Source organism: Henckelia pumila, chromosome 2, assembly GCF_033568475.1.
Source record: "Henckelia pumila isolate YLH828 chromosome 2, ASM3356847v2, whole genome shotgun sequence".
Classification (NCBI taxonomy): domain Eukaryota; kingdom Viridiplantae; phylum Streptophyta; class Magnoliopsida; order Lamiales; family Gesneriaceae; genus Henckelia; species Henckelia pumila.
Window position 1 is genome coordinate 183,823,254 of NC_133121.1, and position 144,179 is coordinate 183,967,432.

At 37.2% G+C, this 144,179-nt stretch overlaps 2 protein-coding genes and 2 long non-coding RNA genes across 6 annotated transcripts; all 4 read left to right on the plus strand.

Annotated features, from left to right (window-relative positions):
- The first annotated feature begins 42,062 nt into the window (after window positions 1–42,062).
- LOC140885547 (uncharacterized) lies at window positions 42,063–42,722 on the plus strand. Its single transcript, XR_012150997.1, has 3 exons — window positions 42,063–42,302; window positions 42,393–42,469; window positions 42,639–42,722. It is a non-coding gene; the product is annotated as an uncharacterized lncRNA (long non-coding RNA).
- A 711-nt stretch (window positions 42,723–43,433) lies between these two features.
- Window positions 43,434–45,268, plus strand: LOC140879140 (uncharacterized). The gene is made up of 2 exons (XM_073282800.1): window positions 43,434–44,016; window positions 44,628–45,268. The coding sequence occupies exons 1-2, from the start codon at window positions 43,434–43,436 to the stop codon at window positions 45,266–45,268; spliced, it is 1,224 nt and encodes a 407-aa protein (XP_073138901.1).
- Window positions 45,269–72,039: 26,771 nt separating this feature from the next.
- On the plus strand, window positions 72,040–86,443 carry LOC140885432 (uncharacterized). Of its 3 annotated transcripts, none has more exons than XR_012150940.1 (9): window positions 72,040–72,233; window positions 72,578–72,825; window positions 72,938–72,997; window positions 73,111–73,160; window positions 73,493–73,588; window positions 85,652–85,702; window positions 85,844–85,895; window positions 86,050–86,126; window positions 86,265–86,443. It is a non-coding gene; the product is annotated as an uncharacterized lncRNA (long non-coding RNA). The 3 variants fall into 3 exon arrangements; XR_012150938.1 differs by having other exon boundaries at window positions 86,061–86,126; XR_012150939.1 differs by having other exon boundaries at window positions 72,040–72,227; window positions 86,061–86,126.
- Window positions 86,444–120,077: 33,634 nt separating this feature from the next.
- On the plus strand, window positions 120,078–122,519 carry LOC140883714 (ethylene-responsive transcription factor ERF119-like). Its single transcript, XM_073290288.1, has 2 exons — window positions 120,078–120,446; window positions 120,607–122,519. Exon 2 carries the CDS (start codon window positions 120,826–120,828, stop codon window positions 121,864–121,866), a length of 1,041 nt encoding a protein of 346 aa, XP_073146389.1. The 5' UTR covers window positions 120,078–120,446; window positions 120,607–120,825; the 3' UTR covers window positions 121,867–122,519.
- Window positions 122,520–144,179: the final 21,660 nt, after the last annotated feature.

Consider the following 144,179-nt stretch of genomic DNA (forward strand, 5'->3'; position numbering starts at 1 on the left):
TAAATAATGCAGAATTATAATCACTTACAGATTTGAAATCTTGTAAGCATAGATGCATCCATTCGTATCGAGCTTTTGGAAGACCAATAGTTCTCTGATGGTCAAATCTTTCATTTAGATTTTTCCAAAGCTGATGTGGCTCTTTTACAGTGAGATACTCAGCTTTCAACCCATCGTTGAGATGATGACGAAGGAAAATGAGTGCTTTTGCACGATCCTGCTGGGACGTTTTATTTCCTTCTTTGATTGTATCCCCTAAATTCATAGAGACAAGGTGGATCTCGGCATCCAGAATCCATGACAAATAATTTTTTTCAGCTAAATCTAGTGCTTCAAATTCAAGTTTGGTAATGTTCGACATGTTGAAATCTATACATAACACAAAAGTCATAAATATTCATTAATACACAATAAAATAAATATAAATATGCATATAAGATTTTAAAGTCGTGAATGAAAATTTAGCAGTGAACATAAATAATAATATGTGCACATTAATTATGAGATAATTTTAATAAATTAACAAAAGGACAGGCACTAAATAAAAATAATTTGAATTGAAAATCTCAAGTTTTAAGTATTGGATAATGATGTGAATCTAAATTCATGCAATTTATATGTGCACGATACCAACCTACAACAATATTCTCAATACAAATCTTTGAAATACAATCGCATCAATAAAGAAAAAGATATCATCATCGTAAATTCCAAAAAAAATCTACCAAATAAATTCATTAGCATTACTTTAATAATTATCGGATATATTATATATCATATATTTCAAACTAGACATATATATATATATATATATATACATATATATATATATATATATATATATATATATATATATATATATATATATATATATATATATATATATATAAACCGATATTCTTCAAGAACATCAGAAAGATTTAATATCTTGAATCATAGATCTTGAAGGTTAAATATTACGTCACTTCAGGGACATCAATATAGAACAAGAGTAATGCTACTTCAGGAGCATTAATAAAAGTTATGAATTTGCGTTCTTCAAGAACATCCACATAACCTAGATCTTGTGCTATTTCGAGAGTATAAATATCAAATCTGAATATTGTGCTACTTCAAGAGCATTAATTTAGAACAAGGAGTATTAACATAAGACCAAAATTTCTGCGATTTCTAGGGCATCAATATTAATTTAAATATTGTGCTGCATCGATAGCATTCAAAAAAAAAAAATTGTTTTTGAGTTTTACCTTAAAGAGCACTCGTGCTGATAACGTGTTAAAGGTATAAAGAATATGGAAATGAGAGAATGAATATGAGTGCTTTATTCATTATTGGAGTCCTCTATTTATAGAGTGTATTCACATATTTGAATAGTAGATAACATGATAAACCTAATCTCAATGATCATCTACAACAAATTATCTATAACAATTAGTTTATTTTTGCAAAAACCAAACAGTAATTATTTTTTGTTACTAGTCCGGGTGCTTGGATTACCGGCATTTGTCCATATAGAAAATGGAGGGCGTTTTAATTTGGGGAAGTATGAAAAGCAATGTGTTCGAGGCAATGTTTTCATAACCGGACCGGTGATCGAACCGATTTACCTTGAAAAAACGGTCCAACCGGTCGGACCGTTTTAACCGGACGGTCGAACCGGAAAACCGTTTATATAATATAATAAAATTAATAATATATTTTAAAATTTAAAACCTAAAAGATGTATATAAATAGACAAAAAAATATATTTATCCTAGTTTTAAAAATAAATAACAATATAAATATATTTAAAATATTAATTATAGTTATATATAATTTTAAAATTAAATTAAAAAAACTCTAATAATAGTACAATAATATTTTTAAGAATGTAAAAATTCCATTAATAATGTATATATATAATAAAATATTAAATTAAAGTTTTAATTTTTTTTAAAAAAACTAATTTTTTAAAAAAAATTAAAAAAAATTTCAAAATTCCGGTCGAACCGGTTCTTGGCCGGTTCTTGAAAATGGTTCTTGGCCGGTTCTTAGCCGGTTCGACCGGTTTTGACCGGTTCTTGACCGGTTCTGAACGGTTCGACCGATAAAACGGTTATTTGAGGTATTCCGGACCGGACCAGTGACCGGTTCCCGGTCGAACCGGCCGGTCCGGTTCGGTTTTGAAAACAATGGTTCGAGGTAAGAGTATCGATTTTTCTTAATTTCTTTTCTTCAATTGAATTTTTTTGTTGAAGAACACACATATAAACTAGAATTAAGAAATGTTGTCATATATATTGTTGGATTGCTCGACTAATAGTTTATTTAATCGAGGTAGCAGTTTACTCCACAATCTTTCACAAGTCAAGTTCGGTTGAGGTCAGGCAACTGAGCTTTTTTTTTTTTTTTTCTTTCGTGTGTCTATGTTAATCAACCAACTTGAATTTGTGCGAAAAAGGTCGACTAACAGATTTGAACAAATATCAAATGGTTCGATTGAACTGTGGAGTGAGTGAGATTGTTTGGCAATAAAGAAAATAACACAATGATTTGTTATTGGATGTTCGGAGCTCAAATACTCCTACGTCATCCCTTCTTCCACCTCGGAAGGATTCACTCTAGAAGACTTTGAATTTTACAAGCAATTTGCAAAACCCCAATCTAGTTTAGTACTTATACACTGCCTAAACAAGAACTCCTAGAAACTCAAGAATATAGCCCTCAACTGCTTCTCGTTATAACAACAGTGTTTTACAGTTAACTAAACTGATCACAACAGATACAACAATCTTTGTGATACAACTCAACACTTCGTACAGAATGATCCTTACTGATCTGATTTGTTTTATTGATGTGCTTGTGTTCTTCAGCTCTTGGTATAATCTTTATAAATACAAGTGTCTAACTCTGTGTATGTAGATAGACTGATTTGAATGCGTATGCGTGTTCTTCTCCTTCCTCCTTTGAGATGTCATAAGGATGGGTATTTATATTGTTGTGGATAACAACTCTTTTGTCCTTTCAAATTCAAATTACTGGCCGTTAGCTTTGTCTTTTCTGCAAACAGTCTTTGTTAGATAGTACACTGTAAGTCTTTTGCTTTTGCGATGTTATCTCGTACAAAAAACCTTATCCATGAAGGTAGACTGATGTAACGATTGGGCTGTCTTGTGAATGATTCAGTTTAGCTCTTGTAATCAGTTTGGTTCCTAAACTAAATGCGTCTTTGGTAAATGGCCGTCAACCCAGTTTAGCTCTGTTTGAAGTAGTTTGGATTTTGATGGAATGTTTCAGTTTAGTTTTCTAAACTGAATCCAGTCTAGCATGCAGGTTAGCTCAGTTTAGTCGACTTGTCCTTTGATGATTTCATTTCGGCTTTTGGATGAGTCGTTCTACTTTGATATCAACACTTTATTTGTTCGGTTCAGTTGATGTTTTGATATTGGTTTGTCAAACACCGAAACTTAGATACTTGAATTCTCAACATGTATTTCAATTTGAGGGCTGATGTGAATTTTGAGTTCAAATAATTTGGAGAAAAGGTTACGTGCTTTCTACTATGCTTGTGATTATGTATTATATTGTGACGTTCAAAGTAGTCGATGTAAATCCATACTGCTACAGATTTGTTGGTTTGAAGCCACGTGAGGACAATATTTATTAAATTTCTGGCTTAATAAAATGGAAATCAATGCGATTATCTTGTTGAAGCTCATAATAATTTTTTTTTTTTCATATTTTAAGATTTTGATGTTAACGAGAATGATTAAATTATAGTCATGATGTTGTCGTCTGTTTATTTTTTATCGGTGGAATACACTTTCTAAATATAGTGGACTCTCAACTCCGAAACCCTGCAAGAACTAACCCCAATAAACTAATAAGTTGTTTCACTAGATTAAGGTCATCTGAGTTTTAATTCATAGGAAATATTGTCTTTACCACTTGCTACACATTTTTGTCCGAGAGAATACCAAAAAGTTGAAATGTGCTATGGGATTATGACCAAAATATTTTTTTCATCGTTTGGGACTGTGGAAATACGAGTATTGTGGTTTTGGGAACATGATACAATTAATGGTACTCTAGATTCTCTACGTGCATGTTGATAACAATATTGTGCATTAGAAATTGCTAACGTGTCAAACTACCACATCAGGAATTAAACCAAAATTATCAAAAATTAAAAGTTAGTGTACCGAAACCAAACATTGAAAAACTAATGGACCAAAACAAAAAAAAATGAACAAGTTAATGAACAAAAAATCATCTTCCTTAAATTTTCATATATTTACTTAAATATCACTAAATTTTATACTTGAAAATAATAATATATCATAAAAATAATAAATAATACAAAATTAGAGTATTAAGTGATAAATACCATTTTTAACAATGCAAACATATGGTTAAAAAAACATGATATTTTACTTTTACAGTGACAATTTCTAGTCTAAAAATAATGAAAATGTTAGTTAATTTATTTTTGCATAAACCAAACATTAATTATTTGTTGATACTAGTTCGCATGCATAGATTACCGGCCAAATGTCATATATATTTCAATTTGAGGACTGATGTAAAATTTTAAGTTCAATTATTTTGGGGGAAAGGTTACGTGCCTTTTACTATGCTTGTAATTACGTATTATACTGCGATGTTCAAACTAGACGATGTAAAACCATATAACGCTAAAGATTTGTTGGTTTGTGTAGCGACCCAACCCGGATCCACTACCTAATCACAGTTTAACTTGCACATGCATAATAATTAACTGAAAGCTTAAAAAACGGAAAGTAAAATACAACGAATCCAATCGGCGGAATAAAACCGACGACTAAACACCACAAATAACTAATGTTATACAACCAAATCAAATAGGGTATCAATCCTTAGCCACTACACTCACACTGCCACTCCTGGAACCTGCCTCACTCCTGCCGCGATCCACATGCGTCGTCTATCCTGAGACCTGCCCCGCCAGTATCGATAACCTTGATACAAAAACACAAGGGCATGAGCGACTATGCTCAATACGAAAGCAGTGATATATAAAAAAAAATATAAAGCATGCACATGACTTTAAAACTCGTGTAAAATTGTCTACTCAGGAGCACAAATGAATACACAGTACTGTGCTAGAGAGCGACTCCGCAAGGTACTCGTATACTCCCCTATCACTGTAGCGTCAGTCTCTGCCGTCACAGCGTCTCCTAGTGATAGACAAAACAAGGGGGCTGAGCCTCCCCACACACTCAACCCTTCCCTCACGGAATGCAGTCTGACATCAAATCATTCATGTGCTAAAGCAGTAAAGCATGGAATACAAAGCACATACAAATGCAACATATAAGCAAATATATCATGCCGGCTATCACCGTCAGTACTTACGTACCTAATCACTGTAGGCAAAATCCTAGTATATCGCTCTAGGTCCCATGCCTACAAATCAATATTTTCACTTATCACTAATAATGCTCTAAAAGCCTTAACTAAGCTAATAAATACTCTCTAATATTTTTAGGGACTCAAATTTATACTTTTGTCCTTCGTCAGTCCACTTATGGCGACTGCCTCAAAATTTAGGCACAACTCCTCTACTGCCCCGAGAGCACTCCGCCACTTCCGGATTTTATATGAGACGCCTAGAAACCCCTAGAAACCTACTAAAAATATCTAGGAACGAGAGAAAGCAAAGTAAATTGGTGCAATAACTGAGCTCTCGAACCCCATATTTATAGGCTGAGAACGGAACGTCTGTTCCCGACTTCGTTGAGTCCATTTTGATCGGAACGTCCAATCGCACATCGGAGCATCCAATGTCACCTCAAGTTTGATCGTAAGCAATGACGTCACCTTGCTGACATAACGGATGACGTCCGCCCTACCAGAACGGAATGTCCAATCTCCAATAAGACCGTCCGATCCTGGCCACTCCTATGGGCCATTTCCAATCATTCTGAGTCCATTTATGCAGTCCTTAGACTTATCTGAAGTTTAATTAATCTTTTTTAGCTTCTTAAAAATCATGATTAACACTTAATCACTCAAATTGGATACGGGTTACTACATTCTCGCCCACTTAAGAAATTTCGTCCTCAAATTTTTAGTATGAGGAAATAGAACAATAGATACAACAAAAGAGTTCTCATGCTTTTGATTTTTATAGGTTACAACAAAAACCCAAAAGAAAATACAAGAACTCAGAACAACTCAAGATGCTCGGCACGCGTCCGACTCTCTAGTTCCCAAGTTGCTTCCTCGGTCCCTCTGCGCTACCACTGTACCATAACCAACGGTAAGCGCTTATTACGAAGCACTTTCTTCTTTCTGTCAATGATCCTGAGAGGTCTCTGAAAGAGTGGGTGCCCGGTTAGCCAACTTGTGGCTAAGGGCTTTTATGACTCTATGTAAAACAATCTTTTGTTTAATATAATTTACACTTTTATAATGGCATTGATTTTATCTTTCTTCATAATGTTATATTATGATATACTATTGTTGTTTTGATAAAGACCTTGAATATACTATAGTGTATGTAAGATGTGGTAGCACATGGGGATGGCTATCATGAAACACATCTTATAGTCACTGTATATTCTAAACAGTTCCTAGTCAATTGAGCCGTCCGCAAATAAGGATAAGGATCGCTCGAGATTGAGACTATCATTTGCGATGCCGAGTACCACGTTTCATTGGTATGGAACATAGAGATGTTCAAAGCATGCAAATGGATATTCATATGATGAATGATCGAACTACCCTATTCGGACTTTCCAAGTGGTTATCACTTATCGAGTGGATAAAGTCCGCGGTTTTGGTTGTACACCATTAGTCCTTATTACTTGAAACATCATTGAGACTCTATATGCTAGTACTGTACTTTGACTCGTTTACTAACTCTATTGGGGTCATCAGGTGTTGGGATTGGGTACAGTTACGACATATATAGGAGTCGATGCTTTGTTGTCAAGGATTCACCACATACTTGCGAGTGTGGATATCCTATGCGATCTGAGGAGATATTAGTGTGACGAATCTCTGGCCAGAGTACATGATGTGTTTTAGGTTAATGGGTTTTCCTAGTAACACATGCGATGTCACTATTTGATCTCCAAGATGTAATGCATAGTTATCGAATCTCGAACGACTCTCGATATACCAATGGTTGTTGATTCGATCGGGATATATGGATGAAGGGACCGTACTGTACGCTAACCAAAATCTACTGGTTCTTGCAGGCACTATCAGTAATACCTAGGGAATCATGGGGCGATGTTGCTAGGCGCTCTTACCATGATTCGATGGGTAAGTCGAAAATTGTTGTTTCGAGTCACAAGGAGTTGTGAGCCCACGGCTAGCTGTATTTCTGAACCATTGAGGGTTACACAAGTAATGGATTACTAAAACCCCGTAGAGATAGTTAAATTTAAAGAGTTAAATTTAATGAAAGAGAAGTTGGACTTCTTAACTAAAGGGAGTGAGATTTCCTAAAATGACATAGGGATGGGCATTTTTGGAAATCACTGAATTCGGATTCAGAAAAATTATCTTGACTCTAAAAGATGCAGAAATGGTTTCTGTGTACATTGGTGAAATCAGTTTATCAATCGGAGTCACGATGAATTTTATATTAATTTCTATAACAATAGGCTTGGCTTGTTGGGCTTAAGTTAAGGAGTTAGAGTCCTGATACAATTATAACTAGAAATTATCTATAAATAGAGGTGTTGGGTTCGAAAATTAAACACATTGAATACTGAAATTTTCAAAATTCACTCTATACTATTCAAGAGGATTTTTCGAAAATTCCTCTGTCCTTTTGGAGAAAATTCGACTTGTGATTTTTGTGAAAAATTACAAATCAAATTAACAGATCATATCTGTTTATTCTCTACGTAAAACTTCTGATTGATTTCTAGTGCAGTCAATCAGAGGGTTTCTGTTTTTTATTCGTGGACCTAATTCCGAAGTTAGATCGTGACTGTCATCGGTTCCCGGGATTTACAAGAAGAGCAGATTAAATTCTGTTGGAGTCCACGATCAAGCCTTTGCTTGACGAGGTAAAAATTTAATTGTGATTTTATTTTTACTTGAACAAATTTAATCGTAAAAGTTCTGATACCCATATATGGAATCGTTCCATATAATAAAAATAAAATTTTTAAACTTCCGCTGCACCGGGTATCAATTCTTAATTGATCTGAACACAGTTTTCCAACAGTGGTATCAGAGACAGGTTGCTCAGATCAAACGATTAAATTAATCGATTGTACAAAATTTTTAAGCCTCGGTTTTTGAAACAAAATGAAAATTTTAAATTGAATATTAATGGGCAAATCGGGCAGCGAGCGTCGCTGCCCATGGGCAGCGATTTGATCGCTGCCCTGCCCTGCCCGGGATTGTCGCGGGCAGCCCGGAAAAATTATTTTTAATTTTTAATTAAAATTTTAATTTTTTTTTGAAATTCTAGTTTTTGATCCGATCGAAAATTGTTTTTTATTGGTTCACGAGGCATCGGATCGAATTGTTCGAGTCCGAAAATTTTAAAATTGATTTTTGGATAAATTTGAATTTTTGAAAAATTTATAAATTTTATCCGTTAAATTAAATTTTATAAAATTAATTATTTTGGTACAATTGATGATAAGATATGATCTTATGGATGGATAAGATAAAATATGATTTTATCTTTTAAATTATGATGCCTATGCATGTTTATCCAATTATTTAATTATTGAATTAATTATTGGATAAAGGATGATCGATTGCCATGACCAATGTTTTAGGTGTATGTTAGGTGATTTACATTTGTCTTATTGTTGTTGGTGTTTATTTATGGGCTTGGTTTATAGCCCAAATATGATTGTCATATGTAATAAAAGTGGGCCTGGTTTATGGCCCGTTCCCACCCCTAAAAATGTATCCCCTATTTGTCATCGAAATTTATTGTAAATTTATTAGACTTAGTGGGAGACAAAGATTTGAAGAAATGGTGGGCCCAGCAGACAATGAAGACCGAAAAAATGTAAATTGGAAGCTCAATGTAATAGGATTGCATTGCATACTTGCATATCACCTAGGATTAGACTTAGACTCGTGATTGGCAACCACGGGTCGATTAGTTAATGGGATCGATCACCCTTAAATAATATATGATATTATTGATGTATGCATGTTTAGACTAAATTGTATGAATCCCGCAAGCATACATAAATTGCACGATGAGACAAATTTTCAAAATTAAAAATCCCTCATTTTAAATATGATTTAAAATTGATATCAAGATTAATAAAAAGGGAATTTAAATATTGTTTAAATATTCCTACCTTCCATCAACGATCAATGTATGAGATGCTACCCGCGGATACGGTCCGGCTCATATTATTGGGGGGCCCGTTCGTCGGAAAGCTGTACATTGGATCGACACATGTTGTAAGTTGGGTGGAACTCCCATGGGATTGGCTCATATTATTGGGGATCCACATGGCGACCGTCCATCACAACTTAATATTGATGAGTTATCTTGACATGTCACAATAAACGACGTCATATTATTGGGCCCTTATTGGACATGAGGTAAAAACATGAGGGTTACTTTGGAAGTAATTGGGCTCTACCTTTTGAAAATTATGGTTGGCTGATATTATTCGGGATCATGATTTGTCAATTGGACTCCATGTTCTCATTAAGGAAAATAGTTTCCCGTTTTCACTAGAGGGTAGTGAAATCGTTAAAATAGTGGGAGTGTAATTCATAAAATTAAAATTTGCCATATTTTATGTCTTAGTAAATTAATTAAACAATCATTGATTATTGTCTGCTTCCTTTTCAGTATACTATTACAATGACTTCTCGCAATCCACTGTTTTCAATTCTCGAACAAAACAAATTGACTGGCGCAAACTATACGGAATGGTTCCGTAAGTTGAAAATTATTCTTACTTCGGAAAAAGCTTTCTATGTGTTAGAGAAGCCGCCTCCGAAGGAAGCCCCGGCTAATACAAGTCCGGAAGAGTTGGCCAAACTTGATTTATGGTGGGACCATGATATCAAGGCCAAATGCTACATGCAGGCTTCGATGTCTGATGAGCTTCAAAGGAGATTCGAGGATGCCGTGAATGCTGCTGACATTCACAAGAACCTCAAGGAACTCTTTGGAGCTCAGTCAAGGTCGGAGAGGTATGCCACCGTCAGAGAGCTCATGACGAGCCGCATGCGAGATGGGACTTCGGTTCGTGAGCATGGGGTGCACATGATTGGGCTCATTGAAAAGTTGGTAACACTCGACTTGACTTTGGAGCATGAACTTAGCGTGGACTTGTTGCTTCTATCACTTCCTTCATCGTTTGACGGTTTTGTGATGAACTTCAATATGAACAAGATAGAGGCCACCCTTGAAGAGATGGTCAATATGCTTGTCACATATGAAGCCACACTAAAGAAGGATAAACCGGTACTCTTGGTTGGCTCCTCTTCTAACTCTAAGAAAGGACCAAGTGGAAAGGGTAAGAAACGTTCTGCCCCGCCCAAGAAGATTGTACCAAATAAGAAGGGAAAGGCCAAGGCTTCAATTGGGATAAAAGATGAAAACGTTTGCCATTACTGCAAGAAACCCGGTCATTGAAAACGTAACTGCAAGGAATACCTCGAACAGTTGCGAACTGCAAAGGGTATGTTTTACATTGAAATAAATGTTTCGCTTAATACTTCTTCTTGGGTATTGGATACCGGATGTGGATCTCACATTTGCAATGATTTGCAGGTGATGACAAGAAGTCGTAAGCTAAGGATGGGTGAGACCCAGCTAAGGCTCGGGAATGGTTTTAGAGTCAAAGCCAAAGCTATAGGAGACATTTATTTAGTTTTGCAGAAAAATTTTAAGTTATTTTTGAGAGATGTTTTATATGTTCCGGATTTGGTCAAAAACATTATATCTATTTCTATGCTTGATAGAGATGGTTTTTCTTGCAATTTTGTGAATGGGATTTGCAATATTTACAAGAATGAATGTTTGATTGGAAACAGACAACTTGAAAACGATCTATATAGCTTAAAATTAAAATACGTTCCAATTAATTATGTTGATAAATCGGTAACAACAATTAAAAGGAAGGACAATAGTCAAAACCTGGCAAACCTTTGGCATGCTAGGCTAGGTCATATTTCCTCAAGGAGGATGAACAAGCTAGTGGGAGAGGGCATGTTTGATATGTCTGATATTAACTCTCTACCTACTTGTGAGTCCTGCCTAAAGGAAAAAATGACTAAATCTCCTTTCAAAGGGAAACCTGAGCGTAGTCAAAATCTGTTGGATTTGATCCATACAGATGTTTGCGGTCCATTTAGGATTGGTACTAAATGTGGCAACACCTACTTCATTACCTTTACTGATGATCATTCTAGGTATGGGTATTTATATTTAATGAAATATAAGTCTGAAGCATTTGAAAGGTTCAAAGAATTCAAGGCTGAAGTAGAAAACAAACTAGGTAAAAGTATTAAGGCACTTCGATCGGATCGAGGTGGAGAATACTTAAGTACCGAGTTTTTGGACTATCTAAAAGAGAATGGGATTCTCTCTCAGTGGACTCCTCCTATGACACCTCAGCTTAATGGTGTTTCGGAGCGTCGCAATCGAACTTTGTTGGACATGGTTCGATCCATGATGAGCTTCACTGAGCTCCCACCTTTGTTTTGGGGCTACGCGCTTGAAACGGCGGTATTGTTGTTAAACAACGTCCACACTAAAGCAGTAAATAAAACACCATACGAGTTATGGAATGGCAAAGCTCCTAAGTATTCGTACTTGAGGATTTGGGGATGTCCTGCTTACGTGAAGCAGACAGTGGGAGATAAGTTGGATAGTCGATCCACCTTATGTTATTTTGTAGGGTATCCGAAGAATTCAATCGGATATTATTTCTATCATCCTGCTAAAACAAAAGTGTTTGTTTCAAGGAATGCCACCTTCTTGGATAAGGAGTTCTTATTGGATAAGAAAGGCAAGATGATGGAACTCGAAGAAATTCGAGAAGAACCCGAGATACAAAATAACGATCCTACACCTCAAGAATCATCACAAGACACGCCTATTACTAGGAGATCCGAGAGGACTTCTAGGCCTCCTATTAGATATGGTCTTCTTCTTGAAGGGGATCAAAGTGAACCCGACATTGGATGTGATCCAAGAAACTTCAAGGAAGCAATTTCTGATGCAGATTCGAATTTATGGCTTGAAGCTATGCAATCGGAAATAGACTCGATGCATTCTAACCAAGTTTTCTTTAGTAGATCCTCCCGATGGAATTGTTCCAATTGGGTGCAAATGGATCTACAAGAGAAAGCTTGGGTCTGATGGAAAGGTATTGACCTACAAGGCACGATTGGTGGCAAAAGGTTATACTCAAAGACAAGGAGTTGACTATGATGAAACTTTTTCACCAGTCGCAATGTTCAAGTCCATAAGAATCCTTATTGCCATAGCAGCATGGTATGGCTATGAGATATGGCAAATGGATGTAAAGACTACATTTCTTAATGGAAACATTAAGGAAGAGATCTATATGATGCAGCCTGAGGGATACACATCCATGGGAAGCGAGCATAAGGTATGCAAGCTTCAGAGATCAATCTATGGTCTCAAACAAGCATCAAGAAGTTGGAACCAGAAATTTGATGAAACGATAAAGGATTTTGGTTTTATCAAGAACCCGGAGGAACCATGCGTGTACAAGAAAGTAGTTAAGAATGCGGTAACATTCTTAGTACTTTATGTTGATGAAATCCTACTCATGGGGAATGATGTAGGGATGTTGCAGTCAACAAAGATATGGTTATCAGGTAGATTCTCGATGAAGGATTTAGGTGAGGCATCCTATATTCTAGGAATTCAGATCTATAGAGATAGATCTAAAAGAATGATAGGAATCACTCAATCAATCTACATCGACACCATATTGAAAAGGTTTTCTATGGATGAGTCCAAGAGAGGACATCTACCTATGTGTCATGGAGTTTCTCTATCCAAGTCTATGTGTCCCAAGACTGACGAAGAGATAGAGAAGATGACACACGTGCCATATGCGTCAGCAATAGGTAGTATCATGTATGAGATGATATCTACCAGACCGGATGTGGCCTATGCTCTGAGCGTCACGAGCAGATACCAAGCCAATCCCGGTCAAATGCATTGGAAAGCCGTGAAGGATATTCTTAAGTACTTGCGAAGGACTAAGAATTTATTCATTGTTTATGGAGGGAGAGAATTGAAGTTGGAAGGCTATACCGACTCTAGCTTCCAATGTGACGTGGATGACTCGAAATCAACCTCTGGATTTGTATTCGTGCTCAATGGCGGTGCTGTCTCTTGGAAGAGTTCCAAGCAGGACACCACAGCGGATTCCACCACTGAGGCAGAATACATTGCAGCATCAGCTGTTGCTAAAGAGGCGGTTTGGATAAGGAAATTCATCCAAGAGTTGGGTGTAATTCCTGAAGCTGTTGGTCCAGTCCCGGTGTACTATGACAACACGGGTGCCGTTGCTCAGGCAAAGGAACCAAGGTCTCATTAGAAGTCCAAACACGTACTGAGGAAATACCACATCATCCGGGAGATCGTGGAAAGAGGAGACATCAGTGTCGAGAGAGTGGCCTCTACAGACAATATCGCTGATCCGCTTACTAAGCCCTTGCCAGGAACATTGTTTGACAAACATCGGGAAGCAATGGGATTACGTAGTATGACTAGTTGGCTTTAGGGCAAGTGGGAGATTGAAAGAGTGGGTGCCTGGTTAGCCAATTTGTGGCTAAGGGCTTTTATGACTCTATGTAAAACAATCTTTTGTTTAATATAATTTACACTTTTATAATGGCATTGACTTTATCTTTCTTCATAATGTTATATTATGATATACTATTGTTGTTTTGATAAAGACCTTGAATATACTATAGTTTATGTAAGATGTGGTAGCACATAGGGATGACTATCACGAAACACATCTTATAGTCACTGTATATTCTAAACAGTTCCTAGTCAATTGAGCCGTCCGCAAATAAGGATAAGGATCGCTCGAGATTGAGACTAGCATTTGCGATGCCGAGTACCACGTTTCATTGGTATGGAACATAGAGATGTTCAAAGCATGCAAATGGATATTCATATGATGAATGATCGAACTACCATATTCGGACTTTCCAAGTGGTTATCACTTATAGAGTGGATAAAGTCCGCGGTTTTGGTTGTACACCATTAGTCCTTATTACTTGAAACATCATTGAGACTCTATATGCTAGTACTGTACTTTGACTCGTTTACCGACTCTATTGGGGTCATCAGGTGTCGGGATTGGGTACAGTTACGACACATATAGGAGTCGATGCTTTGTTGTCAAGGATTCACCACATACTTGCGAGTGTGGATATCCTATGCGATCTGAGGAGATATTAGTGTGACGAATCTCTGGCCAGAGTATATGATGTGTTTTAGGTTAATGGGTTTTCCTAGTAACACATGCGATGTCACTATTTGATCTCCAAGATGTAATGCATAGTTATCGAATCTCGAACGACTCTCGATATACCAATGGTTGTTGATTCGATCGGGATATATGGATGAAGGGACCGTACTGTACGCTAACCAAAATCTACTGGTTCTTGCAGGTACTATCAGTAATACCTAGGGAATCATGGGGCGATGTTGCTAGGCGCTCTTACCATGATTCGATGGATAAGTCGGAAATTGTTGTTCCGAGTCACAAGGAGTTGTGAGCCCACGGCTAGCTGTATTTCTGAACCATTGAGGGTTACACAAGTAATGGATTACTAAAACCCCGTAGAGATAGTTAAATTTAAAGAGTTAAATTTAATGAAAGAGAAGTTGGACTTCTTAACTAAAGGGAGTGGGATTTCCTAAAATGACATAGGGATGGGCATTTTTGGAAATCACTGAATTCGGATTCAGAAAAATTATCTTGACTCTAAAAGATGCAGAAATGGTTTCTGTGCACATTGGTGAAATCAGTTTATAAATCGGAGTCACGATGAATTTTATATTAATTTCTATAACAACAGGCTTGGCTTGTTGGGCTTAAGTTATGGATTGTGGGCTTTAAGGAGTTAGAGTCCTGATACAATTATAACTAGAAATTATCTATAAATAGAGGTGTTGGGTTCGAAAATTAAACACATTGAATACTGCAATTTTCAAAATTCACTCTATACTATTCAAGAGGATTTTTCGAAAATTCCTCTGTCCTTTTAGAGAAAATTCGACTTGTGATTTTTGTGAAAAATTACAAATCGAATTAACAGATCATATCTGTTTATTCTCTACGTAAAACTTCTGATTGATTTCTAGTGCAGTCAATCAGAGAGTTTATGTTTTTCATTCGTGGACCTAATTCCGGAGTTAGATCGTGACTGTCATTGGTTCCCGGGATTTACAAGAAGAGCAGATTAAATTCTGTTGGAGTCCACGATCAAGCCTTTGCTTGACGAGGTAAAAATTTAATTGTGATTTTATTTTTACTTGAACAAATTTAATCGTAAAAGTTTTGATACCCATATATGGAATCGTTCCATATAATAAAAATAAAATTTTTAAACTTTCGCTGCACCGGGTATCAATTCTTAATTGATCTGAACACAGTTTTCCAACAGTCTCTTCACGTGCAACAAGTCCTGCTCCAACTGCACCTCGGTCGGATGCAAAGCATGCGACTCCTCCGCAACATACTATCTCAACAAAGAAACATGGAAAACATCGTGGATACCTGAAAGATAAGGCGACAAGGCAAAACAATAGGCCACATCACCAACCTTCTCAAGAATCTCGACTGGACCTATGAATCTCGACGAGAACTTCCCCTTGAGACTAAATCGCATCACCTTTCGAAAAGGTGAAACTCGCAATAATACATACTCCCCTACCTCAAACTGCAAAGGTCTGCGATGTGTATTACCGTAGCTCACCTGACGATCCTGTGCAGTCTTAATCCTCCGCCGGATCAACTCTACCGCATCGATCATTTGCTGAATTAACTGTGGACCTTCAACTTGATGCTCGCCAACATCATCCCAAAACAAAGGCGTACGACAACGATTTCCATACAAGGCCTCAAATGGTGCCATACCAATATTGCAATGGTAGTTGTTGTTATCAGCATAATCAACCAACGCCAAATGATCATGCCATGCTGGGCCAAAGTCCATCACCATAGCTCTAACAATATCCTCAAGAGTACTAATAGTCCTCTCAGTCTGTCGGTCAATCTTTGGGTGATAAGCTGAACTCAAAATCAAATTAGTACCAAGAGTACGCTGGAAACTACCCCAAAACCTAGAGGTAAACCTCGGATCTCGGTCACTAATTAAGCTCAATGGAATCCCATGCAGACGAACAACCTCTTGCACATACAGATGTGCCATCCGATCGAAAGTGAAATCTCGATTATATGGTAGAAAATGCGCTAACTTCAACAATCGATCAACTACAACCCAGATTGCATCATAATTCCTGGAAGACATCGGCAAGTGGGTGAAAATTCCATCGCACGTGCTTCCACTTCCACTCAGAAAATCTCTAAGCTCTGGAGCAAACCTCCAGGTCGTTTGAACTCTGCCTTAATCTATTGAAATACAAGGCATCAAGATACAAATTTATACACGCTGCGCTTCATTCCTTTTCGCCAAAATTCTCGTCCGCAGATCCTTTTACATTTTCATACTTCCTGGATGCACAGAGAATATACTGCGATGAGCTTGCGACACGATCTCCTCTCTCAGTGTTGCATCATCAGGAACTACCACACGGGTGAAAAGACACAACAGACCATTAGCCTGAAAATGGAAACCTGAAGCACTCTTACCCTGAGCCAAACAAGTTAACTTCTCTATCTTCGGATCAGCACTCTGCGCCTCTCTAATACGAGTATACAAAGATGGTTCCGAAATAATTGAAGAAACGCGAACTACCTATTCCTCATTTTATGCTGAAAATTGAACCCCAAGGAACAAAACTCATGCACCACATCAGAAACAACACTGGTGCAAAGGGAACTCAAATACACCTTGCGACTAAGCGCATCAGCAACCGGATTTGAGGAACCTGGATGGTACTTGATCTCGCAATCATATTCCTTCAATAAATCCATCCATCTACGCTGTGAAGATCTCGAATTTCTCACCGTACAAATAGTGACATCATATCTTAAGAGCAAAAACAATGGCTATGAGCTCTAAATCATGCACGTGATAGTTCTTTTTGTGAGTCTTCAATTGTATGGATGCATAGGCAAGACATGCCAATTTTGAGTCAAAACACACCCCAAACCTTGTACAGAAGCATTAGTGTAGACTACAAATCAACCAGATCCAGACGATAAAGCTAACAAAGGCGTTGTCGTCAATCGGCGATGCAACTCGCAAAAACTCTATTCGCACTCTGCAGACCAAACGAAAGAAACATCCTTTCTCGTCAACTGCGTCAAAGTTCTGGCTATCTGCGAGAAATTCTCTAGAAAAATACGATAGTATCCCGCCAACCCCAGGAAACTAAGAATCTCAGAAGCTGTCGTCGGACGCGCCCAATTCAGAATAGCCTCAATCTTACTAGGATCCACTACTACACCATTTCGAGAAATCACATGACCAAGAAAGACAACTCGTTCAATCCAAAAATCGCACTTGGTGAGATTAGTGTCTAGCTGCCGCTCTCGCAATATCTGCAAAACAACACGGAGATGAAAGACATGCTCGTCAACACTGCGAGAGTACACCAAGATATCATCGATGAACACTACTACGTACTGATCCAAGAAATCACAAAAAACTTTGTTCATAAAGTCCATAAAGATAGCATGAGCATTCGCCAATTCAAACGACATTACTAGAAATTCATAGTGTCTATACCTCGTACGAAATGCTGTCTTCGAAACATCTTCCTCTAGGACTCACAACTGGTGATAACCTGACTGCAAATCAATCTTTGAATACACAGAAGTACCCTGCAGTTGATCAAATAGATCATCTATGTGTGGAAGATGATACTTTTTCTTCACCGTCACATGGTTCAACTGCCCATAGTCTATGCCTAGACGCATCGAACCATCATTATTCCTAACAAATAGCACTGGGGCTCCCCACGGTGAAACACTAGGTCGAATGTAGCCCTTATCAAGAAGGTCCTCCAACTACTGCTGCAACTCTCTCATCTCTGACGGCGCATGGCGATAAGGAGCTCTGGAAATTGGTGATGTACCGGGCAATAAATCCATGCCAAACTCGACCTCACGCACAGTTGGTAAACCTCGAATCTCGTCAGGAAACACTTCCAAAAACTCTCGGATCACTGGAATCTTCTGAATGTCTGGTCCCTCTAAAGATAAATCAATAGCGTAGATAAGGTAGCCTTCCCTGCCAGACTTTAAAGCACGGCAGGCCTTCAGAGTAGAAACCATTGGCATCGGGGGACGCGCTCCCTCACCATAAAAGTACCTCGCATCACCCTCTTTGGGACGAATTGGACAAAGCTCTGATAACAATTTGCTATGGCTCTATAAGTAGTCAGAAGGTCGATCTCAATAATGCAGTCAAAGTCATCCATCGCTAAGATCATCATATTAGAACTTAACTGATGTCCCTCAAAATCTAAAATACACCCCACCACTAAACTCTTAGTCAAAACCTCTTGACCAATCGGAGTTTAAACTACTAACAACACGTCTAAGGGAATAAAAGGGAGTCTATGTCTCTTAGAAAATCGTGCAGATACGAAAGAATGGGATGCACCAGCATCTATCAATACACATTCAGGAAAACCGCATAAACTAAAGGTACCTGCGATCATGCGATCACTGTCAGCCTCAGCCTACTCCTGGTTCAATGCAAATACTTGCCCCTGGGCACGCAGGCACAAAGAATAATAACCTCTAGAAGAATTCTGAGAATGTTGCGGTTGTGGCTGCTGAAACTGCGGCTGCTGCTGCTGGACAGTAGCCTGAGAACCACCGAAACTACCTGAACCATGCGCTGCTCACATCAGGTTAGGGCAATCTCTCTTCAGGTGACCCACCTCCCCACACTGATAACAAGCTCCGGATGCACAAAGACACTGACCTGTGTGATGTTTCTGCCTACACTGCTGGAAATGACTCATCTTCTGGCCACCAAAACGATTAACTCCGCCAGTTCCTGAAGAAGAATAAGAAGAAGTGACACCCTGCTTCATAAAAGACTGGGCTTGTGGACCCCAAAGAACTGTCTGGTCTGGATGAAGGGAAAAACATGTTCCTCCAAAGACTATCCTCTGCTTGGTGACAACGGCTCACCAAGTCCTCGTAGGTCATATCACTACCACGACCACTAGCTGATGAATCTCAAGGTTGAGACCCTGAAGAAAAATGTCATTATTCGCCTCTGAACTGGAAGCAATGTGCGTGCAGTAGGGTATAAGCTCAAAGAACTTCTGCTGGTACTCATCAATAGACATCGTACCTTATCTCAAACCCAGCAACTAACTTGCCTTTTCCTGCCAAAGAGCGGGAGGAAAATACAGCTTTCGAAAAGCTGTGCTAAACTCGGCCCAGGTAGCCACTCCCCGAGTTTCCACAAACGGTGCGGACGTAGATCTCCACCACTTCCTTGATTGGCGCTCCAAGAGAAAACCAAGGGTCTCCATATTCTGCTCCTCCGTGCTCTGAAACTCCAGAAAACAACTCTCCATGCGCTCCATCTAGTTTTCTACATCCTCCGGCGATTCTCATATCGCCAATGGATTCGGACCCATCTGCAGGAATCGATGCATACTGCAATGCCTGCGATCATCACGATGATAACGTCCTCGAAGATGCCTACGGTCATCTCCATCACCCCTTGTTGGAACACAGTCGTTCTCCGGATCGAAAAAAAAAGTGATACCCGTTGCAGCGGAAGTTTTAAAATTTTATATGGAACGATTCCATATGGGTATCAAATTCCTACGATTAAAATTGATAACATAAAATTTAAACAATGTAAATTTTACCTTAAAATCTCGAAGCGAGATTATGGACACCAACAGATTAAACTGCTCTTGTTGTATATCCCAGGAACTGATGAACGAACGTTTCCTCAATCAGGTCCACGAACAGAAGTTTAATCCCTCTGATAGACTACACTAGAATGTCTATCAGAAGTTTCTACGAAGAGAAATAACAGATTTTATCTGCTAATTCAGACTGCAAATTCGAAATTTACAGACTGAAAAATCTCAAAGACAGAGGGAAGGGGGCGGCTGAAACTAGAGAGAAAATATCTAGGGTTTTCGAAAATTATGCCTTGTGTTGTGTAATTTCTGCACTGCAATAACTTATTTATAATGTGGGCTGCTAACAGCTTAGGGCCCATTAGTCATAAGTTCAAGCCTGACAAGCAAAGCCCGCATGTTCAGAAATTAATATAAAATTCATCGTGACTCAAATTGATAAACCAATGTGCACAGAAACCATTTCTGCATATTTTAAAGTCAAGATAAATTTTCTGAATCCGAATTCAGTGATTTCCAAAAATGTCCATCACTATGTCATTTTAGGAAATCTTACTCCCTCTACTCTTAAATAAGAAGTCCCACTTCTTTATCCACTAAATTTAACTCTTTAAATTTAATTATCTCAACGGGGATTAAAAATCCATTACTTGTGTGACCCTCAATGGTTCAGGGATACAGCTAGCCATGGGCTCACAACTCCTTGTGACTCGGAACAACAATTTCCGACTTGGCCATCCAATCATGGTAAGAGCTCCTAGCAACATCGCCCCATGATTCCCTAGGTATCACTGATAGTGCCTGCAAGAACCAATAGATTTTGGTTAGCGTACAGTACGGTCCCTTCATCCATATATCCCGATCGAATCAACAACCATTGGTAAATCGAGAGTCGTTCAAGATTCGATAACTATGCAATGCATCTTAAAGATCAAATAGTGACATCGCATGTGCTACTAGGAAACCAAGTAACCTAAAACACATCATGTACTCTGGCCAGAGATTCGTCACACTAATATCTCCTCAGATTGTATAGGATATCCACACTTGCAAGTGTGCGGTGAATCCTTGACAACAAAGCATCGACTCCTAAATGTGTCGTAACTGTACCCAATCCCGACACCTGATGACCCTAATAGAGTTGGTAAACGAGTCAAAGCACAGTACTAGCATATAGAGTCTCAATGATGTTTCAAGTAATAAGGACTAATGGTGTACAACCAAAACCGCGGACTTTATCCACTCGATAAGTGATAACCACTTGGAAAGTCCGGATAGGGTAGTTCGATCATTCATCATATGAATATCCATTTGCATGCTTTGAACATCTCTATGTTCCATACCAATGAAACGTGGTACTCGGCATCGCAAATGCTAGTCTCAATCTCGAGCGATCCTTATCCTTATTAACGGACGGCTCAATCGACTAGGAACTATTTAGAATATACAGTGACTATAAGATGTGTTTCATGATAGCCATCCCCATGTGCTACAACATCTTACATACACTATAGTATATTCAAGGTCTTCATCTAAACATCTTATAGTATGTCACAACATAATAATATGATAAAAGATAAAGTAAATGCCATTATAAAAGTGTAAATTATATTAAACAAAAGATTGTTTATACATAGAGTCATAAAAGTCCTTAGCCACAAGTTGGCTCATCGGGCACCCACTCTTTCACCCCTATCCTCCCAGCGTCCACCTCTGCTATCGTGAGTCTCACCGTAATCAGCCATCTGCCAACAACCAATAGAGATTGTTGAATCCGATATTTTGGTGATAACAAACAACAACTCATTGTATAGGAATGTGCTGCCAACCATTGTATTTCAGGAACCTACTACAACTTCTACCGAAAGCTTGTCAACCGCCTTTGCTCTCGACCGGCTGAAGTCACAAGCCTATCAACTGGCTATCAAGACCAGCAGAGGATAAATCTATCTACCGGAAGCTTGTCAACCGCCTTTGCTCTCGACCGGCTGAAGTCACAAGCCTATCAACTGGCTATCAAGACCAGCAGAGGATAAATCTATCTACCGGAAGCTTGTCAACCGCCTTTATCTCTCGACCGGTTGAAGTCACAAGCTTATCGACTGGTTATTCAAACCAGCAGAGGACAAATATCTCTACCGGTAGAATGCCAACTGCCTATCTAGATATCTCGAGACAAGTACCTATGACAAGATGTTCTTTGCAGGATCTTTTATTAAAAGAAGAACCGGCGTTTCAGAAGATTTGTTGACTCCTGCAAATCAAGACAACAGGTTGTACCAAAATGGCAAAAACACAGAATGACTGCAGATAAAGCATTCGACCGTTTATTCCAGTTTTGGACCCTGGAAGTTGTCTGCAGTGTACGATCCTCATGCAGAATCATCAATGCATTTATGAGCATTAAATGTGCATTCAATGCAGCATCAGAACGTTCAAAATAAAGACGTTGATGATTGACCTATATAAAGGGAAGATTGCTCAAACAACAACAAGAAGTGATACGAGACAACGAAGAGAGACAAGCAACTCAGAAAAATTTCAATCACTTGACTAATATCAGAAGTCCTCATCTGATATACTTGAGCACACTTACAAGATCAATCATCTGCTGCTCAAATAAACCCTCGTCTACAGTTCACATATCTGATCGTCAAGGATCATTCTAGGGTTTTCAAGCCTCTCGACCGCTCTGCAGTCTGAGAAGCTCAACTCAACTATACTCAGTGTTGAAGAGACTTGAAGCTGCTCAGAAAGCTTCCACCAGTCCGATAAGAACTGAGAATCTTATCTGTGTAAATCTAGGAGTTTCGGATTAGGCATTGGATAAGTCCTAAGTCTGAAGTGGGTGTATTACAAGACGTTGTAATAACCAAAGTCTTCTAGTGAATTCCTTCCTAAGTGGAAGAAGGGGAGACGTAGAAGGATTAAGCCTTCGAACTTCCATAAAATCGTGCTTTAGCATTTACTGCCATTTATCTTACATCCTGCTCATACATTGCATTATAAACTTTGCATCACTAAAACCTCTGAACTATTTCCGCACTATTTAAGTTGTTCAAAACGTTTTAGAAGTTGAGAAAACTGATTAAGTGAACTAAACCTCACTTGATCATTTTAAAGAAGAAAAAGAAAAGTTTCAGAGTGTATTCACCCCCCCTCTACCCTCTGAACCGATCCCAACAAGTGGTATCAGAGCGGGTTCTTTTCTCAACTGCTGATCTGAAGTTTTCAAATCATGACTTCTTTCAACAGAATTCCTATGTTTTCTAAAGAAGAGTATGATGATTGGAAAATTCGCATGCAGGCACATCTTGCAGCACAGGATGATGACATGCTATATGTCATAACAGACGGTCCTATCAAAATTATGTAGGTCAACCCAGCTCTAGCCGATGGTGCAGGACAAATGATTGAGAAACCAAGAGCTGAGTGGACCACTGAGGACAAAAAGAAGGCCAATCTTGACAATGTGGCCCGGGACATCCTATACAAAACACTGGACAAGAATATGTTCAGCAAAATCAAGTCATGTTCCACAGCAAAGGAGATTTGGGAGAAGCTCACTCAGCTGTGTGAAGGGAATGACCAGACAAAGGAAAACAAGCTCACTCTGGCCATTCAAAAATATGACAACGCCAAAATGAAGCCAGGGGAAACCATGGCTGAATTTGATGAACGGTTCAGTAGTATCATCTGTGATCTTACTGCTTTATGTAAAACTTATACTAACCGAGAAATTGCTGTGAAGGTTATGAGAGCTCTGCCCAAAGAATGGGAGATCAAGACAGTGGCCATGAGAGAGTCAAAAGACTTGAGCAAGGTTGAACTGCATGATCTCTTTGCTGATCTCAAAGCCTACGAGTTCGAGCTCAACATGAGAACAGAAGATGAACCATCCACATCTCAACCAACCAAGGCCTTAACCTCAACCGTGATACGTCCACCGGTCGAGGAACCTCCAAAGAGATCAGCTGAGCAAATCAGCAATGAAGCCATGACACTCTTTGTCAAGAAATTTGGTAAATTTATGCGTAAAAACAATTCTAAATTTAAAAATTATCATAAATCGGACCATACAAACGATGGTCCTACTTGTTTTAACTGTGGAAAGCCAGGCCATTTCATTGCAGACTGCACCAAGCCTAAGAACAATGATCAGAAGCAATTCTCCGAAAGAAGAAGGGGTAAGGAGGATAAAAGGACGTTTAGAAAAGGAAAAGACCAAAGGGTTCTAGTAGCAGATGAAAGCAAAAGCAAGTGGGCTGAGTCTGACTCTGACAACTCCAATACCGGAAGCTCTTCAGATGACAGCGATGATGAAAAAGTGGAATGCCTTATGGCCGACATCGAAGAAGAAGCTGAGGAGGTATTTGACTTTGGCTCACCTGAATTTACTCACAGTGATTTAGTTACTGCTTTACACGAAATGGCTAATGAATACAAAGCATTATCCAAGGAGTTCGAGGAAGTAAAGGCAGAAAGAGCTAATCTAAAAGATAAGTCAAGCAAATCAAGCTGCATGCAGCAAAAAGAGCTTGATGGTCTTAAGGTCAAGCTAAGTCTGCTGGCTACTGAGAACGACACCTTGAAAAGAGTATTCCAAGCTACCTTGATTGAAAATAAAAAACTACTTGAAACCATTAAGGCTTGGAATAAATCTTCGGTAACCATTGACAAGATTCAAGAAATCCAAAGACCGGTACATGATAAAACCGGTCTAGGGTTTGGAACAAATGAACAGTCTATGGAATCCTGTATTCAGTCAAGCCTGGACAAAGGCAATCTTAACAAAATAAGATTTGTCAGGTCCAGCACGATATATGAACACGATGAGTGCAGCTTTGACAAAAATCAGAAAGTATCGAACGAACGAAGCTCTAAGCATAAAGGGCTGGGATATGTGGATCCCCAGACCTCCAATCAAAGAGGAACTTGGATCAAACCAAAACCTAATGAAAGAAGAAAGGAAAACCAATCTAATTTCAAAAGGCCATGGAATGAGTCTAACTACTCTAAGAAAATATGGTCAAAGGAGAAGCCTTACCAGTACTTTAATTGCAGGCCAGTTCAAAAGAGGTACATGCTAACTGATGAAAATAAAAAAGGCAAGCAGCACACAGCAACCTCACAAGCACACACATTTACTGCCTATCAACCGCACAGATTTCTGGACACACACACGGGCAAACCTGTAAGGGTGTTCCAGGTGTGGGTCCCGAAAGGGCTAATCCGACCTGGACCCTACTAGATATGGGTACCAAAAGTTCTTCACTCTTTGCAGGTACTAAAAGTCCAAACGGGCGAGAAAACCACTTCTATCAAGGACACTACCTGGTATTTAGATAGCGGTTGCTCACGACACATGACAGGGAATCCAGAACTTCTAACAGAAGTGGTGTTGTGCAAAGGACCAAAGATCAGCTTTGGAGACAACTCCAAAGGTAAAACCGTGGGTAAGGGTAAGATCATCCATGGTAACATCATTATTAAAGATGTGTTACTTGTTGACAAACTATGCTATAATTTGATAAGTATTAGTCAACTATGTGACAATGATCATTCGGTCGAGTTTCACAAACACACTTGCCTCATAAAAAATGACAAAGGTGAGACTCTTATGACCGGTGTACGAGACCTAAACACCTACAAGGTAAACTGGTCTTGCTCACATATTTCTTCACCCACTTGTCTTACTGCTCATCATGATAAACATTGGTTGTGGCATAAGCGGTTAAATCATCTAAATTTTAAGTCCATTTTTAACTTGAGGAAGCATGATTTGGTTTCTGGTCTGCCCGAAGGAGATTTTATAAAAGACAAAGTTTGTCCTGCTTGTCAACTAGGAAAGCAGGTGAGAGCAACTTTTAAAAAAAGGGTGTATGTCTTCTTCCAAATGTTTAGACTTACTTCACATGGACCTATTTGGTCCTATACCAGTAAGAAGCATAGGGGGAATGAGATATGCTCTTGTTGTTATAGATGACTTTTCTCGATTTACTTGGGTCATCTTTCTCTCTTCAAAAGATCAAACTGCACCTCACCTGATTAAGCTTTTTAAACGCTTGCAAAATGAACAATTTACTGTGATAGATAGAATCAGGAGTGATAGAGGGACTGAATTTTTAAACACCACTCTTATGACTTATCTAGATGATCAGGGAATCAAGCATGAGTTGTCAGCTGCTAGATCCCCACAGCAAAATGGGGTGGCTGAAAGAAGGAACCGTACTTTAAAAGAAGCAGCCAGAACTATGATTGCTGATTCAAATGTTTCTCAAAGACTTTGGGCAGAAGCAGTTAACACAGCTTGCTATACTCAAAACAGATCTATGATTAATAAACGATTTAACAAAACTCCATATGAGATCTGGAATGGCACAAAACCTGACATTTCTTATTTCAAAATTTTTGGGTGCAAATGCTTTATCCACAACAATGGCAAAAACCATTTGACAGCCTTCGATGCCAAAGCAGACGAAGGAACTTTTATTGGTTACTCAGCCGTTAGCAGAGCTTATCGAGTGTTCAATCAAAGATCACTAACGGTCGAGGAAACCATTCATGTTGTTTTTGATGAATCTACTCTATGTACAGAACAAACTCAAGGGAGCATAAATGATCTGAGTCACAGACTGGAAAACACAAATCTACAGGAAGAGAATGACAGTGATCTATATCCTCCAAAGAAGGATGATCCAGTTCCCTCTACCGGGTGTGATCAAACAAGGCCAGAAGTGGATCCACCGGTTGATAACAATCCTCCAGCCAATGATGATCCAGTAAACGAGGACGTTCATCAACCAATTGATGACAACCCTTTAGGGAATTATTTTAGGTGGAACAAAGATCATCCACCTGGGTTGGTCATAGGTGACCCTTCTGCTCCTCGAAAAACACGTGGTCAAATGATTAATGAATTCTTGCATGCAGCTTTCATATCTCAGGTAGAGCCCAAGAAAATAGATGAAGCTCTATCAGATGCCAGCTGGATTGAAGCTATGCAAGAAGAGTTGAATCAATTCACCCGCAACAATGTTTGGCATCTAGTTCCTCGACCGAAAAATCAAAATGTGATTGGAACTAGATGGGTGTTTCGTAACAAGCTCGATGAACATGGCACTATTGTGCGTAACAAAGCTCGACTTGTTGCTCAAGGATTCAGACAAGAAGAAGGCATAGACTTTGAGGAATCTTTCGCGCCAGTTGCAAGACTAGAAGCAATCCGCATCTTTCTTGCTTATGCAGCCTTCAAGAATTTTAAAGTTTATCAAATGGATGTGAAGTCTGCATTCCTCAATGGTCTACTTCAAGAAGAGGTGTACGTTGAACAACCACCAGGTTTTGTCAATCCTACTCATCCTCAATATATCTATAAACTTGACAAAGCTCTCTATGGATTAAAACAAGCACCGCGTGCTTGGTATGACACTTTGCTAAAATTTTTACTGGAACATGATTTCCAAATTGGAACGGTCGATAAGACCCTGTTTAAATTTGTAAAAGGTGATCATGTGTTACTAGTACAAATTTATGTTGATGACATTATATTTGGGTCAACTAACCCCAAGTTGTGCTCAAAGTTCTCTAAACTGATGAAGGAGAAGTTTGAAATGAGCATGATGGGCGAGCTAAACTTCTTTCTTGGACTTCAAGTAAAGCAACTTGAAACTGGAATATTCATCAATCAGTCCAAGTATGCCAAGGAATTGGTAAAGAAGTTTGGAATGGAACAATGCTCAACTGTATCTACCCCCATGAATACATCAATTAAGCTTGATAAAGATGAAGGGGGAATTCCGGTTGAGGTAACCATGTATCGAGGCCTTATTGGTTCACTGCTCTATTTGACTGCCAGTCGACCGGATATCATGTATTCAGTTTGTTTATGTGCTAGATTTCAAGCCGCACCTAAGCAATCTCATTTCATTGCTACCAAACGAATACTTAAATATATTAAAGGAACTACTAATGTGGGTCTTTGGTATCCCAAAGATTCAAATCTTAATCTTATTGGCTATTCAGATGCAGATTATGCAGGTTGTAGAATTGATCGCAAAAGTACAAGTGGCACATGTCAATTCCTTGGAGATAGACTAATCTCGTGGTCAAGTAAGAAGCAGACATCAATTGCTACCTCGACCGCCGAAGCAGAATACCTTGCTGCTGGCAGCTGTTGTGCTCAAATACTCTGGATTCAACAGCAGCTTAATGATTATGGGATTCGGTCGAGTGAAGCTCCAATCTACTGTGACAATACAAGTGCCATAGCCATCACTCACAATCCAGTGATGCACTCTCGGACAAAGCACATTGATGTCAGGCATCACTTTATCCGAGATCATGTCTTAAAGAAGGAAATTAGGCTGGAATACATCTCTACCGATCAGCAAGCAGCAGACATATTCACCAAGCCTCTACCGGACGCTAAGTTTTCATATTTTCGAAATATTCTTGGCTTAGTAGATTTAAGTTAGTATGCATGTGTTTAGGGGGAATGATTGTCAATATGACATTAATAGATTAGCTGTTACGTTGCCATTAATATTGGCATATCATCCGCCTTTAACTAGTCTATGACAGGCTTCGTACTAGCAGCTTGGTGCTTTGAACCAAATGACATTAATTGGGCGCCGTGATTATGCTCTTCAAAACTTTTTGAATTTCAAAAATACTTTTCATGACATCACCCTATGGCCCATAGGTTCCTATATATACTTCTTTACACTCGTATATCAATTTTTCACCTTTGCTAAAAACTTTCATATTGTATTAAACGCTCCATCGAATTACTCTCAAGCTTTTGCTTACTCTTTGCTCGAGTTCTTATCTATAGATATCATGTCGATCCAGAAGACTTGCCTCGCCATCAACTTTGATTCCGTTGTTAAGGCAAACAACGCAGGAATAACTGAGGTCTTCACCATGCTTGAAGCCTCTGGACTGAGGAAATTTCTGGAATGCAGCGCCATCTGCGATTTGCCTGTTTTGAAGGAGTTCTTCGCAACCGCTCAAATCGAGCATGGGACTATCAAATGCTTGATCAAGACAGAGGTCTACTCCTTCAATCAGAAGTTCTTCGCCAGCACATTTGATCTGCCCTCCAGGGGTTTGACAAAATGCACGGATCTTCCAGATGGTAACTGCTCTTATTGGTTGAAGGAGTTCTCAACTACTGATGCTCCGATCAAACTGCCGGCCCAGAAGACATCTCTCAAAGCTCCATTCAGGCTACTGACTAATATCGTGGCCAAGAATCTTCTGGCCAAGGCTGGATCTTACGACAAGGTGACGCTGGAGAAATTTCAATACATGGCTTGTATTGCCTCCAAGATCAACATAAACTGGTCAGACATTCTGTTCAACATTCTATGTGAAATGATCAGGGGCAAAGGGCAATCCGAGGGATTTGCTTTGCAAATCTGCCACATCTTGGGCGTCCTTGGAGTGGACTTTTCCAAGACTGAGCCTCTGCATCCCACCAAATGGCTCAACAAGTCTACGATTTTCAAATTCCTGAACAAGAAAGAGACTGCGGTCGACACCTTGCCCTCAACCGCAAAGGTTATTGCTATCCCTCAACCGCTTTCAACGGTTCCGGTCGTGGCCAAACCAGTCCATACCAAAAAGTCTGCCAAGCGTCAACTGATCATCGAATCTGACTCTGAAGATGAATCACGTGAGAATGTTCCACTGATTCAAGCTTTCAGCAAGTCATCCCCTTCAGTCTCCAAAGCAGCTGTGTCATCCACGCCTGCAGGCGAGAAGAAGAGGCAGCACAAGAAGCTAAAGTCTCTTTCTGGACTTGCTCCTACCCTGCCAACGGTCGAGACTACTACCGTTGTTGCTTCTACTGCTCCTCGTCCTACAAAAGGTGTGATAATCCGAGAAGGTGCCTCATCAGCTCCTGAGGTCACTCTAGCTGATCCCAAAGACAAAGGGAAAGGTGTGATGATCTACACACCCAAGGCTCAACCAGCAGCTACGGTAGAACTCAATTTGATCATCTCTCACGTGCTCCGTACTGTCAAGCGTCATCTACAACGTTTTGACAGATGGCATCACTCCCGCACTCACTTGACACTCGCTCAAATATTTCCTAAATGGAAATCTCTAAACGTCATTGAGCAGAAGATGCTTCTATTTGCTGATACTGAAGACATCGTGGAGGCTCTGGGAAGAAGACATCTCATAGACTTGAAGCTTCGAGGAAGCCTGCTATCACTGCTAATTAATGAGCGTGTCAAGAATTTCAAATCCAAGAGTCCTACCGCTGCCGATGACTTTGTGATTTTGACTGGACTACAGGATAGTCTACGTCAAATCACTCAACTACTTCAGCACTTCCAAGCTCTCAACAATGTCAAAACACCAGCTTCAGCAGCCTGTTTGCAAGCTTATGTGCTGGAAGCACAAGTGATGATGAAAACCTTTCTCACTCAAGATCAGGGTGAAGAAGACGTCTATGCTCTTCCTTCTTCAGATGGGATTCTGACCGATCTCATCACTGCTGACCTCTTTCAATCATATGCTCTAAGATCGAGTGTAGCAGCATCTTCATCGGTCGACCCCTCCTCAACCGCAGTCCAAGTAGTTACTCCACCGGAAGCAGTTGTGATTGCTCGCTCCTCTCCCGTGACGACCGCTTACACTTCTCCCGGACATTCACAAGATGTTTTAGAAGTGGCTGCACAAGAGATACCTGTCACCTCTGTGACAGAGGCTCCTTGCAGTAGTGAAGCAACAGTGCCCCCAACGGAGATATCAAGCACTATTGTATCTCCTGCATCTCCAGAACAGCAAGTGACTGATGCTGATCCAGCACTTCAACCGTCTCCATCTACTGAAAAGTTTATGGAAGATCTCATTATGGATGAACCAAGTGCTGATCCTGGTACTCCACCAACCATATTGGCTGCAGTCGAAACTATTACATCTCCAACTGTACCATTATTGGAAGGTCCATCGGGTAGCTCTCCAGCAAGTTCACCCGCGCCACATCATCGTGAGTCTAGCCCTGTTTCACCAAGAAATGACTCAGAAGGGCAAATGATTCAGACTGATGATTCTTTAATTGAAGCCATGGCCGCAGCTCTAGATCATACCTTGATAAATCGGCTTCATGAGCTCATGCAAACGGTTAGGTCCTTCTCTCAAGACATAACAAACTCATCCTTATCGGTCGATAATTCACGCCAGACGATGATTCGGCATTTCGAGACCGTGTCTCGAGACCTCGCTCGTCTGTCCACAGAGATCACTAATCATCATCGCACTCAAATCAACACGCTCTCTACCGTCTCCGAACAAGTTATCCGATCCGAAAATCGCCTTCATAAGCAGTTGAATGATCGGATGGACACTATGCAAGCCACTCTACTTGCTCAAATCGATGCAAAAATAGACACTATGCAAGCCTGCCTTGGCACTCAACTCACTGAGGTCATCCTTCGGCTTAACCAAGGTGATGCCAAAAAGGGGGAAGAAGAGCAACGTAGAGCAGCAGAGGCAAGAAGACGTGAAGAAGAGTCCAGAAGAAAAGAAGAAGCCGACAGAAGAAGAAGAGAAGGCGATAGGTCAGGAGGAGCCAGTTGGTTCAAAAGATGAACAACTTATCTCTTCTTTACTTATCGCAGCCGCATCTTTTTTCTGTAGGTGTAATAAAAATGCTTATTGTACTTAATGAAATTCATTCTCTCAATGAAGTTCATTTTAATGCTTTCATATTGTTCTTGGAGCACTTAAGTTTTGTCATCACCAAAAAGGGGGAAATTGTTGAATCCGATATTTTGGTGATAACAAACAACAACTCATTGTATAGGAATGTGCTGCCAACCATTGTATTTCAGGAACCTACTACAACTTCTACCGAAAGCTTGTCAACCGCCTTTGCTCTCGACCGGCTGAAGTCACAAGCCTATCAACTGGCTATCAAGACCAGCAGAGGATAAATCTATCTACCGGAAGCTTGTCAACCGCCTTTGCTCTCGACCGGCTGAAGTCACAAGCCTATCAACTGGCTATCAAGACCAGCAGAGGATAAATCTATCTACCGGAAGCTTGTCAACCGCCTTTATCTCTCGACCGGTTGAAGTCACAAGCTTATCGACTGGTTATTCAAACCAGCAGAGGACAAATATCTCTACCGGTAGAATGCCAACTGCCTATCTAGATATCTCGAGACAAGTACCTATGACAAGATGTTCTTTGCAGGATCTTTTATTAAAAGAAGAACCGGCGTTTCAGAAGATTTGTTGACTCCTGCAAATCAAGACAACAGGTTGTACCAAAATGGCAAAAACACAGAATGACTGCAGATAAAGCATTCGACCGTTTATTCCAGTTTTGGACCCTGGAAGTTGTCTGCAGTGTACGATCCTCATGCAGAATCATCAATGCATTTATGAGCATTAAATGTGCATTCAATGCAGCATCAGAACGTTCAAAATAAAGACGTTGATGATTGACCTATATAAAGGGAAGATTGCTCAAACAACAACAAGAAGTGATACGAGACAACGAAGAGAGACAAGCAACTCAGAAAAATTTCAATCACTTGACTAATATCAGAAGTCCTCATCTGATATACTTGAGCACACTTACAAGATCAATCATCTGCTGCTCAAATAAACCCTCGTCTACAGTTCACATATCTGATCGTCAAGGATCATTCTAGGGTTTTCAAGCCTCTCGACCGCTCTGCAGTCTGAGAAGCTCAACTCAACTATACTCAGTGTTGAAGAGACTTGAAGCTGCTCAGAAAGCTTCCACCAGTCCGATAAGAACTGAGAATCTTATCTGTGTAAATCTAGGAGTTTCGGATTAGGCATTGGATAAGTCCTAAGTCTGAAGTGGGTGTATTACAAGACGTTGTAATAACCAAAGTCTTCTAGTGAATTCCTTCCTAAGTGGAAGAAGGGGAGACGTAGAAGGATTAAGCCTTCGAACTTCCATAAAATCGTGCTTTAGCATTTACTGCCATTTATCTTACATCCTGCTCATACATTGCATTATAAACTTTGCATCACTAAAACCTCTGAACTATTTCCGCACTATTTAAGTTGTTCAAAACGTTTTAGAAGTTGAGAAAACTGATTAAGTGAACTAAACCTCACTTGATCATTTTAAAGAAGAAAAAGAAAAGTTTCAGAGTGTATTCACCCCCCCTCTACCCTCTGAACCGATCCCAACAGAGATTATTCCAATCCGCTTACTAATTCCCAAATACATGCGCTGATAACAATAAATGTAGCGACCCAACCCGGATCCACTACCTAATCAGAGTTTAACTTGCGCATACATAATAATTAAATGAAATCTTAAACAGCAGGAAGTAAAATACAACTAATCCAATCGGCGGAATAAAACCGACAACTAAACACCTTAAATAAATAATTTTATACAACCAAATAGAATTGGGTATCAATCTCTAGCCACTACACTCATATTTCCACTCTTCGCACCTGCCTCACTCCTGCCGCGATTCACCTGCGTCGTCTATCATGAGACCTGCCCCACCAGTATCGATAACCCAGATACACAAACACAAGGGCATGAGCAACTACGCTCAATACGATAACAATGATATATAAACAAATATGAAGCATGCACATGACTTTAAAAATACTGTAAAAAATTTGGCTAACGGGCGCCAATGAATACACAGTATCGTGCTAGAGAGCGACTCTGCGAGGTACTCGTATACTCCCCTATCACTGTAGTGTTAGTCTCCGCTTTTGCAACATCTTCTAGTAATATACAAAACCAGGGGGCTGAGCCTCCACACACACTCGACCCATCCCTCACGGAATGCATTTCGGTATAAAATCATGCATGTGCTAAAGCAGTAAAGCATGAAATACAAAGCACATACAAATGCAACATATAAGCTATATATCATGCCGGCAATCTCGGTCAGTAATTACGTACCTCTAATCACTGTAGACAAAATTCTAGTATACCGCTCTAGGTTCCACACCTACAAATCAATATTTTCACATATCACTAATAATGCTCTAAAATCCTTAACTAAGCTAATAAATACTCCTTAATATTTTTAGGGACTCTAAGTTATTCCTACTTCTGTTGTCAGTTCACTTATGGCGACTGCCTCAAAACTTAGGCACAGCTCCGCAACTGCCTCAGGAGCGCCCCGCAACTTCCGGATTTTCCATGGGACGCCTAGAAACCCCTAAAAACCTACTACAAAGATCTAGGAACGAGAGAAAGGAAAAGAAAATCAATGCAAGAAATTATCTCTCGGACGCCATATTTATAGGCAGATAACGGAACGTCCGTTCCCAACTTCGTTGCGTCCGTTCTGATTGGAACGTCTGATCGCACATCGGAGAGTCTGATGTCACTTCAAGTTCGTAAGCAATGACGTCACCTTGCCGATGTCACGAATGACGTCCGCCCTTCCAGAATGGAACGTCCGATCCTGGCCACCCCTATGGACAATTTCCGATTATTCTGAGTCCATTTGTGCAGTCTTTAGATTTATCTGAAGTTTTCTTAATCTTGTATAACTCCTTAAACATCGTGATTAACACTTAATCACTCAAAATGGATACGGGTTACTATAGTTTGAAACCACGTCAGGACAATATTTATTACATTTATGGCTTAATAAAATGGAAATCAATGTGATTATCTTGTTAAGGGGCATATTGAAATTTTACTAATTTTAAGATTATGTTGTGAACGAGAATGGTTGAACTATAGTCATGATGTTGCCATCAGTTTATTTTTTTTATCGGTGGAATACACTTTTTAAATATAGGACTCTCGGCTCCACAACCTTGCAAGAACTAACCCCAATAAACTGATAAGTTGTTTGGTTAGACTAGGGTCATTTGTGTTTCAGTTCATAGGAAATATTATCTTTCCCGCTTGCTGTCCATTTTTTGCCCGAGAGAATAGCAAAAAGTGGAAATTTGATCTGGAATTATGACCACAATTTTTTTTCATCTTTTGGGATGGTGGAAATACCAGGATTGTGGTTTTTGGAACATGATACAATCAATTTAACTTTAGATTCTCTACGTGCATCCTAATAACAATATCGTGCACCGAAAAATGCTGACGTGTCAAGCCGTGACATCAACAATTAGACCAAAATTACCAAAAATTAAAAGTTAGTGAAACAAACATTGAAAAGCTAATGGACCAAAGCCATAAAAATAAACAAGTTAATGAAAAAAATGCATTTTCCTTCAATTTTCATATATTTACTTATTATCACTAAATTTTATACTTAAAAATAATAATATATCATAAAAATAATAAATAATACAAAATTAGAGTATTAAGTGATAAATACCATTTTTGACAATGCAAACAAATGGTTAAAAAAGTGATATTTTACGTTTACATCGATAATTTTCAATTTAATTAAAATAATTAAAATATTAGTTAATTTATTTTTGCATAAACCAAACAGTAATTATTTTTTATGCCAATTCGCGTGCTTAGATTTCCGGCATTTGGACATAAAGAAAATGGAGGGGTTTTTTTTTTTTTTTTTTTATTTTTTATTTTGGAGAAGTATGAAGAGTAATGTGTTTGAGGTGAGTTAACAATTTTTCTTAATTACTTTTCTTCAATTGACTTTTTTGTTGAAGAATATACAGTATAAACTGGAATTAAAAAATGTTGCCATATATATTTCAATTTGAGGGCTTTTGTAAAATTTTGAGTTAAATTATTTTGGGGAAAAGGTTACGTGCCTTCTACTATACTTTTGATTATGTATTATACTGCGATGTTCAAAGTAGACGATGTAAAGCCATAATGATGGAGATTTGTTGGCTTGAATTAACGTAAGGACAGTATTTATCAGATTTATGGCATAAAAAAATGCAAATCAATGTTATTATCTTGTTGAAGGTCATACTGAAATTTTTCACGTTTTAAGATTATGTTGTACACGTGAATTGTTGAAATATAGTCATGATGTTGTCATCTGTTTATTTTTTATTGGTGGTATACACTTTTAAAATATAGTGGACTCTAGGCTCCAAAACCTTGCAAGAACTAACCCAAATAAACGGATTGTTTGGCTAGATTAGGCTCATATGTGTTTTAGTTCATCGGAAATATTTTTTTCCCGCTTGCTCTCCATTTTTTTTGCCCGAGAGAATACCAAAAAGGGGAAATGTGCTATGGGATTATGATCACAACATTTTTCTCATTGTTTGGGACGGTGGAAATACCAGAATTGTTATTTTGGGTACCTGATACGATCAATTTGCCTCTAGATTATCTACGTGCATGCTGATAATAATTGTGCACTAGAAAAGCTGACGGGTGAAGTTGCCACATCAACAATTAGACCAAAATTACCGAAAATTAAAAATTAGTGTACCAAAAACAAACACTGAAAAGCTAATAGAGCCAAACCAAAAAATGGACAAGTTAATGAAAAAAAAAGCATTTTCAAATTTTTTTTCATATATATACTTAAATATCACTAAATTTTATACTTCAAAATAATAATAATATATCATAAAAATAATAAATAAATCAAAATTACAGTATTAAGTGATAAATACCATTTTTGACAATGCAAACATATAGTTATAAAATAATGATATTTTACGTTTAGAACGATAATTTTCAATCTAAAAATAATGAAAATATTAGTTAATTTATTATGGCATAAACCAAACATTAATTATTTGTTGATATCAGTTTGTGTGCTTAGATTACCGGCATTTGGCCATATAGAAAAAATGGAAGGTATTTTAATTTGGGTAATTATGAAGAGCAACATGTTTGAAGTAAGGGTAACGATTTTTCTTTTTCGTTGAAGAATACACAATAAACTAGAATTAAGAAATGTTGTGATAAATATTTCAATTGGAAGGCTGATGTAAAATTTTGAGTTCAACTATTTTGGGGAAAAGGTTACATGTCTTCTACTATGCTTGTGATTAGGTATTATATTGCGATGCTCAAAGTAGACGATATAAAGCCATAATGCTGCAGTTTGAAGCTATGTTGGGACAATATTTATTAGATTTCTGGCTTAATAAAATGGAAATCAATGTGATTATCTTGTTGAAGCTCATACTGAAATTTTCACATTTTATGATAATGTTGTTAACGAGAATGGTTGAAGTATAGTCATGATGTTGTCATCTGTTTATTTTTTATCGATGAAATACACTTTTTAAATATAGTGGACACTCGGCTCCGGAAGCTTTCAAGAACTAACCCACAATAAATTGATAAGTTGTTTGGTTAGATTAGGGTCATATGTGTTTCAGTACATAGGAAATATTGTCTTTCTCGCTTGTTGTCCATTTTTTACCCGAGAGAATACCAAAAAGTGGAAATTTGCTCTGGGATTATGATCACAATTTTTTTTTCTTCGTTTGCGACGGAGGGTTTAGGGAACATGATACAATCAATTTGCCTCTAGATTGTTCGTTCGTATGAAAACAATATTGTGCACAGGAAAATGATGACGTGTGAAACTGTCACATCAACAATTACACCAAAATTACTGGAAATTAAAAGTTAGTAATGCAAAATCAAACATTGAAAAGCTAATGGACCAAAACAAAAAAAAAATTGACAAGTTAGTGACAAAAAAATGTATTTTCCTAAAATTTTCATATAACTTAAATATCACTAAATTTTATACTTAAACTAATATTATATCATAAAAATAATAAATTTTAATAATTATCGTATTATGTGATAAATACTATTTTTGACACTACAAACATATGGTTAAAGAAACTTGATATTTTACATTTACAACGATAATTTTCCATCTAAAAATAATGCAAATATTAGTTAATTTATTTTGACATAAACCAAACATTAATTATTTTTAGATACTTATTCAAAAAAAAATATTATTTTTAGCCAGTTCACGTGCTTTTATTACCGGCATTTGGTTATATAGGAAATGCAGGGCGTTTTATTTTGGGGAAGTATGAAGAGCAATGTGTTTGAGGTAAGGGTAACGATTTTTCCAAATTTATTTTCTTCAATTGAATTTTTTGTTGAATAATACACTGTATACACTGTATATTTCAATTTGTGGGCTGATGTAAAGTTTTGAGTTCAACTATTTTGGAGAAAAGGTTATGTGCCTTCTAATATGCTTGTTATTATGAATTACACTGCGATGTTCAAAGTAGATGATGTAAAGTTTTAATACTGCAGATTTGTTGGTTTGAAGCCACGTCATAACAACATTTATTAGATTTCTGGCTTTAATAAAATGGAAATCAATTTGATTATCTTGTTGAAGCTCATACCGAAATTTTTCACAGTTTAAGATTATGCTGTTAACGAGAATGGTTGAAGTATAGTCATGATGTTGTCATATGTTTATTTTTTATTGGTGGAATACACTTTTTAAATATAGTGAACTCTCGGCTCCGGAACCTTGCAAGAACTAACCCCAATAAACTGATAAGTTGTTTGGCTAGATTATGATCATCTGTGTTTCAGTTCATAAGAAATATTGTCTTTGCCGCTTGGTGCCCATTTATTTCCCGAGAAAATACCAAGAATGGAAATGTGCTCCGGGAGTATGACCACAATATTTTTTTCATCGTGTGGGATGGTGCAAATACCAGAATTGTGGTATTTGGAACATGATGTGATCAATTTGCCTCAAGATTCTCTACGTCCGTGCTGATAACAATATTAATGTGCACCGAAAAATGCTGACGGGTCAAGCTACTACATCAGCAATCAGACCAAAATTATTGAAAATTATAAGTTATATTTGTTCCAAAATCAAACAATGAAAATCAAATGGACCAAAACCAAAAAATTTACAAGTTAATGAAAAAAATAAGAATTTTCCTAAATCTTTCATAGATTTACTTAAATAACACTAAATTTTATACTTAAAAATAATCATGTATCATAAAAATAATAAATAATACAAAATTAGAGTATTAAGTGATAAATACCATTTTTTACAATGCAAACATATGGTTAAAAAAACATGATATTTTACGTTTAAAGCGATAATTTTTCATCCAAAAATAATAAAAATATTAGTTAATTTATTCTGGCATAAACCAAACATTAATTTTTTTTATACCATTTCGCCTGTTTAGATTACCTGCATTTGGCCATATAGAAAATGGAGGGTAAGGGTTACGATTTTTCAAATTTATTTTCTTCAATTGAATTTTTCTTTTAAGAATACACAATATAAACTGGAATTAAGAAATGTTGTGATATATATTTCAATTTGAGGGCTTATGAAAATTTTGAGTTCAACTACTTTGGGGAAAAGGTTACGTGCCTTTCTACTATATATACTTGTGATTATGTATTATACCGCGATGTTCAAAGTAGACAATGTAAAACCATAATGCTGCAGATTCGTTGGTTTGAGGCCACGTCAAGATAATATTTATTAGATTTCTGGCTTAATATGATTATTTTGTTGAAGCACATACTGAAATTTTTCACATTTTAAGATTATGATGTTAACGAGAATGGTTGAAGTATGGTCATGATGTCGTCATCTGTTTATTTTTTTATCAATGAAATACACTTTTTAAATATAGTGTACTCTTGGCTCCAGAAGCTTGCAAGAACTAACCATAATAAACTGATAAGTTGTTTGGCTAGATTAGGGTCATCTGTGTTTCAGTTCATAGGAAATATTGTCTTTCCTGCTTGCTGCCCATTTTTAGCCCAAGAGAATAACAAATAGTGGAAATGTGCTCTGGGATTATGACCACACAATTTTTTATCGTTTCGGACAGTGGAAATACTAGGATTGTATTTTTTGGAACATGATACGATCAGTTTGCCTCCAGAATTTGTACTTGTGTGCTGATAACAATATTGTGCATGGAAAAATACCGACGTGTCAAGCTGAAATATAAGCAGTTAGAGAAAAATTTCCGAAAATTAAATGTTAGTGTACCAAAATAGAACATTGAAAATCTAATTGACCAAAACAAAAAAATGAACAAGTTAATGAAAAAAAGCATTTTCCTAAAATTTTCATATATTTACTTAAATATCACTAAATTGTATACTTAAAAATAATAAATAATACAAAGTTAGAGTATTAAGTGATAAATACCATTTTGATCACAATGCAAACATATTGATAAAAAAACATGTTATTTTACGTTTACAACAATAATTTTACAACTAAAAATAATGAAAATATTAAATAGTTTATTTTTGAATTAACCAAACATTAATTATTTGTCGATACCGGTTCGCGTGCATAGATTAGCGGCATTTTCCATATAGAAAATGGAGGGAGTTTTAATTTGGAGAAGTATGTAGACCAATATGTTTGAGGTAAGGGTAACCATTTTTCTTAATTTCTTATCTTCAATTGAATTTTTCGTTGAAAAATACATAGTATAAACTGGAATTTAGAAATGTTGTCATATATATTTCAATTTGAGGGCTGATATAAAATTTTGAGTGCAACTACTTTGGGGAAAAGGTTACGTGCCTTCTACTATGCTTGTGATTATGTATTATATTGCGATGTTCAAAGTAGACGATGTAAATCCATAATGCTGCAGATTTGTTGGTTCGAAGCCACATCAGAACAATATTTATTAGATTTCTGGCTTAATAAAATAGAAATCAATGTGATTATCTTGTTGAAGAACAATCTAAAAATTTTCAAATTTTAAGATTATGCTCTTAACGAGAATGATTGAAGTATAGTCATGACATTGTTATATGTTTATTTTTTTTATCGGTGGAATACACTTTCTAAATATAGTGTAATCTCGGCTCCGGAAGCTTGCAAGAACTAACCCCAATAAACTGATAAATTGTTTGGCTAGATTAGAGTCATCTGTGTTTCAGTTCATAGGAAATATTGTCTTTCCCACTTGCTGTGCATTTTTAGCCTGAGAGAATAACAAATAGTAGAAATTTGGTCTGGGATTATGACCAAAATATTTTTATTTTTATTTTTATCTTTTCGGAAGGTGGAAAGACCAGGATTGTAGTTTTTGGAACATGATACGATCAATTTGCCTCTATATTTTGTATGTGCGTGCTGATAACAATATTGTGCATGGGAAAATACCGACGTGTCAACCTGTCATATCAGCAATTTGAGCAAAATTTTGTCAAAAATAGAAGTTAGTTTACTAAAACAAAACATTGAAAATCTAATGGATCAAAACCAAAAAACGAAAAAGTTAATGTAAAAAAAAATCATTTTCCAAAAATTTTCATATATTTACTTAAATATCTCTAAATTATATACTTCAAAATAATAATAATATATTATAAAAATAATAAATAATACAAAGTTAGAGTATTAAGTTATAAAAATGCCATTTTTGACAATGGAAACACATAGTTAAAAAACATGATATTTTACGTTTACAACAATAAATTTCCATCTAAAAATAATGAAAATATTATTTAATTTATTTTGAAATAAACCAAACATTAATTATTTGTTGATACCAGTTTGCGTGCTTAGATTAATGGCATTAATTGGCCATATAGAAAATGGAGGGCATTTTAATTTGGGGAAGTATGAAGACTAATGTGTTTGAGCCGGTAAGGGTAACGATTTTTCTTAATTTCTTTTCTTCAATTGTATTTTTCGTTGAAGAATACATAGTATAAACTGGAATTAAGAAATATTGTCATATAAATTTCAATTTGAGTGCTGATTGAAAATTCTGAGTTCAACTACTTTGGGAAAAAGGTTATGGCCCTTCTACTATTCTTGTGATTATGTACTATGCTATGATGTTCAAAGTAGACGATATAAAACCATAATGCTGCAAATTCGTTGGTTCCAAGCACCACAAGAAAATATGTGTTTAACGACAGAAAATATAAAGGTTGTCACTAATTTATGACTGAAATAAAAAATTTGTCGGAGATAGTATTTATCGACGAAAATATATTTGTTGTCGCAGATAGCGACAGATTTAAAACTTTTGTCGCAACATAACGACAGAAATATCATATCAGTCGTTTATATATGACATATTTTAGTGTGTAATTGTTTAGTCATAATTTAACGACTGAAAATATGTGTTGTCGCTAAATTAATGACGACATATTAAATTTTGTCGGTATATACGACGGAATATTTGTACATTGTCGTTAAGAAATGACAGATAATTAATATACGTCATTATTGAACGACAAGATATTAACTTCCGTCGTTCAATGAAAATATTAAGCTAATTTGCAATTCCCACTCTTTCTTCGCGCCTTTGTTTTACGCTGCTTTTCATAGAATGAGGATTTCATTATCTCCTTCCACCTCGTGTTAACATCTCGCTCTTCTCAGCTCTCTCAGGTATGTTTTTACATTACTCTCGTGCTTCCTTTATACTTTGAATTTACAAAATTTTGGTTTGAGGAAACAAAATTTGCCCCCAAATTTTAGGGCTATCTTCGCCGCAGAACCGACGCTGGCTTAGAAGCATCATTGGTTGTCTCTCCTGCTACCTTGCAAATAGACCGGTACTTACAAGTTTTTTATTTAAGTTTACATATTCATTCATTCTTCCCCCGAATTCTAGGTATTTCTCCGCCCGCCCACGCCGCCGCGCCTCCTCTGTCACCGAACAAAACCTTGTTCTTAAAATTATTTTCATTCAGGTTAACAGATCCATTTTTCTTAAAATTTTAGGTTCTTCACTGCCACCCACGCAGGTCACTGCCGAGAAGCCCGACCATCCTCCGTCTACCCTTGCGTTCGCTACTTAAGGTTTTTTTTTTTTTTTGGTTCTAAAAATTCATAGGATTTAGATATAAATGATTTTTTCTGAAAAAAAGAATGATAAAATATTTTGTTATAAAATGCTAAAATGGGGTTTTCTAATTATCGTGTGAAATTTGAACAAAATTTCGAGAGTTATATATATATAATAATATATATATATTATATTCATCTAAATTGTTTTTTTATAAAAAAAAATGTTTAATCCTAATGGTTAAAAAAAATCTTTTAATTAGCGGTATTTGGTGATCTCCATCAAATTCCTAGTAGTCAGAAGCTTATGTTACAATATATAGCTTCAAAATTAGTTGGTCCGGTGATAAATAAAGTTGAAAATATTAATTAATAATAGAATAAATGTAATTTGTCAATTTTTACAACAGTTTGCATGAAAACACGATAGAATTTATCAATTGAAACCTGAAAATAACATGCTATGTGTTTACTTGCTGTTTACTGGATGACAATGTTTTGTAGTTATTGGTAAAGTTTGATTATGTGCGAGTGATTACTGGATGAAAGTAACACTTCTTAATATTAATGTTAGAGTTTTTTAGTACTTGAGTTGTCTCATTTATTATTATTTGGTGTTTTATTTTTTTATTAGTGAGTTGTTCTCTTGATAATTTTATGTAGATGTTTTATATATTATGTAAAAATTGTAAATAATGATTTTGCAATTGTGTTAGGCATTTTAATTTAACCATGGACGATACAAGATCTTGGATGTACCGTAGGTTGGAAAATGGGTTCGTAACTAATGAGTTCTTTAATGGTGTTGAAGAATTTGTGAATTTTGCTAAGATGCATCCTGAAATAATGTGTGGTCAAACAATGCGTTGCCCTTGTAATCACCGAAAATGTAGAAACAGAGCTTATCATGATGAAGACGAAGTCAAATTACATCTATGTAGATATGGCTTCGTACCTGACTATTATCGTTGGCACCATCATGGTGAAACCTATATAACTCCAGAAGTTGAACATTGGGTTGGTTCGTCGTCATCGACACAAGTTGAGAATGTTGATAATATGCAGAATATGGTTCACAATATTTACAACTCTATTAACATAGAAGATGAGCCCCAAAGTCCAAATCAAACTGCCAAAAGCCTATATGAAATGCTTAGGGCCTCCGAGACCGAGATTTGGGATGGTAATCCAAATGGTCATTCACAGTTGTCAGTCGTTGCTAGATTGTTGAACATGAAGGTTGAACATCACATTTCTGAAAGATGCTATGATGATTTGTGTCAACTTATTTCTGAACTGCTCCCGACAGAAAATTGTATGACAAATAGTTTTTATGACACGAAAAAATTAATAAAAGGTTTAGGCTTGCCGGTTGAAAAGATTGACTGTTGTAGCAACAATTGCATGATTTATTGGAAATATGACTTTGATTTACAAGAATGTAGGTTTTGCGGGCATCCACGTTACAAACCTAATTCACGCCGAGCGGGTAAGAAAAAAAATGTTCCATGGAAGAGAATGTATTATTTTCCTCTAACTCCACGTTTGCAAAGGTTGTACGCATCTGTAGAGACAGCGAATCATATGCGTTAGCATGGTGACCATGTACAGGATGGAGACACAATGTGTCACCCATCTGATTCACCTGCGTGGAAGAATTTTGACACAACACATCCAGATTTTGCAGCTGAGGTTAGAAATGTCAGACTTGGACTTTCAGCTGATGGGTTTCAACCATTCGGGCAGTCAGGACAACAATATTCATCATGGCCAATTATATTAACACCTTATAATTTACCTCCATGGATGTGCATGAAAGATGAATACATGTTTCTGACGGTTATAGCTCCCGGACCCAGAAATCCTAAGGAGAGTTAGATGTGTTCTTGCAACCTCTTATCGCTGAATTAAATGAACTTTGGTTAGTTGGGAAAAAGACGTACGATGTTCACTCGAAAACAAATTTTAGTATGCGTGCCTCTTTGTTATGGACAATTAGTGATTTTCCTGCATATGCAATGTTATTTGGATGGAGTACCGCTGGTAAACTGGCATGTCCTTATTGTATGGAAGACTCTGATGCTTTCACATTGCCGCATGGTGGTAAACAATCATGGTTCGATAACCATCGTAAGTTTTTACCAATTGATCATAATTTCAGACGAAATATTAAATGGTTCAAGAAAAATCACCAAGTGAAAAAACCTCCTCCACATATCAAATCAGGGGATGAAATTATTGAAGAACTCGAAAGTTACGGGTTTCGTAGTGTGACTGAACCTGGGGCTACTGAAGTGAACTCAGAAATTGTAAGACGGTGTAAATGTGGTTGGAGAAAGCGCAGTATCTTTTGGGAATTGCCGTATTGGAGAACAAATCTGATTAGACACAATCTAGATGTTATGCACATTGAGAAAAATGTATTTGATAACATTTTTAACACCGTTCTTAATGCCGGACAAAAGATAACGCAAAATCGAGAGAAGATCTCAAAGAATTTTGCAACAGGCCAGAACTACATCGAGATGATATATCTAAAACTTATCCTAAAGCTTGTTATACATTAGATAAGCAGAACAAAGTAGTATTGTTCAACTGGTTGAAAAATTTGAAGTTCTCCGATGGATATGCGTCTAAGATGTCAAGATGTGTCGACATGGCAAAATTGAAGATGTTTGGAATGAAAAGTCACGATTGTCACGTGTTCATGCAAAGATTAATCCCAATTGCTTTCAGGGAATTGCTTCCAAATAATGTGTGGCAAGCTTTAACAGAGTTAAGTTTTTTCTTCAAGGACATTACATCAAGAACGATAAAATACTCTGACATGCTTCGTTTGGAAAACGATATTCCTGTGATACTTTGCAAGCTAGAAAGAATATTTCCTCCGAGTTTCTTCGATTCCATGGAGCATCTTCCTGTGCACCTAGCTTATGAAGCTAGAATTGCTGGCCCTGTTCAATATCGATGGATGTATCCTTTTGAGAGATTTTTGAGAAGGTTGAAAAACAATGTTCGTAACAAGGCAAGAGTTGAGGGATCAATTTGTAATGCATATATTGTTGAAGAGGCGTCATATTTTTGTACTCACTACTTTAGGGAAAGTGTCAAGACCCGTTTGAGGAAACAACCACGTAACGATGAAGGGAATAATTTACATGATGGAGAGGTTTCCAATATTTCTATATTTAATTTCAATGGTCGACCAATGGGTGCTTTTAAGTGCAGACGATTGGACGACACAGAGTACCATGCAGCACATACGTACATACTACTGAACTGTGAAGAGGTTAAACCGTATGTCAGGTAAAAATTAAGTCTGTTGATATTGTGTTCTTGTTGTTTTTATAAATGTTAGATTTGTTGATGATTTTTTTCAATTAATGCAGCATTTTCGAGTCTGAGTTACAATTGAATAATCCATCCATTAACTCACGTGAGATGGATTCAAGAATACAAAGAGAATTTGCCATATGGTTTCAAAAATACGTAATATACATATCTTTCTCTAATGTAACTATGAAATAGTATTTATCATTTTAAAATATATTTGATTTAAATTTTTTTACCTGCACAGGTACAACAACCGTGAGCAAATGTTGCAGACAAATGTCTAGAAAACATTGCATTTGGTCCATTACGTAAAATTAAATCATACAATGGATATTTTGTCAATGGTTTCAGATTCCACAATGTACGCCACGGTGCAACAAGGTCGACTAGTAATTCTGGAGTTACTGTGAAGGGTGCAGGCAACACAAACAATGATATAAGTTACCACGGTAATGTAGAAGAGATAATCGAAGTGGAATATCCGGGGTTACCTATAAAGCGCATTGCCTTGTTCAAATGTTCATGGTTCGACCCAACACCAAAAACTGGGACAAGACATCATCCTAAATACCAATTATTTGATGTAAACAATAAAAAGAGACTGAACATCTATGAACCTTTCATATTTGCTGTCCAAGCTGCTCAAGTTTTTTATGCTACCTACCCGAACCTCAAAAGGTCAGGAGATGAATGGTTGGCAGTGTGTAAGATGCAAGCAAGATCATATATTCAAGCACCTCTGCCCAGTGCGGTATCGTCTGCAGATAATGAAGCTTTCCAAAATGAGGAAATTGGACAGCATATCATCGATGTGGAGGATATAACCACATCTCATACGCTGATAGATGTTGAAATCTTGTATGAGGAAATAGATGAATTAGATGAGTTTGATGAAAATGAATTGGAAAATGTTATCTCATCTGGAAACGAAGATAGTGAAACTGATGATGCATACTCCGAGGATGATGCTTTACTTTGATAAAAGCATTAAGTATTTATGATTACGAATGTCTCGTTCACATATACTCGGAAAACTTGTTTATGGATGTCAATATTTATATTTTGTTAGAATGTGTTTTAATATTAATACAATGCATGATGATAGTATTTATATATGAATTTGTATTTGTTAATCTTGAAAATTAGCTCAGATGGCTGCAGAAAGTTCTCATGATTCTAGGATATTGATTGTTGCCTCAGGTGGCAAGTAAGTCATATTGTGTTCACATTTATTCAATAAGTTGTTTGCTCGCTATTTTATATAATTAATATTATTAATTGATCGATGTAATGTAGGTTTTTACCAGAGAGCCATGCTGTATCGGCTTTTATCACCGATAAATTTGCTGAGAAACAGTGCGTAGGGGGTCTCACATGCCGATATGTGGATGCTGCGACAAAGGCATATTACTGGGGGGAGTTTGTGGTACGATTATAAACATCTTACCTATTTAATAATAGTTAAACCCATTAGGAAAACCATCATGGTCAATTTAATAATTGACTTAAATACGCATTATCGAATTTGTAAAATAAGCATCACAAGAATCTTTTTTAATCTACAGATTTTTTTTTATGATTTTGCATTCTTCTGAATGGTTTACTGTGTCATTATTTTGTTACTTGCTTTTTGGTTATTATTTGATGTGATTATGCCAAATATTTACCTAGTTATTCTTTAGCATCTCATTCTGTTTTTTGTTTGTTTGTGAATGTTTTAGGAATACATGAATAAAATATATATTGTTGTGAATTCAACACCGAGGTATCATTGCACACTTTTCAATTTGGTTTTTGCGTATTTTATGTAAGCATATTGAATTTTTATGCCAGTGAGGAATATCTAGCAGTAGACATTGTATTATTCATTTAATTGCTAATCTTATTAGGATAAATTACTTGAAAAGAATATATGTTGCCTTCAAATTACTAAATAAATTTTTATGCGAATAAATAATATATCTTTGAAATGCAGAAAACGTATCGTTGGCGTCCAGACCATGACGCTCATATTAGGGCGACATGAAAAAAACTTACAGCTGAGCAATATAGGAAAACACTATGCAACTGGCGTACAAAGGCTAAACTTCCACTTGGGGTGAATCTTGAAGTTTGGAACAAGTGGAAGGATATCTGGAGTTCCTCTGTGTGGCAGAATAAGTCTGAAAAAGCAAAAAAAAATAGAAATACAGAGCCTGAAGGGCCTGGCACCGGAGTGGTTAAACATATTGGAGGTTCTCTTTGCTTTATCGAGCATTCCATTAAAATGGTAAGTTGAAATTTATGTCATAATATATCAATAAATAATACACATAATATTTTCTAACCACCGTTAATTTTGAAGTGCGAGGAGTTGGGCTGCGATGCAAGTGCTTATGAGTTATTCAAAAAATTGCATCAGAAAAAAGATGGCACGTGGGTTGATGCTAGGTCTAAGGCTGTCGATGTGAGTTTTATAAATAGTAAAGTTTGTTGAATTATGCATTTTATCTACGACCGATGTAATTGTTGTAAATCGATTAACCTCTCTTTGTTATATTCTAGGACGAGATGAATGTTCGGTTTCTTGAAGCATCACAACCAGATGCTGATGACAGTGGGTCAGTACAAAACCCAACCTTTGAGGTTCAAAATGAAATGTACATACTGGCTGTTGGTGGGGTGAGAAAGAAAAGATTGTACGGTATTGGTTCGCAAGCTAAAGTGTTGTATCCTGAAGCTATGTCGGGACGTGCTACACGCACACGTACTAACTCATCAATGGATGTGGCTGCCGCTAAAGCTGAGGCTGCTGCTGCGAATTCTAGAGTTCAGGAACTTACAAAGTAGTTGACTACTTTGCAGCAACAAGTTCGTTATTTGATGGAGCATGCACTTATTGATCCCAATTCCGCCCCCTTTTCGAGTGCGCGTGAATACGACGATGATAGCACGCAGCCATAGTCCTCTTAGATATGTCGTTGCTGGAATTTTTTGTAAGTATTTAAGTTACGTTGTGTGACACGGTACTGTTTTCATGTTTTGTGAATTAATGATCATAAATATATTTTGCAATGTGGCCACAGTACTTTGTAAGTAAGAATGGTTGTTGTCTTGATATTTTGGAGCTACTGATAGATATTTTGTTATTTGAATGGTTTTGTGGTATGATAGTTTTCATATTTGGAATGATCATCTGTTGTTTTGTTGAATATTTTGATTGTATTGGCTGGGATATGTAGTGGTGGGTGGGGGTTGGGGTTTTCGATATTTAGCGACGGAATTTTACAAATTCTGTCCCTATATTTAGGGACAACAGTTTAACTAACGTCGCAATGTTAGTGACGGAATTTACCAATTTGTCGTTAAATTCAACGACAATTATTTATATTACGTCGTAAAATCAGTGACATTTAATTCTGTCATTAAAGTTAGTGACAAAACATTACTTCTGTCGTTGAAATTAGTGACAGAAAATAATATCTGTCACTGATCTATAGCGACAAAATTTAAAATTCTGTCGTAAACAGCGACATAATTGTATTTTCTGTCGTTAAGCAATCCGCGACACTTAATTCTTTGACGAGCACTTATCCGTCGTATTTCTGTCGTTAAGTGAGTTTGACGACTGAATACCGACAGAAAAAAGCGTCGTTAGTCTCGTTTTTTCTTGTAGTGAAGCCACGTCATGACAATATTTATTAGATTTTTAGCTTAATAAAATGGAAATCAATGTGATTATCTTGTTGAAAAACATACTGAAATTATTCACTTTAAGATTTTGTTGTTAACGAGAATATAAAAAACTGGAAATTTTCTATGGGATTATGACCACAATATTTTTTTTCATCGTTTGAGACTTTGGAAATAACTGGATTGTGGATTTTGGAAAATGATACAATCAATTTGCCTCTAGATTCTCTACGTGCGTATTGATAACAATATTATGTACCGGAAAATTCTTACGTGTCAAGCTGTCATATCAGCAATTAGAATAAACTTTAACGAAATTAAAAGTTAGTGTACCAAATTAAACATTGAAAATCTAATGGACAAAACAAAAAATAGACAAGTCAATGAACAAAAAAGTATTTTCCTAAATTTTTCATATTTTTACCTAAATATTACTAAGTTTTATACTTAAAAATAATAATATATCATAAAAATAATAAATAATGCAAAATTAGAGTATTAAGTGATAAATACCATTTTTTACGATGCAAACATATGGTTAAAAAACATGATATTTTACGTTTACAATTCCATCTAAAAATAATTAAAATATTGGTTAATTTATTTTCGCTTAAACCAAACATTAATTATTATTTGTTGATACCAGTTCGCATGCTTATATTGCCGACATTGGGCCATATAAAAAATGGATGACGTTTTAATTTGGGAAAGTATGAAGAGCAATATGTTTGAGGTACTGGTAAAAGTTTTTCTTAATTTCTTTTCTTCAATGGATATTTTCGTTGCAGAATATACAGTATAAACTAGAATTAAGAAATGTTGTCATATATATTTCAATTTGAGGATTGATGTTAAATTTTGAGTTCAATTACTTTGGGGAAAAGGTTACGTGCCTTCTATTATGTTTGTGATTATGTATTATACTGCAATGTTCAATGTAGACGATGTAAAACCACAATGTTGTAGATTTGTTGGTTTGAAGCCACGTCAAGACAATATTTATTAAATTTCTGGCTTATTAAAATGGAAATCGATGTGATTATCTTATTGAAGCTCATACTAAAACTTTTCACATTTTAAGATTTTGCTCTTAACGAGAATGATTGAATTATAGTCATGATGTTGTCATCTATTTATTTTTTATTGGTGAAATACACTATTTAAATATAGTGGACTCTCGGATCCGAAACCTTGCAAGAACTAACCCCAATATACTGATAAATTGTTTGGGTATATTAGGATGATATGTGTTTCAGTTCATAGGAAATATTTTCTTTCCCGATTGTTGCCCATTTTTTGCCCGAGAAAATACCAAGAAGTGGAAATGTGCTCTTGGATTATGACCACAATATTTTTTCATCGTCTGGGTTGGTGGAAATACCAAGATTGTGGTTTTGGGAACATGATACAATTAATTTGCCTTTAAATTCTGTTAGTGCGTGCTGATAATAATATTGTGCACGGGCAAATGCAGACGTGTCAAGCTACTAAATCAGCAATTAGACAAAAATTATTTAAAATTAAAAGTTAGTGTATCAAAACCAAACATTGAAAATCTAATGGAGAAAAGCCAAAAAATGGAAAAGTTAATTAACCAAAAAGAAAAAGCATTTTCCTAAATTTTTCATATATTTACTTAAATATCACTAAATTTTATACTTAAAAATAATAATATATCGTAAAACTAATAAATAATACAAAGTTAAAGTATTAAGTGATAAGTACCATTTTTAACAATGCAAACATATGGTTAATAATAGGGTAAATTATTTTAAAATCCCCAAACCCAAACATTTCTTTCTTTTAACTTCCTACACTCAAATTTCTTTGTTTCAACTCCCTAGTGGTCCCCAAATTTGTCTTAAAAAAGTGTTTACCAATTAATCCTTTGTACGTGGCATTGTTTACCTATCGAACCAGTTCAGGCGAAGCAGAACTATCGGTTACGCAAGGTTTCCAGCCGATATACTCTGGATTATGGTCCAACATGCTTCCGTAAGATGAATTAAATTCAAAAACCTCTTTGACCATTGTGTCGTCGGGTCATACCTGCTGAGTTTTACGAAGTGCTCCTCACACTCCAACCACGCAGTCGCAACAGATGGTTTCTGCACAAGCTCCTTCAACGACACCCAACACAGCCTTAATTCGTTTTCTACCTTAAGGCGTATGGTATATGAATTTAATTATAAAATATGAGCATGAAAGAACAAGAGACTTTAGAAAAATTATTCAGAAATTATATTATTACATAAATCAACTCCTTTGAAAAGGAGAAGACAACTTGTTTAACTACTCATAGTAGCCTTGTTCTTGAAATACATAAAAGGAAAATTTAATACAATAGAGAGAGAAATATTACAACAATTTATTTGTAAGAAAACTGAAGGAAATGATCGATGTCTTCAGCTTCCTTGAACGCTTGTATTTATAGCTGAGGTTCCACTCGTTTCACCGAGAAACTTCAGAGAATCTTATAGCTGTTTGTCTTGTCCTTCTATGCCATTATTAATGGCATCTTTAGCTAGTGGATGATTCACCCGTTATTCACCTTGTCCTGTTATGCCATTATTGATGGCATCGTTTGTTGGTGGAGGAGTCACATTTCGTCCTATTTCTTTTGGCTCTATCCTCCTCACATGTATTCTTTATTGTTGTCGGGGCATCTTCTGCTTTTGCAGTGGTCCCCTGAAAAAATGCATCTTTGGTGGTCTCTGTCCACCTTTGCTTGTCTCGGAAAAATCTTTTCGATCCGTTCGGGGTCTGAATGTTTTTCCGAACTCTGGCTCCTTCTTATCAGGACATTCTGGGCAGATAACCTCTGACCATCTTCCTATGTGAGCCATGTTACAAAATTTTCGGCAAGTTTCTTTACTCCCCGGCAGCTTGTTGTTCCACAAAAAGTTTCTCTTCTTTTCAAAGAGTTCTTCCGCGAAAGCCGTAGTTTTTCCTGTCATTGTATTTAACAGGAACGATCCATTCACAGAATTCTGGTAGAATTTGAACGGAAATTTGACTTTGTCCATCTCGGTGAGACAGAACCAAATACCCCATGCCCTTCTGGTTCAGATTTCATTTTCTCCAAAAGTGGACACCAAGGGTATTTCTTCAACTTTAGGATCCTTGATAAATTTATGGCCCGTCATATCAAGTCTCCTTAGCTTGATGAAATGAAAGTGTTCGTGTGATCCTTTCCCTGTTGGACTGCTTCCTGGATCCATTTTGGTAACTGTGATATCTCCGGGAAGCTTGGTGACGTTGTATAAACTGAGGCCAAAGCCCCAAATTCATACCAGAGCTTTACATCCTTAGGATTGACATTGTTTTTTAGCCAAACCCTTGGATATATTCCTGCAACATCAACCCTGCAAATGTTCGGGTTGATTTCACTCCTTGTCTTCAATTTATCCCATTTCTGTTGATAAACCTGGAATGGAGAAATAATAGCTGGATTAGTATCAATCTTAGATTTACCCTTGTCAGTATTGGGCCTAAGATTGATCTCTTCCTCTTTTACCCCAGAGGCGGAGGGTTGACTTGATGAGTTTTTCTCATCAATTGTTGCTTCATCCAATTCATCAAAAGCTGATTATAGATTAGCACTTGTTTCTTGGGTTTTGGAATCCTCAACCTTTTGTTCTACAACTAGTGGCTGTATTTTTTCTTCTTGTAAAACCAATGGTTTTAACATTTCCTGTTTATGAGAAACCAATGGTTTCTCTATAGCCTTAACAATTGGCCCTTGAATAGCAGCCCATAGTTGAGTTTGAGCTTGCATACATCCAGTAATTTGATTAGATACTTTGATCCGATCAGCTTGTTGTAACCTGCCAGCCATTTCAGCATTAATGACTAACTGGTTGAACTCGGTTTGAAGCAACCCAAGTTGTTCCCTGAGATGCCTCTGCATTTTCATGATGGAATCCACGTCACTGCCTTCCATCTCTTGTTAAGAAATCTGCAAGAATATTTTCATGAGATTTAATAATAACAATATCAAAAATATAATTTTGACATAATGCTTTCCATCTTAATAACCTAGCTTTCTCAGGTTTAGATTCAATCTTATTTCTTAAGAATGCTTTTACCTGGGTGTTATCAACCTTCAGCGTGAATTTTTTAGCAAGTAAAAATAATGGCCATTTTTCAAAAGCCCTTTTAATTGCATAAAATTCCTTCTCGTTGATATGCCCTCTGATGGCCTTAGATTCTGAAAAAATACCGCTACAGTATCTGCATGGTATTTCTCCATCCGGGGTGATCTTGGTAAGGACTGCTGCCCACCATTCGTCACTGGCATCCGTGAATAACACCAGATCATCTTCATCTACGGGTATAGCCATTTTTGGGAGATTCTTACATATCTCCTTTAATTGGTTTACCCCTTTAGTATGGTCATCGGTCCATATAAACCTGGCATCCTTTTTTAACAAAGGACTGAACACCTTTCTGTACATTGCTAGGTTGTTTATGAACATTCCTGAAAAAATTAACTACTCCTAGAAAACTCTGGAGTTTTTTTACATCTTTGAGTTTATCTGGAAAATTCTTTACCTTTTCCACAATATGTGGTTGTAGAATTATTCCAGTTTCTTCAATCTCAATACCAAGGAATTCAATTTTCCTTGTTGCTATGACTGCTTTCTTTTCAGATAAAACCAGCACTTCTTGTTTACAAATTTTAGAGAAAATCTCTAGGTGTTTAACGTATTCGTCTATGTTTTTTGATGCTATAAGAATATCATCAATATAAACAAACATAAAGTTGAAATAATCTTTAAAAAGGTTATCCATATTTCTTTGAAATATCTGGGGTGCATTAGCCAATCCTATAGGCATAACTTCCCAAATATAGTGTCCTTGTAGAGTAGAGAAGGTTGTGAATTTCTTACTGGCTTCTTTCATTCGAATCTGGTAAAATCCAAACTTACAATCAAATTTTGAGAGCACTCTAGCATTTTGTACACATCTAATTAGGTGTTCTCTACTTGGTATAAAGTACCCATCAAACTCCAGGATTTTATTAATACCTTGGTAGTAATAACTAACCTGGGTTTCCCTCTTTTTATTTCACCATGATTTCTGACCAGAAAACCTGAGCTGCTATATGGTGAAACTCTTTCTTTGATTAGACCAAGGTCCAAATGTTCCTTGATAATCATTCTCATATCCCTTTGATCTGTTATGTTCATCGGGATAGGCTTATATCTGACGAATTCATACTCTTTGCCTTCTTTTAGAGTAAGACTCGCTTTGAGTTGATTTCTATCCTACCATGCCAAAGGATGCTCGTTGTAACTTTCTTTGAGCCTCTTTTTGACATCTTTAAGGGATACCTTATTTTCTAACTCTATATCTCTGTGATGTAGAGTTACCTTGAGAAGCTCCATATCTTTTGTTTGCAGTTCTTGTTCTGTTGTTATTTTCAACATGGTTTCTCCAAACCTTCTTGGATCTTTCATTTTTGGGTGAAAAAGTTGTCCTTTATCACCATGCTGGCTGCGTAATATTATTGGCAATTGTCGATAAAAAGCAACTTTGAGTCTTTGAACGATAATTTTATGATCACAAATTGTATTGAACATAAGTCTTCTTGACTCATTGTCTTGTGTGTACTTCTTAAACATTTGTAAGAAGTTATTTTCTAACAGGATATCAGCTCCTGTATCATGGAAATAGATTGGTGGTGTCTTTAACTTGTACCAAGGTGTTTGACCTGCTCCTCTCATAAGGATTTCTGCTTGTTTTATTCCTTTGCAAAGAATTAAAATTCTTCGAGAGAAATCTCGTCCAGCAATTTTTGGCAATTATTTTTCACATTCTTCAGGGAAGACTCCTTTTTTTGCTGTACAAATTCCTGCTCCCAAGTCAATATAAGCTGCAAAGTATTCAGCCTTATATTGTTCATACAACATCCATATCGGAATGTATATGGAGAAAGGACTTGTTGTCATATTTTAAAGGGATTACTAAATGGCCCCGCCATTTTTAATAGACTCTGTTGTAACTCAGTAATCCGATTAAGAATATTTACCTTTAGTTTTCCTAAGGCCTCAAAAGGTAGAGTATGTTTGCTCATTTCTACTTCTTCAATGCGTTCTAGTAAATCATGTTCATGACTTATTAATTTCAACAGTTGCTTCTTCCTCTGTTTGTAAACAGATTTTTCGAATCTGATTAAGGGATTGCCCATTATCCAATTCTCTTGGTTTTCCATCTCGTAGAATTCTTATTGAATCCTCCAAGTCTTTTCTTTTGCCATGAACTCTATTCCTTTTTCAAGGCGTTTCCATGGTTTATGGTCCTCCAGAAATTCTAGGCCAAGAATGAGCTAATCCACTTATTTTCCTGGAATTCCACAGATTTTGAACTTCCAATTCTCCAATATTTATCACTCCTTGGTAAGTTCCTTTTTCCTGTTGTTCCAAATATTAAATCGAGTTACAAGGGAACTGGTTCCGATGACTTGTAATTTCGAATACTATTTTCACTTCTTTCCATCCTTTTGGAGATCTAAGTTTTCCTATTATAGAAAACTCCTTTTCTTCTGGTGGAATTTCTTGAATAGGAGATTTGTCCCATCTCCTACTTGTCATTCGGTCTCCTTGGAAAGATAACCTTCGGGGTTCTATTTTAAGGTCTCTGTATAGAACCGGTCTGTCTTGAATTTGAATGTCTGTTTCCTGAATTAAAGGAAACTCGATCCTTTCCGGGTATATTGCTTGAGCAACTTTCCCAAAGATCTCTGGAATTTCAATGAACTCATTTCTAATAAATAATTCAGAATGATGAGTATTAGAAAGAGCATATAAAATTTGATACGTAATAGAATATGGCCTATTACCTTCCTTCATTAGTCTTTTTTCCTTGAAGTTTTGATGCAACGTCAAGGCTCGACTAAAATCTCTATCAGCTAAATTGTAGGCTATTCTTGGATAAATAACTCCCACAATTTTTCTTGCACACAAATTTCCCGAGATAGTTCCTAGAACCGCATCTTGTATATTCCCAATTATTTTATCGCATACTACGATATCTATGGGTGAATCTATTCCTTCTTTAAAAGTAGCTTTTATCATAATCTGGATTGCTCCAATATGAATCCAAGACATTGTCTTTGCTACTTCTGCTTTTAATTTTTGTAATTCATCTCTAATTTCTTCAAAGGGAATTAACTGCATCTCAATTTGATTACTGGTTAATTCTATAGGGATTGCCACTTCCCTTCTGGATACCTTATAAATCAAATTATGTCTTCTTTGTCTAAGCCCTAGGTTTCCTAAGACTCTTTCACCTTGTCCTGCCGAAAATCCTTGGTACTTTTGCAATGTTGGATTTTCTCTCATAATCCTTTGGACCATATTATGAGATATCGTGGTTTGACTAAAGAACCCAGTCAAACTTTCATGTGTTTCATGCCGAAACACTTCCTCTTTACTCTGATTCTGATTCTGATTCATCCTCAGAAACTTCTTGACTAAACAATATCTCTTCTTCGTATATGCTTTCATTTGAGGGGATATCCTCAAATTGATATACTTGGACTAGATCTTGAAAGAAGACTGCATCATCCATATCTGGTGTTACTTCAAAGAGTTTAACTCCTTTTTTCTCGTTTTCTGGACAATTTGTAGATATATGTCCTCTTGCTCCACATGTCCAGCAGTTGCAATCCTTGAAACTTTCACTTGCTCTTGTATGAATTCTTCTGAAAGTTCTTCTTGATGGTGTTCTTCCCCTGCTTTGTGATGAGCCTGTTGCTGGGGATGTTCTTGTAGGTCCACTTCTTCTACCCGATCTATAGGATCTGGCCTTTTATTTGGACCAAAATGTTCTTGGTTTTCAAGAACTTTTCATTCTTTTATTATAGGGATTATTTCTGAATTTCTTCCTTTTAAATCCCTGTGATCTGTTTCCAATGATCGTTGGAAGATCATTTTCTTTACAACATAAAGGTGTACGTTTATTTATACCCCTTATTTTCTTGTAGTTCTTCTGTAATGCTGCCATATGGCACTATTCTGCCAATTTTCCTTTCAAAAAGGAGGCGCGTCTTGCCAATGCATCAAGATTACCTGGAACGTATTCTTTAATCAGCATTTCTCTTCAGGAACTTGGCATTTTTGCAAAAAATAGCTGAATAGCTACATTTTCCTCGACTCCCGAATTCCATCTGTATTTAGTGAATAACATAATGTATTCATCAACTAAACAGATATCATGTAACTCGAGGCTATACAGAGCTTGAGTATATCTTCTCTTTTTTTCTGTATCTTGATTATTGAAATAGTCTACCCCTATGAATTGTGCTTTAAATAGGGTGGCCATTCTTCCTCCAATCTCGCTGAAGGATTCTCCTGCTAAGATTGATTCCTTAGTTTCTGGCATGGTCATCTTCCATGCGATCTTAACAGATCCCATTAGACTCATTTCTAGAATTTTAATGAATCCTTATTTATTGAGATCTAATGTCCCTGCTGCAATTCTCATAGCTGACGTCCAATCATCTATAAGATCTTCTCTGTTTTAGAAGTTTAGAACATCAAGGTTTAACATAACCCCATAAGGATGTATCGGGTCTAAAAAAGTTTTTCCATAAGGAGTTTGATGTAGTTGTATCTTACTCCTTCTTGATCTGGTTCCTGCTGGATGTGAATTTTCTCCAACTTGGAACTCACTATGTGGTTCTTCTGTTTTAATCACATATCTTGGGGGATTTCCTATGGGTTGTTCACCCTCAGGGGAATTCATTTTTAGATCTACTACTTTGAGATTCGCAAAAGAATCCGCAAGATCTTGTAGATCCTCGAGATTTAATCTCTCTAAAGTAGTTATCAGATAGTGTTTTTCTCTGATACTGCTTTTATAAGATTAATCATCATTTCATCATCAGTTAAAGGTTTTTGGACCATTTTGGTTTTACCTTTTTGATGTAACAAAGGTTCGGTACCAAACGAGAGTGGTAACCTTCCTCCTGTATTTTCTTTTCTAGAACCAGAAGTTTGTTCTAAATTTGTGATTTTAGTTTGAAGATCCTTTAGAGTTACAAGAATTTCTTCTTGTTTCTTAAGGATTCCTTCAATCTGCCGAGGTATTTCATACAACTGATTGCTGTAATATTGTACCGTCTTTTGAATTTCTCTAAGATCTCCGAAGAGTTTAGAGGAATCTGGGGTAATCTCTAAAAATTGAGAGTTAGAAATCATCTTTCTTTATCCCTTCAAAATTGAGAGCATTAATCACAACCTGTCATAAGTAATCTATTGTGAACATATTATCTTGTTTATAGGATTTCATATAAATAAAATCCTCTTGATTCAAACCTTCGTTTGAAGTCATCTTTTGTAAAAATTCTTCTCCTCAACAAAGAAAAGTATGAGTTAACGAATAATATAAAGTCTGAATAATTAACCTAAAGCTTTAATACCATTTTTGCGTATAATTCAAAGTACCATAATTGAGCACAACCATTGCATAAATGAAGTACATAAATGCATAAATTGGGTACAAGAATTAAACATTCGATTTGACCAAGTTTGGTGGTCCTAGGGAGTTTTAAGAAAGAATTTTTATTGTAGGGATTTATAAAAAAGTTAGGTTTGGGTTTAGGATTTATTCAATATTCACTCTTAATAAAACATGATATTTTACGTTTACAGCGATAATTTTCCATCTAAAAATAATTAAAATATTGGTTAATTTATTTTCGCTTAAACTAAACATTAATTATTATTTGTTGATACCAGTTCGCATGCTTATATTGCCAACATTGGGCCATATAAAAAAATGGATGACGTTTTGATTTGGGTAAGTATGAAGAGCAATATGTATGAGGTAATGGTAAATTTTTTTCTTAATTTTTTTTTCTTCAATGGATATTTTTGTTGCAGAATATACAGTATAAACTGGAATTAAGAAATGTTTTCATATATATTTCAATTTGAGGATTGATGTTAAATTTTGAAATCAATTACTTTGGGGAAAAGGCTACGTGAGTTCTACTATGCTTGTGATTATGTATTATAATGCGATGTTCAAATTAGACGATGTAAAACCATAATTCTACAGGTTTGTTGGTTTGAAGTCACGCGAGGACAATATTTAATAGATTTCGGGCATAATAAAATGGAAATCAAAGTGATTATCTTATTGAATGTAGTGACCCGCACCGTGGTCACCTACTAATCAGAAACTTAAGCATGCATTTAACTTCATTAAATAAACCATCAGAAATGAATAGCGGAAAAGAAAAAACAAAAATTAAATATTGTTTACAACCATATCGAATAAACCAGTGTATCAAACCAAATAAATCAGAAATAAAAGCCTAGACGAGTCCCTGCTAGTCCTCATCGCCTAAGTCTCCTGGAACCACCCGCCTCATCCAGCCGCAGACCTGCCCCATGGAATAGGGTGTCCAGATACAACAAAGTACGGGACATGAGCATGATAAGCTCAGTATGAGAGTATGAGTATACGGTGTTATGTGTGCATGTATGCAAGTGAACTGGGTACCAAGACACTCAGGTCAAGAAACAAACTCATAGACCGGGCCCAGGGTATATAGCACGATGCGCTGTCGCATCAGGAGGTGAATCTTACACCCAGTGGATAATGGTGACCTGATACTATTACAAGTGTCCAACCATCACGGTGACCTGACACAAGACTTATGTATCCAACCATCCACAGACTCGTAGGGTGAGCGCCCTACTACAGTTTACCTATAAGGTAAAAGGCTCAATATGATCATGTATGCAACATACAGTCGTGATATGTTGTATATAAAGGCATATAAAACATGCAATCACATAATCCATGCAAATACATAATACATGCATACTCAATCTGGATATCTTGAATAATACTTCTGTATCTCATACACTAGGCAAGCTAGACCATCTCTATGTCCAAGCCTATAATCCGCACTACAATGAAAATTACTCATGCATTATAATCTTATTCTAAAAGTCTTAACTACGCTATAGCATACTCCCTATTTACTATAAGGATCCAAAGTTATATCTGCGTCCGTCGTCAGCCCACTGATGACGACTGCCCAAGAACTTGGGCACCTCTCCGCTGGAACCCTAGAGCACCTAGCTAACCACTGGACCAAGACAAGGAAGGCTGGAATTACCTCCAAACCACCTAAAACTAAGCAAAAACCGAGAGAGAAGACTTGATTTTTGTAATGACCCTGCATGGAATCACCTACTAATAGGCAACTAATAGCATGCATTAAACTTAATACAGCAAAATACTTAACAGAATAAAACGTGCGAAAAAATAATCCATAAATTATATATCAGCTTAGTAAAATATATCCAGGCTTAATATTGTAGTGATACAACCATATCCAAATACTTAAAAGTAAACATTATACAGCTATATCGAATCCTGCTGTAAAATAAACTCCTCAAGGCTCCTGCTCCTTAGTCCTGCCTTGAAATACCAGCTCTGTCCATCCTGTGACCTGCCCCGTGGAATAGGGTGTCCAAGATAACAACTAGGACGTGAGCGCTAACGCCCAGTACATAAACATGAGTAAACATATGTATATAATGCATGCAACATGATGACTGGTAAAGGGTCATCTGAAAAGTCATGCTCAGTACCGGCGCCACATGAGTGCTGCCATCGCGCGGATCAACCTCTGGGTGCAACCACACTCATCTAATACACCAGAGTAGTCATACATACATGTCCCCGCCGTCGCGGTACTCTCAGTGATATAATATCGAGTATAGAGCTGAGCGGCTCTATAATCAGGTATAACAAGGTATAGGCTCAACGTGTATATGCACATGACATATGAGTATAGAAAGCAGTAAATCATATATCATGCCATATAATAATGTCAAATAAATGCAACATATAAACATGTATACTCGCTGGCAATCTCAGTCAATGTGTACGTACCTCTAGGCTATTTCAAGTATAGTAGATCCTAGGTTCCAAGCCTATATTCAAAAGTTCACCGTATCACTACACAAGTTCTATAAGCCTTAACTAAGCTAATAAGTACTCCCAAAACTTAAATAGATTCTCGGACCATACCTTCGTCCGTAGATAGCCCTTTGATGTCGCTGACTCTAGATGACTATAACAACTTATTTGTTATTCCAGAATCTCACTATTACCGATAGGGCCCTCAAGTGTATAACTCACACTATATAACTGAAGAAGGAAACTCGGAATTCGTATTTGAAAATGAACTTCGGAAACCCTTATTTATAACCAAAAATTCCGGACACGAACGTTGCGTCCGTTCCAGGTTCGTTGCGTCCGTTCCTTCATGTTCGACACTTGTCAAAACTCGTAGCTTAGTCATCAAGCCACCTCATGTCTGCCTGTATCTCAAGGTTCGTTGCGTCCGTTGAGGAACGTTGCGTCCGCTCTGCCCCTCCATCGTTGCGTCCGATAGCCAACGGAAGCTCCGTTTGTCAAATCATCTTTTTAGTTTGATTAAGCCCCGAAATTGGTTAATTAATAACCCTTAATCATGTTTAACATATTATTATCTTAAAATGGGTTCTGGGTTACTACATTCTCCCTACCTTTAGACATTTCGTCCGCGAAATAAAATCTAAAGACAAATCAAAATAACAATATGAAACATCAAACCATGTTTTATTACAACAACTGTAATTACATCTTTACATGTAATCAAAAGTACAAGGAAAACAACTCAGGATATTCTGCTCGCATATGGCTCTCGGTTTCCCAAGTTGCTTCCTCAACGCCTCGGCGCTACCATTGTACCATCACAAGTGGTATAGTATTGTTCCGAAGAACTTTCTCCTTCCTGTCTACGGAGTGGCCGTTCAATATACGACAGATCTGGCTTTAGCTGAACATCAGTAGACTGAATCACATGTGATTCATCAGCTATGTACTGTCGAAATAACGACACATGAAAAAAATTATGTATACTGGAAAGAGATGGCGGCAACGCCAAACGATAAGAAACATCTCCAATCTTCTCCAGTATCTGGAAAGGCCCAATGGAACGAGGTGAAAACTTGCCTTTCACACCAAACCTCATCACCTTCCTGAAAGGTGATACTCGTAGAAACACATATTCACCAGGCTCAAACTGAAGTGGCTTGCGGTGAATATTAGCATAACTGGCTTGCCGATCTTGAGCAACTTTGATCCTTTGTTTGATCAAATCTACCTTGTCTACAATCTGCTGCACCAACTCAGGACCCTCAACTTGTCGTTCCCCGACTTCATCCCAGAATAATGGAGTACGACACCGTAAACCATACAATGCCTTGAAAGGTGTCATATCGATACTACGATGATAACTGTTATTGTAGGCAAATTCGATCAAATGTAACTGATTCTGCCAAGATAAGTCAAAGTCCATGACAAAAGAACGTATCATATCTTCCAATGTACAAATCGTCCGCTCTGACTGCCCGTCAATCTCTGGATGATATGCAGTGCACAAACTCAGAGTGGTACCCAACGCCTACTGAAAACAACCCAAAAACGTGAGGTAAATCGCGGGTCTCTATCACTAACTATGCTCACTGGAATCCCATGCAATCACACTATCTCCTGAATGTATAAGTGTGACATGCGATCATAAGAATACTCCCTATTGTAAGGAATGAAATGTGCTGATTTCGTCAAACGGTCAACAACGACCCATATAGCATCACACTGACGTGAAGTCATAGGCAAGTGGGTGACAAAATCCATAGTCACGTGCTCCCACTTCCATTCGGGAATCTCAAGATTCTGCAGTAATCCACCTGGTCGTCGGTGTTCAGCCTTGACCTGTTGACAAACCAAACATCTCGAAACAAATTGATAAACACTTCACTTCATCCCTTTCAACCAGAATCTGGTTCGTAAGTCCTTATACATTTTCATACTTCCAGGATGAATAGATAATCGACTCCTGTGAGCTTGAGAAAGAATATCATTTCTGAGCTCTGCAATATCAGGTACAACCACCCGATTCGATAAGCACAATAAACCATCTACCTGATAAAGGAATCCAGATGTATTAACTCCATTGGCTAGACGTGCCAAACGCTGAGTCTTAACATTAGATATTTGAACATCTCTGATCCGAGAATACAATGCTGGCTCAGATAAAATAGTATACAATCAAATCCCATTTCTCCCTTTCCTGTGCTTGAGCGTAAAACTCAATGAACAACACTCTTGAATCATATGAGATACTTCACTAGTCTGAAGTGCAGAAAGTTTTACCTGTCGACTCAAGGCATCAGCAGTAAGATTATCAGAACCTGAATGATATTTGATTTCACAATCATAATCCTTCAAGAGATCCATCCAGCGTCTCTGTCACATATTCAACTCCGCCTAAGTGAATAAATATTTCAGACTCTTGTGGTCTGTGAATATCTCAAATTTCTCGCCATAAAGATAATGCCTCCAGATATTGAGCGCAAATACAATGGCGGCTAACTTGAGATCATGTACTTGATAATTATTCTCATGCGTCTTCAACTGTCGAGAAGCATAGGCAATAACATGTCCATGCTGTGTCAGAACACAACCTAACCCCTGACCAGAGGCATCTGTACAGACACCATAACCTCTTGATCCAGAAGGTAGAGCTAGCACAGGTGCAGTAGTAAGACGTCTACGTAGCTCGTGAAATGACTCCTCACAATCCGAGGACCATATGAAGGAAACATCTTTTCGAGTAAGCTGAGTCAAAGGCTTGGCCAACTGTGAAAAATTCTCGATGAACCGACGGTAATAACAAGCTAGACTCAAGAAACTACGAATCTCAACAACCGTCGTCGTACGAGACGAGTTCAGCACTGCCTCTATCTTACTAGGATCAACAGATATCCCTTCACTAGAAATCACATGACCGAGAAACACTACCCGATCAAGCCAGAATTCATGCTTGCTCAATTTCGCATACAACTGCTTATCTCGTAACGTCTGTAAAACAATCCTCAGATGCTGTGCATGCTCATTCTTGTCATGAGAATAGACAAGAATATCATCAATGAAGACGATGACAAATCTATCCAGATATTCTCGAAATACCTGATTCATCAGATTCATAATGACTGCCGGTGCATTCGTCAAACCGAATGGCATCACCAGAAATTCATAATGCATGTGTGTGGTCCTGAAAGCAGTCGTAGAAATATCTGAGTCTCGTACCCGCATCTGATGGTATCCAGATCTCAGATCTATCTTAGAGTAGACAGAAATACCTTGTAATTGATCGAACAGATCATCAATTCGTGGCAAGGGATACTTATTCTTGATGGTGACACGATTCAGCTGCCTATAATCAATACATAATCGCATCGATCCATCCTTCTTCTTGACAAATAATACAATTGCTCTCCACGGAGAAACACTCGGACGAATATATCCCTTATCAAGCAGATCCTGCAACTTCTATTTCAATTCTCTCATCTCTGACGGTGCCAGACGATAAGGCGCTCGGGATATAGGCATAGTTCCTGGTACTAGATCAATACCAAATTCAACCTCTCGAACCGGAGGAAAACCTGAAATCTCATCAGGGAATACATCAGGAAACTCACTGACTATCGGTAGCTGATCAATACTAACACTACTTATGGACATATCAACTGCATAAATGAGGTAGCCCTCCCCACCTGACTCCAAGACATGACATGCCTTCAGAGCCGATACAAGTGGCATCGGAGGTCGCACACCCTCACCATAAAAGTACCAGCTATCACCCTCATCCGGATGAAACTGTACCAGACGCTGATAACAATCCACAGTAGTGTGATACAAAGTCAGCATATCTATTCCCAAAATACAATCAAAATCTGCCATCGCTAATATCATCAAATTAGCCGATAACATATGACCCTCAAACTCTAGAAGGCAACCCATCACTAGACGCTTAGTTACTACCTCCTGCTCCAATGGAGTAGATACAACTAAATCCATATCTAATGATACATAAGTTAATTTATGTCTCTTAACAAAACGGCTAGAAATAAAGGAATGCGATGCTCCAGTATCAATTAAAACAAGTGCAGGAATACCACATAACAAAAAGTACCTGCCAACATGCGATCGCTTTCCTCAGTAGACTGATCCTGAGACAGAGCAAACACCTGCCCTTGTGGCTATGGACGGTAACCAGAAGAACTCTGTGGTGCTAGCTGCTGACGTGGAAAAGTAGAAGCCTGAGATCCAACCTGTGATCCCGATCCACTAGCAAAACCCATACGCTGAGGACAATCTCTCCGCAGATGTCCCTGCTCACCACAAATATAACAAGCACCAGTAGACTTCCGACATGAAGCTGCAGAATGCTTCCCACCACAGTGACTGCAAAACTCCTCCTCCTTCTTCTTCCCGAAACGGAATGTACCTTGTGAACCACGAGAACTAGACGAAGTAGTAGTAGTAGAAGAAGACATAGGTCCAGATTGCACAACAGATTGAGCCCTAGGCTCAAAAGATCCACTAGGCTATCCTGGCATCATCAACAGTGCCCGCCTATTGCTGTTCTCCACTTGACGGCAACGGTTCACCAAAGTCTCATAAGATGTCGGATCATCACAGACGACAACTTGTGAGTAGATATCTTGATTCAAGCCTTGCAGAAAGATATCATACTTGGACGCATCACTGTCATTAATATGAGGACTGAAAGGTAGCAGATCAAGAAATCGTTGCTGATATTGATCAATAGTCATTGATCCTTGCCTCAGAGTCAGCAAATCCATAGATCGTGCTTGATGAAGAGCTGGAGGAAAATACAGTTTCTAAAACTGCTGACAGAAATCCCCCCAAGTCACCTGTCCTCTATCAGTACGTGACTGAGTAGCTTTGGCATCCCACCATAAGCGTGCTGGATCCTCTAGAACGAATTCTAGAACTTCCAGTTTCTGCTCTTCAGTACACTCGAAATCTCGAAACGCACTCTCGAGTTTAGACATCCAGCCTCTTGCCTGTTCCGGATTCTCGCCTCCCATCAAGGGTTTCGGTCCTACTTGCATGAACTTATTGATAGTGTAGCGATGTTTACCCTCATGAGGCCGATAATGATCATCACGATGGCGATGATGACGATGATTACCACCTCCCTGGCCAACACTACCGTGACTCTCGTCAGCCATATCCTGAAAAGAATTGCACATTAAAATCCCAAATGCGCAAGAATTACTCAAGACTAATTCTAAATCCCAAGTACTAATTCCAAAATCTATGCATGCTCTGATACCAAAAATGTAATGACCCTGAATGGAATCACCTACTAACTGCCAACTAATAGCATGCATTAAACTTAATACAGCAAAATACTTAACAGAGTAAAACGTGCGGAAACATAATCCATAAATTATATATCAGCTTAGTAAAATATATCCAGGATTAATATTGTAGTGATACAACCATATCGAAAAACTTAAAAGTAAACATTATACAGCTATATCGAATTCTGCTGTATAATAAACTCCTCAAGGCTCCTGCTCCCTAGTCCTGCCTTGAACTACCAGCTCTGTCCATCCTGCGACCTGCCCCGTGGAATAGGGTGTCCAAGATAACAACTAGGACGTGAGCGCTAACGCCCAGTACATGAACATGAGTAAACATATGTATATAATGCATGAAACATGATGACTGGTAAAGGGTCATCTGAAAATTCATGCTCAGTACCGGCGCCACATGAGTTCTTCCACTGCGCGGATCAACCTCTTGGTGCAAACACACTCGTCTAATACACCAGAGTAGTTAGACATACATGTCCCCGCCGTCGCGGTACTCTCAATGACAGACTATTGAGTATAGAGCTGAGCGGCTCTATAATCAGGTATAACAAGGTATAGGCTCAACGTGTATATGCACATGACATATGAGTATAGAAAGCGGTAAATCATATATCATGCCATATAATAATGTCAAAAAAATGCAACATATAAACATGTATATTCGCTGGCAATCTCAGTCAATGTGTACGTACCTCTATGCTAGTTCAAGTATAGTAGATCCTAGGTTCCAAGCCTATATTCAAAAGTTTACCGTATCACTACACAAGTTCTATAAGCCTTAACTAAGCTAATAAGTACTCCCAAAACTTAAATAGATTCCTGGACCATACCTTCGTCCGTAGATAGCCCTTTGATGTCGCTGACTCTGGATGACTATAACAACTTCTTTGTTATTCCAGAATCTCACTATTACCGATAGGGCCCTCAAGTGTATAACTCACACTATATAACTGAAGAAGGAAACTCGGAATTCGTATTTGAAAATGAACTCCGGAGACCCCTATTTATAGCCAAAAATTCCGGACACGAACGTTGCGTCCGTTCCAGGTTCGTTGCGTTCGTTCCTACATGTTTGATACTTGTCAAAACTCGTAGCTTATCATCAAGCCACCTCATGCCTGCCTCTATCTCAAGGTTCGTTGCGTTCGTTGAGGAATGTTGCGTCCGTTCTGCCCCTCCATCGTTGCGTCCGATAGCCAACGGAAGCTCCGTTCGTCAAATCATCTTTTTAGTTTGATTAAGCCCCAAAATTGGTTAATTACTAACCCTTAATCATGTTTAACATATTATTATCTTAAAATGGGTTATGGGTTACTACAATTTTGGTGTGAAAATGTGGCCCTCGGAACCCCTATTTATAGGCGGAGAACTTTGCATCCGTTCTGGGACCGTTGCGTCCGTTCTCCACTTGTCCTGCCATGCGTCGATCCAATTATATGCAAACCACACATATGTCCTTGACCTAGAACGTTGTGTCCGTTCTGCAGTTCGTTGCGTCCGTTCTGGCCATGATGTCACTGCTGACGTCATCTTGCTGACCTCATCAAGGACACTTGTACATCTCAGATCGTTGCGTCCGTTCTAGGATCGTTCCATCCGTTCTGGTTCGGACGCAACGTTTTGGTTTGGTCCTTCCAAACTCGTTTGGCTGTTTCTGGACTGTTTGAGATCCTCAGGACCCTTCCTACCATTTTTGGACATTTCAGATCTAATTTTCCACTTATTTTCAGCAAATAATGAATCCTTAAACATGTTTTGCAACTTTTAAAATTATATGTCATTTCTTAACATGTTTAAAATCATTTAATCATGTAAAGTAGAACCGGGCTACGACATTCTTCCCATATTTAAGATATTTTGTCCTCGAACAATCTTAAGTACTGAACGTAGTAAAATACTGAATAAACATCTTTTATTCAAACTTTAACATTTTACAAGATATGAGTGAAAATACAACATTCTCAAAACAACTCTGCATAATCTTTACCCATACGACTCTCAAGTTCCCAAGTGGCTTCATCAGTGCCTCTGCGCTGCCACTGAACTAGAACAAGAGGAATGGTCTTGTTGCGTAACATATTATCTTTATGACTTATGAAACGCAAGTTCTATCCACGTATGTCAAATGTGTATCCAACTGTACCTCATATGGCTGTAAGATATGAGACTTATCTTCCACATACCGTCGTAACAGTGAAACATGGAACAAGTCGTGGATACTTGACAAATATGGCGGTAACGCCAACCTCTAAGCCAGATCTCCAAAACTTTCCAAAATCTCAAATGGACCAATGAACCTGGGAGATAGCTTACCCTTGAGACCGAATCTCAAAATCCTGCAAAATGGTGAAACTTTCAAAAACACTTTCTTTCCCACTTAGAACTGCAAAGGTCTGCGCTTAACATTCGCATAATTATCTTGCCGATCCTACGCAGTCTTAATTTTCTTCTTGATCTGTCCAACAATATCAACAACCTGTTGGACTAACTCTGGTGCCTCAACCTGTCGCTCCCCAACTTCTTCCCAGAACAGTGGAGTACGACATCATCGCCCGTACAATGCCTCAAACAGAGCCATCCAAATACTGCGATGGTAACTGTTGTTGTACGCGAACTCAATCAATGACAATTGATCTTGCCAAGATGGACCAAAATCCAAAGAACATCCTCGCAACATGCCTTCAAGAGTATGGATTGTGCGCTCTGACTGCCCGTCAGTCTCTGGGTGATATGATGTACTCAAGCTAAGACTAGTACCCATAACGCGCAAAAGACTCTCCCAGCATCTGGAAGTAAAACTGGGGTCTCGATCGCTGACAATGCTCATAGGCACTCCGAGCAATCAAACAATCTTCTAGTTTTACAAACGTGTCATCCTGTCAAAACTTTATTCCCTGTTATAAGGAATGAAATGTGCTGAATTGGTGAGTCGGTCCACCACAACCCAGATAGCATCACAATTACTCGAGGACACTGGTAAATGGGTCACGAAGTCCATCGTGATCAACTCTCATTTCCACTCAGGAATAGGTAAACTGTGAAGCAACTCTCAAGGTCGTCGGTGCTCTGTCTTGACCTGCTGACACACCAAATATCTAGAAACATACTGATACACACTTCTCTTCATTACTTTCCACCAGAACCTTGTACGCAAATCCTTGTACATCTGGTTGCTTCCTTGATGAATACTCAACTTAGAATGATGAGCCTGGGATAAAATATCCTCCCTGAGAGTATCATCCTCCAGAACAACAATACGACCTGATAAACACAGAAAACCATATGACTGATAGTGGAATACAGACATACTATAATATCTAGCTAAACGAGCCAAACGCCGAGTCTTAGAGTCAGACATCTGAGCATCTCTAATCCGAGAATAAAAAGATGGCTCAGATAAGATCGCAAAAATCTGTATACTCTGCACACCTTTTGTAAAGCCCCGAAAATATTTAATTTTAATTCGAGAATATTTAATTTGAGAATTTTGAGTTTAGATTTAAACTTTAATATTTTTAAATTATTTAGGATTGAAATTGACTTTAAAAGAGAGCCGAGGACTGAATTGCAATTTATGAAGAAATGAGGGGCCAAAGTGCAAATTATTGAATTGTGTGGGACACTTGGATTTTAATTGTGTTGGAACGTTTATATACATGTTTTTATCATCAATTATATTCAGAAACTTCAGCCAAATCGAGAACATCATCTTTATCCTTGAGATTTCATTTTCCACTTTTATTATCTTTTGATCCGGTTATCCGATTTTAATTCCGGATATAGCGCTGCGATCCTCTCTTCAAGAGATTCTATTTGATGTAAGTTTTTTTATATTTCCAGCATGTTTTGAAGGTTGTAAGTTGGGAGAAATAAGAAATGATTATGGATATGTGTTCGTGCGATTATATGAATTGCTATATCGAAACCGGATCGAGGATTGGATGTCGTATGAGTTTGTTATGATTTTCAGCTCATGTTCGAACCTATGCCTACTGATTTATGTTGGTTTAATGATGATATCTAGCTGATATGTATGTGTTTGAAGTTTAAGAAGATGAATATGTTGTTATCTTTGAGTTTCGGTTCTCGATTTTCCGTCGTTACGCCGCCGGTTTACGATTTGTAGACGTTTTGATATTTTGTAAGCTGAGTTTGAAGTGAGATCTTGCTGATGTTATGAGATTTTTTTACTGTGTTTTTAGATTTGAAACCAAGGGGTATCGAACTAGAGCCTCCAGCTTTGAACCGGGATAGAATTGGCACAAGGTTTGAAGTTGTTTTGTCATGAAGAGTGAATGAAGATTAGTTGAACTTGAATAGAATTTTGATATGAAGTTCTTATTGTATATTGTTCAGATTTGAAGTGTCTACGAATCAAACGAAATGAAAGGTATAAGATGACATCGATCGTTAAGGGCTTTGAAACTCGGGAACTATGATTCTTGAGTTATCCCGCAATAATCACATACTTGATTTTATGTGTTTTTTTTTATATAAAACCTAAATGTGAATCCATATCAGGTAAATGGATCTTTAAATTATATTTCTTACTTTTGAAGTTGAGTCGGTTACGACTCCCAAAGCCCGGATATATCCAGATTAAGATTGGTTACGAATTTTAATTCCAAGATCCACTACAACAAATATGCTAATTAACCATACTAAAAAGACAACGGTTTTATTCAAAAACTGTTGTATTTTGGCCTTTAACAACGGTTTTTACAAAAATCGTTGTCGTTGATCGTATTTTAATGAAAAAAGACTACGGTTTTTAAAAATCCCTTGTCTTATATGTGTCAAAGACAACGGTTTTTAAAAACAGTTGTCTATGAGCGGGTTTTTTATGACCTACGATAACGGTTTTAATTAATCGTTGTTTATGTGCGTGTTTTTTGGGGGTCTACGACAACGGTTTTTAAAACCGTTGTCTATGCACGTTTTTTAAGTTCTACGACAACGGTTGTCTTTTATTATTTAAATTTTTTTATAAAAACATTACATATATATACAATAGGCTACCCGTCTTTTAAAACAAGAAAGATCAAACGATAGAAAAGGAAACCTCCAAACCCTAAGCCCCAACCCGTCTCCTACGACGTAGCTCAGCGCCGACGCCGTGGTCGCCGATTGATCGCCGAAAACAAGACGTCCGACCTCATTTCAGCTAGCCCAAGACTTAACAACTCCAATGGTGACTTTCATTTCGAGTTTAGAGCTTGAATCTCAAAGCTGTCCTGTCGCGACCATCACTGTACGTGTAAGTTTTGTTGTTTCATTCTCAAAGAAAATCTTTGACGTTGTTTGTTTGATTTTTGGTAAAATGTAGAAAATCCATTTGAAGAAAGATTTTTGACACCTTTTCTAACTCTGACTAAGGTTTGAGCAGAACATGAGGGGTTCAAATTCATCGGTCTTCCTCTTTATTTCTTATTCCATGTTAAAGATATACCATCATGTGTTTTGTTTGTTTGTCTATTTTTATTTCGGTAATAAAGAAGATCTGGGAAATTATGAATCCTTAAGAAATCTGAAAAAGGTCATGACTTTCTTATGTTAAAAGGCGGGAGGACCATTTTTACGTGATCAGTTGGTTCTTTTCAGATGCTTGTAGATGATATTGGTGATGTTACAATAACCAATGATGGTGCCACGATACTGAAGATGCTGGAAGTTGAGCATCCGGCTGCTAAGGTGAGAATAATTCTTTCTTTCTTCAACAAGTTTGTCATATCTGTTTGTCATTCACCTTTATATTATCACATGTTCTTGTTGAGTTGGCTGAATTGCAAGACAGAGAAGTTGGAGATGGGACTACTTTTGTGGTCATCATAGCTGCTGAATTACTTAAGGTAGGTTATTGCTGCTTTTGCTGTAACAAACTTTGATGCCTCTTGTAACTTCTTTGAGTGTGAACATTGGGAATATTATGCTTCATTACTGAGTTTAAATTTGCTTCTACAGAGAGCAAATGACTTAGTGAGAAACAAGATTCACCCAACATCAATAATCAGTGGATACAGAGTGCGTCTCATTTTAAATTTCACATTAAGTTTAAATTGATTTGTTTCCAGTTTATGAATATTCAGTCTTTTCCATCTCATGATTTGTGTAATTGCATCAATATTTTGTGGCAGCATGCTATGAGGGAAGCATGCAAATATGTTGATGAAAACTAGCTGTCAAGGTTATTCTTTGCTGCTATAACTTCCTTCTGAAGTGATTTTTTTTGTTACGTCATGGATTTTGAATCAGTACAAGGGTGAAAAAGAGCTCAAGTTGTGGTTTTCTTGTCTCTCAAAATTGTTATTTCTTAATACTTTTACTTTCACAAAGAGAAAAAAATATTCATTAGAAATAATATTTTGGACACAATCTGGGGCAGTGATTAGGCTGTGATTGTTGCCATATGGCATGTAAATATACTTAACGTATTATAAATTATCATCAATCACTTTGAAGCACACTGTGTTCGTTTGAAACTTTTGAACTTATTGAGCTTTTCGTGTGTACATTTAGGTTGAAAAACTTGGCAAAGACTCTCTTGTAAAATGTGCCAAGACCAGCATGTCCTCAAAGTTGATAGGTGCTGATAGTGACTTCTTTGCAAATCTTGTAAGTTCGTAAATGGATAAACTTTACTGTGCATTATTTCTCTCATTGAAATGTATGGTACTGTGTTTGGGGAGCCTATAGATTATTGCCAATGTTTCTTGTTACGATTTAGAGAAAATCATGTTATTGTTATTGTAGTACATACGTTGCCTGTTACACGTTCTTTGACGTCTGCTTTGTGTTATTTATGATGCTTGTGGACATGCATCTGCATCAAGTTTAATTTTGATTTAATAATTAGGTATATAGTTCTCTTCATGTGTCTTTGAGTTCATCGTATGATCTTGTGAACATCGAAAGAATAGAATCATTCTATGTACTTATGTCAGCTTCCATGTGGGGCATGGAGTACTTGAAATTAGTCAACTATGTGAGGAAGACACATTGATATTCCTAAAGTCTATAAAAGAAGCCTATGGAAATTAGCTTATTAAAGAATACGTTTTCTAAGCTTAAATTATTTGTGTCGCTTTAGAAATATCTTCATTAATGAACCTTTAAATTTTACTACATATGACTAATTAATAAATTTAAACATTGGATTAATTTGGATTTGCACTTGGTTAAATTGGGACTTGGGCACTGTCTATATTGGGAGGAGAGGGAGCTTTTGATTGCTTATTAGAGAGCTCATTGTCCACTACAATTTTCATTCTACCAGATTTTTATGCATGGTATCTTGATTTTATCGTAATCTCCTCCTGAACATAGTATTTTCTAAACACAACCTTTGAGAAGAGTATAAAATATGTAGTATTAAAAAAAATAATATAATATATAGTTCAATTTTGTAAGAGTGGGTGCCCAGTGAGCCAACTGTGTGGCTATGGGCTTTGTTGACTCTTTGTATAAACAATCTTTTGTTTAATATTATTTACACTTTTATGGCAATGACTTTATATTACTTCATATTGTTATATTGTGATATACTATTGTTGTTTTGATAAAGACCTTGAATATACTATAGTGTATGTAAGATGTGGTAGAACATGGAGATGTCTATCATGAAATACATCTTATAGTCACTGTATATTCTAAAACCGTTCCTAGTCGATTGAGCCGTCCGATAATAAGGATAAGGATCGCTCGAGTTTGAGACTAGCATTTGCGATGCGGAGTACCACGTTTCATTGGTAGGGAACATGGAGATGTTCGAAGCATGCAAATGGATATTCATAGGATGAATAGTCGAACTACCCTATCCGGACTTTCCAAGTGGTTATCACTTATCGAGTGGATAAAGTCCGCGGTTTTGGTTGTACACCATTAGTCCTTACGACTTGAAACATCATGGAGACTCTATATGCTAGTACTGTGCTTTGACTCGTTTACCGACTCTGAGGGGGTCATCAGGTGTCGAGATTGGGTACAGTTACGACACATATAGGAGTCAATGCATTGTTGTCAAGGATTCACCACATACTTGCGAGTGTGGATATCCTATGCGATCTGAGGAGATATTAGTGTGACAAATCTCTGGCCAGAGTACTTGATGTGATTTAAGAAATGGTTTCTTAGTAGCACATGCGATGTCACTAATTTGATCTTCAAGATGCATTGCATAGTTATCGAATCTTGAGCGACTCTCGATATACCAATGGTTGTTGATTCGATCGGGATATATGGATGAAGGGACCGTACTGTACGCTAACCAAAATCTACTGGTTCTTGTAGGCACTATCAGTGATACCTAGGGAATCATGGGGCGATGTTGCTAGGCGCTTTACCATGATTCGTTGGGCAAGTCGGAAAGTGTTGTTCCGAGTCACAAGGAGTTGTGAGCCCACGGCTAGCTGTATCCCTGAACCATTGAGGGTCACACAGTGTAATGGAGTTTTAATCCCCGTTGAGATAGTTAAATTTAAAGAGTTAAATTTAATGAACTAAGGAGTTGGACTTCTTAATTAAGAGTAAGGGAGTAGGGTTTCCTAAAATGACATAGGGATGGACATTTTTGGAAACCACTGAATTCGGATTCAGGAAAATTTATTTTGACTTTAAAACGTGCAGAAATGGTTTCTGTGCACATTGGTGAAATCGTTTCATCAATCAGAGTCACGATGAATTTTATATTAATTTCTGAACGAGCGGGCTTTGCTTGTCGGGCCCCAGCTTATGACTAATGGGCCCTAAGGTGTTAGTGGCCTGCATTATAAATAAGTTATTTCAGTACAGAAATTACATACAACAGGTCATAAATTTTGAGAGAAAATTTCGAAAACCCTAGACCCTCTCAAAACCAATCGGCCGTCCCCTCCCTTTGCTCTGCCCGAGAAAATTCCGGTCTGTGATTTTGAATCGCGGTCAGGAATAACGAATCAGATTCGTGTAATCTCTTCGCAGAAAACTTCTGATAGATTTTCTAGTGCAATCTATCAGAGGGATTAAACCTCTGTTCGTGGACCTGATTGAAGGCGTTCATCGGTTCCAGGGAGAGACAACAAGAGCAGAATTGTTCTGTTGGTGTCCATTAATCTCGTTGCGAGATTTGAGGTAAAATTTATTTAATTGTTATTTAAATTTTACACACACGTAATTCAATCGATGAACGGTTGATACCCATACCATGGAAACGTTCCATGAAAAATTTTTAAACTTCCGCTGCACCGGGTATCAATCGTAATTGGTCTGGGAACTCGCCAGTTTTCCAAAAGTGGTATCAGAGCCAGGTTGCTCAGATCAATCGATTGAATAATCAATTGTACAAAATTTTTGAGTCTCGGTTTATGAAACAAAATAAATATTTTTAATAAAAAAAAAAAAAAAATTTTCGGGGCAAAACCCGGGCAGCGATTGGATCGCTGCCCGGTGGGGCAGCAATTGTTGCTGCCCCGGGCGGCGCACGGCGCCGCCCAAAGGGGGCGCACAGCGCCGCCCAAGGCGGCGACCGTCGCCGCCCAGGGCGGCGCACGGCGCCGCCCAGGGCAGCGCTGTGCGCTGGGCGCTGCGCAGGGCAGCGCTCGGCGCTGCCCAGGGGCGGCGCTCGGCGCTGCCCAGCGCAGCGCTGGGCGCTGCGCAGGGCGGCGCTCGGCGCCGCCCAGGGCAGCGCACGGCGCCGCCCAGGGGCGGCGCCAGGCGCTGCCCTAAGGGGGCAGCCGGGCTGCCCCCGGCCCGCGCCCCGGGTGCGGGCCAACCCGGGAGTGTCCCGGGTGGCCCGCGGGAAAAATTATATTTTTATTAATTTTAATATTTAAAATTTTATTTTTGGTCCGGTCAAAAATTGTTTTTGATTGGTTCACGAGATTTCGGATCGAATTGTTCGAGTCCGTAAATTTTAAAATTGATTTTGGATAAATTTGAATTTTTGGAAAATTTTAATATTTTATCCGTAAATTGAATTTTGAAATCAATTATTTTGGTACAATTGATGATAAGATATGATCTTATGATATATTAGATAAAATATGATTTTATTTGTAAAATTGGATTTTATAGATAAAATATGATTTTATTTGATATGGAGATAAAATATGATTTTATATGTGAAATGTGATTTTATATATAAAATATGATTTTATCTTGTTTAAATTTGAATTGCCACAGCATGTTATCCAATAAATTAATTTTGAATTAAATGTTATTGGATAAGGATGATCGATTGCCATGACCAATTTTGTAGGTGTATGTTAGGAATTTACATTTTGTCTTTATTGTTGTTGGTTTTATTAATGGGCCTGGTTTATGGCCCGATATGAATGTCATATGTAATAAAAGTGGGCTTGGTTTATAGCCCGTTCCCACCCCTAAAAATGTATCCCCTACTTGTCATTGTTATTTAATTGTAAATACATTAGATTTAGTGGGAGATCAAGATTTGAAGATGGTGGGCCCAGCAGACAATGAAGACTGAAGAAATGTAAATTGGAAGCATATGTAATAGGATTGCATTTGCATACTGCATATTACCTAGGATTGGACTAAGACCCGTGATTGGCAACCACGGGTCAATTAGAAATGGAATCGATCATCCTATATAATATGTGATATTATGATTGTATGCATGTTTAGACATAAATTGCGTGAATCCGGCAATGCATGCAATAAATTAAAAATGATGAGACAAATATTTTTATAAATAAAATCCCTCATTTTAAATATGATTTAAAATTTATATCAAGATAAATAAAGGAAATTTAAATATTGTTTAAATGTTCCTACCTTCCATCAACGGTCAATGTATGTGATGCTACCCGCGGATACGGTCCGGCTCATATTATTGGGGGGGCCCGTTCGTCGGAAAGCTGTACATTGGATCGACAAATGTTGTAAGTTGGGTGGAACTCCCATGGGATCGGCTCATATTATTGGGGGATCCACATGGCGACCGTCCATCACAACTTAATATTGATGGGTCATCTTGACATGTCACTTTAAACGGCGTCATATTATTGGGCCCTTATTGGACATGAGGTAAATACATGGGGGTTGCTTTGGAAGCAATTGGGCTCTACCTTTTGAGAATTATGGTTGGCTGATATTATTCGGGACCATAAGTTTGTCAATTGGACTCCATGTTCTCACTAAGGAAAAAGTTTCCCGTTTTCACTAGAGGGTGGTGAAATCGTTAAAATAGTGGGAGTGAGATTCATAAAATTAAATTCGCCTATTTTATGTCTTAGTAAATTGTTAAACAATCATTGATATATGTCTGTTTTTCCTTTTCAGTATTTCATACAATGAATTCGCGAAATCCTTTATTCTCGATCCTCGAACAAAACAAGCTGACTGGCGCCAACTATACGGAATGGTTCCGGAAGTTGAAGATTGTCTTAACTTCGGAGAAAATGCTCTACGTGTTAGAGAAAGCACCTCCGAAGGAAGCACCAGCTGACATAAGTCCGGAGGAATTGGCCAAACTTGATGCATGGTGTGACCATGACATCAAGACCAAATGCTATATGCAAGCCTCGATGTCTGATGAACTCCAGAGGCGATTTGAGGACACGGTGAATGCTGCTGACATTCACACGCAACTCAAGGAACTTTTTGGGGCTCAGTCGAGGGCTGAAAGGTTCTCTACTGTTAAGGAGTTGATGACGTGCCGCATGCGTGAAGGGACTTCGGTCCGTGATCATGGGGTACGAGTGATTTGGCTCATACAGAAGTTAGCGACCCTTGATTTGGTGTTGGAGCATGAACTCAATGTGGACTTGCTGCTTCTATCTCTTCCTTCTTCATTTGATGGATTCGTGATAAATTTTAATATGAACAAGATAGAGGCCACCCTTGAAGAGATGGTCAATATGCTCGTTACATATGAATCCACACTTAAGAAGGATAAGCCAGCTTTCTTGGTGGGCTCCTCATCTTCTGCTAAGAAGGGGCCAAGTATGAAGGGCAAGAAACGTTCTGCCCCACCCAAGAAAGTGGAACCCGAGAAGAAGCAAAAGACAAAGGCTTCAAACGATGGAAAATCCAAGGATGTTTGCCATTACTGCAAGAAGCCGGGTCATTGGAAGCGCAACTGCAAGGAGTATCTTGAGCAGTTGGGAACTGCAAAGGGTATGTTCTATATCGAAATAAACATGTCACTTAATACAACTTCTTGGGTATTGGATACCGGATGTGGTTCTCACATTTGCAATGATTTGCAGGTGATGACAAGAAGTCGCAGGCTTAGAATGGGTGAGACCCAGCTGAGGCTCGGGAATGGTTCCAGAGTTGAAGCTACGGCCATTGGAGATGTTTGTTTGATTTTGCAGAATGGTTTTAAATTATTGTTGAGAGATGTTTTATTTGTGCCAGATTTAATTAAAAACATTATTTCTATTTCTATGCTTGATAGAGATGGTTATTCTTGTAATTTTGTGAATGGGATTTGCAGTATTTACAAGAATGAATGTTTAATTGGAAATGGACAACTTGAAAACGATCTATACAATTTAAAACTAAAAGACGTTCCAGTGAATTGTATTGACAAACCGGCAACAACAAACAAAAGGAAAATCGATAGTCAAAACCCGGCAAACCTTTGGCACGCTAGACTAGGTCATATTTCCTCAAGGAGGATGAACAAGCTAGTGGGAGAGGGCATGTTTGATATGTCTGATATTAACTCTCTACCTACTTGTGAATCCTGCCTAAAAGGGAAAATGACTAAATCTCCTTTTAAGGGGAAGCCTGAACGTAGTCAAAATCTGTTGGATTTGATCCATACAGATGTTTGTGGTCCATTTAGAGTAGGGACTCAACATGGCCACACCTACTTCATTACCTTTACTGATGATTATTCAAGGTATGGGTATTTATATTTAATGAAATATAAGTCTGAAGCATTTGAAAAGTTCAAAGAATTCAGGGCTGAAGTAGAAAACAAGCTAGGTAAAAGTATTAAAGCACTTCGATCGGATCGAGGTGGAGAATACTTGAGTACCGAGTTTTTGGACTATCTGAAAGAGAATGGGATTCTCTCTCAGTGGACTCCTCCTATGACACCACAGCTTAATGGTGTATCGGAGCGTCGTAATCGAACTTTGTTGGACATGGTTCGATCCATGATGAGCTTCACTGAGCTTCCACCTTCGTTTTGGGGCTATGCGCTTGAAACGGCGGTATTGTTGTTGAACAACGTCCACACTAAAGCAGTGGACAAAACACCATACGAGTTATGGAATGGCAAAGCTCCTAAGTATTCGTACTTGAGGATTTGGGGATGTCCTGCTTACGTGAAGCGGACAGTGGGAGATAAGTTGGATAGTCGATCCAGCTTGTGTTATTTTGTGGGGTATCCGAAGAATTCAATCGGATATTATTTCTATTATCCTGCTGAAACAAAGGTGTTTGTTTCTAGGAATGCCACCTTCTTGGAGAAGGAATTCTTATTGGATAAGAAAGGCGAGATGATGGAACTCGAAGAAGTTCGAGAAGAACCCGAAATACAAAATAACGATCCCACACCTCAGGAACCATTGCTGGACACGCCTGCACCTAGAAGATCCGAGAGGACTTCTAGACCTCCAGTTCGATATGGTCTTCTTCTTGAAGAGGGTCAAGATGAACCCGACATTGGATGTGATCCAAGAAGCTTCAAGGAAGCAATTTCTGATGCGGATTCGAATTTATGGCTTGAAGCTATGCAGTCAGAATTGGATTCGATGCATACTAACCAAGTCTGGACTTTAGTGGATCCTCCCGATGGAATTGTTCCAATAGGGTGTAAATGGATCTACAAAAGAAAGCTTGGGCCTGATGGTAAGGTATTGACCTACAAGGCGCGATTGGTGGCGAAAGGTTATACTCAAAGGCAAGGAGTTGACTATGATGAAACCTTTTCACCAGTCGCAATGTTCAAGTCCATAAGAATCCTAATTGCCATAGCTGCATGGTATGACTATGAGATATGGCAAATGGATGTGAAGACTGCTTTTCTTAATGGAGACATTAAGGAAGAAATCTATATGAAGCAGCCTGAGGGGTACACATCCATGGGAAGCGAGCATAAGGTATGCAAGCTTCAGAGATCAATTTATGGTCTAAAACAAGCATCAAGAAGTTGGAACCAGAAATTTGATGAAACAATTAAAGACTTTGGTTTCATCAAGAACCCGGAGGAACCTTGCGTGTACAAGAAAGTAGTTAAGGATGCGGTGACATTCTTAGTACTTTATGTTGATGACATCCTACTCATTGGGAATGATGTAGGGATGTTGCAGTCAACAAAGATATGGTTATCAGGTAGATTTTCGATGAAGGATTTGGGTGAGGCATCCTACATTCTTGGGATACAGATCTATAGGGATAGATCTAAGAGAATGATAGGACTCACTCAATCAACCTACATCGATACCATATTGAAACGGTTTTCAATGGATGGGTCCAAGAGAGGACATCTACCCATGTGTCATGGAGTTTCTCTATCCAAGTCTATGTGTCCCAAGACTGATGCAGAGATAGAGAATATGACACATGTACCATATGCGTCAGCTATAGGTAGCATCATGTATGGGATGATATCTACCAGACCGGATGTAGCATTTGCTCTGAGTGTCACGAGCAGATATCAGTCTAATCCTGGTCAGATGCATTGGAAAGCCGTGAAGGACATTCTTAAGTACTTGCGAAGGACTAAGAATATGTTCATGGTTTATGGAGGACGAGAACTCAAACTGGAAGGCTATACCGACTCTAGCTTCCAAAGTGATGTGGATGACTCGAAGTCAACCTCTGGATTTGTGTTCATGCTCAATGGCGGTGCTGTCTCTTGGAAGAGTTCCAAGCAGGACACCACAGCGGATTCCACCACTGAGGCTGAATACATTGCAGCATCAGCTGCTGCTAAAGAGGCCGTTTGGATGAGGAATTTCGTCCAAGAGTTGGGCGTCATTCCTGAATTTGTTGGTCCAGTCCCGGTGTACTGCGACAACACGGGTGCCGTTGCTCAAGCAAAGGAACCAAGGTCTCATCAAAGATCCAAACACGTACTGAGGAAATACCACATAATCCGGGAGATTGTGGAAAGAGGAGACATCAGTGTCGAACGAGTGGCCTCTGCAGACAATATCGCTGATCCACTTACTAAGCCTTTGCCAGGACCATTGTTTGACAAACATCGCGAAGCAATGGGTCTACGTAGTATGACTAGTTGGCTATAGGGCAAGTGGGAGATTGTAAGAGTGGGTGCCCAGTGAGCCAACTGTGTGGCTATGGGCTTTGTTGACTCTTTGTATAAACAATCTTTTGTTTAATATTATTTACACTTTTATGGCAATGACTTTATATTACTTCATATTGTTATATTGTGATATACTATTGTTGTTTTGATAAAGACCTTGAATATACTATAGTGTATGTAAGATGTGGTAGAACATGGAGATGTCTATCATGAAATACATCTTATAGTCACTGTATATTCTAAAACCGTTCCTAGTCGATTGAGCCGTCCGATAATAAGGATAAGGATCGCTCGAGTTTGAGACTAGCATTTGCGATGCGGAGTACCACGTTTCATTGGTAGGGAACATGGAGATGTTCGAAGCATGCAAATGGATATTCATAGGATGAATAGTCGAACTACCCTATCCGGACTTTCCAAGTGGTTATCACTTATCGAGTGGATAAAGTCCGCGGTTTTGGTTGTACACCATTAGTCCTTACGACTTGAAACATCATGGAGACTCTATATGCTAGTACTGTGCTTTGACTCATTTACCGACTCTGAGGGGGTCATCAGGTGTCGAGATTGGGTACAGTTACGACACATATAGGAGTCAATGCATTGTTGTCAAGGATTCACCACATACTTGCGAGTGTGGATATCCTATGCGATCTGAGGAGATATTAGTGTGACAAATCTCTGGCCAGAGTACTTGATGTGATTTAAGAAATGGTTTCTTAGTAGCACATGCGATGTCACTAATTTGATCTTCAAGATGCATTGCATAGTTATCGAATCTTGAGCGACTCTCGATATACCAATGGTTGTTGATTCGATCGGGATATATGGATGAAGGGACCGTACTGTACGCTAACTAAAATCTACTGGTTCTTGTAGGCACTATCAGTGATACCTAGGGAATCATGGGGCGATGTTGCTAGGCGCTTTACCATGATTCGTTGGGCAAGTCGGAAAGTGTTGTTCCGAGTCACAAGGAGTTGTGAGCCCACGGCTAGCTGTATCCCTGAACCATTGAGGGTCACACAGTGTAATGGAGTTTTAATCCCCGTTGAGATAGTTAAATTTAAAGAGTTAAATTTAATGAACTAAGGAGTTGGACTTCTTAATTAAGAGTAAGGGAGTAGGGTTTCCTAAAATGACATAGGGATGGACATTTTTGGAAACCACTGAATTCGGATTCAGGAAAATTTATTTTGACTTTAAAACGTGCAGAAATGGTTTCTGTGCACATTGGTGAAATCGTTTCATCAATCAGAGTCACGATGAATTTTATATTAATTTCTGAACGAGCGGGCTTTGCTTGTCGGGCCCCAGCTTATGACTAATGGGCCCTAAGGTGTTAGTGGCCTGCATTATAAATAAGTTATTTCAGTACAGAAATTACATACAACAGGTCATAAATTTTGAGAGAAAATTTCGAAAACCCTAGACCCTCTCAAAACCGATCGGCCGTCCCCTCCCTTTGCTCTGCCCGAGAAAATTCCGGTCTGTGATTTTGAATCGCGGTCAGGAATAACGAATCAGATTCGTGTAATCTCTTCGCAGAAAACTTCTGATAGATTTTCTAGTGCAATCTATCAGAGGGATTAAACCTCTGTTCGTGGACCTGATTGAAGGCGTTCATCGGTTCCAGGGAGAGACAACAAGAGCAGAATTGTTCTGTTGGTGTCCATTAATCTCGTTGCGAGATTTGAGGTAAAATTTATTTAATTGTTATTTAAATTTTACACACACGTAATTCAATCGATGAACGGTTGATACCCATACCATGGAAACGTTCCATGAAAAATTTTTAAACTTCCGCTGCACCGGGTATCAATCGTAATTGGTCTGGGAACTCGCCAGTTTTCCAACAAATTTATTACTTCTACCTAAATCCTTGCATGCATCAAGTCAACAATAGTTATATTATCTCAGCCGTCAGTGTATGGTGATTTAATATTGGAAGTGCCAAATCCTATATATGTCAATAAATTTTCCTAGTATACTAGCAGGGGGTGAAGCTTGCACTTCTAATTAATGATGATTGTTTTAACGTAAATTGATAATGACCAGAAATCAGTATATGCATGATTTAAGTGGTGAATTTAGAAATATATTGCCAACAGATTGATTTATTTGTACTCGGAATAAGAGCTCTGCTCGATTATTGCATACACATCTTCTTAATCTAGTTCCAATATTCAGAAGATGTTGAGAACTGCTGTTTCACTTTTTCCCAATCTTGATTTGTGGTGTGACAAGCTTCTTGTTCTATATTTGAGGCATTAAATCTATTTTTTCATGTATGATAAACCATAAACATTTCATTGATATAATTATGGGGGAAAAGTATTTCACGGGGCTTACTATTTGTTGATATTTTCCCACTCTCAAAACTTCGCTTCTGCCAACAAAATAGAGGAGCTAGCTTACTTCGAGGGATATATACCTATAATATATATTATTATTTCTTACACTTGCTTGGAATATAAATGTCTCATTTTTCTATACAAAAAATATGTTTAAAATGAAAAAAATATATTGTGACAAGATTTAAGGTTCAATACACTTTCATATCAATTGATGTATTGTTGTACAAAAATCTTACTCTGCTCATAGGAGCAGGTTATCATCATAACGCCTAACCGAGTTTATACTATTTTTTAACGAAATGATGGTTGATAAGGAGCTAACTCTGATGCTCGCGTCATGTAGATTGTTAGGAAGAGTAAGAACTTGCATATTGTTGATATAACTTGTTGTGGGATACTGGGATTGAAATGGAGGGAGTGGAGTTATTTGTGCTAAAATCTAAGCACTTAAGACAGTTGGAAGTGGAGCAGAACAAACTTTCCGATACCGCCAGAATATCAGCATCTAGTAAATCTATCGAGCTTGTAACTTGATAGCTGATTTGCTATAGTAAATCTCTGGGAATTGAAATTAAGTACTCTGTTTATTGCTATAGACTCAGAGTCCCACATTTTGGAAAGAATGTTCAAGATAGTAGCTTTAACTCCTTAATTTGGTTTAGGCAATTTCTGAATCCTCTCCCATAGAAATATACAGTTTTTACCGGGTTATACTTATTAGATTGAGAGATATCAAATTTTCTCTTTCAATAAAAAACAGCTCACGAAGATAAAAATGCTACTATCACCTTGATAAGAGTCTTTTTGTGAGACACGTTTCCTAATCAATGAAGCCTCTCTCCAGCATTGAATACATGGTGAAATCTTATGTGTTAATTTAGCTTTATTAAGATTGTGCATCAATTCTACAACCTATTTCTCATCTATCTTAATTTGGTTATACGTTGGTATCAAGCATGGAATTATTGCTTTTGTTTGTTAGTTTGGTACACTGTATAGTAAATTGCATGCTTCTTATCATATCTTGCATTCTAAAATCCTAAAGTCATGGTAAACTCAAGCCACGTGCTTTTTTTAAAATAAATTTTTGGACAGAAGAACTACTAGTCCTATTAGAAGAGCGAAGGAGGTTGGACTAGAGATGAGGTATGAGTGTGTTTCAATTGGAGTTAAACAATCTGCAGAGGTTCATGAATTTTTTTTTTTCTTTTTGTTTAATTATTTACAACCTTCAATTTTATATTAATGTGCTTACAATGGATAAATGTGTCGGTGATTTTTCTTTAGGATAATACACTAAAAAGACATGTTACAGCTTTCAAAGGGTGGAAAAAAATAGGTATGATCTTTCAAATGTGCTCACTTTTATCTGTGGTGCAGTTTGCCTGTGATCTCTATTTTCAATTTCAATTGGATTTTCTGATGTAGTAATTCCATTTCAGTAGTTGGTTGTATGTGTCAATAAATTGCTATTCTTGATTGCTGATCATCAGATGTCTGGCAGATTAGCATTGGCTTAATAGGGGATGGTTTCACAAGCTGTTCACAGTGGCGGTAGGCTTGTCATTGGGTAAGGTTCTTGTTTTTTGAATTTCTTATTGTACTCGCATTGAATCTTGTACTAAAAAGTATAAAATATCCCCCAAAAAACGTAGGATTTTTACTTTTTCAAACTTCATTGTGTTATAATGTTAATATTTTCTTCTAGGATATTGGAATTAAAGTATCTGGTGATTCTAATAAATCAAAAATGCTAAAGAGTACGGGAAGATCAAGAATGAGAAACCTTTAGGCTCCCGACATGGTACAGATGCAGGGTTAAGCAGAAGCAAAGATGGCAAAGACTTTTTTTTTATTTTTCTATAGTGTATATTGCATTAGAATTTAATTTCGAGTGATTTGTAATATTAAAAAATTGTATATTAAATTTTATTTTTGGAATTTTAAATTTTGGTTTATTTATAATATTGAAAATTTTATATTATTTTTAATTTTTTTTTGTTTTTTATATAGGAAATGACAACGGGTAAAATTCGTTGTCGTAGGGGGTCTAAAACTATTGTAACTGATGGTGTTGTTAAAAGCACTCCCCTACGACAACGGATAAAATCTGTTGTCGTTTCCTTCAAAGACAACGGATTCGTGCCTACGACAACGGATAAAATCTGTTGTCGTAGGTACTTACTTTTAACAACACTGTCAGTTACAACAGTTTTTAACCCCCTACAACAACGGATAAAATCCGTTGTCTTTTTGCGTTTTTCTTGTAGTGATCGGAAATGAACAAACAAATCTTGAGACCGAGATCGGATACGAAATCTCGAGAACGTGGATCTAGTTCCTTTGCTAAATATGCGTTTTTTTATGTTATAGCTTGAATTGAATTGCTATGTTTAATGCATGTTTATGTCGATTATACTGAGAATTATATTATCACCTGAGTTATCCGGCTGTTGTCCTGTTTTGAATGTGTGCATGACAATATATGGGGCAGGAACTAGTCAGAGACAACGTGGATAGATCGAGAGAGTGTCTTAGCAAGTGGTGACTCGGGTTTATCATGAGTTATGTATCATAGACTTTATGAAGTATGTTAAAAAGCCATGATACTTGTGTTGGTTTTGAAGAATACATGTTGAACTTATGTATAGTTGATTTTGATGAATTCTAGCTACTGGTTGAAGGTAACTAAAGCTTGTAAATATACTTAGAAAACTTTTGTTGTATGTTAATGCATGTTTTAGATTTGAATTATCATGTTTTAGAACCAACAGAGCAAGTTTGGAAGAGATCGAAAGGGGTTAATATTGAACTGCCAAAACAGGGTATTTTTCTGCCCAGAGCTCAGCTTTAGCGCAGGCCTTTTTGCCCCAACCCGAAGGTTGGAGATGTGGCTATGCTCGAGCGACCGAAATGGGAGCTCGAGCGCACACCTAGTTTAAATAATAATAATAATTTATTTTATCTTTCTCCTTACTTTTTTAATGATGCTTATTCATTAATTGCACCAGAAAAATCGAGATTAGCAACTCGAGGTCCCCACACCTTTCTTATGCTTGAAGGTATACCTTGAAGAACAACAATTTTCAATCATACTGGTTACAGAACCAGTCTGGAGTGCAGACACTCGCACCTTGCGACTTATAGAATCAGAAGTGAGATTAGCAGCCCCTGGATGGTACTTAATTTCACAGTCATAATCCTTAAGTAAATCCATCCAATGTCTTTGTCTCATGTTCAACTCTGCCTGAGTGAACAAATACTTGAGACTCTAATGATCTGTGAAGATCTCAAATCTCTCGCCATAGAGATAATGACGCCAAATATTCAACGCAAAAACAATAGATGCTAACTCAAGATCATGCACTGGATAATTATTCTCGTGAACTTTCAACTGTCTAGAGGCGTATGCAATCACATGCCCATTCTGAGTCAGGACACATCCCAGTCCCTGAAGAGAAGCATCAGTGTACACTACATACCTTATAGATCCATACGACAAAGCCAACACAGGCGCAAAAGTCAACCGTCTACAAAGTTCACATAAATTATCTTCACATTCTGAGGGCCACTCAAAATTCACGCCCTTCCGAGTAAGTTGTGTCAAGGGTTGAGCTAGCTGTGAGAAATTTGTGATAAAACAACGATAATATCCTGCTAGACCTAGAAAACTACGGATCTCAGCTATCGTCGTCGGACGCGACCAGTTCATTACAGCTTCAATCTTGCTCGGATCCACAGAAACTTCATCCCTGGATATAATGTGGCCAAGAAATACCACCCGGTCCAGCTAAAACTCACACTTACTCAATTTGGCGTACAACTGTCTATCCGTCAGAGTCTGCAACACAAGCCTCAGATGATATGCGTGCTCATTCACATCATCTGAATATACCAAGATATCATCAATAAACACAACGACAAACTTATCCAAAAATTCTCGGAATACTCGATTCATCATATTCAGAAATACAGCTGGTGCATTAGTCAACCCATATGGCATTACTAGGAACTCATAATGCCCATACCTGGTTCTGAATGCTGTCTTGGCTATATCTTGATCTCGGACTCGCATCTGATGATATCCAGATCTCAAATAAACCTTCAAGTAAACTGAAGTACCCCGCAATAGATTAAACAGATCATCTATACGAGGCAAATGATACTTATTCTTGATCGTTACCCTGTTCAACTGGCAATAGTCAATGCACAGACGAATAGATAGTCAATGCACAGACGCATAGACTCATCCTTCTTCTTCACGAACAGAATAGGTGCTTCTCAAGGAGAAACACTAGGACGAATGTAACCCTTGTACAATAAGTCCTGAAGCTGCTGCTTCAACTCACGCATCTCTGATGGAGCCAGACGATACGGTGCTCGAGAAATAGGGGAAGTCCCTAGCATCAAATCTATCCCAAACTCAACTTTGCGTACTGGAGAAAATCCTGGAATCTCATCCGAAAACACATCTGGTAATTCATTCACAACTGAAATACTTTCAATACCAACACTTCCAGTGGATGTATCAACTGCATAGATGAGGTAGCCTTCACTCCAGATTACATAGCTCGACAAGCTTTCAAAGCTAATACCAATGGAATCCGAGGTCGCGCTCCCTCACCGTAGAAGAACCAGCTATCATCACCAAACGAATGAAATCTTACCAACCTCTGGTAACAATCCACTGAAGCTCGATATGTAGTTAACACATCAATCCCCAGAATGCAATCAAAATCCTCCATTTCTAATATAATGAGATTCACAATCAAGACATTCCCTTCAAATTCTAAAGGGAAACTCAACACTAGATGCTTAGCCGATGCAGACTGACCATTCGGAGTAGAAACAATAACCACTATGTCTAGTGAGATGTATGACAACTTATATTTCTTAACAAAATGTGCAAAAATGAAAGAATGAAGATGCGCCAGTGTCAATGAGTGCAAAAATAGTATATCAAATAACAGGAATGTACCCACTATAACTTTCTCATTCTCATACAATGCCTGATCATGCCTCATGGAAAAAACTTGGCTGGAAGCATGAGGTTTCATATTAAAACCCCCTGTCGACTGTCCCCGTGGTCTCTGCTATACTGAAGCCTGAGAACCAGAACCTAAGCCAGAACCTGCTCCCCCGGCCTGTGGACAATCCTTCTTCAGGTGACCAATCTCTTCGCATCGGAAACACGCCCCTAAAACCTGCCGGTGCCTATTGGAAGGATGACTCCCACCGCAATGTCTGCAAGGCACCTGATTCTTCCTGCCAAAGCGCATCACATCTCTAGATCCTGAGGAAGAAAAAGTAGAACCAGACTTATTGAACGACTAAGCACGGGGACCAAAGAACTCGCAGGTCTAGACGACTAGAAGGATATATTATGACGGATATTATCCTCTGCCTGGTGACATCGGCTCACTAGTCCCTCGTAAGTCATCTCATCTTCCATAGAAACTCGATCATGGATCTCCGAATTAAGGCCCTAGAGGAACAGATTATACTTCGCCTCCGTGTTATCGGAAATCTGGGGGCAATAGGGCAGCAACTCAAAGAAATTTAACTGATACTCATCAATCAACATCGATCCCTATCGCAAACCCATCAACTCGCTTGCCTTCGCCTGTAGGAGAGCAGGATAAAAATACAGCTTATGAAAAGCCGTGCGGAACTCATCTCAGGTAGCAACTCCTTGAGCTGCAATAAAAGGTGCATATGCATAATCCACCACTTCCGGTCCTTCTACCAGGAAATCAAGTGTCTCCATCTGCTGCTCCTCAGTGCATCGGAACTCCCAAAAACAAACCACCATATGTCGAAGCCAGTTTCCCGCATCCTCCTGTGACTCTCCTCCGACTAAGAGATTTGGACCCATCTGCATAAACCTATGCATGCTGAAACGCTTGTGATCATCATAGAGATGGTGATGACGGCCCCGACGATGCTCCCGATAGTCGTTATCACCCCAGCGTCCACCTACGCTGCCGTTGCTACTCTCGTCACCATGACCCACCATCTACACAATGATTAAAGGTTAATCCTAATTTCAAAAATCTAGATTCTAAGATTACTATGCATGCTCTGATACCATAAATATAGTGACCCACGTCATGATCACCTAATAATAAAAAGCTTAAGCATGCATTTAACTTCATTAAATAAATCATCAGAAATGAACAGCGGAAAAGCAAAAACAACAATTAAATATTGTTTACAACCATATCGAATAAACTATTGTATCAACCCAAATACATCAAAAATAAAATCCTAGACAAATCCCTGTTGGTCCTCCATCGCCTAAGCACTCCTTGAACCACCCGCCTCATCCAGCCGCAGACCTGCCCCATGGAATAGGGTGTCCAGATACAAAAAAGTACGGGACGTGAGCATGATAAGCTCAGTACGAGAATATGATTATACGGTGTTATGTGTGCATGTATGCAAGTGAACTAGGTACCAAGACACTCAGGTCATGAAACAAGCTCATAGACCGGGCCTAGGGTATATAGCACGCTGCGTCGTTGACATGAGTCATTTTTACGTGTTTTATTGCATCGTTTTGCATTTTTTTGCATTTATTTTGCATGATTTCATGTTGTTAAGGTCATTCATGTTTAGTTAATGAATATTTGTTGCATTCGGATTACTCCTCATGATTTTTGGTTGGTTGTAGGCAAAGGATGGAGGAAAGAAAGAGTTTGAGCACGGAAAAGTGTCGCAAGTAGGAATCACAAAGTATTAATGGTCTATTACCCAGCTGACTCAGAAGAATGCTCCTTTTCTGTGGACAGATGATTGTGAAGCCAGTTTTGTTGAGTTAAAGAAGAGATTAACCAGTGCTCCGATTCTTTCTATTCCATCTGGTTCTGGAGGTTCCACAGTTTATTGCGATTCTTCTCATCTAGGTCTCGGATGTGTTCTTATGCAGAAGAAGCACGTGATAGCATATGCGTCGAGGCAGTTGAAACCGCACGAGACTCGCTATCCAGTTCATGATCTTGAACTCGCTGCTATTGTTTTTGCCTTGAAGATCTGGCGTCACTATCTCTACGGTGAGTCTTTCGAGATCTTTTCTGACCATAAGAATCTGAAGTACTTGTTTTCGCAGTCAGAATTGAATATGAGACAGAGAATATGGCTAGATTTTTTGAAGGACTTCGACTGCGAGATTAAGTATTATCCGGGGAAGTCGAATGCAGCTACCGATGCTTTGAGTCGCAAACTTTGCTCTTTATCTCTTTCGACGATCGGTGTTTCTCAGTTGATCGACGAATGTTGCACTTCTGGGTTGGAGTTTGAGTCAGATAGAAATCCGATCAGAGTTTGTGCGATTCAGGCCGAGCCAGAGTTGTTTGTGTCGATCAGAGAAGCACAGAAATCAGATGAGAGTATTCAGAATTCGATAGAGAAGGTGAGATCAGGACACCAGTCTGAGTTTCAGGTCAGAGATGATGTTTTATTTGTGAATAGCCGTATTGTTGTGCCTGAGATTGATGAGTTAAGACAGCGTATTCTGAGAGAGGCGCATTGTAGTCGGTTCAGTGTTCACCCCGGAGGTCAAAAGATGTATAACGACTTGAAGAGTCAGTTCTGGTGGAAGAAGTTGAAGAAGGATGTGGTGAGGTTTGTATCCCATTGTTTGAACTGTCAGCAGGTTAAAGCAGAGAGAAAGAGACCAGATGGGCTTCTACATAGTCTGTCTATTACAAAATGGAAGTGGGATCACATTTCGATGGATTTCGTCACGAAACTACCCCGATCGGTTCGAGGATGCGATGCTATTTGGGTAGTGATTGATAGGTTGACGAAGTCTGCTTGATTCATTCCTTATCGGATGACGTATCACCATGATCAGATGGCCGATTTGTATGTCAGAGAAATTGTCAGATTGCACGGGGTATCGAGATCGATTGTTTTTGACCGAGATCCTCGGTTTACTTCTCATTTCTGGAATAGTCTACAGGAAGCTCTTGGTACTCGTTTGCACTTGAGTACAGTTTATCATCCTCAGACCGACGGTCAGTCTGAGCGGACAATTCAAACTCTGGAGGATATGTTACGAGCAGTGGTGCTTGACTTTGGCACTACTTGGCAAGATTCTTTGCCTCTCGTCGAGTTTTCGTACAACAACAGCTTCCAGACGAGTATAGGAATGGCACCCTTTGAAACGTTGTACGGAAAGAAGTGCAGATCTCCTCTATATTGGGATGAGATGTCTGAGTCCCCAGACTTGGGACCAAATATGATTCGGGATATGGCTGAGCAGGTGAAGATTATTCGGTTGAGAACGAAGACTGCTCAGGACTGACAAACGAAGTATGCAAATATCCGTCGCAGACCTCTATCTTTTGATCAGGGAGACCGAGAATTCTTGAAGATTTCTCCGTTTAGAGATACTGTTAGATTTGGGAAGAGAGGGAAGCTGTCACCTAGATTCATCGGTCCGTATGAGATTTTACAGAAGATAGGCGATCTAGCCTACCGATTAGCACTTCCTCCTTCTTTATCTGGAATTCACGACGTATTTCACGTCTCGATGTTGAGGAAATATCACCCCGATCCTTCACATGTTCTTCAGCCTGACGAAGCCGAACTTGATGAAACTTTGAGTTATTTTGAGAGACCGATTCAGATCCTTGACATAAAGGAGAAACAGCTTAGAACCAAATTGATTCTTTTGGTGAAAGTTCAGTGGAGTCGTCACGGAGTTGAAGAAGAGACTTGGGAGACAGAATCTCACATGAGACAGATATTTCCTGAATTATTCATCTAATGTGAGTTCTTATTTCTATTCTGAATTCTTAATTATCTTCTTATGAGTTGATATTGATGATTTCGAGGACAAAATCTTATTTAAGAGGGGGAGAATTGTAACGTCCCGTTTTCATCTTAATTGAACTTATTGAGTTATTCCGTGATTTCAGAATTAGAGAGCCGAACTTTTACTTATCAGGGTCTATTTTGCAATTTTTGAAATTTTCAGGGACTGAAATGCAAAAATTGAGTTTTTAATAATATCTAAGGATTGACTAAGTCCTTGAATCTTTCATTGTCTCCCCCATCACCCTCTCAACCGAGTTCCCTCCATGGAAGACGCTCAAAGTGAGCTCCAAGCGTTGTGATTTCGATTCTAGCTCAATCCATCCGATAGAATTGATTTCTGACTTAATATCTACGATCACAGCGACGAGTGATCCGTTTGGAAGTAAGTATATCTTAATTCTGAGAAGTTTGAGTTTTTCTATGTTTTCAGAATTTGTTTATACTCGGAGAGGATGATTTTGAGTTAGCAGTGATCGTATATCTAAGACGGTTCGAAGATCTAACGACGATCGGATTTGTTATGATTTTTCTTATTATTTTCGAAAACCTTGATTTTGTGATGTGTTGGAATTGTGTTTGAATTGAGTTTTGAGGATTGGAATGAGTTTATTGAGTTGTTGTTTTGTTGTCTGCATTTCCGGTTTGATCAGTTATAGCTGTTATGCCGTCAGTTTGAGGTTTGAACGTCGTTTTGATGTTTTGAGTTTGATATCAATTTTGATCACCATGACTTCTTCTAATAGATTGAATTGAAGTCCTGGAAGTTGAGAGCCTTACAGCTTTGATCAGTTGGAAGAGTTGAGCCGGTATAGTGTCGATGTTATTCTTTATTTCTCGATGGGTTTGGATAGATTTTGATTGAAGGAACTTTAATTGAGAATTTTTGTTTTACAGATCGACGATAGTGAACAACACAAAGAAAGGTATAAGATGACTTTGGAATGGTATAGGACGATTAACTCGAATCCGGATTGATTCGAGTGTCCTAGAAGAAATCACATATTGCATGTCTATGTGCTTATTTGAATATATGTCTGAATTGTTATTTGAATGCATTAGATTCATGTGCATTCATATTGATCCGAATTGATTATTCTTTTGAATTAGATGATCTAGATATTGTAGTCGAGTGACTTGGTAGGCGATTTACTACTTTGTTGTTTAACTCACTATAATGCTCTGGAGTCTAGAGGATTAAAATATGCCTCGTCCACCTCGAGAGGGAAGTCGGTGTGATTGTAGGATGTTTTAAACTCGGGATCCCAAACCGAAGAAAGAAAGAAAGAAGAATTACATTTGATTATCTGAGTCTGATAATCCAGAAGTTTTAAAGACATGCATATCATTTTAATTCAGCATTTGATTGGATTAAGTGATTATATGAAGAATGAGTTCATGTTATGACTTGATATGTTTATTTGATAGCATGTTAGTCTCTTTTACTGGGAATATCAATTCTTACCGGATTATCCGGCTGTTGTCTTTGTTGTATGTGTACTTGGCAACAGGTGGGGCAGGTACCAGTCAGAGACCTCGTGGATAGAGGATCGAGAGTAGAAGTGAGGCTTGGTTTTTAGAAGTCGAATGTATTCGAACTTTTGATGTTTTGTAATGCATGTGAATCTAGTTATGTTTTGAAGTAATTACTAGACTCGAACCTTGGCTGTATCTTGTTGTATCGAGTCGTCGAGTTTATGTTTGAATTTGGATTAATGCATGTTGTTATGATTATTGATTGGATTGAGTTCGTAAGGAAAGGCATTCCATGTTCTGATATTTTCTGGGCAAGGGGGTGCGCTCGATCCTAGGTTATTGCAGGATCGAGCGCGGCCCCTGTGATTTTCGAGGTAGAGAGTTTCACAAAATGGTGCGCTCGATCCTGGCTTTTTGCCGGATCGAGCGCGGTCCACTGCTTTTCTCGGCAGGGAGTTTTAAAATTTGGTGCGCTCGATCCTGGACTTTTATAGGATCGAGCACAGCACTGTTCATCAGATAAATAAATTTTTTTTTTATTTGTTTGTTGCCTTATCTTATAGATGGTGCATGATAATTGTTTATATTATCTTAAGAATAAAAGATTAGAACCGAGGCCTCACAATATTGTACTTCATCTCAGAACTGTCAGCAATCTCAGGGCAATAGGATAACAAATCGATGAACTTCTGCTGATACTCCTCGATACACATGGCTCCCTGACGCAGACTCAGTAGCTCACCCGCCTTCGTCTGTTGGGGTACAGGAGGAAAATACAGCTTGTGAAAAGCTGTGCGGAACTCGGCCCAGGTGGCCACTCCTCTCACCATAACAAAGGGTGCAGAAGTAAACCTCCACCACCTACGGGCTCGCCCGTCCAGAAGATAACCAAGTGTCTCCATCTTCTGCTCCTTAGTACAGTGGAAAGTATGGAAAGTCTTCTCCATGTGGTCTAACCAGTTCTCCGCATCCTCCGGAGACTCGCCTCCAACTAAGGGCTTAGGACTCATAGATAAGAATCGGCGCACACTGAAACGCTGATCATCATGGAGACGATGATGGTGTTCTCGACGACGCTCCCGGTCGACGTCGCCTCAACGACCACCAATACTGCCATGGCTACTCTGATCATCACGATCCGCCATCTACAAAATTAATCTCGCGGTTATCTTATGCAGAATATAAATCCCAAGAATACTATGCATGCTCTGATACCATAAATGTAGTGACCTTTACCGAGATCACCTACTAAACAGAACTTAGGTATGCAATTAACTTAATTAAACAGTAAACCAACAATAATACAATCCCAAGAAAAGGAATCTGTAAATATCCGAATAGTTATACAACCAAATCGAAAGCTGTATCAACCCAAAACAACAGGATAAAAACCTAGATGAAGCTTCAGCTGACCAACCACTGCCTAGCCCCTCTTGGATCCACCCGCCTCGTCCAATCGCAAACCTGCCCCATGGAATAGGGTGTTCAGAACACAGAGTACGATACGTGAGCATATAAAGCTCAGCACGAGAGTATGAGTATACATAAATGCAAGTTTACCGCCTACTGACTAGAGGTCGAGAAACAGATAACAGAGACAGACCGGACCCTAGTGTGTAGCACGCTATGCCGTTGCTTCAGGAGGTGGCTCACATACCGAAATACCAGTGGATACGCGGGACCCAAATCGATGGAAGTCCATCCACTAACAGGATAGGGTATAACCCTACTAACAGACATCTCAAAAGAGATAGCTCAATATGCAAATGTATGCAGCATATAATCATGTCATATAAAACATGCAGTCACATAATACATGCATACTCAGTCAGGATATCTCGAACAGCACTACAATGCATAAATACCATGCATTATCTAACATTCCAAACATCATGTAATTGGCTCTAAAAACCTTAATTAAACTATAGCCTATTCCCTATTTACCATAGGGAACCAGAGCCATACCTTTCTCCGTCGTCAGTCCGCTGATGTCGCATGCCCCAGAACCTAGGCATAGCCTAGCTACAACCCCTGGATGCCTCGCCAGAGCTCCGCCGCCCGAACGTCCGCTATAGAAAAACTACTACATACTCCAAATCTTAAAGAAAGAGTACCCAAAAGCTCTTAAAATCGAGCTACATGGTCCAAGGAGAGGTGAGTAATAACAAATGAGAATGAGGCCTTGGACCCCTATTTATAGACCACGATCGGTGCATGCATGCAACGTGTCCATCGGCTATGATCAAAAGCTCTGATCTGCACTTTGGAGGTTCCGATCTCCTGAATGCAGCTACGTGTACAAAACCTAATGTCACGCATTGGATGACGCAGATCGGAAGCTCCGATCGTGCCCGTAGCTTCTGAACTGGCTTCGCTGGTTCAGATCTGGTTCGGACCATCCGAACCCTATTCGGACCTTCCAAACTACCTGAGCCCAATTAAGCCCATTAAACATTTCCCGAGCATTCTGGACCCAATTCCCTAGTCCGGTCGATCATACTCAAATCCCTTAATCATATTTTATTAAATCTAAACATTATTAGTATCTTAATCTTGTAAAATGGAAATTGTAATAACCCAAATTCTATTTTAAGATAATGATATGTTAAACATGATTAAGGGTTAGTAATTAACCAATTCCAGGGCTTAATAGGATTTCAGAATTACCAGATGTATCGCTACATATTAAGGTAGTAGCCAAGTTCCACTTTACTTGCTATGATATGGAATATAATTTTAAAAGTGACGAAACATGATTAAGGATTCCTTATTTGGTGAAAATAAGTGGAAAATCAACTCCGGAATGTCCGAAAATGGTAGGAAGAGTCTCGGGGGTCTCGGACAGTTCGGAGGCATTGAAATGCGTTCGAACCATCCGAACCCAGTTCGGAGGATCCAAACCCAGCTCTTAGGAGGCTCCGAACCTAGTCAAGTTCGGAGGCTCCGAACCCAGTTAGGAGGCTCCGAAATCCCTCATATAGCAATGCTAGATGACTAATCCACGTTTTTCAACAAGTGTCGTACATGTGGGTTCGGAGGCTCCGAACTCCGGCATATTTTGCCTATAAATAGGGCCATTCGGACGAGAAATTTGATATAAATCAAGCATTCTGAGTGTTCAGTTTATAGTAAGCGTTATACAGGGGGGCCTATTGGTAATAGTGAGATTCTGGAATAACAGAGAAGTTTTTATAGTCATCCAGAGTCAGCGACATCAAAGGAATTACTACGGACAAAGGTATGGTCCGGGAATCTATTTAAGTTTTGGGAGTACTTATTAGCTTAGTTAAGGCTTATAGAACTTGTGTAGTGATACGGTGAACTTTTGAATATAAGCTTGGAATCTAGGATCCTTATATACTTGAACTAGCCTAGAGGTACGTACACATTGACTGAGATTGCCAGCGAGTATACATTATAAGTTTCATTTATTTGGCATTATTATATGGCATGATATATGATTTACCATTTTCCATATTCATATGTCATGTGAATATACACGTTGAGCCTATACCTTGTTATACCTGATTATAGAGCCGCTTAGCTCTATACTTGATAGTCTGTCACTGAGAGTACTACGATGGCGAGGACATGTATGTCTGACTACTCTGGTGTACTAGACGAGTGTGGTTGCACCCAGAGGTTGATTCGTGCGGTGGCAGCACTCATGTGGTGCCGGTACTGAGCATGATTTTTTCAGATGACCCTTTACCAGTCATCATGTTGCATGCATTATATATATATATGTTTACTCATGTTTATGTACTGGGCATTAGCGCTCACGTCCTAGTTATTATCTTGGACACCCCATTCCATGGGGCAGGTCACAGGATGGACGGAGCTGGTAGTTCGAGGCAAGAATAGGGAGCAGGAGCCTACAGGGGATATTTTATACAGCAGGATTTGATTTAGCTGTATAATGCTTACTTTCTAGTTATTTCGATATGGTTGTATCACTACAGTATTAAGCCTGAATTTGTTTTACTAAGCTGATATGTAAGTTATGGATTATGTTTCCGCACGTTTTACTCTGTTAAGTATTTTTGTTGTATTAAGTTTAATGAATGCTATTAGTTGCCAGTTTGTAGGTGATTCTATACAGGATCACTACATTTTTGGTATCAGAGCATGCTTAGATTTTGGGATTAGTACTTGGGATTTAGTCTAGTCTTGAGTAATTAATATGCAATTATTTTCTGGATATGGCTGACAAAAGTCATGGTAGTGTTGGCCAGAGAGGTGTCATCATCGTCACCATCGCCATCATGATGATCGTCATCGTCCTCATGAGGATAGACGTCGCTACACTATCAATAAATTCATGCAAGTAGGACCGAAACCCTTGGTGGGAGGCGAGAATCCTGAACAAGCGATAGGATGGATGTCCAAACTCGAGAGTGCTTTTTGAGCTTTCGAGTGCACTGAAGAGCAGAAACTGGATGTTCTAGAATTTGTTCTAGAAGATCGAGCACGCTTATGGTGGGATGCCAAGGCTACTCAGGCACGTACAGAGAGAGGACAGGTGACGTGGGGGGATTTCTGTTAGCAGTTTCAGAAATTATATTTTCCTCCAGCAGTTCGTCAGGCACAATCTATGAAGTTGCTGACAGGCAAGGATCAATGACTATTGATCAATATCAACAACGATTTCTTGATCTGCTACCTTTCAGTCCTCATATCAATGACAGTGATGCGTCCAAGTATGATATCTTTTTGCAAGGATTGAATCAAGATATCTATTCACAAGTTGTCGTTTGTGATGATCCGACATCTTGTGTGATTTTGGTGAACCGTTTCCATCAAGTAGAGAACAGGAATAGGAAACAGTTGATGATGCCAGGACAGCCTAGTGGATCTTTTGGTCCTAGAGCTCAATCTCTTGTGCAATTTGGACCTATGTCTTCTTCTTCTACTACTACTACTTTGTCTGGTTCTCGTGGCTCACGAGGTACGTTCTTTTTTGGGAAGAAGAAGAAGAAGGATGAGTTTTGCAGCCACTGTGGTGGGAAGCATCCTGCAGCTTCGTGTCGGAAGGCTACTGGTACTTGTTATATTTGTGGTGAGCAGGGACATCTACGGAGAGATTGTCCTCAGCGTATGGGTTCTGATAGTGGATAGGGATCACAGGTTGGATCTCAGGCTTCTACTTTTCCACGTCAGCAGCCAGCACCACAGAGTTCTTCTGGTTACCGTCCATAAACTCAAGGGCATGTATTTGCTCTATCTCAGGAACAGGCTACTGAGGGAAGCAATCGCATGTTGGCAGGTACCTTTTTGTTATGTGGTATTCCTGCACTTTTTTTTAATTGGTACTGGAGCATTGCATTCCTTTATTTCTAGTCGCTTCTTTAAGAGACATAGATTACCATTTGTATAATTAGATTTGGATTTAGTTGTATCTACTCCGCTGGAGCAGGAGGTAGTAACTAAGCGTCTAGTGATGGGTTGCCTTCTAGAGTTTGAGGGTCAGGTATTGTCTGCTAATCTGATGATTTTAGCGATGGACGATTTTGATTGTATTTTGGGAATAGATATGCTGACATTGTATCACGCTACTGTGGATTGTTATCAACATCTGGTACAGTTTCATCCTGTTGAGGGTGATAGCTGGTACTTTTATATGAGGGTGCGCGACCTCCGATGCCACTTGTTTCGGCTCTGAAGGCATGTCATGTCTTAGAGTCAGGTGGGGAGGGCTACCTCATCTATGCAGTTGATATGTCCATGAGTAGTTCGGGTATTGATCAGTTACCGGTTGTCAGTAAATTTCCTGATGTATTCCCTGATGAGTTTCCTGTTTTTCTTATGGTTCGAGAGATTGAATTTGGTATTGATCTAGTACCAGGAACTACGCCTATATCCCGAGAACCTTATCGTCTGGCACCTTCAGAGATGAGGGAATTGAAACAGCAGTTGCAGGATCTTCTTGATAAGGGATATATTCGTCCAAGTGTTTCTCAGTGGGGAGCACCTGTTTTGTTCGTCAATAAGAAGGATGGATCGATGCGATTGTGTATTGATTACAGGCAGCTAAATCGTGTCACCATCAAGAATAAGTATCCTTTTCCACGAATTGATGATCTGTTCGATCAACTACAGGTTACTTCTATATACTCTAAGATAGATCTGAGATTGGGATACCACCAGATGCGGGTACGAGACTCAGATATTTCTACGACTGCTTTTAGGACCAGATACGGGCATTATGAATTTCTGGTGATGCCATTCGGTTTGACGAATGCACCGGCAGTCTTTATGAATCTGATGAATCAGGTATTTCGAGAATATCTGGATAGATTTGTCATCGTCTTCATTGATGATATTCTTGTCTACTCTCATGAAAAGAATGAGCATGCACAGCATCTGAGGGTTGTTTTACAGACGTTGTGAGATAAGCAGTTGTATGCGAAATTGAGCAAGTGTGAATTATGGCTTGATCGGGTAGTGTTTCTCGGTCATGTGATTTCTAGTGAAGGAATATCTGTTGATCTTAGTAAGATAGAGGCAGTGCTAAACTGGTCTCGTCCGACGATGGTTGCTGAGATTAGAATTTTCTTGGGTCTAGCTGGTTATTACCGTTGGTTCATAGAGAATTTTTCACAGTTGGCCAGGCCTTTGACACAGCTTACACGGAAATATGTTGCCTTTATTTGGTCCTTGGATTGTGAGGAGTCATTTCACGAGCTGCGTAGACGTCTTACTACTGCACCTATGCTAGCTCTACCTTCTGGATCGGGAGGTTATGTTGTCTATACTGATGCCTCTGGTCAGGGGTTAGGATGTGTTCTGACACAGAATGGACATGTTATTGCCTATGCTTCGTGATAGTTGAAGACGCATTAGAATAATTATCCAGTGCATGATCTCGAATTAGCCGCCATTGTATTTGTGCTCAAGATTTGGAGGCATTATCTTTATGGCGAGAAATTTGAGATATTCACGGATCACAAGAGTCTGAAATATTTATTCACTCAGGAGGAGTTGAATATGCGACAGAGACGTTGGATGGATCTCTTGAAGGATTATGATTGTGAAATCAAATATCATCCAGGTTCTGCTAATCTTACTGTTGATGCCTTGAGTCGGCAGGTGAGACTTTCTGCACTTCACACTATTGAAATATCTCATATGGTTCAAGAGTGTTGTTCACTGAGTTTTACGCTCAAGCACAAGAAAGGAATAAATGGGATTCGTTTGTATACTATTTTGTCTGAGATAGTATTGTACTCTCGAATCAGAGAAGCTCAGATATTTGATGTTAATACTCAGCGTTTGGCACGTCTAGCCAATGGAGTTAATACATCTGGATTCCATTATGAGGCAGATGGTTTAGCTTATCGAATCGAGTGGTTGTACCTGATGTTGCGGAGCTCAGGAATGATATTCTTTCTCAAGCTCACAGGAGTCGATTGTCAGTTCATCCTGGAAGCATGAAAATGTATAAGGACTTGCGAACTAGATTCTGGTGGAAAGGGATGAAGCGGAGTGTATATCAGTTTGTTTTGAGATGTTTGGTTTGTCAACAGGTCAAGGCTGAACACCGACGACCAGGTGGATTACTGCAGAATCTTGAGATTCCCGAATGGAAGTGGGAGCACGTGACTATGGATTTTGTCACCCACTTGCCTATGATTTCACGTCAGAGTGATTCTATCTGGGTTGTCATTGACTGTTTGACGAAATCAACACATTTCATTCCTTACAACTGTGAGTATTCTTATGATCGCATGGCACGCTTATATATCCAGGAGATAGTTCGATTGCATGGGATTCCAGTGAGCATAGTCAGTGATAGAGACCCGCGATTTACCTCACGTTTCTGGGGTAGTTTTCAATAGGCGTTGGGTACCACTTTGAGTTTGAGCACTGCATATCATCCGGAGACTGATGGGCAGTCAGAGCGCACTATTCGTACGCTGGAGGATATGCTACGTTCTTCTGTCATGGACTTTGGTTTATCTTGGCAGGATCAATTACCTTTGATTGAATTTGCCTACAATAATAGTTATCATCGTAGTATTGATATGGCACCTTTTGAGGCATTGTATGGTCGATGGTGTCGTACTCCGTTATTCTGGGATGAAGTCGGAGAACGACAAGTCGAGGGTCCTGAGTTGCTGCAGCAGATTGTAGATAAGGTAGATTTGATCAAGCGGAGAATCAAAGCTGCTCAAGATCGGCAATCCAGTTATGCTAATATTCACCGCAGGCCATTACAGTTCGAGCCTGGTGAATATGTGTTCTTACGAGTGTCACCTTTCAGGAAGGTGATGAGGTTCGGTGTGAAAGGCAAGTTATCACCTCATTTCATTGGGCATTTCCAGATACTGGAGAAGATCGGAGATGTTGCATATCGTTTGGCGTTACCCCCATATCTTTCCAGTATACATGATGTTTTTCATGTGTCGTTACTTCGACAGTACATAGCTGATGAATCACATGTGATTCAGCCTACTGATGTTCAGCTAGAGCCAGATCTGTCTTATGTTGAACGACCACTCCGTATCCTATACAGGAAGGAGAAAGTTCTTCGGAACAATACTACATTACTTGTGCTGGTACAGTGGCAGCGCCGAGGCGTTGAAGAAGAAACTTGGGAAACCGAGAGTCGTATATGAGCAGAATATCCTGAGTTGTTTGCTTTATACTTTTGATTACCATGTAAAGATGTAATTACAGTTGTTGTAATAAACATGGTTTGATGTTTCATATTTTTATCTTGATTTGTCTTTAGATTTTATTTTGCGGACGAAATGTCTAAAGGTAGGGATAATGTAGTAACCCAGATTCCATTTTAAGATAATGATATGTTAAACATTATTAAGGGTTAATAATTAACCAATTCGAGGGCTTAATCGGACTTCAGAATTACCAGATGGATCGCTACAAATAAAGGTAGTATCCAAGTTCCACTTTACATGCTATGATATGGCATATAATTTTAAAAGTGACAAAACATGATTAAAGAGTCCTTATTTGGTGAAAATAAGTGGAAAATCAGCTCCGGGACGTCCGAAAATGGTAGGAAGGGTCCCGGGGGACTCGGACAGTTCGGAGGCACCGAAATGAGTTCGGACCATCCGAACTCAGATACCAAGTTCGGACCATCCAAACCCAGATTTAGGAGGCTCCGAACCTAGTCAAGTTCGGAGGCTCCAAACTCCCTCAGACAGCAATGCTAGATGACTAATCCATGTTTTTAGACAAGCGTCGTACATGCAGATTCGGAGGCTCCAAACCCCAGTTCGGAGGCTCCGAACTCCGACATATTTTGCCTATAAATAGGGCCATTCGGACGAGAAATTAGATATAAATCAAGTATCCGAGTGTTTGGTTTATAGTAAGCGTTATACAGAGGACCCTATCGGTAATGGTGAGATTCTGGAATAACAAAGAAGTTGTTATAGTCATCCAGAGTCAGCGACATCAAAGGGCTTACTACGGACAAAGGTATGGTCCGAGAATCTATTTAAGTTTTGGGAGTACTTATTAGTTTATTTAAGGCTTATAGAACTTGTGTAGTGATATGGTGAACTTTTGATTATAGGCTTGGAACCTAGGATCCTTCTATACTTGAACTAGCCAGCGAGTATACATGTTTATATGTTGCATTTATTTGGCATTATTATATGGCATGATATATGATTTACCGTTTTTCATATTCATATGTCATGTGAATATACACGTTGAGCCTATACCTTGTTATACCTGATTATAGAGCCACTCAGCTCTATACTCGATAGTCTGTCACTGAGAGTACCGAGATGGCGAGGACATGTATGTCTGACTAATCTGGTGTACTAGACGAGTATGGTTGCACCCAGAGGTTGATCTGTGCGGTGGCAGCACTCATGTGGCGCCGGTACTAAGCATGAATTTTCAGATGACCCTTTACCATTCATCATGTTGCATGCATTATATACATATGTTTACTCATGTTTATGTATTGGGCGTTAGAACTCACGTCCTAGTTATTATCTTGGACACCCCATTCCACGGGGCAGGTCGCAGGATAGACGGAGCTGGTAGTTCGAGGCATGACTAGGGAGTAGGAGCCTACAGGGGATATTTTATACAACAGGATTTGATTTAGCTGTATAATGTTTACTTTATAGTTATTTCGATATGGTTGTATCACTTTAGTATTAAGCCTGAATTTGTTTTACTAAGCTGATATGTAAGTTGTGGATTATGTTTCCGCACGTTTTACTCTGTTAAGTATTTTGTTGTATTAAGTTTAATGCATGCTATTAGTTGTCAGTTAGTAGGTGATTCCATGCAGGGTCACTACAGAAATGGGCTACTACATTCTTCTCCTACTTAAGATATTTTGTCCTCGAACAATCTTAAGTATTGAATGAATTGAAGTTAATTACTGAATAAACATCTTTTATGAAGACTTAACATTTTACAAGATACAACTTTAAATACAACACTTTTTAAAACAACTTTGGATAGTTTGTACGCGTACAAATCTCAAGTTCCTAAGTGGCTTTTTCAGGGCCTTGCCGCTGCCACTGAACTAGAATAAGAGAAATAATCTTGTTGCGTACTATCATATCCCAATATCCTATGATACTTGCTTGAACTATATCTCATGTTATTGTCCAATAACCAAATTAGACCAATAAACCCTAGAGATATCTTTCTGGTAAATCAACTTTATCAATCCTTGGTTGAATTAATTCTGATCCTTTAACATGTCGTTTCTCCCACTTCTTTCCAGAATAGTGGAGTAGTGACATCATCGCCCGTACAACTCTCCGAATGGTGTCACACCATTGCTGTCATTAAATCTGTTGTACGTGAAATCAATCAGTGGCAACTGATCTTGTCAAGATGGATCAAAGTTTACACTTGTAACATATCTCTAAGAGTACGAATCGTGTATTCCTACTAAACATCAGTCTCCAGATGATAAGCAATACTCGAGCCATGAATATTACCCTTATCATGTTACAAACTCCCCCAGAATCTGGAAATATATCTGGAGTCCCATTACCTGACAACGTCTACTGGTATGTCATGGAAATTCGCAATTTCCCCAAATGTATAATCTATCACTACAGTCAAAAGTGAGGTCTTGATTACACAAAATGAAACGCGTTGTCTCGGTGATTCGTTACATCACAAGCCTGATAGTATCATAATTCCTCGAGAATACTAGAAAATGGGTCACAAAGTCCATTGTGATAACTTCCATTTCTACTCAGAAATTGGTAACTTATGATACAAACTTCAGGATATCGATGTTCAATCTAGATCTGTTGATACACCCAATGCTTAGAAAACATACTGATACATACTTCTCTTAATTTTCTTCCACTAGAATTAGTACACAAGTCCTTGTATCCCGAAATGATTCTCATACTAATGACTAACGCTTGTCATAACACATGTGACAACGTCATTGTACACATTTCCTGATTTTCCTGAATCCCTCAGTTTCTTTTCTCGGGAATATCAATATCTATTTTGTTGACTCACAAGTTGATTAGTACAATCCTTAGTACTAAAATAATGACATCTATCTCATAACTTGAGATAACACCTAAAAATGAGAATACTGATTATCCTGCCACGGATAATAATAATTCCTTGTTGAATTCTGACTTGCGCTACTAGATGAACAAGACTGTTTCATCCCTCCTTGGCAAAGTCCTTAAATCAATACAATCAAGCTAGCCCCTGACTCGATCTTATCGAATCAGACCTATCAATAGCCTAACCCATTCATTAGATATCTAGGAAAATCAGTGACAACAATCCTGCTAGACCTGGTAACTTTAGATCTCAGCTGCTGTCCTTTTTCCACGTCTAAACACTTGATGCTATCCTGTTAGTACCCATTGAAATTCAATCACTTGCTAGATCAATCTCTGACACTAAAATCCCAGAAGTATAGCAAAGACTTTTCTGAGTACCTCTTATCAGGGTAATGTATTCATCCAATCAATAATTTCACAGTTCAGTTCCTAATCATCAAGTAATAACAATTTCAACCGTTCTTCCTGCAAAAGAACATTTACCTCCACCATCACGGGGTTACAACATCTGTATCTACCATAGATAAATTTGAAGTAAAACTTCTTATCAACTCTTCTTAAGCAGAAGAAAACCCAAAAGCTGAACTGGAATATTTCATGGAAACAATTACGCCTATCTCTGACCGCCCAGATGATAGTCACAAATAGGCACTGTGCGCTAAACTTGCACCAGTCTAACTAATTATTTCAAAGCAAGCATGAACACCTAAGTTCTCAACATTTCACTGTCCAAGTGAATTTCTCATACTGCTGAATCCATGATGTAACTTAGCACGCTTATGACATCCTTCAAAAACTAACTAGATCAATTATCCTTTCAAGGTTATCAAACTGATACCAAATTATACTTTAATATAATTGTTTCAATAATCTCTACCCTGGGTAAATTTCCATAACCCTCTGAAGTACAAAAGACTTCCAGAGTAACATTGGAAATATACTTCAACATGTCTAGTCCTAATCGCAGTTCACGTATCCCAGTATAAGTCATCTCGGTGTCTTGATGTAAACTTGTCTTTACTTGACAATTCAAAAATCAAATTCCAGTTCTTACAGGGAAACTTATCTAAGTAAATCCATCACTTAGAATTTCCATTCATTAAATTTATCAAGATCCTGATTAATAACTGCATCACTGATAGAATCAGTCAATACTGGTCAAACCTTTTGGTTTTCCCCCAGTATCACGTGCAAAAACTATCCGTCCAAAATATACACTTGCCAAGAAATACCTTCCAAGACTATTCTATCCACGGAAATCAAAATCTGCATCTCTGACTAAATCAGACGATAACTTATCACATCCCTTGACACTAACCAGTATCAAGAATAAGCTTTAGAAGACTCAAATAAAATTTGAATATATCTTGATAGTTATACCCATTGCTATGATTGTACATATATTGAGACTGAGGTAAGTCTTCCTAAGATGTCACACTGGAACAGAAGAATCCTTCTAGAGTACACCAGCATGAGGTCACACTTACTATACCATCTCAAAACTCGATAGTCTTCAGCATCCTGGTATAACTCATCCCTCAGTCTCTGATAAATCATTACTGAACAACATTCATATTCGAACAAAAATCATTGGTCAAGAAAAACTTTCTTAACTTTACAGAATTACAACTCAAAACCCGAGTCTGTAAAAATCTGACAAACAAACTAGTTGAATATCAATTCAACTAAACTCTTGGATTAAACCCTCGAAATTTCAAATCGAAGACCAAAACTAATTTGCTCAGAATTATTACTTGTCAATGAAATTCCCTTTAAAGACTAATACTAACAGCGGAATATATGTCTTTTTAACGAAAAAACAGACAATAACTAAACCCTGATACCACACTTGGTTTCTATTCAATCCAAGGTCATACCTTGTTGTGACTGTTGTCAAATCCCCAGACTGAGTAGCCTCCCTTATATAATCCCTGGAGCACAAAGGCCTCCAAACAATCTTCTAAGTATGAAAACTTTCAGAGCAATAACAACTAAGGGTCGCGCTTCCTCACGTCTAGTCCCAGTCACAGACCACAACTCTTGGAATTACTTAATCTGACACCCTGATGAAAATCCATCATCACAAGGCAACAACCTAAAAGAGTCGAAACAGTCAACTGTTCTAAGGAAATCCGCCTAGAACCAACACTCATGCCCTTGATGAATTTTATCACCCATGGAACTATCTAAAATCAATTGATTAACTAGGTCATCCTAAGAAAAACACCTAGTACTTAATCAATTGAAAACACGCATAATTCAATCCCAATTATACACATGTTTAAACAATGACTGATCTTTCATTCGATATGATCCAAAAGATTACAATACTTGAACCTCAAATCCATGTTATAATACAATCTTTATTACAATCCCTTGTAATACATAACTGAATCAAAATATTACACTGAAAGATGTACATAAAACAAAATCTTAGTACATAAAATAATTGAAATTTTCAATACATTTGATTACAACTGAAATACTATTTACAACAGAATTTAATACAGTATTTAAACTCTGTGGAAATCTTTCATTCCTTCTAATGATCTTGAACATGAGGTTTTCCGTTTGCCACTCATGTCACCAAACCTCCTTCATCACAAGATCTAAAATATTAAATCTTGCTAATCTACCGGATCCTTCCAATATTTTTGGGTTTCTTATGTGGTAGATGAGACAAGACTTTCCTGACAATCTCTCCAACTACTAGTGAAGAGTCTTCCAGGGTGGCTTCCTTGTTCGATGCAGAATGGATGACTATATGTCACACATTCCGTTCAACCCTGAGAAGTGCCTAGCTTTGATAATTGGATCTTCTCTTCCAGCTTCATCCTGTTGGGATCCACATAATACGAACCTCTGATTCCAACCTTGGCAATGAAGATCTTGGAAAAGCCTAAATTCCTTGCTATTCCACTTCCTGATATTCTTATCGTCATTGAATCCAACCTGTAATTCTACAAAGGATAACCCAAAATCAATACTATGTCCCAAAGAATCTTATTGCATGCTCTGATACCATAAGTGTAGTGATCCGCACCGTGATCATCTACTAATCAGAGACTTAAGCATGCAATTAAACATAAATAACCTTAATCAGAGTAAATGCGGAACTTAAATTAAATTAAATACAAGAAAGTAAATACTAGTGGTCAACCCTGCCATCCAGCCTTGGTCACCACCTAGTCTCCCCTACCTCAGGATAACAACCTGCATCTACCCCATTGAATGGGGTATCCAGATAACAGAAAACATCGGAAGTGAGCCTAATATGCTCAATAAAAGAGTATGAGTATACACTATTATATGTGCATGAATGCAAATGAACTGGGTCCAAAACACGAGGTCAATAATATCTGATCAATAGAAAAACTTGGGCTCTGGTATATGCCACGCTGAGTCATCCCTACAGGAGGTTACCGACATACCCAAATACCCTGATGGTAACCTAAAACTAGTCTACGTGTCCAACCAAATATCAGTGACCTGACACAAGCTCATGTGTCCAACCAATATTGGTGACCTGACACAAATATGTGTCCAACCATCTACTGACAAGGTAAATATCCCAATACTAGATATCACAAGGATACAGGCTCAATATGCACATGTATGCAACATAGAGTCGTGACATGCTGTATATAAAAGCATATAAAACATGCAATCACATAATCCATACGAACACATAATACATGCATATTCAATCTGGATATCTCGAATAATACTTCCGTACCTTACTAAGGCAGATCCTAGAAGCTCCTATCTCGGCCCAAGCCTACCATGCAACACTACAATGCATAAATACCATGCATTATCTAACATGCCAAACATCACCTAACAGGCTCTAAAAACCTTAATTAAACTATAGCCTACTCATTATTTACCATAGGGAACTAGAGTCATACCTTCATTCGTCGTCAGCCGGCTGATGTCGCATGCCCCAGAACCTGGGCATAGCCTAGCTATGACCCCTGGACGCCTCGCCAAAGCTCCGCCGCCCGACCTCTACTATGAACACTGTCCGCTATAGAATAACTACTACATACTCCAACTCTTAAAGAAAGAGTACCCAAAAGCTCTTAAAATCGATCTACATGGGCCAAGGAGAGGTGAGGAATAACAAATGAGAATGAGGCCTCGGATCCCTATTTATAGACCACGATCAAAAGCTTCGATCGTTAGATCGAAAGCTCCAATCGGTGCATGCATGCAACGTGTCCATCGGCTATGATCGGAAGCTCTGATCTGCACTTCGGAGGTTCCGATCTCCTGCATGCAGCTACGTGTACAAACCCTAATGCCACGTCTTGGATGATGCAGATCGGAAGCTCCGATCTCCTGATCGGACGTGCCGATCATGCACGTAGCTTCCAAACTGGCTTCGCTGGTTCCGATCCGGTTCGGACCCTCCGAACCCTGTTCGGAACTTCCGAACTACCCGAGCCCAATTATGCCCACAAGCATTTCACGGGCATTCTGGACCCAATTCCCTTGTCCGGTTGATCATGCTCAAATATATTAATCATGTTTTATTAAATCTAAACATGATTAGTATCTTAATTTTGTAAAATGAAATTGAACTACTACAATTTCTGCCAAATATCCTTGTCAATAGGACAAGTCTTGATCTTCTTGAAAGTGCAGTTGTCCAAGGTGATGAACAAGATTTTCTTGGCAATATTGTCAAGATAGGCTAACATCATGTCTTTAGTGGTCCATTGACTTCTTGATTTATCAATAATTATTGGACCTTCAGTCATTGCTTGACACATATAATCATTATGAGCTGCAAGATGAACTTGAGTTCAAATATCCAATCTTCAAAAGCTTCGACTGAAAACATTGGGAAATCGGTTGATTCCTTTTGATATTTTGTTCAGAGACAAGAAAGAATCTCGCTCTGATACCACTTGATAAGATCGATTTTTGGGGAGCTAAACTGCTTAGTAAACTGATGTCTCGAACTATTGTAGCAGTTGACCCCTAAATCTTCAAGATTGTGTTCAGTTGAGGTTGTTCAACTGAACTGCTATCTTTCTCGTATGTCTATGTTAATCAACCAACTTAGATAAGTATGGAATGAGATCAATTAAAAGATTAGAACTTAAATCAAATTGAAGCGTGAGTGGGTGAGAGTGATCGACTGAAAGCAAGATATGCAAGTGTTTGTTTATAGATGTTCGGAGATTTAAAAGACTTATACGTCACCACGTCTTCCACCTCGGAAGCAGTCACTCTATAAAATTTGACTATTACAATCAACTTGCAACTGCCCACTCCAAGACTAGGACTTACACACTATTGCCTATGTGAAAACTCCTAGAATTTCTTGAACATAGTTCACGATTGCTTCTTATTACAACAAAGTTTTCATCACCTCAACTGATGAACAAATAAAACTCTTGTATTATAACTCAACACTTCGCACAATATGATTCTAACTGATCTGATATGCTTGATATGTGTGCTTGTGTTCTTCGGGTCTTGATATGATCTTAGATGTAAGCTTTGAACTCCTCGGATGAATGTGTTTTAGTATTCAGTTTACCTCTTGATAACTTGAATGTGTTTTTTGAGTTCTTAAAGACAGCAGCTTCTTCGAACTGCCTTTGATATATATTTATAGGAGGATTGTAATGGCTCTTTCAATTCAAATTGAATCCGTTAACTTGTCTTTTCCTCAAAATTATCTGATACTATAGTACGTCGTTGTACTCTGTTTTTGCGGCGCCGGGTCTATACGATTAATCTTATATCCATAAGAGTAAAACTGATGAGTAGAATGGCAGTCATGCATACTCAACCTCTTCTGCAATTTATTAAAGCATTCGTTTAGTATAAGGGAAACTGATTCAGTTTAACTCGGTTAGCTCAGTCTGATTGACTCCTGTGATGAATTCAGTTTGACTTTGAATCTTGTCCAGTTTACGTCTTCAGTTTGGCTCTCGAATAAATTTAGTTTACCTCGATATTTTGTCCATATTGTTTTGTCACCGAAACTATGCAATATTCCAACATTATTAATATGACAAAAAGTTACTATTTATAGTAAAAAAAATTAAAATACAAAATTTTCCTAAGATCTAAAAATTATTTATGATCTATTATTGTTTTTTTAAAAAACTTTATATAATTCAATCGATTGAAAATATATTTTTTAAAAAAACTTAGCTTTTAATGAAAAATATGTAATAAATAAATTTGTTATACGAAAAAAGTACTAATTTGATATACATATATGTGAAAATTTTCTAATTAAAAAACAAATATTAAAAAATTATCGTAATTTGTCAATAATATTATTAAAAATAATTTTTATTTTTAAAATTAAATAGTATACATATTTTATTTGAATCATAAATGAGATAATTTCAAATAGTATTATGTAACTATATTTTTAAAAAAATATATTATATCATTTTTCTATAACACATGCATAAATATAATAAACTTCAACAAATTACATTTATTAATTTTGTACACTTGAAAATTATTAATTGTAAATATAACCAAAAAAAAATTTTCAGTTTTGTTTACTTAAAAAATTTGTAATTGTAAAAATATAATTTTGATTTCATATTCTTATTGCTAATTAATAACAAAGTATTCTTGTTATTTCTTACGAGCAGAGCCGGCCCTGGGGTAGGGCCTGCCAGGGCTTCTGCCCAGGGCCAAAAAATTTTGAAAAAAACTAGGGCCCAAAATTTTAAGAATATATATATATATATATATATATCAAATTATAAAATAATTTTAAAATAATTCCATTACTCTTAAAATTTATATCTCAAAATTTTTTTGTCGATCAAAATCTCACTTTATACATATCAAAAAGAAATTTCATTTTGTGAACTTGTTCAGGTTTCTTTCTTTTTATTGGTTCAGGTTTTTAAATTTTTTATTATTTTTATTTAGTGCTTTGTGGAGTAATCATTTTTTTCAAATCTATTTTGTTCTTTAATTAATTCTTAGACATAAATTTGAGTGATTTTTTTATGGTTTGATTAAATTGTTGTGTATTTTATGAACTTTGAGGAAAAAATTTTGTTCTTTAATTAACAAAATCTTATTTACGGATCACAATAACTCAAGATAGACTAAATGGATTAGCAATTTTATGCATTGCAAAGAATATTTTGGAAAACATTGAATGAAGATATATAATTGATGGTTTTTCCTTTAAAAGTGCATCAAAAAGACACTTTAAATGAGTTGCTTGTGTTGTGTTTTTTTTTTAAAGGTATATATGATATTATGGATGATGTAAAAGTTTTCTTTGGATGAAGCCGTACTCGTGAAAGAAAAATTATTGATTGAAAGATAAACTTGGGGCATAATTTATGGGAAAATTGATAAATTGATTCTATAAGTTAACCATTTTTTTGGATTTTGGTCTGATATCTTTGCCATATTTTATTTTCGTCTGTTATCTTTAAATGATTTAGGCATTTGGTCCTTTTTCAACAAATTTCAAATCTGATTGCTGAAATGTCATTTTTTTATTATTAAAAATAAATCTTTGAATTTTTTATGCCACATTACAGGCATATCTGGAATTTTATTTACACATCACGTTTATATTGGAATAAAAGTTAAAAACCTAACCTTCTCTCTCTCATATGCATCGGCAACCATTTCTTTGAAGAAATCAAATTAACCCTTTTTTCTACCCATCAAATCCCTAAATTCCTACGCCTAAGGAGAAGTAATTTTACACGAGATTACGATGTCTTCGGTTTTTTAAGGAGGAATGATGTTCTGTAAATGTGGAAAAAGAGCACACTTGGACACCTGATAATCCAGGTAGAAGGTTCCATGGCTGCCGAAATTGTAAGGTGATGTCTTGTTTTTAAATTCTTTGATTTTACAGTGTTTCTCTTGCATTGATGTTTATAGTTTTGTTCTGATTTTTTTGGTCGAATATGTTACTTGCTATGACAGAGTGAAAATTGGTTGTGCTTGAAGTTTACAAGAAAGAAACTGAAAAGGAGAATCGAAATTTGAAGTTCCTGCTTGCTGGATCGTGGCTGATTTTCATTCTATTTTGTTTGAGTTATTGGATAATTTCTTAGATATTATATTTGTGTTTTCTAAGAACTTAATTTTCTGAGTAAGAATGTATTAGGTTATTGACTTCAAATGAAAAATGGTTATGTGTTATAACACTGGTTTGTATATGGTGTTTTGTTGAAAATGTGGGAATAAAAAACCTTGTCATTTTATGAGAGGAAACTGTAAACTTGAAATGATGGATGAACTTGTATGATTGTATCAATTACTGATTGTGGCGAATTGAATGAAAATGAGTATTGATATTCTATTGTTTCATTTGATTTATTTTCCTTCCTCTTTGCTATTGTTGCTCTTTTCTGATTAAGTAATCAGAATTGATTGATAAACTAATTCTTGGTTGGAAATATATGATTTTGCAAATACATAACTTTGTTCTCGGTTAGAAATGTATGATTTTGCAGATACAGAATTTTTTTCAAGAAGTACTTTGTTGAAGAGTTTTTACTTTGTTCAAGAATGGAGCTGCAGATACAAGAACAGAAGATTCAAGAGCACAAAGTGAAAATAGCGAACCGTTCAAGAGTGTTTACTTTGTATATGAGAAAGTGATAATAGTTAACTGTGTTTTGTGAAATCTAATGTAAATTTATTTCTGAATCTGTTGTAAATTTATTTCTATTGATCAATAAAAGTTCCTAAAAATCTTGTTGACATTTATTTGCATTTAAGTATGAATTTTTGAATATTATATACTGCGATATCATTCTAAAACCAGAAGATCACAAATATTGGAGCTACAGAACAATTTTATCCACATTGCTTCCTTGTTGAATACACATAACAAGTTATCTTGGAACAGTCTTGGTACAAAACTGATGTCAAATCTTGGTGAAAAACTGAACAAGTAGATGGACACACCTAAATAGCAAGCTCTGGTACAGAAAAATTAAAAGAAACAATAAATTTGAATGCACAGAACACGTACCAATAGATTCAAAAGAAACTGTACGAATTTGCATACCAATCATCAATGAAACTGTACGAAAAAAATGAACTAAAAATATGACAGCTAAAATATAATCATTTTTTGTCACATACAACAGTTCAACAACACAAATGGCAAAAAAAAACAATACCAGAGGCAAACTGAAAACTACACGAATTCATCAAACAAAGTGGATTCACTTCGAAAAAAGGATCAAACCTTACATGAGATTGTTCACCCATTACCAAATATTGGTCAAACAAAATTTTGTTCCAATTCTCAAAATACAAAATGCATAACAGTATACTAAGTGACCATAAATAACCTAATCAAAGCATCTTCTTTTTTTCTTTATCTTTTCCAAGTCCAGATTTATTTTTGTTTCCTAATTGTGATGATAGTGTCAACAATTTATTTCCTCCTTCTGCAACAATTATATCAGAGTTTTTGAATGGTTGTATGTTGTATCTTGGCATTGGACCTCCAATAAAATGTGCAGGTGGTCTTATATTAATATTCTTTGCTGAATTCTGGCATTCCTGGAACTGAGCATTAATTGAAGGTGGAGAGACAACATCATTAGTGGAACTTGGTCTTCGCCCTGAAGCTAAATTTGGTTGGATTGTACTGACATGGTTTTCCACCTATCAATAGAAAGAGAGTGAGAAAACAATTAAGTTAAAGATATATAAATGACTACTAGCTTACTAATTATTTACAGTATCCATGATTCCAGATTCAATTTGAGAGGACGAGTTTTTTTTTGTACTTAAAACTGTGGCCGCATCCTCAAACACCTGCAACTGTCAATAAGATAAGATTTTAAATAACACTCACCTTGAATTTTCAATGCATGGAGCTTCTAACCACACTCTTTGTCTGCACACTTTGCATGAACTCTAGTCTTGTCATTTTTCGTAATATTTATGTTTTTTTCTTTAATGGCCTGTGAGTGTATTGCACTTCTCAACTCTTTTTTGTGCTAAACATCATCCCAAGTTCAAAAGTAGGATCATATTGCGCCAAATGGTTGAAGACTGGAAATCTCTGTGAATCTGTTTCACTCTCTGAACCATTGATACTTCTCAAATCATCCTCACTGCTATTCAGATTCTCATCACTAAACTCACCAATCATGGAATTATCTAAAATCTATATGCTTAATTGCTGATCTCCAATCGACTATACTCCAATATCAACATTCGTATGGAATAATATATCATCATCTTCGTCCTCATAACAACTCTCACTAAATTCATCACTATCATCTTCTCCAACATTTTCATCTTCAACCTCTGCCAAATCACTTTCATTATCAACACTTTCATTTGTGTTTTCTTGCCCACTGATACCATGAACAGTAGCAAATTGATTGAAAACAATATTATGTTCCCCTTCCACAATGTATATGTTCACTTCTCTAGAGTTTTTCAATATTTTTCACAGATTCTCTTCAAATGCTTTTCATTTCGATCACTATAAAACCAATATCAGCATTTGTATAACATCTCATAGGATGCTTTACACCCCCACGTTCAGCAACTATTTTAAAGTACTGCAACATTAGCATGTTGAAATCATAATAATCGAACTCATCTATACGACCACCTACATAGACATGTGGATCTCCAACATTGAACTTGCCTCCATAGTGAATAACCACGGTCAGTAGCATTTTTTTTGGATCTGCATATGCATAACAATGAAATTCAGAATAAATGCCGACTGAAAATGGGACAATGAAATTCAGAATAAATGCCGACTGAAAATGGGAGGAAAAAAAACAAAAAAAATCTAGGAACGATAAACATTTCATACCATATTTAGGTGGTGGTAGATGAAGATGACATGTAGCTTGAATACGATTTTTTCGTAAAATAACGTCTCTTATCCTCAGAAAATTAGGGCAGATTTTTGAGAAAGAAAGGGATTTGTTTGATTGTTTCTCCCGCAAACTGGAATCGATGCATATGGGAGGGAAGAGTTCTAACATTCCCTCCAATAAGCGGTGTTGATGTGTAAATAAAATTCCAGATATACCTATGATGTGGCAAAAAAAAATTCAAAAATTTATTTTTAAGAAGAAAAAAATGTCATTTCAGCAATCAGATTTGAAATTAGTTGAAAAAGGACCAAATGCCTAAAGCATTTAAAGATAGCGGACGAAAATCAAATATGACAAAGATATCGGACCAAAATCCAAAAATGATAAATTTATAGGACCAATTTATCAATTTTCCCCATAATTTATAGTATCGTCCAGGGCCTCTAGACAACAAGGACCGGCTCTGCTTACGAGACGGGGACATATATCAAACCCGTCAACCCTAGTTTCCTTCATTTACAGGAGACTCATATCTCAAGAAGAATATCAAGCGATCATTTTAGAAGTTCGACGATCGGATAAGCGAATTTCAAAACTTTGTAGTTCTGGCTTAATTAATTCACAATCGTGTTCTGGACCTCTTGAATGAGATGGGGTTATATACTTATATGGTATTCTCCGATGTGGCTTGCTTTCAGCCTATTGACAATAATCTTATAATAGTTTTATGTTGCGTTAGCTTTTAAAAGCACTTTTTATGAAGAATTTATGTTGCGTTTGAGATAGCTTTTAAAAGCACTTTTTATGAAGAAAAAACTGAAAAGTTCTTCTGAAAGCTCTCCTGAACGTTACCTTAAACGAGAGTAGAGACATGGTACTCATGCTTTACACTTGTGTGTTGATGAGAACACTATCAAACTCCAAGATGTTGAAATTAATAATATGGGGTTTGAATATTGGGGGTCGACCTGTACGTACGTAATAGAAACCGACATGAGTCCATGAATGAAGAATGGAAGCAAAAATGTGTCTTGAGTAGTTGAGTTATTAGGTTTTGAACCCAGTGCATCAATGAAAATCAACAATATGATAATCATGGAGAATTAATAATGATAATTGAGAATCTATAAAAAACTTCATTTACAGACCGCTTCGCCTAACTTGTTCAGATTTTTATATACAGTTGCGAAATTTATTTTCAAAAAAAGATATAAACTAATAATTATATAAATATATAAAAAGTTGAAACAGAAATATGAATAAAAAGTCCTTCTAAAATAAGGGTGAACTTTCTTTAATTCTCCAAACTCAAACATAACTTTGCATTCAGTCTTTGATCGAAAAATTTTTTTTGAACTCTTGATCCATAACAAAATATTTTTGCATTTCTTGAGACCACATGTTTTTTTTTTCGGATGAAAGTCGGTATATAACATTGAAAATACAGTACTAATATATGATATTTAACGCATAAATTATTTCATATTTGATACTATTATGATTTTCAAGTAATCAAAGATATGTGCAAATTAATATTGATATTAGTTTCATATTTATCTTTTTTTTTTAATGAACAATGGTATAAAACTTTGAAAATATGGTACTAATATATGTAGAGGTGGTTTGGTGCGATATACCGATATTTTCAACGAATACCGCATACCTTACCGAAAATTTCAGTACCGAAAAAATCGATATTGATATCGTACAAATATTTTCGGTATAGAAAAATTTTGGTATGACATAAATCCATACAGTTCTTACCGAAAAATTTTGGTATACCGAAATTCGGTACGGTATCGGTATGATACCGTCTATACCGACATTTTTTTAAAAAAACTCTATAATTAAAATATATTTTATTATAATTCTTTCTTGTATATAATTAAAATATATTTTATTATATATAATATTTTTTCAGTATTTTGGTATACCAAAAATATCAAAATTTTGGGTATATACGATTTTTTTTCGGTGCGATATATGCGATATGACGATATTTCGGTATTTTTCGTCTACCCTAAATATATGATTATTGAATATTGAGTATCCAAAATATGTTATAAGTGTTTATATAAATAAAGTTTCTCAATTCTTTTTACCCAAAATGTTATCTTTTGTATCAGATTTAAATCACTTAGTTATCAAATCTCATAATTAGTAATTTAGGGGTGGGTTTTCGATATACCGTATCAAAAATATCGGTATGAAAAAAATTCATACCAGTTCCGATACCGAAATTCTGGTATGAAAAAAATTCATACCGATATACCGAAAAAAAATTTGGTATATCGAAAAAATGTCTGTATATCGAAAAAAAATTTATATACCTAATTAGTATAATATTTTTAATGTTTTGTGGAGTCTACTATAAGACTCTATCATTTGGGTAATACTCAAATCATCTACATCTAAACACATATGTATTAATATTATAGTGCTGACATGACAAATCATAGGCTGTTAGATCTCCTATTAAGGTAATATTCGTAAGGTAGGTTGAACTAAATCTTTTTCAATGTACGGATATTGATAAATTTATCTTCTAAAATATATCATCCGTTGGGGGTTTAGTCTATACTACCATATTCGGGCAATGTTCGAATAGGGATCTAACTGCCAACATTTTTTTGAATTTAAGATGTTCAAATTAACATCTGAAATGTAAAAAAAAATTGAGTGATGCGGCTCATGGCCCAAGTACTAGCATAAACTAAACCATCATTGGGATACTACGATTGGATGAAATTATCCGTTTCAAACTTTTTAAATTTATAATATAATATTTATTTAAAAAGTTATGATTTGTTAAATAATTACATTTACATTTTCCTCGGTAATTCGTCCCCCGTTTGGTCTTTCTTGAGATTTGCGTTCTTGGTCGTCAGTCGAAGAGAAAAATAAAAAGAAAAACATATAAAGAAAAAAGATTTGCGTCTTTCTGATTGTTTTTGTTTTGTGGGTTGAATTTTTTCCCCATTTTCTTGGTTAGAATTGGGAAGAGAAGGGGATTTTTGATTGAGGAAAGGGGGAGTTGGGAGCGTGAGTTTTATGTCGGCAGGTGCTGTTTTGGATGTTGTTTTCGGGGCTGCCTTGAAGGAAGCTCTCTTTTTCATCAGTTTCTTGATCTGTTCACCGCCTGTGGAAGCGTTTCAGCTTTGCCGTACAGCAGAGTTCCCACCATTTCTCCCAAATTCTTTCGATGCGTTTGAGGCCCAGAAGGTAAAATGATTTTTTTCCCCTTAAACCCTCCCTTCAAGGGTTTTTGTGTTGTTTGTATTGTTATCATTTTCGATTGGGTTTTTTTGGGGGTTTCGACTTGTTTTAAGAAAAAGGGTCTGAGCTAATTTTTGGTTGGCTTTTTTCTTTGATCAAAATGCAGAACTTGCTCTGGAGTTGTTTGCTTTGGGGGTTACCGCATAAACCGGTTGTTTAATGTTTTCTTGTTCTTAGAATGTCCTGTTACTGCAAACATCATCTGATCAGAATCCATCCTTTGTTTGGATTCTGGCTTTTTATTTGATCGGTTGTGTTTTGGAGACTTTACGCTATTGTGGCTGTTCTTGTTGAGTGGGGTTTTTAGAGTTGAATCAAGGAAGGAATGCCTGCGATTCAGAGATTAGTGTCTTTGAATCAAGAAACTGTGAGCGAAAAGCATAGCAATGAGTTTGAATCCACCAGTATCGTGAGGAAAGTCCGAATCATTTGCAGTGATCCGTATGCTACTGATTCATCTGAGGATGAAGGAATTTTCAGTCAGAATGGGAAATGTTTTGTCCATGAAATTCATTTGCCGATTAGCTCTTGTCAGGTATTGATCCCTCCTGTGACAAAGGGTTCCGTTCAGGGTAGCAACAATGGAGGGCAAAATCCTCGAAAAAAGAGGGTTTTAGCCTTTAGAGGGAAGAAACCAAACCTCACTTCAAGGAAACGCAAAGGAAATCGGCAACGGGAATGGGGTAAATGTGCAGCAGAGATTCGTGTGCCAGCTAAACAGAAAAGGATCTGTTTGGGTACTTACAGAAGTGCTGAGGAGGCATCGAGGGCACACAAAACAAAACGAATTGAATTCCAGGCTTCGGCTAATAGTCCGGGCTGTGGTGAAGAGAAAATGCCTCTCTCTTTGGTGCTTTCCAAGTGTGCAAATGATCAAAATCAAAATCTCGTTGATGTTAGCACATCTCTTTACATGAGTCTAAGTACTGCATCGCGTGCCCCACATGTTTCTCCGTCATCGCTGATTGCATTCGATTTTTCTACATCGGCTTTAGGAACCAATGCCAAGGAAAATGTAGCTAGAAAGGCTATTGTTGTCGAGAAAGAGTTTACTGAACACGATCGAATGGACAAGGAGTTAATGGCAATGGCGCAAACAGGAAAAGAGCTGGTTATAGAATTGGAGCTTGATAAATCTATCATGATAGATGTCAACGATTTTACAAGAAGTATTGATGACTTTGCTAATGGTTTTGAGGATCTTCCAATTTGTGGATTGCTCGACGAAGATAAGCCTGGTATGTTACCGGATTTTGACTTCAACTTTGATTTTGGTGATTATAGTGAAGCCTTTGCCTGGATCGATGAAGCACCTGCCACTGCCCTAACGAATGAAGCTTCTCCTCTCAATATAGCATGCCCATAAATTTTGCAGCTTGTAGCGTTTTTACTAATATTAGTATCTACCAAGTTATATATAGTCACTTTGTCAAGTCAAGAATGCTACAATCACGTCTGTGTGTTTGTCAAGGGAGATTTTGTGGAAAGATGAAGCCTTGTAATTAGAATCCTACAATGGCATCTGTCGCATGGTTTGGCTATGACTATGTTTCATTCCCTGTCTCACCTTTTACTTTTGCATTTATGTAAGTGAGCACCAGAGTGTCGTGACGATTGGGAGCGACTCTGATAAAATTCGACTCACCCAACTCGTCCCATAATAGGTCTCGTTCTTCTACCCTTTCCCGGAAGTCGATGATCTTGACATCAAAGAATAGCTGTTGATGCTCCACGGTGTGTTGCGCTCGGTGGGCATTCCATTTTTTGATCCCCAACGCACATTAGTCCATTAACATAAGTTGACTCGCAAGATCCAAAAGTGTCGGAGCTATCGGGGGAGTATCGCATCCTGTGCAGCATGGACCTGGACTTCTCAGTCACACAACCTTCACTCAACTCTTGTCATTCTTCATAGGAAAATACGGCTAGACTTGAAGTTATTGGCTCATGAAGAAAAGGAAACTTTCCTTTCGAAATTTAACATGATTATTTTCTATGTTTAGTAGAAAAAACAACTCATCCGTCTCAATATTATAGTCTATTTTTTTGTTTGTCTCAAATATATAGTCATATACAATATTTAGTAATATTTTTTTACACTCTTTTACTAATATACTCTTATTAACTACTATTTAAAAATTGTGTAATTATTTTTTAATACATTAAATAAAGATAAAATAGAAAGTTAGTATAAAATTTGTTTTTCCAATGATTTTTTTTTTAAATTTGTGTGAAAAGTAGGGCTATATAATCAGGAGAGAGGTATTAACATATTTATTGATTGACTTCGTTTCAAAGAAATTCGTTTCAAAAATTGACTTCAGGAGTTTGTGTTGTATTTATTGATGCTTATTCAATGTATATATATATGCCTAATTCAAGTTTACTATTTGAGCTGCTGGTCTAGTGAAATTCGGTATTAAATGAGCATAATAATACAATAAACAAGATTTGACATTAGCGACGCGACAATTTTGAAGATTATATGATTTGCTTGCCAAGTAGGGAACATGTCACTCTCAAGATATGTTGTATCCCAAACTTTCCCCATTAAGTCACTAGTTGCATGCTCCTCATCCTAAACATATCATAGGATTAGGTATAATGCAATGAATGGATCTAGTTTGATGCTTTTCTTGATAAATTTACTAGGATTTTCAATTTTTTCTCTCATAATCTAATGATAAAGAAACCTAATTTAGATGGAGATGTTATTGTTATTGTTATTTTTATTCGATGCTTCTATATTCATGTGCAGGTATTCATGTAATAATATTGTGATGGTAAAATGAGATATTATTCGTCAATGATTAATCACAGTTCGAGTAGTTGTTTGTGGCTACACTAAATTGATCTCCAAAATAATTTAATTTCTGGCTGGTATATAAAGGCTCAATTAAAACATATAAGTATTGATACTTGGGATGTTTTCAGCGAGTTTTTTAATGATGTAAGTCAGCATTGATCTGAAACGGAGAAAATATGAAGGTTAAAAAAATATAAGCCAATGATTATGAATCATATTTCTTATGTTGTAGTCTATATTTGATGAAAGGAGAGACTTTTATGAAAACTATGAACCGAGAGAAACTAGCTCATAATTTCTTTTTCTTTTTCTTTTTTTTGGAAGCAAACCAGAAATATTATACCACAATATCTTGAGTTACAATATTACAAAGCCAAGAAGGCATGGCTCCATCGACCATTCAACATTCGAAGATAACACAAAAACACTACGAGCTAGACGATGGACATGAAGGGAATTTTTATTTCCTAATATATCTTCAAGTTATGAAAAGATTTATTTAAGTTTTTTGTCTTTCTTGGACTTGAAGTTTTTAAATTTATTGAGATATCTTTCAATAAGAAATATTTTATACTCAATTGATTTATTTACTTGATTAATTGACATGAGATATTATGTACTTATGATAATATATTTTGATCTCCTAACTTATCAATATTCTTATCTTGGAAGATTCAAATTTGAATTAAGGAAACAATATCAAGCTATTTTGGAGATAAGGCTTACACGATAGGAAACAATATCAAGAGATCTCCAGGGGCTATAAACATGAGAGACTTGTAGAAGAAAGAGAGAGACGTACAATTGAGAAAATTTTGAAAGAAGCTAAAGCTCGTTTCTACAGCCGTTGGCGTTTGTGATTTACTTGATTGCCCTGAAGATTTGAGAGCATTGAAAAATTGATCAAAGTCGTGTTGCTATTGTATTTTGGCATCAAGAATCAACTCTGTTTATTGAATTTTCTTGTTCTACTTTCAGTAGACGTTCAGGGAGTTTTTTTTATTTTTTTTATTATTTATTTTCTCACTTGTTTTGAGAAAGTTGAATTTTGATGGTTCACTAGTATCGGGGTTTTTGTAAGACGATTTACAAATTTTCTAGTGAAGCATGTTGCCCTGAGGCACTGCACGAGTACTTTGCACTTGTGCTTAATTATTCGTGTGTGTTTATTTATTTGTTGATATTTTATTCACTTTTTTTAATATTTTTGTTGCATGTTATGATAGATATTTCCAACATCTAGTGACAACATCTGAATCTAATATTTTTTCATACCACAATATTCCTTACAGGTGGTATTAGAGCCATATCTTGATTCACTAAGAATGATCCTGGTTGTTCTTTTTATACAGGAATATTATGGATTCAACAACTTCAAACTCCTTCCTTAAATTTCCGGTTCTTGATGGTACAAACTATGCCTTGTTGAATACTAGGATGCGTTTTACTATTAAAGCGAGGGACGAGCATGCATGGCAGAGTATCCTCAATGGATGGACACCTCCGAAGATCTTAGATCCTGAGGGTGATTACATCCTCAAGCCATAAACCACCTGGACCACCGAGGAGTCACAGATCTCGAGCTACAACTCCAAAGCTATTAATGAAATATTTTCAACTGTGGACATGAGGATGTTTGGTCTCATCGCAGACTGTACCATTGCAAAAGATGCATGAAATGCTCTACAAGAACACTTTGAAGGGACTGAGAGTGTCAGAAGAACGAGGATTAGACTGCTAAACAAAAAATTTTAGAATCTCAGGATGGAAGAGAATGAAACTATTGCAGACTATGACAAGCGCATTAGGGAGATAGCCACGGAGGCTTTCACTCTTGGTGGACCCATTGCAAATGAGAATCTGGTCAATAGAGTCCTTCAATCTTTTCCAGAAAGGTTCAATGGAAAAATCTGGGATCTTGAAGAGGTGAGAGATACTTCGAAGATGAAACTCACTGAGCTGATGAGTATCCTACAGGTGTTTGAACTAAACACGCTCACTCAGAAGAAAAACAAAGTAAAATCAATAGTTTTTCAAGTTTCAAATGACAGATACAAGGATTTTGTTCAATTTGGACAACAAGTATTTCAGTCAGACCTGGAAGATGACTCGATCTCACTCATAACTAAAAATTTTGGTGATTATCTGAAGAAGATGAGGGAGACAAAAAGGATTGATCAAAAACTCAAAACTCCAATGTTTCCTACTGCCAACAAACCTCTAAGAATAGACGGGCCTAAACAATCACCAAGGAAGTATCCTGATCCTCAAAAGTTTCGACTTATGCTGGAAGGAAAGAAAAATTCCACTGCAAAGAAGATTGACACATTACAATGTCATGAGTGTCAAGGTCGTGGTCATTATGCCAATGAATGAAAAAATAGGCTTTGGAAAAGAATGAACACATCCTTGAGTGATGGAGAATCTGAAGAAGATGAAGAACAAACTGATGAAGAAAGTCACACAACCCTGAAAGCTTTGATGGATAGGAAAAATTTGATTCAAGTCAATCTTTTAGGTGTTGCAACACCTAGCTGCAACATCTACCAAAGGTCACTATGTGTAAATTATTCTACTGCTGATAATAATTCTGATGTAGGTGGTGAAAGAATGTCTATGGAAGATGTGCAAATACTATATGAAGAACTGTATGCTGACTGGATTGAAATAAACAATATGAACATCGTCTTTTCAAAGGAGAATTCCGAGTTAAAGGCTGGTGTGTCAAGACTTGAAGCAATGTTGAGCAAGAAGGATCTGAAATTGTGTCTAGTAAAGGAAGAGCTTGGGAAAGCTAAAGCCACATAGTCCAAGTTTAATTCAAGCACAAGCAAGCTTGCTTCTTTACTCATGATGGGAAAAGATGGTAAGACTGAATTAGGTTTTGAAAATAGTAAGTTTGAAGTTGGTGAAACTTCAAAAACTTCTGTGTCAAGGAAAGCAGTAGTTCATTGAACTCATCCAAAAGACCTCAGTAACCAATCTGCCTCAATCAAAGACACATGTTTTTGTTCCTAAACTGCCCCCCAAAGAAAACGTAAGTTTATGTGTCATTACTGTCATTGACGTGGTCATATCAAACATTTCTATTTCAAGCTACAGGAAGACTACAGACAGAAGTCTGCATCTAAGATTTTACGTAAGGTGTTGCCGAATATCTACCGCAACATCTCCAAGAAAAGATCTCCTGTAAGGAAATTAGTTTAAGATTCTTGGTACTTTGATAGTGGAAGCTCTCGTCATATGAAAGAATCAAAAATTTTCTCACAAATTATGTTGAACAGAAGAGTGGAAAAGTAACTTACGGAGAGGAGGTTCAAATGGAAATATCATTGGAAGAAGCACACTGGATGTTGCTGGATTGCCTAAACTTCATAACGTGCTACATGTTGAAGGACTAAATGCAAATCTAATAAGCATTAGCCAGCTTTGTGATGATAATTTGCATGTCCAATTTGATAAGAAATTGTGCAAAGTTTTTGATAATTCTAACATGTGTTTCATGACAAATACAAGGTCATCTCATGATTCCTACCAACTTGGTGAGGAGATGCTTGTAGACATACAAAGGTGAATGAATTCAACCTATGACATCAAAATCTGGGTCATGAAAATTTCAATACGCTGAAGAATTTAAGTTAAGTTTGGTGTTGTTAGAGGTACGCCTAATTTAAAATCTAGAATTCCATTTGTGTGTGAGGCATGTCAAAAGGAGAATCAAACCAAGGTGTCGCACCAGATGTTGTCACCATCTGAGACAACACGGTGTCTTGAGCTTGTACATATGGACTTGATAGGTTCAATGAATGTGGAAAGCTTTGGAGGTAAGAAATAACACTTTGTTTGTGTTGATGATTTTTCACGATATACTTGAGTATGCTTTTTGAGAAAAAAATCAGATACTTTTGATGCCTTTAAGAAATTTCTCACAAGGATTGTTAATCTACACAATATGAAGTTATTCAGAATTCGTACTGATCATGGTAAGGAGTTTGAAAACTCGTATTTTGCAAGTTTTTGTGGTAAGAAAGGTATTTCTCATGAATTCTAGACTCCTAAAACCCCACAACAGAATGGAATTGCGGAAAGGAAGAATAGAACTTTGCAAGAAATGACTAGGATGATGTTAAGTTCTAAAAAAATTTCAAAACGTTTTTGGGCAGAAGCCTTAAACACAGAATGTCACATTTTCAAATAGAGTATACTTAAAGAATGGTTCTACAATGACTTTCTATGAAATTTTCATGGGAAAGAGGTCGAACCTTAAGTACTTTTATGTATTTGGTTGTGTATGCTACGTTTTAAATTATAGAGATCACCTTGCAAAATTTGATGCTAAAAGTGATAAATGCTTGTTCTTAGGTTATGCTTTGAATAGTCGAGCTTACATGATATTTAACTTAAGAACTGGAAAATTTTTTGAGTTTATTAATGTCGTTTTTGATGATTTTGTAGATCTAAAAAAGAAAACTGCCGAAGATGAAGTTGATGATCTGCTGAAAATTTCTGGGAGTTCAGATGTTGTTCCAGATGTTACAACACATGCGAAACATCCTCATCAGAACCTTCAGAAACAAAAGTTGACCAACCCACTGACGATGATGAGAAGGAAGACAGTGAGGTAAATGAAGTTGGTAAGAATATTCCTAGCAAAATATAAAAGAACCATCCAACTTCACGAGTCATTGAAGTGATATATGGGAATATGAAAACTTGTAGGAAAGAAAGAGTGGACTAAAAGAAGATGACTGAACTGATTTGCATGAGCTCCACATTCTCACAGGTAATATTTTCATCCTTTTTCTCAAACATTAAACCCAAAAATGTAGTAGAAGCTTTGAAAGATGAATTTTGGTTCAATGCAATGCATGAAGAGCTAGAACAGTTTGTTAGAAACGATGTTTGGTACTTGGTACCTTGTCCTGATCATGGTAATGTAATTGGAACAAAATATATTTTCAAAAATAAGACAGATGAATCGGGAAACATCGTGAAAAACAAAGCAAGGTTGGTAGCGCAAGGGTATAAACAAGTTGAGGGGGTTGATTTTGATGAGACCTTTGCTTCTGTAGCCCGCATTGAGTCTGTCCGACTTTTTCTTGCAATATCATGTCATATGGGAATGAAACTTTTTAAAATGGATGTAAAGAGTGCCTTTTGAATGGTATTTTGAATGAAGTGGTGTATGTGAGACAACCCAAGAGATTCGAGGATCCACAACACCTAAACCATGTCTATAAGTTGAAAAAGGCATTGTATGGATTGAAGAAAGCACCTCGTGTTTGGTATGGAAGGCTTACAAAATACTTGCTTGATCTTGGCTTCAAAAGATGTGAGGTAGATAAGACACTGTTTGTGCAAAAATCTCAAGCTAATATTCTCATTTGCCAAGTTTATGTAGATGACATAATTTTCTGTGCTTCTTCTGAAAAACTTGTTGATGAATTTTTCAAGTGTATGTCTTCTAATTTTGAGATGAGCATGGTTGGTAAGTTGAGTTATTTCTTGGCGTTGCAAGTTGAACAAATGCATGATGGTATATTTTTGTGTCAGAGTAATTATGCTAGAAATCTAGTGAAAAAATTATTGAATGACAACACTAAACACATGCGCACACATATGGGGTCTAGTAAAAAACTGTCTAGGAAAAATGTTGCCGAGGATGTTGACAACACCCTCTATCGTAGAATATTTGAAGTCTCTTGTATTTGAGTGCTACTATACAAGATAACATGTTTAGTGTATGTTTGTGTGCTAGATACCAGTCTAATTTGAGATTTGGTCGAGAAAGACATGATCTGCATTAATTTTATTGGAGTTAATAACCAATTAGTTTATATATTCACTAAAGCATTTGATTTGAGAGATTTTCCAATTTTAAGAAGTCTCTCAGCATGTGTGCACTGTAAACAACACATAGATGTTGTCTCGAGTGTTGCGAACACCTGAGACAACACCTAAAATGCATGAGCATTTTTAGGATCTTTAGACGTTCTGCATTCATGCATTCATACTGTTTTGTGAAGTATTTGATACTTTGTAACCATCGACCATTCTACACTCAGGTTTATATGAAAAATTATTTTACAGCCTAATAGTTGTTAATTTAAATGGAGCTCTGACTAAATCACTAAGTTGTTGAGGGTTGTTTGTATTCCATAATCTTGTCACATGTGAACAATGATTTCACAAATTCAGAAGCTCAACTTAATGAATTTATCAATGTCAATCTTATTGATCATCAAGCTTTAATGAAAATCGGAATAAAATGGAAAAATCTACCTAAAAGAGTTCTTTGAAGACCGTTATTTTAGTGTGAAGGCTATCACTTCTATTGCAATAATTCTATATGGATTTCTGTTCATTAAAAAATTTTGAAAATCTTGAGTGTCACTACAAGATGTTGCCAACATCCTCGATAACACTTCACTGTCAACATTCTTCTTGCATGTGCTTGCATCTTATTTTATCCTTACACTCTGTTTTAGACATATTTAGGACATGCACATTTATTTTTGTTATGAATATATCTAGCTGAAAGGTTTGAAGTTCGAAATAAGCAAAAATCAAGTGATTTTCCCTATCCACTAATATTTTAAATTTCCAAGTGATTGATTTTGTTCCATTGGAGTTATAACTCGATGAGGAGTTTAATTATGGATAGTTTTGTGAAATTATTTGACCTGATTTATTATCTTCATCAAAAAAATTTTGTTGCCAAAATTAATTTCAATTTTTTACCGTTAGGGATCAATCACTTCGACCGAATAATTAGGAGGTGAAGGGGTCTAGGAATAGTCCTTATTATGAGCAATACTTAGTATATTTCCTTGATTCCTACCCTGATCACACTCTCTCCAAATTCTTTTGTGTTTCTTGGCTCCTTATTTCTTTCCGCCCTAATCGATTCTCTTTTCTTCTTCTTTTTTTCAAATCACAAATCTAATGCAGGAAAGGGCTTTGATTCCCATGATATCCGTACTGAGATGAGCTATAATCCAAATGCTGAGCAGGATGTGCCAACACCTACTTCATCACATTCTGAATCGGTAAAGGCTTTGGTTCCCATGGTTGAGAGACCTATTCCTTTGGATATGATCGCACCAGGAGAGCATGGGAACGCACTGGATGTTGAAATTTACCGGACATCTCTTTAATCAACAAAGTGTTCCCTTCCAAACCTCTGTCTCGTCGATCATAGAGACAAGCTGGGTACAACCCCGATTACACTGCATCGAAGAGATTTCCTAGCAAAGGATAGTCATCACGACCTTCTCTGGTAGATACGGATTACTCCTACGATGATGATAGTGCCGATGAGGATTTTGAGCTGGTGGCACGACCAAAAGACCAACCAAGCTCTGAGGCACCTATGGGTTCTGCCATTCCTGTTCCTTTTGCTGAGCAGAGTGATTCCTCCGAAGACCTTCTCTGCTGATGATGACAATAAATCGGAGACTCATTCTTCCAAATATGTTGTTGGCGCTGCTATGGTGTTCTCTGATGATGAGGAAGAGTTCGTAGCCAAGTTCCTGGCTAATTTGAAGCAAAGAAAGGGACAAAAATCTATTAATTCTCCTCCTGCTTCTGATGATGAACCCGATGAGGAGATGTTGCAAGAATTTTATGACAATCGTCCCAGTAACACATATAGTTTAACTTCTGATTGTAGTGAGGATTCTGATGTTGAAGATGATTTAGATGATGATTCCTCTGAGAAATATGTCACCACAGATGTTGTCAAGACTGTGGAAAACACTCTGGCTGAAGAATATTCAGTAAGCCGATCTTTCTACTCTTCTTTTTACACTGAGAATATTGCGAATGATTGGCAACACTATGTAAATCATGAGTTCTTTGAGGAGCGCGATATTGATATGGAATCCTATGGAGCTCAAAACATGGTAAGACTTTTCCAGCTTCGAAATATGCTGACCATTTTTACGTCTATTGCCCCATTTTTTAAAAAGGTTGTTTTAGAATTCTATTGCAACTTTACTGCTGCTGTGAAGGATCCCAGATATGCTAATTATGGTAAGGTTTATGTATGGGGTCAGATATTCAAATTTAGCCCGACTGTGATAAATGGATTTCTTATTTCTCCAAATGTGGATGTCGCCGCTCTGCCTTCTCTGAACGAGATGACCTCTGTCATCACTAGAGGCCGTGTCACTAATTTTCCAGTCACCCGCACAAACTTTCCACGGAAAAGCTCATATCTTTGTATTATGTTCTTCACAAGATTGCGGTGAAGACCTGGACACCATCCTCGAACTCTACCAGTGTCACTAAACATCAAGAGCCGGTGTTATATGCAATTGGAACTGGAGCCGTTTTCAATTTTGGCAGACTTGTGTGTGACATAGTCATGGCCTATGCAGATTGTGTTCAAGTGACTTACAAGCTCCCGTATCCCTCTCTGATATATGAAATGCAGGTGTCTCAAGGGTTTTAGAAATATGACGATGAGGTTCTTACTGATGATGTGGAAGTGCTGAAACTTGATTCTGCTCTTCTCAAAGGAAATTGGAAATTGGATCTACCATGGACAGAGACAGATGTTGTTGAAAGTGTTATGCTAGATGTTGGAAACACTATACCTGTTGGTGCACTATTCGTACCTACTACTTCAACTTTACCAATGGACTCTGTATTTAACCTATCCATGTTGTTACATGCTGAACAGAAAATTAACCAAGCCAAGGCAGGCATTTCTTATTATGAAGCTTTGAAAATTCACTACCAAAGTCTACTTGGAGTTGGATCCTCTTATGGACAAAAAGGGGGAGAAGACGGAGAAGACGTAGCTGCAAACAATGAAGATAAAGCTGTTAGTTCTGAAGATGGCTCATCTAATACAATCAGTTTTAGTTTGTGTTTGGTGGTTTAGTTTTTTGTTTTTTTTCATCGAAAAAATGTGTGGAGATGTGTTTGATTCTCAATCAAATCTCCAAGTGGAAAAAATGTCGGCAAATTGAAGTTGTTGAAGCAATTAAATTCATTTCTTATAGATACACTTGTACGTACAACAAAGAAGGAAAATCGGGTAATCCTCAAATCAAGAGGTATGAACTCAAGCGATCTCTTACTTCTTGGGTCACCTGAAGAAGTCAAATCTAATATTTGATCTCCTCTAGGCTGTCACCTGCTTCACGAATAAACATTAGAGGCGTCGGGTGATCACCTAACGATAACCCTCTGACGCTCAAGTCAGCGACCTCCTCCGCGATAACAAAAGTTGAGAGTTTTTGGAATGAGAAATCGTTTACCTGAAATGAAGAAATCCACTGGTATTTATAGGGAAAAATGTGTTTAATTACACATTAACCCCTCTAGGGTCTAAAAATTCCACTCAAACCCTTCTAGGGTTTAAAAATTAGGAATTGGTCCTTTTAAAATGCGAGCCTTATAAATTGAGTCATTTAATTTATTTATTCAAGTATATTATTTTCTATAATATTTTTTAGATAGGTTTTGTGAGACCTCGGTTCTAAACATCTAATCTCGGATTAAACAATAAATAAGCATAAAAGATCCAAGATTAAAATCAATAAAAGAATTTTTTTTTTTGAAATGAACAGTTCCTCGCTCGATCGGTAGAAATCAACCGATCGAGCGAGCAGAAATTCCAAATTCACTGCTCGGACTGAAAAACCAGCGCCGCTCGATCGGTAAGATTCAACCGATCGAGCGGGCAAGCTATTTACAGAACAGAAACTTGGCCATCATTCCATCGCTCGATCGGTCAATCTCTACCGATCGAGCGATGACAGCTCTGAGCAGAAAACAACAGAAAATTCGCCAAAACTCAATTCCAAAACATTCAATACATAACAAGGTACATATTACATGCAACGACAACATTCAACCCACAATATTCGAATATTAGAAACTACAAACATCAACCAAGTTCGAGTTCTAAACATGCTTCAAAATATAAACTAGATTGACATGCTGATTCGACTTCTAAACCGAGTCTCACTTATATCCCTTGACCTCGAAGCTAACCAAGCCTCTTCTGACTTGATCGTGCCTCACCTGTTGCCAAGTACACTTACAAAACAAAGCAACAGCCGGATAACTCCGGTGAGAATGATATTCCCAATAAAAGTAACATAACATGCAATACAAATAATATATCAATAGCATGATATAAAGACAACATATTCAATGCTAATACGAATGAAATGCATGTCTTTAAAACAGGGATATCAACTCTGATAATCAAGGAATTGCTGCTCTGCTTTTGGGATCCCGAGGGTGAGATCACGTAAACAACTCACCGACTCTCCCGATCGAGGTGGTGTCACGTATCTCCATCCTCTAGACTTTGGTTTGATTATAAGGAGTATGCGGACACTAGGCGAACCTCTACGCCTAGGTCACTCGCTTAAAGCCCCCAAAACGTCTAACATAAAAGGGTCGTTCTGCCCGCTGAAATCAAGAATTTTGTCTCAAGATGAATGCATAAGAAAAACGTAAAGCATTAAGCCATATAACAAAAGCTCAAACAACAAAATACAAGTTTCCCATTCTAGAACACGTATTGATGCAAGTATGTGCTTTAAGATAAACTCAAGAACCAATTTTCTTGAGTGTACTATCCCGCTAAAACGATGTCTGCTTGTACCTTTAGATTCGAGTAGCTCCAACTCTGGACAAGCTACAATAATAGGTTATATAAAAATCTATACAACCTAAAACAACAACAAATGCTCAAGGTAAACTCTTTACCGCTCTTCGTCTAACTCTTCGACGATTTATTTCTGCTAACTCTGGGCTCAACAGACTTCAAACAAATCTGTACGAAGGCAAAAGAATATCAACAACGACGAACAAACTCAAAAGCCAAGTTTAACAACTCAAACGGTTCAAAAATCCCAAATCTCAAACAGGCGGCATAACGGTTATAAACTGATCAAACCGAAAACACAGACAGAAGTACAATATTGCAAACAACTCAATTCAATGCTAAAACATAAAAAAACAACTCAAATCCAACACATCTCAAAATCTCCATTTTTGAATTATGCTTCCAAAAATCATAACAATTTCGAACGACGCTCTATTTCAAAACCGACTGAGAATAAACGATAAGAACTCGTTTAAGAGCAACATAACAGAAACTTAATCGATTCTAAAAAAAAATCCAAAAATAGAAGTGTAACTGATCGGAGGAATACTTACGATAGAACGAAGCTATCGCTGCGGTAATCGCTAATCTGCCTTCAGAAATAAATTCTAACAGACGGATCGACCAGAAACTGAAATTTGAAAGTTTGAAATGGAAAAGGGGCATCTTCAATGGAGGGATATCGAGATGGGAAGAAGGTGGAGTGAAGAAGAAGACAAACCAAGCTATAAATATCTAACAAACTCCAAATTTGTGTTTTAGTCCCTGAAATTTCCAAAATTTTCAAAATAGATCATGATCAAAATCAAATCGGCTCTTGAACTCTGTAATCTCCTATTATCTCAAATAAATTCAATTAAGATAAATTTGGGGCGTTATAGATTTTCTCTTGTATTAAGAGAGTGAGTGTATCTTTGAAAACAAATAAAGAGGTTGTATATCTCCAAATATTGACCTAATTTTATTTGTTTTTGCTCTGGTTTGTTTAATGATTATTGTTTCATTATTATAACTCTCTTCTAATCAATGTGTGCTTAGTTGATTGCAACTCTCTGATTTGTTCTAAGTTTTTACTAGACTTAAGTGTTGTAAGGAGATGTTGACATTCTCGACAACACCTAGTCTTATACTAAGAGGAGAATGTATCTCGAATTCAGGGGGAGTTTTTATATGTGCTGAATTGATTTTATTGTGTTTTGTCCAAAAAGACAAAAAAAGAGAGATTGAAAGAAATATTTATTTCCTAATATATCTTCAAGTTATGAAAAGATTTATTTAAGTCTTTTGCTTTTGTTGGACTTGAAGTTTTTAAATTGATTGAGATATCTTTCAATAGAAAATATTTTATACTCAATTGATTTATTTACTTGATTAATTGATATGAGATATTATGTACTTATCATAATATGTTTTGATCTCCTAACTTATCAATGTTTCCTTATTTGGGCATATTTAAGTTTTAATTAAGGAAACAAGATCAAGCTATTTTGGAGAAAAGGCTTACGTGCTTAAAATGAAACAATATCAAAAGATCTCCAAGGGCTATAAACGTGAGAGGCTTGTAGAAGAAAGAGAGGCGTACAATTGAGAGATTTCTGAAAAAAAAAAAAAAAACTAAAGCTCGTTTCTACAGTCATTGGCGTTTGTGATTTACTTGATTGCCTTGAAGATTTGAGAGCATTGAAGAATTGATCGAAGTTGTGTTGCTCTTGTATTTTGGCATCAGGTATCAACTTATTTTATTGAGTTTTCTTGTTCTACTTTCAGTATACGTTTAAGGAGTTTTTTTTATTTGTTTTTATTATTTATTTTCTCACTTTTTTTGAGAAAATTGAATTTGATGTGTTCACTAGTATTAGGTTTTTTGTAAGACGAATTACAAATTTTCTAGTGAAGCTTTTTTCCCTGAGCATTGCATGAGTGCCACCTCTGAACCCAAAAGACAAAGGAAAGGAAAGATGGTTACCTCCAAGAAGGCCCTATATGTTGTAGACGTGGAAGTGACCCTCACTCTCTCACAGGTGCTTAAGGCTATGAGACGAAAGTTGAAAAAGTTTGATGGATGGGTTTTCTACAGAACCGAGGTTCATATCTCCCAAATCCTCAAGGAGAAATGTTTGGATAAACTCGCCAAATTGGAAAATAGAATGCTGACTCTCGTAAAGATGGACAATGTTGAGCGAGCACTGGGCATGCGCATACTCATAGATTTTCAACTCCGAGAAAGTTTGTTGAGATTCATCTTAATTGAAAGGGAGAAGAATTTTGACAAAGACATCCTGACTGTCCCCGATGATTTTGAAGCTTTGGAATGTCTGAAACATAGTGCCACCGTCTCTGCCAACGTTGTTTTTTTTATAGAATTTTGGAGTTTATAATGGCCCAGCTTCCATCGGAAGCATAATAAGATACTTATGTTCAAGAAGTCATGGATATGTTTGAAACCATGGGGATCCAAGAAGAAGGAAAAGAAGTTGAACCAATCTTGAAACCAGAGGAAGAGGAGTTTATTGGCCTCAAAGACAATGGTGCCCATGCACAACAACAACCACCCCAACAACCATGTGATAAGGTTGATGTCACACCTCAAGAGCCTCCTCCAACAAGTGTTGCATCATAATCTCAAGCCATTTTCTCACGATGTCCTCGTCACCACCTCCACGCCTACTGGCACTTCTTCAAGTGCCCAGCATCAGGTACCTTCTACTCCTATCTCTCCTTGCCTGGATGCAGGTACTTCGGATGCAATGAAGACCTATCCCTGATGTTCCCCTAACTTTAGTTGATTAGATGGTCAAGTCCATTAGTGAATTTGAACTCTTCAAGAACCAGTACACTCACATGGAAACAATTTTTGAAGAGAAAGCGCCAAGGACCCCCTCTCACCCAGCCATACCTTAATCATCCGCAACCACCGCAGCCTATCTCTATTTGTCTTGTTAATATATTTGTGATATGAGTGTAGAGCTTCATTGAAAGCTATCAAACTATTTCTGTATTTTTAAAATTGTTTGAGTGCCTTCAAAAGTTGAGAATTTGGTCTAGTTGATTAATACCTACTCGATCGATCAAGCATTGTTTAAGAAAATTTTTTAGTGTGTCCCTCTTCTCCCTAGCTACACACATCTTCGATCGCCAACAAACTAATTTCATTGTATCGACTATATTTACTAAATTGACATTGAAATAAAAATATTCAAATAGATGTTTATATATGTTGTGAAAAAGTAAAAATTTACGGTAAAAATTAAATACTCCAAAACTCAAAATATATCAAACTCTACACTTTATAATATTTTTCTCTCAACTCAGTTGTATTTTTCATCACAAATGAAAACCTATTTATAGATCTACATTTGAGATTAGTCCAAAAATAAATACATCATCATCTACATCATCACACACTAATTTTTCACATTTTACAACTCAATATTCAACATTCAACATTCAATATTCAATATTCAAAATAATAATAATATATTTTTTAACACTCCCCCTTGTGATGATGATCGTGATATGATGACTGTCTTCATTACGTGTTTTATACTGCCTCGTTAAAAACCTTACTAGGAAAAACCCAGTGGGATTAAAACCATAGTAAGGAAAAAAGAGTGCAGCCACGTAAACTCCCCCTCATGTTAACATGAGTGATTCTTCACATATTCCGTAGATTGCGCATCCCAATGTTGCATATATGCTTTCTGAATATCGTCGTGGAAAGTGCCTTTTGAAGAGATCTGACGAGTTCTCACTTGATTGAATGTAACAGATATCAATATCTTTATTCTTCTCAAGCTCTTGAGTGTAGGCAAAGAATTTTGGGGGGATATGTTTGGTTCTGTCACTTTTGATGTATCCTTCTTTCATTTGAGCAATACATGCAGCATTATCTTCATATAGTGTCACAGACTTCTTGTCTACTGTCAATCCACACGATATTTGAATATGTTTGGTCATTGACTTTAACCATACAGATTCACGACTTTCTTCATGTAATGCAATAATCTCGGCGTGATTTGATGAAGTTGTTACGAGTGTTTGTTTCTGTGAACGCCAATAAATTGCGGTGCCTCCACGAGTAAATACATATCCGGTTTGGAAACGTGCCTTATGTGGATCAGATAAATATCCAGCATCAGCATAACCAATGATACTTTGATTGGTGTCTTTTGAGTACAAAAGTCCCAAATCTGTTGTTCCTCGTAGATAACGAAATATATGTTTAATTCCGTTCAAGTGCCTCTTTGTTGGATATGAACTAAATCTTGCAAATTAATTTACAGCAAAAGATATATCAGGTCTAGTGCAATTTGCAAGATATATAAGGGCACCAATGGCACTTAGATATGGTACTTCTGGACCAAGAATAACTTCATCATCTTCACATGGACGGAATGGATCTTTTTCTATGTTTAATGATCTTACAACCATTGGAGTACTTAATGGATTTAATTTATCCATATTAAAACGTTTAAGGATCTTTTCTGTATAATTTGCCTGGTGAACAAAAATTCCACATTCTTTTTGTTCGATTTGCAAACCTAGACAATACTTAGTTTTTCCAAGATCCTTCATTTCGAATTCTTCCTTCAAGTACATCATAACTTCTTGAATTTCTTTATTCGTTCCAATGATGTTTAAATCATCAACATATACAGCAATAATGACACATCCGGATGTTGTTTTCTTGATGAAAACACAAGGGCATATTGGATCATTTACATATCCCTTTTTCATCAAGTGCTCACTTAGCCGATTATACCACATTCGGCCGGATTGCTTTAACACATATAATGATCTTTGCAATTTTACAGAATAAAATTCTCTGGGTTTTGAACTTTATGCTTCAGGCATCTTAAATCCTTCAAGGATTTTTATGTATATATCACTATCAAGTGATCCGTATAAGTAAGCTGTAACAACATCCATAAGACACATTTTCAAATTTTCAGACACTGCCAAACTAATTAAATATTGAAACGTAATTGCATCCATAACAGGAGAATACGTTTCTTCATAATCAATTCCAGGCCTTTGAGAAAAACCTTGTGCAACAAGTATAGCTTTATATCTGACTATTTCATTTTTCTCATTTCGCTTTCGAATAAAAACTCATTTGTATCCAACAGGTTTTACACCTTCAGATGTGAGGACTATAGGTCCAAAAATATTATGTTTATTCAGCGAATCCAATTCAATCTGGATGGCATCTTTCCATTTTGCCCAATCATGATGAGTTTTACATTCACCAAAGGCTTTTGGTTCATGATCCTCGTTTTCATTTATGATGTCACATGCCACATTAAAAGAAAATATCTCATCAATATCTTCTATATCTTTTCGGTTCCATATTTTTCCAGTATTAATATAATTGATAGAGATTTCACGATTCTCGTCAGTTTGTGGTTCTGACAGAACATTTTCATCATCAGGTGTTTCTTCTGGAACACAATTTTCTATTTTATGATCATCGTGTTTCTCTATGCCTTTTATTTTCTTAGGATTTTTATCCTTGGAACCGACTGGCCTTCCACGCTTCAAGCGTTTTATGACATCATGAGTGTCTTCAATTTGTTTCTTTGGAATTTCAATTCGAGCAGGGGCATTTACATCATGTAAATATGATTTTGTTACCCCTTTTGTGTCTGCAAATGCATCAGGCATTTGATTTGCAATTCTTTGCAAGTGCACAATTTGCTGTACATCTTTCTCACATCGTTTGGTCCTTGTATCCAAATGTAACAATGATAGTACATACCATGTGATTTCTTTTTCGATGTGTTTCTTTTCTCCCCCTAACATTGTGAAGATTTCTTCATTAAAATGACAATCAGCAAAACGTGGTGTAAACACATCGCCTGTCTGAGGCTCAAGATATCGAATGATTGATGGGCTATCATAACCGATATAAATACCGATTTTTCTTTGAGGACCAATTTTTGATCGTTGAGGTGGTGCAATAGGAACATACACCATACATCCAAAAATTCTCAGATGAGAAATATTTGGTTCTTTACCAAATGCAAATGCAATGGGGAGAATTTATGATATGCACTTGGTCTGATGCGAATTAATGCCGCAGCATGTAAAATTGCATGTCCTCATATAGAAATAGGGAGTTTTGTTCTCATAATCATTGGTCTAGCAATCAGTTGTAGACGTTTAATCAATGATTCAGCTAATCCATTCTGTGTATGAACATGAGCAACAGGATGTTCAACAGTAATTCCCATTGACATACAATAGTCATTGAAAGTTTGGGAAGTAAATTCTCCAGCATTATCAAGTCTTATTTTTTTGATTGTATAATCGGGAAATTGATTCCGCAATTTTATTATTTGAGCCATTAGTTTTGCAAATGCCACATTCCGGGTTGACAATAAGCATACATGTGATCATCTGCTGGAGGCATCGATCAATACCATAAAATATCGAAATGGTCCACATGGTGGATGAATTGGCCCACAAATATCATCCTGAATACGTTCAAGAAATATGGGTGATTCTGTTTGGATTTTAGCTGGCGATGGTCTTATAATAAGTTTTCCAAGAGAACATGATTTACATTGAAAATTATTATTCTGAAAGATCTTCTGGTCTTTCAATGGATGACCATGCGTATTTTCAATAATTCTTCGCATCATTATTAAACCAGGATGTCCCAATCGATCATGCCAATTGATTAATATTGAAGAACTATTAACCACCATATTTGATTCGATTGGCCTTATATGTGTATAATGCAATCCAGTAGGGAGCATTGATAATTTTTCAACCACATATTTTTTTCCTGATTTATATGTGGTAAGACACATATATTTCTGATTTCCATCAGTTATCGTCTCAGTATCATATTCATGAGAATATATGTCATTAAAACTCAACAAATTTCTTTTCGATTCTGGTGAATACAAAGCATCATTTATCAAAAATTTTGTACCATAGGTAACAAAAAATGTGCTTTTCCACAACCCTCAATCAAGTCTACAGGACCTGATATTGTATTCACCATTGTTTTTGTTGGTTTTATTTCCAAGAAATATCTTTCATCTCGCAGAATAGTGTGCGTGGTACCACTATCCGGTATGCAAATTTCCATGATATTATTTCCATGTTTGCTCATAGCATTTTCCATATCAAACTTCACAAAAATACAATAAAAAAAATATAAGTACAATACAAATGCAAAATGTAACATGCTTTATAATACAAGAATGCATGAAAAATACAAATTTGTTACAATCTAGTCCCACCAATCTTTTAATCAATGTCTTCGAAATCATTCATGAAATCTGCAGCATTGAAACTAGTTGAAATAATTAAATGGTCACTATTTTCAACAAAATTGGTCTCTTTTCCTTTTTCCTTTATCGATTCTTTATAGAGCTTACAAAGATGCTCAGGGGTTCGACAAATATGTGACCAATGTCCTGGAGTGCCACATCTATAACAAACACTCTCAGATCTTTTTGAGTGATTTTCATTTTCACTCGTGTTTTCATGCTGCCTTTTTGGTGGGTGGTTCGTGGCCTTCTTTTGAGATGAGTTATTAAAGTAACTATCTCGATTATTTTCATATCCACGGCCGCGACCACGACCGCGATCATTTTTACTTCCACGTCCACGTCCACGCCCACGTCCTTGACCTCGTCCACGACCAAAATCTGGTCTATGCCTTTGATTTTGGTTTTCATTTTTAATTACAACATTTTCTTCTGGAAATGTCGTTGATCCAGTGGGTCGGGATTGATGATTTCTCACTAACAATTCGTTGTTCTTTTCCGCCACAAGAAGACATGCGATTAGTTCGGAATATCTCAAAAATCCACGCACTCTATACTGTTGTTGTAGAGTTATATTTGATGCGTGAAAAGTTGAAAATGTTTTCTCAAGCATTTCCATCTCTGTGACTTCAAGTCCACAGAATTTCAATTGAGAGACTATTCGATACATCGCAGAATTATAATCACTGACTTTTTTAAAGTCTTGGAATCTTAACGTATTCCATTCATCACGGGCGGTCGGGAGTATAACTTTCCTTATATGCTCAAATCTTTCTTTCAGCTCTTTTCATAAAATCATTGGGTCTTTTTCTGTGAGATACTCACATTTCAATCCTTCATCAAGATGTCTACGTAAGAAAATCATAGACTTTGCCTTTTCTTGTGAGGATGATATATTATTTTCTTTGATGGTATCACTTAGACCCAATGACTCAAGATGCATTTCTACATCGAGAGTCCATGACATGTAATTCTTTCAGGTGATATCGAGCGCAACGAATTCAATCTTTTCCAAATTTGACATGGTGGTACTAGAAAAATAACAATGCATTTTATTAGTTAATTTCCATTAATATGACAATACAAAATAATGGAAGAACGGATATTACAAGTGCGTATACAAATAGAGAAAAAGTATGTGGTGGAAAATCGCTGGTGAGTACAAGACTCGTGAGCATGATGATCATAATCGTTATGAAAAATAGCCTTAGAAATGTCATCATCATCATCTTCGAAAAAAACCGAGGAGAAAATATTTTGAGAGAAGGAGTGAATTTTGGTGTGATTAAAAATGAGTTTGAGTGAACATATTTATAGGCCAAAAACTAGTCGTTTGTGACCGTTGGGGGTAAAGAAAAAATCGAGTATATGTTGAATAAAAATTCGTGATAATGATGCAATGCATATAATGATAAATTAAATAATTATGTATATCATATCACATTATTATAAGGTCAGTGTCGTAGACAACCTTTTATATAATATTGTGAAACTATACCAATATAGTTAGTATAAAGTCAGGTATAGTATATCATATCACATTATTATAAGATTAGTGTCGTAGACAGCCTTTTTATAATATTGTGAAATTATACCAATATAGTTAGTATATATACATAATAAATATATATCATATCACGTTATTAAAAACCTTAGAGGCTTTTATACTTGTCGTATCCCTTACTGGAAGTGTGAGATGTCGTCTTAACATCCTCCCAGGATTTATAACAAGTTTTTAAAAAACTAATTTTTTTCATTTCTGATAATAACATGATATTATATATTAATATATACACAATAAAATATATAAACAGTAAAATAAAAATTCTTACTTGTTGAATATTTTTGACTTCTTCTTGTATTTTGGAGCGTCGGAAATTATAGAGAACCTTCGAGCGATCGTGCTGATAACATGTTGTGAAAAAGTAAAAATTTACGGTAAAAAGTAAATACTCCAAAACTCAAAATATATCAAACTCTACACTTTATAATATTTTTCTCTCAACTCAATTGTATTTTTCATCACAAATGAAGACCTATTTATAGATCCACATTTGAGATTAGTCCAAAAATAAATACATCATCATCTACATCATCACACACTAATTTTTCACATTTTACAACTCAATATTCAACATTCAACATTCAATATTTAATATTCAACATAATAATAATAATAATAATAATAATAATAATATATTTTTCAACAGTTTACACGCATTTTTCTAGTATATATACTCACAAATATACACATATATGCATAACTCCTAGTTAAGTTATAAAAATTTAAAATAGTATTCACATTAATTTGTAGGAGAAAATATAATTTTCATAAATGAATATTTTTAAGTTATTAAAAATTTAAAATATAATCTACAATAACTCGTAGGAGAAAATATAATTTTCATAAATTTAATTGGAATGATCTTTTATATGAAATAATAATTAATTAATTTGATTAAAAATATTAATTAATGGTAAAAATATTGCTTCCATCTGTACTTCCCACAAGCAAATAAATAAATTAGTATATGATGGATATATTAATTAGATTATTTATCTATTTCGATTTTCATTATAAATATAAAGTGTTTATTTTTAGGAATTATAATTATAATTAAATATTATTTACGAAATAAAATAGGAGATTGATGCTTTAATCTTTCTATCTTTCTATCTTATAATAATAAAAATTAGACACACTTTCTCGACAATTACATGTAGACTCACTTTCTCCATCACTACATGTTTTTAAGTAATGGTTATATACCTATTTTTGTTATAAGTATATTATTATTATAGATGATTATCTTATTAAATATATGTGATCAAGATAAATATGTAAAAATAATATTTGTACAAATTTGTATCTTGTAATTTTTTCCTATAAATAGGGGTAATTGAGTTCAATAAAATTTGCACTGAGTATTGACTCATATGAATTCTCTCTTCTCCCA

Excerpts from the sequence above, each read along its gene's own strand:
- LOC140883714 (XM_073290288.1), top strand. The coding sequence starts at position 120,826 with ATGCCTGCGATTCAGAGATTAGTGTCTTTGAATCAAGAAACTGTGAGC.
- LOC140879140 (XM_073282800.1), top strand. The coding sequence starts at position 43,434 with ATGGACGATACAAGATCTTGGATGTACCGTAGGTTGGAAAATGGGTTC. Across the intron at positions 44,017-44,627 it reads ACTGCTCCCGACAGAAAATT|TTGGGAAAAAGACGTACGAT; the intron begins GTATGACAAATA and ends AACTTTGGTTAG.